Source organism: Oncorhynchus nerka, linkage group LG28 (genome assembly GCF_034236695.1).
Source record: "Oncorhynchus nerka isolate Pitt River linkage group LG28, Oner_Uvic_2.0, whole genome shotgun sequence".
Lineage (NCBI taxonomy): Eukaryota > Metazoa > Chordata > Actinopteri > Salmoniformes > Salmonidae > Oncorhynchus > Oncorhynchus nerka.
In genome coordinates this window covers 52,388,021-52,509,916 of record NC_088423.1, presented here as the reverse complement: position 1 = coordinate 52,509,916, position 121,896 = coordinate 52,388,021, and the positions used below count along the sequence as shown (strand labels likewise).

The following is a 121,896-nucleotide window of genomic DNA, read 5'->3' as shown; positions in this document are numbered from 1 at the left end:
CATTACTCAGGGGACGATTCGGACATAGGAAATGTATGATTTTTTTAAAGCATTTTGATTTAAGCACTCAGTATTTGGTATTCAGACTTACCTTATGAAGACATTTAGTAGATTTAAAAACATCTAATCTTGTAGATTATTTAGGGTTAGGAAGGCATTTATGAATCTACCTACTTCATAAAAAAAAAACTTGTTTTCAAAATTCTGAATGAATTTTGATTTGATTCATTTAGAATGTTTATTCATAAATTTATTCACAAATATTCATCCACTTTTAGTGCACTTCGGAGCATACAAAACTACAGCATGTTATCCATACCTGATTGGAAAAATAGAGAAATTCAAATGAGCTATTTCCACCTTATAAACCAGTATTTTCACTTGTTCATCACATTGACTTTTCATGAACATTTTCACTTAAAAATACATTTCTGCTTATTAAATATATAATTACTCACAATTAAACACCCATTGAAACAGTATGTAAACATTCTTTCATAAATCTGTCAATATTCTTCTTTACCATTAATCAGACAATAGAAATAGTACAAATAGAATGGCTTTCAGTATAAATGGAGATCTAATAGAATATTTGTATCGTCAGGCAGGATACTTTCCACTGTCCAACCCTATTCATAGTTTAAAGTTCCAGATGGACACAATCACACGGAAAATCATTTATATACTGTCAGGGACAGAGGTGTAATGGAAGTGGATGATAACAAACAAACAAACAAACAGACAGACAGACAGACGCACTGTAGTAAATTCTCCTCATGCCATGATTCTCTTCCAGTTCAGTCTACAGTTTGTCCGTTCTTTGCCAGGCTACAAATACGGAGTGAAAATACACAAATTAACAATGTGGGATTATTAGGAAATTGGGAAATACAAAAAGAGGATAGGAAATACAAAAGCAAACGTAAACTAATCATCAAATATTATACCCCAATTTCCTTTGCAGTAACCAACAGTTCAGGGTAGTGTCCACTAGACGTGAAATGTAAGAAAGTGGTCCGAAACTTGGGGGAACTATCTGAACATGTACAATAAAAACATGTTTGTTTTCTGTTGCAAAACGTTTCCCTACAGTGTGCGCTAATGAACACAACCCTGGTGTTCTTAACTTCCAGAGGAGTGAAACAAGGCCTTGCGTCACCTCTCTCTCTCAGTTTGGTATGAGTTTGGTTACGGGTGAGTAGTTGTTCACGATGACCTGGACCACAAAGTCTTTTTGTATCTTAGTGTCCTGGAGCCGGGTCTTATCTGTTAGCAGTTTCCCTGCAAAGAACCAGCGTTGGTGGGCCACTTCAATATCCTCCTGCCCCTCCAGGGCTGTCTTCAGCTGGGAAATGGAGTCTGACATGGAGGCGCTTATACGTAGGTCCTTACCTGTGGAGGAGAAAGACATTGGTCAAGTTACTTATACAATCAGGGGTCTGTTCAGGAATATAGAATGGCGTCTTTCAATTAAGGACTCTAGCCACAAGCTTTAAAACTGCAATGTTTCTCTCTGCCTCATGGCAAAATGTGTAAAATTGCAGGAAATTAGCATTAAAACTGCAACATTTCGTTTAAGATGCTAAGAGGAGAGCCTTTAAAAGGTTCCTTCCCAGGGCCGAGACTTGGTTCACCCAGCCATACACTGCCAAAGTCATAATGTAACTCCTTGTATGCTATTTTGTATCCCACTCAAGTTACGAGGGGGTCCCTGATGAATTTGCTATCACAAAAGTTTGAGAACCCCTGGCATAGGTCGATTTCAAGACCCAAAACCTGGTTAGATGGCGTCAAGTTAGCTAAAAGGGTGAGTGACTAACTGTGTACTGTTTTGGCAGAGTGAATGTACAAAGACTTGCCACATCCACAAGAGACACCCACATTATACCCCCCCCCCCAAACTCTCGTTTGGCTTCAGTCATGGCAGCTGTACTTCTTCATGACCAAGCTGAAAAAACAAGGCCAAATCTAGAGCTTCAGGTCCCCTTTAAACACACTGTCAAAAATAACTAGGCCTGAGGGGCTGACATTCACACTCCAGATTATTAGTATTGGAATGACCCTGGGGATTGGGCATAGACTTATCCTGGGTGGTGTACTACTCTAATCTAGATAGAGGAGTAAGCGAGCTAACTTTGGTCAACTCTAAATTCCCTCCCTCTCGCAAAGAGTGCATCATCATCCCTTTGTTCTCCGGACCATATTTGAGGAATATATTTTAAAAAATAGTCATATTCAAATACATATCACACGACACAGTTAGAATTGATAGGATGTATTTGAAACATCACACGCAGTAAAACTTCTAATAGCACATTTCACCCCATAGTCTGCTGAATTTGCAGGTTAACTTTTTTTTCATTTTGATTTGGGCAAAAATGAAAATGTGGCACTGACTCCCCCATGTATTGACTTGCAACCAGTCATGTGCGACATGAACACGCAGGCTGGTAATGATAGGATGTAGGCAGGTGTTTGATCAATATTTACCTTTGTAACATGAATGAAGACTGAGCTTGAATGGGAAGTTAACTGAAGGTAGCTCATTTCAGAAAAGCCTGAGTACATTGATCTAGATTCATAGTATACCCCTCTTATCTCAATGAAGAACCCCAGAGAGAAATTTAACAAGTAAACGACAAAAGAGAAAAGGAATAGGGTGTCTCTCTTACCACACGAGAGACGTACTCGTAGCTGGAACTCCTCTTTAGGAGGAGGGGGAGGCTTTTTCTGCTCCTTTAGATTGGGAGCTTGGCTCTCATTGGTGCATTCATTGATGAGGTTGGTGGGAGGAGCTAGAGTGTAGGCAGGAAGCTGGTAGCGGTTCCCCAGCTCATCATAACTCTCTGTCAGCGTACCTGGATGGGACAGATAGACACAAAACAAACCTCAGTAACACTCAGTGACAAGTCCTATCTGAAATTAACCCCCAGACTCTAGGGACCCCTAGACTAGAGGTGGCCAACCCTCTGCCCGGATCTACAGCACAGGCTATTGCTCTAGCCCTGCTGAAACACCAATTCTGCAATGATCTGTTTAGAAAATAATACTAGAATGATGCAATACCACATGTCAAACATGCACATACATTAGAGAGGAGCTTTCCCCCTCTGCTGTGTCCATAATGTCTATGTAGCTAAATCCCTGAGGTCTTGTCATGCTGCCCAGGACTATTATATAACTACACAGCAGTAATCTGACAACCAGAGACACACAGATCTCAAATCAGCTAACTGGTCATGAATTATGTCACCCGTAGCCTGGTGGAACCAGACTGATCGCAGTGTTAAGTGAAACATAAATGGTAAGCCCTCTGTCATGTGATCAGGCTGGTTCCATCAGGACACATCACCCAGGCTATAAAAATACATGGTGGAGCGATTACTATATTGATGCCAGTGCAATCCATTCAGATCTCCACAAGTGCATATAGGGAGTTTACACTCCCTATCTAGAACCTAATATGGTTCTTTGGATGTTGCCATAGGAGAACCCTTTGAAGCAGAACCGTTTTGGGTTCCATGTAATACCCTTTCCACAGGGAGGTTCTACATGAAACCAAAAAGGACTTTTACCTGGAACCAAAAAGGGTTCCCCTATGGGGACAGCCGGAGAACACTTTTGGGGTCGATTTGGGTTTAGGCATAGGATTGATATAGCATTATAATGTCCGTCAGGTTGGTGCCAAATGTTATAAATACTCATTTTATATTAGTTAGATGTTACAAGTTAGTTATTAAGATGGAACGTGCATGTGTGTGTGTGTGTCTCACCGTGTGGTAGTGTGATGCAGGCTCCATCCACTATGGCCTGAGCCAGTTCCATGTCGTTAACCTCTGCAGCCACTGCTGCCGCTCGGAGCGCATCCCAAATCTCCTTCCTGCCGTCAAAGGCTGGAGCAGTCTCCCAAAACTCATCCCTCTTACTCCTCAGCTGGCCCTCAGTCATAGGGTACTCACTCTTCCATTTAGGGCACTCCTTCTTAAGGGGCTCATTGCGTCCTGAATGGAAATAAAGAAAAAGTAAATACATCAGGTTGCGTATATTTAATGAGGATATTCAATTCAGCGTTTCGATCTGAATGTACACTGCCATTCCTCTGAATATCATGTAATATAACACTTATTACAGAGTGTAGCTTACTAGCTCTCATTCATTGTAATTTTTAAATGCCAATCATGTGTGGCTGGAGCTAGCCATTATATAAAGGATTATTAGGGGGCTTGTCTATATTCAGAAGTAGGACATCCACAGACTATTCTCTTGTCTGTCTTTGACTCATGGCATCAATTGATGAACAGTGAGTGAGAAAACATATAGGGAGAACAGAAGCAACCAAAGCAGAATCGTATAATTTGACAAAATAGGACAGAAGTGAATAGTCCTGGACCTCAACATGCAAGCACACCACATTCTAGAAAAACAAAACTTTGCATGAAACATGAAGATCAGATGCATTCATCTTCAAGGTGGATAACAATCAGCTTACAAGATGGACAGAACTCCAGAATAACAATAAACACCAATCATTATATAAAAAGGTGACAAGTAAATGTAACGAGGCAGAAAGTAACCCTCAACAGGAATAGTTATTTAGACACTCTGTCAATGTCTGCCTCTGAGAAAACCAGAAACCTTTGAGTAAATCTCCACTGTGGTTGCCAGGTTGGCCTAGGTCCCTAGGTCTCTCAAGGTTTAAAGATTGGCCAGAGTTCAGGTATATCTGGGGCTTAACTTTATACTGCTGAAGCACATCTCAAGAAGAGGTGTGTGTACCCCTCTGTAAGCATCTTCAGAGTAGAGACTCAGTATAATAGTGGTAGTCATTGTGGTCATAGTGGAGTATACAGTACAGGAAACTAAGGTCACTTTGATTCAGAGAGAGAGGGGGAAATCAAAGTGATTATTTATAGTGCAGTGGACTGTCCAGAGTTACATCCACACACACTCATTTTAGTGGACAACAGTCCAGTGGATTACCACAGTAATCAGGCACCACATAACAGGATTTAGCTCCTGCTATCCCACAATGCATTGCTCTGAGAGGTGAGTGCTGAGTGGAGACTGACAGGTGACTGCTATAGACCCAGATACTCCCTTGGTCACAGGCTGTAGCTGCGATAGCAGATGTTCTGACTTTATACACGGCACTCTTTGAGAGAGGTAGTTAGCAAACTAGGCCAAAGACCCCTCAGAGACACCAATACTCCTTAGCTGGCCCACAAGAATCGAATGGTATACCATATCAAAAGCTTTGGCCAAGTCAATTAAAATAGCAGCACAACTTTGCTTAGAATCAAGGGCAATGGTGACATCATTGAGGACCTTTAAGGTTGCAGTGACACATCCATAACCTGAGCGGAAACGAGATTGCGTACCCGAGAGAATACTATAAACGTCAAAAAAGCCAGTCAGTTGATTATTGACAAGTTTTTCCAACACTTTTGATAAACAGGGCAAAATAGAAATTGGCCTATAACAGTTAGGATCAGCTTGATCTGCCCCTTTAACTTGTTAGAGAAGTGCTCCAGCTGTGGGGATCAAATCAGCAGAAATGCTCAAGAGCGCCACCATAGAGGTTGATAAACCTCAAACTTTCATTAAAATTGACATACAATATACTGAATTAAAGCTACACTCGTTGTGAATCTATCGACCAAGTCAGATTTGTAAAATGCTTTTCGGGGAACGCATGAGAAGCTATTATCTGATAGCATGTAACACCACAAAAGACCCGCAGGGGACGTAAACAAAATAATTAGCATATTCGGCGCTACACAAACCGCACAATAAAATAGAAAACATTCATTACCTTTGACCATCTTCTTTGTTGGCACTCCTAGATGTCCCATAATCACTATTGGGTCTTTTTTTTTCGATTAAATCGGTCCATATATAGCCTAGATATCGTTATATGTAGACTGTGTGATCAACGGAAAAAAAACTGCGTTTCATAACGTAACGTCATTTTTTAAATTCAAAAAGTCGACGATAAACTTTCACAAAACACTTCGAAATACTTTTGTAATGCAACTTTAGGTATTAGTACACGTTAATAAGCGATAAAAATCCTCAAGAGGCGATGTGAAAAGATTAGCTTGCCTGTGGAAAAATTGCTGTCTTGAAAAAGTCGAACCAAAATCTGGGCGGGGACAGTAGGAAAGGAGTTCCTTTGTTTCGGTTAGACCAAGAATCAATTGCGCAACAAATGACGTGACTCTAGACAAGCTGGGGAAGCTGTAGCCAATGAAAACTCGGCTCTATGTAATTCTGTTCGCTTTTAACAATTGCCTGTCGTAGCGGAAGAATATATTTTTCCATTTTCAGTGAACAGATTTTCATGCACTATTTGACGAAACGCACGTTCTGTAAATGGCACAGGCGTGATTTAAACAGTTTTGGAAACGTCTGAGTGTTTCCTATCCACGCACACTAATCATATGCATGTACTATATTCCTGGCATGAATAGCAGGGCGCTGAAATGTTGCGCGATTTTTAACAAAAAGCTAAGAAAATTCGCAACATCCTTATTATATAAAGGACGCACCGTGGCTGCCTTCCAAGCAATGAGAACCTCCCCAGAGAGGAGAGACAAGGTAAAAAGGTCAGAGATAGGCTTGGCGATGATAGGGGCAGCAACATTTATACCCCGTGCTGAGCTAGTAGTGTAACAGAAACGTAACGTTGCTACAGTAATGTTTCATCCCCTCTGACTGAAGTTGTGTCTCAAGAGAATGAACTACTGTGATTGCTCAATTAAACATTTTGTGATTATGCTGCGGGACTTAGAGGTAAATTGTGGTTTAGTACGGTACCCTGCGTCACTACTTCATTGCTCCAGGCCAGAGCAAGGGGGAGTTAGTTAGAGCACTGATTATGCTTTTAGGTCCCAAGGTGCTACTTTGTCTCTAACTGACAATGAATGGGCGACATACACCAAATAGAAACTAATAATTGTGCACGACTTCAAAACTGAACTTCAATGAACTGAATGATGAGGATGAAGAAAGTGATTGAATTTAGAACAATAGCATAAGAATTGCTATTCCTCTGTCCTGAATATACACACCCAGAAAAATACACTTTTTTTGTTACTACTTGTCTACTTGTATTACTTAGTAAAACTGTTGTTACACTAAGGTTTTTATTCTAAGATAAACTTAGACTTCAATTAGGGTGTGGAAATGTTAGGATTATTTTGTAGCCTACTCCCGACCAGTCACATTGTACAGAGCTTGAGTGGCGCAGTGGTATCGGACACTGCATCAGAGTGCCATTTTCCTCACTTTACATTATTTGAAAACAAAATCTCGAAAATCCCGTTATTTTTTAAACAAGCCACAGAAAGTTGGTTGCAATTTCAGTTTAATCCACCAGAAAAGACCGAACAAATAATACAACAAAAACTGTGGTTAAACTCAAATATACTAATTGATTAAATAAACTGTAGCAATTGGAACCTTTAACAAGTGTAAGGGGGGAAAAGTATTATAATTATTATTAATATTAACCCTTGTTTTTCACAAATGTATCAGGCTGTGAATTCTGCAAACAACGTTTCTAGGACGGGCTATTAACAGGACAATATATACAGTGCCTTGCGAAAGTATTCGGCCCCCTTGAACTTTGCGACCCCTTGAACTTTGCAGACTCCATCAGGTTTTCTTCCAGAATGGTCCTGTATTTGGCTCCATCCATCTTCCCATCAATTTTAACCATCTTCCCTGTCCCTGCTGAAGAAAAGCAGGCCCAAACCATGATGCTGCCACCACCATGTTTGACAGTGGGGATGTTGTGTTCAGGGTGATGAGCTGTGTTGCTTTTACGCCAAACATAACGTTTTGCATTGTTGCCAAAAAGTTCAATTTTGGTTTCATCTGACCAGAGCACCTTCTTCCACATGTTTGGTGCGTCTCCCAGGTGGCTTGTGGCAAACTTTAAACTACACTTTTTATGGATATCTTTAAGAAATGGCTTTCTTCTTGCCACTCTTCCATAAAGGCCAGATTTGTGTAATATACGACTGATTGTTGTCCTATGGACAGAGTCTCCCACCTCAGCTGTAGATCTCTGCAGTTCATCCAGAGTGATCATGGGCCTCTTGGCTGCATCTCTGATCAGTCTTCTCCTTATATGAGCTGAAAGTTTAGAGGGACGGCCAGGTCTTGGTAGATTTGCAGTGGTCTGATACTCCTTCCATTTCAATATTATCGCTTGCACAGTGCTCCTTGGGATGTTTAAAGCTTGGGAAATCTTTTTGTATCCAAATCCGGCTTTAAACTTCTTCACAACAGTATCTCGGACCTGCCTGGTGTGTTCCTTGTTCTTCATGATGCTCTCTGCGCTTTTAACGGACCTCTGAGACTATCACAGTGCAGGTGCATTTATACGGAGACTTGATTACACACAGGTGGATTGTATTTATCATCATTCGTCATTTAGGTCAACATTGGATCATTCAGAGATCCTCACTGAACTTCTGGAGAGAGTTTACTGCACTGAAAGTAAAGGGGCTGAATACTTTTGCACGCCCAATTTTTCAGTTTTTGAATTGTTAAAAAAGTTTGAAATATCCAATAAATGTCGTTCCACTTCACGATTGTGTCCCACTTGTTGTTGATTCTTCACAAAAAAATACAGTTTTATATCTTTATGTTTGAAGCCTGAAATGTGGCAAAAGGTCGCAAAGTTCAAGGGGGCCGAATACTTTCGCAAGGCACTGTATATTGGTCATGTTGATCACGGCTCCCGATTGGCGCAGTCGTCTATGGCACTGCATCTCAGTGCAAGAGGATTCACTACAATCTCTGGTTTGAATCCAGGCTGTATCACATCCGATCGTGATTGGAAAGTCCCATAGGGTGGACAAATGGCCCTTAGATATTAATTTAGAATCCTCCAATCCTCTAAATGTCATTGAAACAAATATTTGTAGATATTCTGTAGGCCTACCGTAGGTGACATGAGTATCACTAGTGTTGAGTAATGCGCTGTTGAAAGTGGTGTAGGTATTATTTATTTAAAAAGCATATTGAAGTTCGAAGCAATTGAATTTGAAGCATCAAATGCTTCACAAAGCTGCCCTCTGGTGATCAAACTAGCACTAACTAGCATTAATGGTAACAATGGCTGACAATTAAATAACGTGCCATAGAATTCTGTGGAAACCCACAAGGTGTGCTGCAGTATGACACAACTTTTAAAGTTAGAACCACTGTAGCTAGCTAGTAGGTACCACAGCCAGTTCAGCTCTAGTCTCTAGCTATCTGTCAGCTGTTGTATGTATGGAAATGTTTTGTAACCTTTTTGTCCCATTTCAACAGAAGTAAATTCACTTGGCTTGTTTTCGTCAGTTGATGTACCATTAGAGCCAGCCAAAAGTTGGCTAACGTTAGCTAGCTACAGTACCAGTCAAAAGTTTGGACACACCTACTCATTCAAGGGTTTTTCTTTAGTTTGACTATTTTCTACATTGTAGAATAATAGTGAAGACATCAAAACTATGAAATAACGGATATGGAATCATGTAGTAACCAAAAAAGTGTATTTTATATTTGAGATTCTTCAAAGTAGCCACCCTTTGCATTGACGACAGCTGCACACTCTTGTCATACTCTCAACCAGCTTCACCTGGAATACTTTACTCTTGCACTCTGTTTTTCCTCTCTTGAGTTCCCACAGATGCTGAGCACTTGTTGGCTGCTTTTCCTTCACTCTGTGGTCCAACTCATCCCAAACCATCTCAAATGGGTTGAGATCAGGTGATTGTGGAGGCCGGGTCATCTGATGCAGCATTCCATCACCTTCTTGGTCAAATAGTCCTTACACTGCTTGGAGGTGTGTTGGATCATTGTCCTGTTGAAAAACAAATGATAGTCCCACTAAGCGCAAACCAAATGGGATGGCGTATCGATGCAGAATGCTGTGGTAGTCATGCTGGTTAAGTGTGACTTGAATTCTAAATAAATCACAGACACTGTCACCAGCAAAGCACCATCATACCTTCTCCCCATGCCTCATGGGAGATCATATGCAGAGATCAATCATTCACCTACTCTGCGTCTCACAAAGACAAGGCGGTTGGAACCATAAATATCACATTTGGTCTCATCAGATCAAAGGACAGATTTCCACCAGTCTAAATGTCCAATGCTCGTGTTTCTTGGCCCAAGCAAGTCTCTTCTTCTTATTGGTGTCCTTGTGAGGAATACCTGGGAGAAGCTATTGATGATGATGAATGGATACAGATATGTTTGAATGCCCAGTCATGTTCATTTTATTATCTCAGCCATAAATTACTGAAGTTTAAGACCATCCATAGAACATACTAAACTGAGCAAAAAAAGAATAATAATCCCATTTTCAGGACCCTGTCTTTCAAAGATAATTAGTACAAATCCAAATAACTTCACAGATCTTCATTGTAAAGAGTTTTACCTTTTTGGGCTACATGGCAGTATTCAGAATTTTGGATGACTGAAGTGCCCATAGTAAACTGCCTTTTACTCAGGCCCAGAAGCGAGGATATGCATATAATTGGAAGCATTAGATAGAAAACACTGAAGTTTCTAAAACTGTTAACATAATGTCTATGAATATAACAGAACTGATATGGCCCATTCAGGGATTTTTTTTTGATGCGAGTGGTTTTCCATTGAATGCCTATTGACTATATAAAGGGTTTAGGGCCCAGATTGCAGTTCCTATGGTTTCCACTAGATGTCAACAGTCTTTAGACATGGTTTCAGGCTTGTTTTCTGAAAAATTATGAAGAATAGGAACTTTTGGAATCATGCAGTACTGGTTTGTGCACGTGACTGTGTGCGCGCTTTTCATTATTTTTCCTTTCTATTGGATACGCTATTGTCCGGTTAAAAAATATGATAAATTATTTAGTTAATTGTCAACCTGAGGATTAATTATAAACATCGTTTGACATGTTTCAACAAACTTTACCGGTACTATTAGGATGTATTTATCTGCATGTTTTGACCGCCTTTGAGCCAGTGGATTACTGACCAAAACACGCCAACAAAACTGAGTTTTTGGGATATAAAAATGGACTTTATCGAACAAAACAACCATTTATTGTATAGCTGGGACCCTTTGGATTGCCAACAGAGGAAGATATTCAAAGGTAAGTGATTTATTTTAACGCTATTTCTGACTTTCATGACGCCTCTGCTTGGTTGGAAAATGTTTGTATGTTTTTGTATGCGGGGTGCTGTCCTCAGATAATCGCATGGTATGCTTTCGGCGTAAAGCCTTTTTGAAATCTGACAAAGCGGCTGGATTAACAAGAAGTTCATCTTTTAACCGATTTTTAACACTTGTATTTTCATGAATGTTTATTATTACTATTTTTGTAATTTGAATTTGGCGCTCTGCAATTTCACTGGATGTTGTCGAGGTGGGACGCTAGCTTCCCAAAGAGCACAAAGAAGTTACACTGTTGCCCACTCTTGTTCAATGAACCATAAACAATTAATGAACATGCACCTGAGGAATGGTCGTTAAGAAACTAAACGCTTACAGACGGTAGGCAATTAAGGTCACAGTTAAGAAAACTTAGGACACTAAAGAGGCCTTTCTACTGACTCTGAAAAACACCAAAAGAAAGATGCCCAGGGTTCCTGCTCATCTGCGTGAACGTGCCTTAGGCATGCTGCAAGGAGGCATGAGGACTGCAGTTGTGGCCAGGGCAATAAATTGCAATGTTCGTACTGTGAGACGCCTAAGACAGCGCTACAGGAGACAGGACGGACAGCTGATCATCCTCGCAGTGGCAGACCACGTGTAACAACACCTGCACAGGATCGGTACATCCAAACATCACACCTGCGGTACAGGTACAGGATGGTAACAACTGCCTGAGTTACACCAGGAAGGCACAATCCCTCCATCAGTGTTCAGACTGTCTGCAATAGGCTGAGAGAGGCTGGACTGAGGGCTTGTATGCCTGTTGTAAGGCAGGTCCTCACCAGACATCAGTGGAAATAACGTCGCCTATGGGCACAAACCCACTGTCGCTGGACCAGACAGGACTGTCAAAAACTGCTCTTCACTGACGAGTTGCGATTTTGTCTCACCAGGGGTGATGGTCAGATTCGTGTTTATTGTCGAAGGAATGAGCGTTACACCGAGGCCTGTACTCTGGAGCGGGATTGATTTGGAGGTGGAGGGTCTGTCATGGTCTGGGGCGGTGTGTCACGACATCATCGGACTGAGCTTGTTGTCATTGCAGGCAATCTCAACGCTGACATCCTCATCCCTCATGTGGTAGCCTTCCTCCAGGTTCATCCTGACATGACCCTCCAGCATGACAATGCCACCAGCCATGCTGCTCGTTCTGTGCATTATTTCCTGCAAGACAGGAATGTCAGTGTTCTGCCATGGCCAGCGAAGAGCCCGGATCACAATCCCATTGAGCACATCTGGGAACTGTTGGATTGGAGGGTGAGGGCTAGGGCCATTCTACCCAGAAATGTCCGGGAACATGCTCTGCCTTGGTGAAATAGTGGGGTAACATCTCACATCAAGAACTGTCAGATCTGGTGCAGTCCATGAGGAGGAGATGCACTGCAGTACTTAATGCAACTGATACTGACTGTTACTTTTGATTTTGATCCCCCCCCTTTGTTCAGGACACATTATTCCATTTATGTTAGTCACATGTCTGTGGAACTTGTTCAGTTTATGTCTCAGTTGTTGAATCTTATGTTCCTACAAATATTTACACGTTAAGTTTTCTGAAAATAAACACAGTTGACAGTGAGAGGACTTTTCTTTTTGTGGACTAATCCATTGAGGCCACAGAGATGACACGGTCCAAGATTATAGAGATTGTGGCTCAGGTGCACAAGGCACGTCTCTCTCCAGAATGTGTTCTCTCCCGCCATTCATTGCTTCATAACTTTGTGTGCATTGTTTGCTGTGTCTATTAATTCCCCATTACACATGCATTCGGAAAGTATTCAGACCCCTTGACCTTTTCCACATTGTGTTACATTAAAGCCTCATTCTAAAATTGCTTAAATTGTTCGTTTCTCATCAATCTACACACAATACCCCATAATGACCAAGACAAAACAGGTTTTTAGACATTTTTGCAAATGTATTAAAAATAAGAAACAGAAATACCTCATTTACAAAAGTATTCAGACCCTTTTCTATGAGACTCTAAATTGAGCTCAGGTGCATCCTGTTTCCATTGATCATCCTTGAGATGTTTTTACATCTTGATTGGAGTCCACCTGTGGTAAATTCAATTGATTGGACATGATTTGGAAAGGCAGACACCTGTCTATATAAGTTCCCACAGTTGAAAGTGCGTGTCAGAGCAAAAACCAAGCCATGTCAAAGGAATTGTCCGTAGAGACGGGGATTGTGTCGAGGCACAGATCTGGGGAAGGGTACAATTTTTTTTGCAGCATTGAAGATCCTCAAGAATACAGTGGCATCCATCATTCTTAAATGGAAGAAGTTTGGAACCACCAAGACTCTTTCTAGAGCTGGCCGCCCGGCCAAACTGAGCAATCGGGGGAGAAGGTCCTTGGTCAGGGACGTGACCAAGCACCCGATGGTGACTCTGATAGAGCTCCAAAGTTCCTCTGTGGAGATGGGAGAACCTTCCAGAAGGACAACCATCTCTGCAGCACTCCACCAATCAGACATTTATGCTAGAGTGGCCAGACAGAAGCCACTCCTCAGTAAAAGGAACATGACAGCCCGCTTGGAGTTTGCCAAAAGGTACCTAAAGGACTTTCAGACCATGAGAAACAAGATTCTCTGGTCTGATGAAACCAAGATTGAACTCTTTGGCCTGCATGCCAAGTGTCACATCTGGATGAAACCTGCACCATCCCAGTAAAGCATGGTGGTGGCAGCATCATGCTGTGGGGATGTTTTTCAGCGACAAGGAGACTAGTCAGGATCGAGGGAAAGAAGAACAGAGCAAATTACAGAGAGATCATTGATGAAAACCTGCTCCAGAGCGCTCAGGACCTCAGACTGGGGCGAAGGTTCACCTTCCAAGAGGACAACAACCCTAAGCACACAGCCAAGTCAATGAACGACTGGCTTCGGGACATGTCTCTGAAATAACCTTGAGTGTCCCAGCCAGAGCCCGGACTTGAATACTTATTTTCCACCATAATTTGCAAATAAACTCATTAAAAATCCTACAATGTGATTTTCTGGAATTTTTTTTCTCATTTTTTCTGTCATAGTTGAAGTGTACCTATGATGAAAATTACAGGCCTCTCTCATCTTTTTAAGTGGGAGAACTTGCACAATTGGTGGCTGACTAAATACTTTTTTGCCCCACTGTAAGTCTAAAGAATACATTTCAGAAGAAGCAGACAAAATGTGGTGAATGCACATGCTTCTGAAGCCAAGATATGATTCATCCATATCCATCACATCCACAACCGTTATGGATGTTACGGATATCATAACGCTGAAAAAGGATACCGAGAAAAAAAAGAGAACAATTATAAACCACATAAAACCTTGACGAAAGAGAGCTTTATAGAGACATTTTCAAGACGATCTGATGTAAGAGGCATATTTTACATATTTTACATGTAACGTCGCCTCTCCCAATCACACCCCTATCTTCACAAGACGTAAGAACTAGCAAATAAAACTCATCAAACATCATCAAAATCTTAACTTCATAACAAACACTGGCGGACAACTGTGAGTGGGAAAACAAGCTCTGTGAGAACTTTCTAAACGCTGTGAAATATAATTGTCTGAAAAGCCATATTTGAGACATGGCCTCCTATTCTGTAATGGACAAATTTTAATGTAACTATTTCATAAAGGGACATAGTGAATGCTATGGAATGTCTATCAGGGACTGCAAAACACTGAACAAAGTGCTGATTTGCCCCTAGAATCACATAATAGGCATTACAATGCCTTGGGTGATGGCACTGGTATAGTTATACAGGAGAGAGGTCAGAGCTAACAGAATGATCCCAGGGCAGCCACCTGGACTGCCCGTCTACCAAACCCTTTCCAGGAAGTAGATTAGAGGAGTAGATCAGAAACTGGAGGTTCTGATGAATGGGATAGTACTTACTGCACAGCCAAAAGCACAATGACCCCTAAAGTTTAAATCTGTGACTCCCTTGAATACCAGTCAACAAAAATCCTTGCATCAATGCACTCATATTTCATGCAAATCTCAAGAATGTATGTTTCCCTCATACAGGCAGTGGCTATAATGGAAGTTTGATGCTGGTCTCCAGCCCTGACAGATGGTGCACAATGCATCAACAGTCAAACATCACTGGGAAACATACAAATCCTTTGTGTGCTGCAGGTTAGGCTGAGTTTAACGGCGATCCCGCCACTTTTCAACCTCACATTCATTATCTCCAGCACCAAACCAGTGCCTACATATGTGAAAACAGAGCCTTTCTATGATCTGTGTTTAAAAGAAAATAAGAAGGTCCTAAAAAATGCTTCTCTGACACCACAGGGTAGGATTAGCAAGAGGGATGGTATTTTGTTGCTCCCCACATCACTGTGGATCTCAGTGTTTTAAAATCATGTTTTAACTTTTGATGATGTCATGGGGTAGAACTTTTTAACTTTATATTTCTTCCTACAAAAGGTAGAAATGTGCCGTTTTCACATATTTAGATACTGGTATTATGTTTGAGATAATGAAAATTAGGTTGAAAAGTGGTGTAATTGCCCTTTAATAGTCACTATTATATAGTTATTACACACATTTGACTCCTGATACTACTACAGTATATTTCCATAATAATTAGTCTAAATCCCCTTATTTACATTACACACTTCCTTCTCCTCATAACCCTTCAGGGGGGTTGGGTTAAATGCGGAAGACACATTTCAGTTGAATACATTCAAGTGGACAACTGACTAGCTATTCCCCTTTCCCTTCCCTTCATAAACATCCCCTGTCCCCTGTTAACTGAATTCATGAAATGAGGTAGGTTATATTAACACGTCACACTATAGCTTAAGACAGATGTATTACAACCTAATAACAAGTTGTTACCAATATCTAAATGACCACATCTTACACATGTTGGAAAACAAACTATACACACTTAATACTTTTATGTTATTGGCAATTGAAGCTCTAGAAGGATGAGGCTCACTAGCACAGTCATCCAGCACTCCAACAATCCATAGTCCATCTGCAGCCATACTCACTTTTCAGCACCACCTTAATGGGAGACTGTGAGGGGTGGTACGGATGGTAGTCCCTAGAGTTAGCGACTCCCATGTTCTTCTCTTTCTCTCTCCCAGAGATTTTATGTGTGTGTTAGACACACAATCTCTTAGTTCCAGATACCGTTGTTTAAATCAAACACAACACTGACTCAGCGTCAGAAAAAACAGCCCTTCAGAGACTCCAACCAGAAATTGAAGCTTACGTCTAAGGTTGCAGTGGTCAAGGGTATGATCCCCACCACCTGGACTAGATTCTCACGCTTTGGCTATCCGTGACGACTACAGTTATCCTTGTGGAGTCTGAGCTAGGTTAGCTAGCTGTTGTGACACTTCCCTAGTTCTTTACTAACAAATGCCTTAATAACACACACACACTCACCCAGCCATCCAAAATACCCCAGGATCAATATATGACAGATGGAATATCTGGCTGCATATGCCATAAACAGCATCTATCAATAGTATCCTATCCAGATTGGCTAGGTAGGCAGCTAATGCTTACACAACAGCACAAATCCAATTAGCAAATTTAGGGGAAGAGGTCAAGAATAACCCAAGTCAACACCACAACCCCATTATAGACTTTAAACTCTGGTCAGACCATGCTAATCTGCTGTGAATGGGATTGCACCTGTTGATGGACAGTTCAAGGTATACTCCATTGTACAACTGTTTGGGGGTAGATAGTTGTAGGTAGAATCCATTGTACATCTCTTTGGGGGGAGGGGGGAGGCTACTTCTTGGTATAATCCAATGTATAGGTTACCTGTTTGTTAAGAAACAAACTTGGCCTTGGAAAGATCCAGGTATGATCCATTGCAGACCAGCCTAGACCAGAGACTATAGCTTCTGTAGAAGGGTCTTACATTAGCTTAACCATCATTTATATATTATGCCAATTACGCTTTCATTCAAAGTGACTAAGAGTCATGCGAGCATCCATTTTATGTACGGGTGGTCCACAGAATCAAACCCACTATCCTGGCATTGCAACCGCCATGCTCTACCAACTGAGCAACGTACAATCATATGATAATCCTAACAAAAAGGACCAAATGTTTTTGTTATCATAGGTGACATTGTAAACAAATAATGTAGTATATAGGTAAATTCATTTGAATTAAATCACTTTTTGACCACACCCCTTTTCATTTAAACAAAACTTTCAATGCGTGTTTTTGCCCATAGAAGGTCAGAAAGGGACTTTTTGGACCTGAATGCCAAAATATTTAGGAATTAGAGGTGCTCAAAGTTTAAACCCTGTTTGAAAGCTGATGGGTTCCTTCTCTTTTTAATAGAGGCCATCAAAACTCTGTTTTCTCACACAATTTCATAGCACAGCCTATAGAAATTTTGCGCAACAGGAACCCATTTCATCTTATGCATCAACCAGCTATGAGGAGCTGGCTCTCGCTGCGCAACAGGTGATCATATTCCGCTATAACACTGAATAACAGGGCTCTAATGAAGTGTTTGATTTGATTTTCGATTGCATTTGCATTGATGTCAGAGTGATTAGAGGGACACTAGCAACTGGCAGTTAGCAAGTTTGGTAGGCTACTACTAATGACCATCGGAAGCATTAGAGCACAGTTTTGGAGAAGTCTAGTTACTGTGACTCAATGGTCACGTGGAATTTCACTGCGGTAATGACTCCTGACTGCCAGCGGTAATATGGTCACCATAACAGCCCTAGTTACCGGTGTTTCTGTAACGCACATGAGATGGAGTTTGCAAAACAAATGGCCACTGGATTGATGCAAATAATCATGATATCATTCTGCCTGGTAGGCATAGGCTACTTTGAGTGAAGTATACACAATGCCCACTGAAGAAAAGTGGGTATATGACGTATACCCTCCACTACACCACTGTCTGCAGAGCATTATACAGTCAGAATTTCTTACCTCCTCGTTTTTTGCTCCATGTAGAGGTCCTGGCAGGCCCTGGTCCGTCCAGCTGATCCCTCCCCACACACCCGCCCATGACTGTCTCTGCAGAGCCATACAATTACATAACATCAGTAGCTACATAACATCAGGAAAACACACACAGTTATCAATCAGTTATAATGTTGCCAAACAAATGTAAGGGGAGCTATTGAAATATAGAAACAAAACAAATCATAAGCATTGTGTTTTTTTAATTCATCCAAATACAATACTTGTCAGTATGATGTATACCTGCAAAACACATCTCAGATTTGGATGGTCAATGACATTGGCTCATTGTTTAATTGGTAATGCTGTACTGGCAATGTTTACATGCCACATCTACCATGAGCTGTCAACGTGTCTGACAGCTCGAGCTCACAAACTGCAATTAAGATAGCAAGATGGCTGTTTCCATTAGCCTGAAGACCTGACTTTGAATTGCATTGGATTGGATTCAACATTCCGCATAAATGTGCATTTGGATGAGGAAAGTTCTCTCTCAACCTCTACAAACCCAGTATGTTTCATAAAATTATATTTTACTGGTTGTCGCGTGGTTGGTCCTTTTGCAGGTAAGAATGTGAGACAATATATCCACAGGAAAGTATGATTACACTAACTTTTGGAAAGCACTGGTAGTCACCTGAAGCACCTGCAGAAACATGTAAACACATGCACGAGCTCCTGCTGATGCTTTGGATGATATAAATCTGAACGCATAGTACTTTGAAACGTTAATGTAATTATATTGTCCTCTGGATATATTGTCTCACATTCCTACCTGCAAAATGACAAACCACGCAGACAACCAGTAAAGTACAATATAATTGTATTCTAGCCTGGGCAGCCACTAAGGACTAGCCTAGGAATGCTAGTCCCAGATGTTGCCTGTCGCATTCGGCCAATCCGGTTGCATCAATCAAGCTGAAGGGGAAGAAAGTAAGCATAGTTCCCCCTTTTTTCTGCCTTTTCACAATTACATTTATTTAAGGAGGCAATCGAAGCCTTGCATGAATGGAGAATGGTGTATGTACGAACCGGTCGCTGGGGGGGTCACAAGTGTATCACCAGCTGTACACATCAAGCCAAGATGATAGTAAAGATACATAAAACCACTAGCGGCTAACCCAGGCAAATTTCATTCACATTCTGGATTGTGGGATTTGAGAGGAATTTTTCTGATCCACATCCACACTTATGCCCGACGTAGAATTGAATGCAATTCGATATCGGGTCTTCAGGCTGTTTCCACATGTCTTGGTTTTGTATCTATCAAATAAATGCAAACGTAGCTTAAAAACTACACACATTAGACGAGTCTGTCAGCGCTGTTATTTGCAATTATTGCATTGGTAAACAATCAATTCAACAAAACAGGTTTTTATTTACCAGATATCCAGTTCGTTAAACTCAGCATTTGTCTGCAGTTGGCTTGCCACATCCAAATAACTTAAACTCCAAAGTTAGTTCTGGATTCAGCTGCAGCGATACGTGAGATGAGACACGAGTCAGCAGCTTTGCGCTGTGTCTGTCCTGTCCACCTTTGCGCCAACAGGTGCCTATTCTCACACCCGCTGTGCCAAGCCTGACCTGTGTGACGCTAACCGTAATAAGGAATAGCCACAATAGTGATATATGAGGTTCGCCTTAAAAATAAAAGTCCCCATTGAACGTGATTCAAACGGATATAAATAGTGGAATCATGGACTAGATTTAAAATAAAATAAAAATGTTTAACTTTATTTAGATCATGCTAAACAAGGTCGGAATGTTCTATAAAAATTCAACGAAAGACAAGAATGAGTTAATTTGACACAAAAAAGAAAACATCCGTTGAATTAGTACTCTGGATGTATTAGACTTTAGAATTGCATTGGAGACTTACAGTGCATTCGGAAAGTATTCAGACTCACATTTTGGTACGTTACAGCCTTATTCTAAAACTGATTAGGTCGTTTTTTACCCTCAATCTACACATTATTGCATTTTGTTTAATTTATAACATTCCGATCTTGTTAAGCGTTATCTGGTCAAAATATGGAATGGTTCCACTATTTGTTGTCTCCGTTTGAATCACTTTCAACGAGGCAACTTTTATTTTGAAGGCGAACCGCAAATTCCACTAGCATGGCTAATCCTTATTGTGGCTAGCTTCACACAGGCCCAAGACTGTGCCTGCTCTGACCCCTGCGTCCCAAAACTAGATGATCTTTTCGTTCGAATAAAAAAGGCCGTGGTATAAAAACTAGAGTTGATGTACTTGCAATAGATTGAAAACGCCCTGCGCCGTGTCTGATAAGGTAAACATGTGGATTCATCCATGCAATCAATCTGCAGCTTGTTTATAGATTTAATCGCCTTTCACTCGGCGTTCACTGTCCCGACGACAAAATTAATCGGAAACGCATGCGCAGTATAAACAGCAGCAGCAAGAAATATAATTTCTAGCTAAATCAAACATTTATCTTAAAACAGCCAGCCATAAAATGGTATACATGCATGTATGTAAATATAGTTCATTAAGAACAAGGCTGTATTGTAACAAAATGTGTAAAAAGCTCTGAATACTTTCCGAATGCACTGTATACACTCACTCACACACACTACATTGACACTCCCACACAAAACCCACACACATACACTACATACGCACAACCACATACCGACACAACACAAACACACATACATATGACACACACTTTTATACTTATCATTTGCTGCTGCTACTCTGTTCTTTATTTGACTCTTTATCATTTTCTATCCTGATGGCTAGTCACTTTACCCTGCCTTCATGTACATATCTACCGCAAATACCTTGTAACTCTGCACATTGATCTGCTACTGGTACTCTCTGTATATAGCTCCATTGTCTATTAAATGTTTTTCCTCGTGTTAATATTTTATTTGTATTATTATTTTTAAACTGCATCTTTGGGAAGGGCTCTTAAGCAAGCATTTCACAGTAAAGTCTACAACAGATTTATTTGGTGCATATGACATAAAATACAGTATTATTTGATATCAACCCTGCACTAGTCAAGCTTTACCCCTAACTCCTCAAGCTTCACCCTTGCATTGATCAGTTATCACGCAAGAAGAGGACGGAGGAGTGAATGGACTTTTGAGAAAAGGCCAGAGAAGAAAAAACAAACCTCTTTAATGATGTAAAGAAAACAGGGTAAATTTTAAATTTAATTTAAAGATCAAAAATACAGATAGACATTCAGATATTGTGGAAGCACAGCTTCTCTACCACGTTGGCAGTCTGATATGGATGATTAGAATCAGATTACATTTGGCCTTATGCCAAAAAGGTTATGCTAAAAAAGGTTCCAGCCAAAGGCAGTGCATTATACAGGAAATAGGGTCCAATTACAGGCCCTTGGTGTTCGTAATAGTTTGTGGGACATCAAAGACTCCATCTCCTCCTACAGTGTACATGGGTAATACCACAAATAGAGTGCATTTTAAGTCCCACAGACATTGTGTGTACATGTTGATAAATCACTCAATTAAAAAGTTAAATCACATCTATTTTCTCATTCTCTCACTTGTCCATTTCCTCATTTGAATTAAATACTGTCACTGTCACTTGTCCACTCAAGCTTAACATTGTTGTCATCTATCGCCCACCAGGGGCCCTTGGAGAGTTCATCAATGAGCTTGACGCTTTGATAAGTTCATTTCCTGACGATGGCTCACTTCTCTTCGTACTTGGCAACTTCAACTCCCAACGTCTGCATTCGATTTGTTTCTTTCCAACTCTCTTTCCCCTCCTTGCCTCTTTTGACCTCACCCTTTCCCAGTCCCCTCCCACTCACAAGGCAGGCAATACGCTTGACCTCTTCTTTACCAGAGGCTGTTCGCCTACTAATTTCACTGCAACCCCCCTCCAGGTCTCTGATCACTACTTTGTTTCCTTTTCTGTCTCGCTTTCCTCCAACCCTAGCCACTCAGCCCCTACCCAGATGGCCATGAGCTGTTGCAATCTTCGCTCTTAAGCGTGTGGTCTCTGACCAACTCTCTCGCTTTCTCTCTCAGAACTATCTTCTCAGAGAGAAATGAGTCAGGTTTCAAGACGGTTCACTCAACTGAGACTGCTCTTCTCTGTGTCACAGAAGCTCTCCTCACTGCCAAAGCGAAATCTCTATCTATCTACTGCCTTTGACACCGTGAACAATCAGATCCTCCCCTCCACCCTCTCAGGGCTGGGAGTGTCAGGCTCTGCACACCTGGCAGGCTGCTCCTACCAGGTGACGTGGAGAGGATCTGTGTCTGCACCACATACTCACATAACTGGTGTCCCTCAGGGCTTGGTTGTAGGCCCTCTCCTCTTCTCTCTATACACTAAGTCACTCGACTCCATCATATCCTCACATGGTCTCTCCTATCATTGCTATGCGGATGACACAACTACTTTTCTCCTCTCACCCCTTCTGACACCCGGGTGGAAATACGCATCTCTGTGTGCCTCGCAGAAATCTCAGCTTGGCCCACCACCTCAAGCTCAACCTCAAGAAGACGGAGCGTCTTGGCGTGACCCTGGACAACACCCTGTCGTTCTCAGCAAACATCAAAGCAGTGACTCGCTTCTGCAGGTTAATACTCTACAACATCTGTAGAGTATGACTCTACCTCACACAGGAAACGGTGCAGGTCATAATCCAGGCACTTGTCATCTCCTTTTTGGACTACTACTACAAAATTGCCACTTTTTATACTTTGCCAAAATTACACAATGTTACAAAACCTCCAAGGCGCCCTATTGTAGTGGGCATTGATGCAGTAACGGCCCCTCTTGACTTTTTTGCCTTTTTTAATTACACCACTCGCAGAACAGCTCCCCTCCTTTGTAAAGGACACCAGCAGTATGATCTATATTATTGAATCTATTGATCCGTTCCCAGATAATACTTTGTTAGTTACTTTTGATGTCGAGTCATTATACACAAATATTCCACAAGAGGGCAGTATTGAAGCTATGGAACATTTTCTTCTGCAACGTGACCATAATGAACTACCTTCCAGTGCATGTATTATAACATTGGCTGAAATAGTACTCACACACTTCATGGTCCTAAATTATTTCTTTATTCAGACGAAGGGTACTGCTATGGGATCCCCCTTGGCTCCTAACTATGCAAATTTGTATGTGGGTTACGTGGAGAAACAAATGTTTTCTTGCCTAATATCATTATATGGAAACGGTAGATTGATGATATTTTTGTTCTATGGAGGGGTGATGCGAAACAGCTCCAGGCGTTCCATGCTTTTCTTAACTCCTGTTCTGCGCATCTGTGATTTACTATGCAATCTGATACACCTCAAATTTGTTTTCTTGATCTTCTGATCGTGTGTGAAGATAATGTTCTATACACTGATCGTAACAGTTTGTTGAGGGCTGATAGTTGTCACCCACTTCCCTTGAAAAACAGTTTGCCCTACAGCCAATTCTGTCGAATCAAAAGAATTTGTAAAAAACAATCAGATTTCGACAGAAATATGACTGAGACGCAAAGAAAATTCAAGGAGAGGGGGTACAAAAATGGTCAGATTAATATTACCATTGAGAAAATTCAAAACGAGACATGACCTTTTTCAAGGTAAAAATCGTAAAATTATCAAATTAAGCATTCTTGCGTTCTAACTACCCGCTATTCAAAGTGCTCTGAACAAATTAAGGGAATCGTTCACAAACATTGGCACATTCTAAGATCCGATGATAGTATCGGTAATGTGTTTTCAGACCTTCCCTTGGTCGTATTCTCACGGAGCAGAAACCTCAGAGATCAACTGGTAAACTGATTTACCACCCCAAGATATCCCTGCACAACGTGTATTTGCGCCACTACAGGGTGGAAACTACGTGTAATGGCTGTGCTCAATGCAATGGCACTTATAAATGTAGATCATTAAAACACCCTCAAACAGGGAAACAGATCCCAATCAAAGATGTTATCACGTGCTCCACTAGAGCAGTTATTTATCTTATAACTTGTCCTTGTGGGTAAAACAACGCGCGAATTGAAAGTACGTATCTCGGAGCATCGTAGCACCAGTTGCGGCCCACTTTTTGGAAGAAAACCACTCGATTTTGACTCTACGTTATATTGGCATTGAACATGTCACCCTCCCAGGAGGGGGTGACCTAGACAATTTATTGTTAAAACGAGAGGCTGCTTGGATCTTTAATTTAAAGACCCTTGCTCCCTTCGGTCTCAACATAGACATTGATCTGAATCCATTCTTGTGATTTTGCTATTGTAAATGTTTGTAGGTTTATGTAGCCAAATTGTATCTATGATTGTACGCTACCCATTTGTTTTTTTATGCTATTTTAATATATGAGAATTAACCAATGATATCAGGCTACACCCGGCCATGATTACAGACACGTGTGTCTTTTGACACTATATAAATGAGTCATCCCGCAGTGTTTGTCATTATACCCAGATGAAGTCAGCGTGTCTGTCGAAACGTTGGACATAAATATTTTTTGCATCCGAGCTCCTAGAGTGTGCGGCTCTCCTTTATTTATTTTTTAAAGAGGACCAGGTTTTAAACATTTTGTAGGGGGGCAATTCCACGGTAAACTGAATTGCGCTGAGTCAGATTTTACACTTCAAATCTGCCAAACAAAAACATTTTTTTAAACAAACCAAACACATCTATGCACAAGGACAACTTTCAACAATTTACACTGAACATTTTACAAAAACACATTTACTGGAAGAACTGTGCAGGTGCAAATTTCGGTAACATCATTTCATTAAAATCTCCCTCAGTTTTTTACATGACCACATTTTCAAAAACGTTTAAATATCTAGATTCAATGTCTGCAGAAAGAATGTGGTGTCAGCTATGATAACAGCTTGAGTTTGGAATTACAATAAGTGAAGTGGATTTATACCTGGTAACAGAATTTTATCATGGGTCCCTGATCTGTACTACACAGAAATGCAAAATTATGGATTTAATTCTGTTCATGGTGATGTATCCTAAATAGTTAGACAAAGGTAGAAATATGCAATATCATTCTTTGCATACTTGGCTATTATTTTAATGAGCTATGCCACCAAACAAGACCATTTTTATTGCTTCTATAATCAGCACAACTGTTTTCAGCTGTGCTAACATAATTGCAAAAGGGTTTTATAATGATCAATTAGCCTTTAAAAATTATAAACTTGGATTAGCTAACACAACGTGCCATTGAAACACGGGAGAATTGTTGCTGATAATGGGCCTCTGTACACCTATGTAGATATCCATTAAAAATCAGCTGTTTCCAGCTACAATAGTAATTTACAACATTAACAATGTCTACACTGTATTCCTGATGAATTTGATGTTATTTTAATGGACCATTTCTACATGACCCCAAACCTTTGAACGGTAGTGTAGTTCAGTACAGTCATTTGTGTACTCAACTTGTGTGCTCTACTTTTCTTCACTGTACTGAACTACAGTACCAGTGAAAAATATGGACACACCTACTCATTCAAGGGTTTTTCTTTAATTTTTATTATAATAGTGAAGACATCAGAACTATAAAATAACACCTATGGAATCATGTAATATTTTAGATTCCTCAAAGTAGCAACCCTTTGCCTTGATGACAGCTTTGCACACTCTTGGCACTCTGCTTTTCCTCTCTTGAGTTCCCACAGATGCTGAGCACTTGTTGGATGCTTTTCCTTCACTCTGTGGTCCAACTCATCCCAAACCATATCAATTGGGTTGTGGTCGTGTGATTGTGGAAGCCAGGTCATCTGATGCAGCACTCAATCACTCTCCTTGGTCAAATAAACCTTACACAGCCTGGAGGTGTGTTTTGGGTCATTGTCCTGTTGGAAAACAAATGATAGTCCCACAAAGTCAAAACCAGATGGGATGGCATATCACTGAAAAAAAAAAAAATCACACATTTGGATTCATCAGGCCAAAGGACAGATATCCACTGGTGTAATGTCCATTGCTCGTGTTTCTTGGCCCAAGCAAGTCTCTTCTCATTACTGTCCTTTAGTAGTGGTCCGACCATGAATGTCTGATTCATGCAGTCTACTCTGAACAGTTGATGTTAGAAGTGTCTGTTACTTGAACTCTGTGAAGCATTTACCTCATGAAGCTGGTTGAGAGAATGCCAAGAGTGTGCAAAGCTGTCAAAGCAAAGGGTGGCTACTTTAAAGAATCTCAAATATAATATATTTACATTTGTTTAACAACTGGCTACTACATGATTCCATGTGTTATTTCATAGTTTCGATGTCTTCACTATTATTTTACAATGTAGACCCTAGAAAGAGTAGGTGTGTCCAAACCGTTGACTGGTGCTGTATACTTAACTGTACTTCACCTACGGTGCTGTAATGTACTGAACGATACTCTACTGTAGTGTACTGTTCAAACTTGTGAAACACTATGTTTGGGTCAAATGAAGGCCGGTCCAGACGTTTGTGGATGTTGAAACCAAGGCTGGTCCGGACCAAAAAACATCTGTGGGCAATGAAATCAAGGCCAGGGCAGATTGAACCAAATTTTAACTACTTTTTACGTCCATGGACGTCCGATGCTCAGTAGAGGAGGAGGCTGGTTTCAGTAAATGGAAAGAGAGGACTCATGGGTAGGTGTCCGTAAAAGCTGTTAAGAGGTTACAATTAATTTCTGTCTAGTGACTTTGGCCACTAGACCAAAACAAAACCGTTATAAGCTGAACATAAAAGTATACCAGTGGAAGGGAGGACAGTAGCAGGTGACACAACTGTGGTATGTGAATACTATGATTTCCCATTGTAGCCAATTCAATTGCAGAAATTCTGTTACCAATTTGGTAACAGAATTAAAAGTTTTAATACCTTAATTCATTAAGTAAAAACAATATCACTAATTGATAGTTCTACTTTTACTTGTTACTTCTGGAAGGAGTAACAAGTAAAGGAGAAATGTTTTAAATACCTTAAAGATATGTGGGTTTTTGGTAAAGGAATTTCAAGGCAAAGTTTCTTCAAACTTACAGAAGGCAGAAAAAGTTAAGCTAAAATGTGTTGCCATTAGTTGGCAGGGGTCTTTACTTCAATAGTATTGTCTTTTGATATATTTCTAATACATTTTAAGACTTTTTCTGGTAGATGTCTTCCAAGACTCCTTTTCCATCTGTTTGACAAAAAATCAAAGTGTTTGCCTATTCCACATTTTTAGGATGTAAAAATCATTTAAACATTTACAGTTGAAGTCGGAAGTTTAAATACACCTTAGCCAAATATATTTAAACTCTGTTTTTCACAATTCCTGACATTTAATCCTAGTAAAAAGTCCCTGTCTTAAGTCCATTAGGATCACCACTTTAATTTAAGAATGTGAAATGTCAGAATAATAGTAGAGAAAATGATTTATTTCAGCTTTTATTTATTTCATCACAATTCCAGTTGGTCAGAAGCTCACATACACTCAATTAGTATTTGGTAGCATTGCCTTTATATTGTTTAACTTGGGTAAAACATTTCAGGTAGCCTTCCACAAGCTTCCCACAACAAGTTAAACAAGGTGAATTTTGGCCTTTCCTCCTGACAGAGCTGGTGTAACGGAGTCAGGTTTGTAGGCCTCCTTGCTCGCACACACTTTTTCAGTTCTGCTCACAACTTTTCTATGCGATTGAGGTCAGGGCTTTGTAATGGCCACTCCAATACCTTGACTTTGTTGTCCTTAAGCCATTTTGCCACAACTTTGGATGTATGCTTGGGGTCATCGTCCATTTGGAAGACCCATTTGCGACCAAGCTTTAACTTCCAGACTGATGTCTTGAGATGATGCTTCAATATATCTACATCATTCTCCTGCCTCGTGATGCTATCTATTTTGTGAAGTGCACCAGTCCCTCCTGCAGGAAAGCACCCCCACAACATGATGCTGCCACCCCCGTGCTTCACGGTTGGGGTGGTGTTCTTCGGCTTGCAAGCCTCCCCCTTTTTCCTCCAAGCATAACGATGGTCATTATAGCCAAACAGTTCTATTTTTGTTTCATCAGTACGGTCTTTGTCCCCATGTGCAGTTGCAAACCGTAGTCTGGTTTTATGGTGGTTTTGGAGCAGTGGCTTCTTCCTTGCCGAGCGGCCTTTCAGGTTATGTCGATATAGGTCTTGTTTTACTGTGGATATAGATACTTTTGTACCCGTTTCCTCCAGCATCTTCACAAGGTCCTTTGCTGTTGTTCTGGGATTGATTTGCACATTTCGCACCAAAATACGTTCATCTCTAGGACACGGAATGCGTCTCCTTCCTGAGATGCATGACGGCTACGTGGTACCATGGTGTTTATACTTGCGTACTATTGTTTGTACAGATGAACGTGGTACCTTCAGGCGTTTGGAAATGGCTCCCAAGGATGAACCAGACTTGTGGAGGTCTACAATTTTTTTCTGAGGTCTTGGCTGATTTCTTTTGATTTCCCCATGATGTCAAGCAAAGAGGCACTGAGTTTGAAATAAATCCACAGGTACACCTCCAAATGACTGAAATGTTGTATATTAGCCCATCAGAAGCTTCTAAAGCCATGACATTTTCTGGAATTTTCCAAGCTGTTTAAAGGCACAGTCAACTTAGTGTATGTAAACTTCTGACCCACTGGAATTGTGATAGTTACCTGTGTCATGCACAAAGTAGATGTCCTAACCGACTTGCCAAAACTATAGTTTGTTAACAAGAAACTTGTGGAGTGGTTGAAAAACAAGTTTAAGTGACTCCAGTCTAAGTGTATGTAAACTTCTGACTTCAACTGTATATATGCATTAATTTCTCAAAAATATTGACTCATAGCTTTCATTTGACACCCAATTTGACATGCTCCTATGAACTTCACATGTTGGTGCTCATGGGTCCTTTTACATGGAAATGACCAGGTTTGTTTCACTTGGGCGCTGCAAACATTCCCCATCTCTTCCCTGCTGGCCATCCCTGTGGACGACTTAGTTCTCACTCTCCAGCTCAGAACTCCACTTCTCATCTATATAACCTGGTCATCGGTCTTCAGCACCTGTAGGGAACAGGGGCGACAGGGAGATGTAGTTCTCTCTGTAGACAGAGTCTGTGTGGTCAGGGGTCAGACAGCCATCAGGTATTTCTTCATTGGGTAGATGTCTCAAGTCAGTTATTTTCTATTTGGCTCAGACGGGAATCATGTCTTTTCTGATTGGACAGATGTCCCAGGTCAGGCCGTTCCCATAGGGGGCATGTCCAGAGGGCAGGAGGACTCGCGTCAGCCAATGACTGGAGAGAGAAGGGAGGCAGAGGTTACCTCAACGAAATAATAATATTTATTAATAGTGTTTTATTTCTGACCACAACAGTCACATAATGTGCGTGTTAAATATCTGCACAGAGCAACAGATCTTCACACTGCTTGGTGACAAGCATGTAACTAACCTTCTCTTCTCCACACCAAAGAAGACTTTCCAATTGTTTAGTCTGCCATAGTTAAAGGGGTTCTTGTACACCTGGGAGAAAGAGGAGAATACAGTTTAAATAGCTTGTGTCCGCCAACTTTAAGATAAGTGGCGTGTGTGTGCTCACCTTGCCATGTTTGGCCATGCGTTCGGCCTCCTTGTTGTTGATGTGTCTCTCTATGCTGGTCTCTCCTCGGGATATCAGCACTGCGTGCCAGATAGTCAGCCCCCCCAGAGCTACGGCCACCGTGCTAAAATGACCAATCACAGTTTTTTTGGGGAAAACAACCAATGACAACACACACGGTACGGTGAGGCTGAAGTTCTATCATTACGGGAAAATAATGTACTTTGGTTGCAAAAATGATTATCTTCGTCTAATTTCAGTTAATGTGGCAAAACAAGCAGGTAGTGTGTAAAGAATATTTGTACCATCTAAACCACTGAAATATATTTTATAACAAAAAATATTGTATTTTCAGCTGTTTGAAACTGGTGTACAAAACTGAAAGTAAAAGAAAAAACAATACGGGAAGAATGGGAAGCACAGAAATAGCTCACAAAGAAAATTTCTACTGCTTCTTAGACTTCCTTTCAATGACAATTACAGATCTATAACTAACATTTCTATGTGAACATGGTCAGGTCACCCAAAAAGTGACATATTACAGTAATAATAACAGTAATATTGTGAAGCAGATCTCACCTAGTTAATACCCACATGTAGATGATACTCTTGTGGAACATCTTGTCTCTGAACGTGTAGGGAGGAGGAGGGGTCTGGTAGGTGCTCTGATTGACAACAACATACAGAGGTCATACAAACGCCTAAACAGTAAAACATATCCTAATCGGGACCAGAGGTTGTGCTTAAGTAACCGGTTTCATGAGTATGCAATAATAAGTATAATATAAGATCAAAGATCGTATGAACAATATCACCCTTTAAATCTAAGTCATCCATTGACCTACCACCACTAAGAACAAGAAAGTAACTACGAGAAGCAGAATGACGTGGAAGGGGCAGTGTGTGTGTGTGTACACGTACTACCTGCCCAGGAGGTAAGATTCCTATGAGTTGCCCCATCCCTGTCACCGGGACACCTGATTTATCCAAGTCCATGTGTTTGAAGCGCTATGGGGACAATGCAAAAACACACACCAAGACAACCAAGAGTTAGAGATAAACAGAAAAACTTCAAGAGTTAAAACTGAACACAGAGACTGTTAAAGTAGACCATGACCCTCTCAACAATAGAAGCCCCACAATGGAGGAGATAGCAGACGAGCAGGCTCAGGTCTCTCTCAAAGAGTTTGCAAGCGTGTGTATGTGTGTACCTCTATAGCACTATAAGCATCTAGGAAGAGGTTCCGGCCACTGATGCTGCAGTAGACACAGCCCAGGGTCATGGAGAGACAGAAGCAGAAGAAGTAGCGCTGGTTAAAATGGCCAACACAGTTATTCAGCCACGCTGGAGGGAACGGGAGTTAAGGAGGAAACCAAAAACACTAACACCCATCCTCATAACACCCATCCCTGATAACTTGACATTATCAATCATAATCTCCACTCTCCAACTCCATTTAAAGGATACGACAATGATGATCCATTTTCAGAATGCACCTGTGAAGTAGAAGATGTCATGTTAACGTTGGCCTACAACGCTACCATACTACCCTGCTACCATACTGTAGCAGGATTATGAGTTTATCGAGTAGGTAGTAATTCCCGTACCATTGGCCCAGGGTCAGCTATTTCATCCCCCTAGTGGTTATGGTTAGGATATGCGATAGGGTCATCTGATCTGGGATCTATGATTAGGGGCAACCTGAGTTTGTCTTACGTGTTGCAGATTCCACAGTGGTGAGTCCTGGCTGGTTTGGGGATGATACACTTCTTACACACGGACACAAACGGAATGTCATTCTTTACCTGGAATAAACACAACACAGATATTTATTCCACCTCTGTGTGTGTGTGTGTGTGTGTGTGTGTGTGTGTGTGTGTGTGTGTGTACGTACCGTAGGGGGGTATCCTGGGGAGGTCTTGGTGGCTTTATAGTAGTGGAAGACAATCATGATGAGGTTCCAGTGTCCATAACCGATGTGCCAGACTATCCAGGGTGGAGAGTAGGTGTTGAGAATCAGGGGCAGCAGACCCACGTAGGCTATCAGCAGGATAGAACTGGTCAATATCACCACCAGACAGACAAACACCTGGAGAGAGTGATAGAGTAATTAAAGACATGATCTGGAACTTTGGCGACTACTTAGTATATATTTTTTTAAACCTCCCGCTTTGGGCTGGATGTGTCAATGTGTAGTTCAAACATGCATAATCTATGAGCAGAATTAGTCTTAATTAGCCACAAAATAGTGGTTTGAAAAGCGACTGTTTTTCTGAAAGCTGTGCTGTGCCATTTTCCCTACATTTGCCCCCAGATGGGCCCACCCCCTAGCAATGTGATTTCTACCTTAGAGCTTCAGCCCATAGCCATATAAGTGACAGCTAGCAAGAGGTATATCATGCACCCACCGCAGAGCAAGAGAACAATGACGCGGTGCACATAATGTGATGTAGTACGTAATTGTCGGGAACCACTTGTCTCGAGCGCTACTTTCAGAACTACTGGCTAAAAAGTATACAAAAAAGGTACCAGAGAATCAATTGAAGAGATGGAGAAATTGTTTCATGAGCAAGAACATCTGCGCAACTATCACACATACTTACCGCCCCGAACCAGCGGGTAAGTAGGTCCACCATCCAGAAGATGGGTTCCATCAGTGAGTCCATGACGACATCAGAGTTGGTGAGGGAGTTGTAATAGAGGGAGTTAACCATCAGTTTGAGGTAGGCCCATCTCTGTCTCACACACAGAGGTAGTCTACTGTTGTTGCCATTGCTGTAGCGCCACCGCCTGGCGCACATGCGCAACCGCACCCAGCGCAGCAGCACCAGCAGGAAGGTGGGGCACGGCCGCATTCTGCTCCTGAAACACACACACACACACGGAGATGAATGTACACACACACAGCTACAAAGACCACATGGGTGTAAGGAATGGTATTGGTTCTGGGTTCAGGCCTACTCCTTCTCTTGTCATCTGCCGGACGTAGCAATTATGACTTTGGGATCTATGTTCCGACATTCCTCTGGCTCCCTGGGAATAACGGCATATGTTGGAACAGCCGGCTGGCCCTTCTGCCTACCCGTAATTCCAATTTAGAATTAGATTAAACCAACCCCCCACCCCATGACATCACATGTAATCTCTGCCATTGGATGGGAAATTACATTCCAGCCATTTGGGGAAAAAAAAGACAACTGTGACAGTAGTGTTGTTTCATACTTTCACATCCTTTTCAGATGGGGGTTGACTACAACGTGCAGAAGAATCAATGATGAAATCTCGATTAAAACAGTCCAAATGAATTTATTTAATTTAACTAGGGAAGTCAGTTAAGAAATTATTATTATTTACAATGACGACCTAGGAACAGTTGGTTAACTGCAATGTTCAGTGGCAGAATGACAGATCTTTACCTTGTCAGCTCGGGGATTCGATCAAGCAACCTTTTGGTTACTGGCCCAACGCTCTAACCACTAGGCTATCTGGCGCCCCAAAAGGGGACTCCGTAAAGGAATAATGTGGAAACAGGTTAAATGTACATTTATAAATCACTGGCCCAATTCCAAACCGATCACTTGACCCTCCGCTCAATGCACTTGTGGAGATCGGAGAAAGTTTGATAGGTCAAAGCAATATGGTGAAACTTCCACCTAGCCTATCAGAGGCCAAATTGGAACTATTACCAAATTGCTAACACCTGTCAAATCAAAGTATATAGGGTAGATTTGGGATTGAACCACCAACTGCTAGGCCTACTGCTGTAAAAAAAAATTACAACACTTAATTTACAGCAGCTCTTGCTATTCTGCATTCCAAACGCGCTAACAATGTCAATATACATGTCCTTAAAGATGGAAGGCAGGAGACAAACGACGAGATCAGGTGAAACCATTCACGCCAATGAGAACTCCGATATAAAGTTGTTTTTTTCTCAAAGTTGTCGAAATGCCACATGCGTCCACTTATATCAGTGCATTCGTAACATAACCACCAGGAAGCTTCTAGTCAAATAAGCCTCACATTGTGGTCTTATGTTTGTGGGCAGATTTTGGGCGGAGTAAACCCTCTCGCTTCGCCTCTTCCTCTCCAATATCCAGATGTTCTTAAAAGGCCCAATGAAGCCATTTTTTATCTCAATATCAAATAATTTTTGGGTAACAATTAAATACCTTACTTTTTGATTGAAAACAATCACAGTAACAAAAATAGATTCTTAGCAAGAGCCATTTCTGAAGAAAGAATGGGGGAAACTGAAAACTAGCAGAGGGCTTTGTGTTATGTATGCTAGAATGGAGATTTAAAAACGACAGCTGTAAATGCATATTAACCAATCCATATGGCATAGCCTACACATATAGCACACTTTGCAATACAATATTCTCTAAAAACAGTTGTACAATGTGCTCTGCAATAAGAAATCCAGAGTTTGAGTTCTAAACCAGAGTTCTAAACCAGCAGCTTCCCTATACCATGGTGAGCGTGCATAATGTTGGATGCATTAGAATATAAGGTATGGAGAATGACAAAGAGCCTGTAGGATTATAGAAAAAGCAGTTGGGAAATTAATGTTTGACTTTCAAATACTAAATACTCAGTGAATGCAAGTATATTTAGGTATTTAAAAATCAGCAATTCTCCACTTGTGGGTCACAAACCAAGATTTTAAAAGGGTCACAGGTGTCTGAGTAATAAAAAAAAAAATGCACTGAACAAAATTATTAAAAAACACAACATGCCTTCATGAGCTGAAATAAAATATCCTAGATAAATTCCAAAATGTACAAAAAGCTCATTTCTCTCAAATGTTGTGAAACTAAATGTTTACATCCCTGTTAGTGAGCATGTTATCCTTTGTTAAGATAATCCATCCCCCTGACAGGTGTGGCATATCAAGAAGCTGATTAAACAGTATGATCATTACACAGATGCACCTTGTGCTGGGGACAATAAAAGTACACAAATGTGCAGTTGTCACACAACTCAATACTGACTGCAGGAATATCCACCAGAGCTTTTGCCAGAGAATTTAATGTTAATTTCTCTACCATAAGCCACCTCCAACATTTTATAGAATTTGGCAGTACATACAACCTGCCTCACAACCGCAGGCCTTGTTTATGAGCGGGTTTGCTGATGTCAACGAGTGTCCCATGGTGGCGATGGGGTTATGGTATGGGCAGGCATAAGCTACGGAAAATTAACACAATAGCATTTTACATATGGCAATTTGAATGCACAGAGATACCATGACAAGATCCTAATGCCCATTGTCCTGCCATTCATCTGCCACCATCACCTCATGTTTCAGCATGATAATACATGACCCCATGTCACAAGGATCTGTACACAATTCCTGGAAGCTGACAATTTCCCAGTTCTTCCATGCCCTGCATACTCACCAGACATGTCACCCATTGAGCATATTTCGGTTACTCTGTATCGACGTGTACGACTGTGTGTCCCCACCAATATCGAGGAAATCCGCATAGCCATTGAAGAAGATTGGGACAACTTTCCACAGGCCATAATCAACAGCCTGATCAACTTTATGCAAAGATGTGTTGCGCTACATGAGGCAAATGGTGGTCACACAAGATACTGACCGGTTTTCTGATCCATGCCCCTACTTTCTTTTTACGGTATCTGTGACCAGATGCATATCTGTATTCCCAGTCAGAGCAGGGTGGCCCTATACGCTCATTGCGCAAATTGCCTTGGGCCCGCAAATTACTCAAGAGCCTCACCTCCCCCTCGTGTCAAAGTCGGTGTCAATGTTTACAACTTCGATGAGAGGATGAAGCGGAACTATCCTTCTGGTCACAAAAAAAGAAGAAAAAAAACAACATGAGAGTGAATTGCGGGAACAGCGATCAGCTAAACTTGTGTTCTCTCCAAGTTTGATGTCAGCAAATAACAGTAACGTTAAGTTGATGTGCATCGCTCTCTAGTCTGTCTGTCTTGCTAACCTAGCTGGGCAGTGCATCTCTTGGTCCGTCTGTCTTGCTTGCTTTCCAGCCACTTCCAGGTTTGTGTTCTGTGACTGACCAAAGTGAGAGTGAAATACAACTATTTATTACGTTTGATAAGCGCCAACGGTGTAAACTGCAGCTCGGAAAAGATAACTGCGTCACGTGTGAACATGCGTTCATGAAATGGAACTCATGCTTTCCAGCAGCAACCTCTGTGGGTACCAGTCCAGACAATATATGGGCGTGATGGCACTCATAGGTGTACAGAATTTTAAAACAAGGCAATGATTATTTAGTCTCTCAGTCAAGGTTTAGTTTAAACTCTGGGCTAATGCAAGATGGAAAGCAATGGATTGACATTGACTATTGATTTATATATTGAATTTAAAAAAATGTTGATTAGCTAGGAATACTGGGCAATATGGATGCACATCTCTCAGTAAATAATAACCATCAAGTATTCAGCCAAGCCATAGTATAAATAGTATTTATATTTTAAAATGTATAAAATAAATCTGGGGGAGCCAGTTAGAATGGGCCTGATACAGCTGATAAAATGTATAATAGTATTGTTAACTATAATTTACAGGTGCTATGCTTACGTGTGTCAGTAGAGGAGGTGCTGGATCATCAGCCAGTACAAGCACAGACTCAGGTAATCCACATCCAGCTTCAGCCAGTACTAACGCAGACCCAGTACAGCCGGCTTCAGCAAATACTAACACAGACCTAGTAATGGCAGCTTCAGCAAGTACAGTACTAACACAGACAGAGTACAGCTGGCTTCAGCAAATACTAACACACACCCAATACAGCAGTCTTCAGCAAGAACTAACACAGACCTAGTAATGGCAGCTTCAGCAAGTACAGTACTAACACAGACTGAGTACGGCTGGCTTTAGCAAATACTAACACAGACCTAGTAATGGCAGCTTCAGCAAGTACAGTACTAACACAGACCTAGTAATGGCAGCTTCAGCAAGTACAGTACTAACACAGACCCGGTACAGCTGGCTTCAGCAAATACTAACACACACCCAATACAGCAGTCTTCAGCAAGAACTAACACAGACCCAGGTGAAGTACAGGCAACCTCATCCAGTACTAGCGCAACTAGAGGTGTACAGCCAGCATCAGACACAAGCAGCTCAGACCATTATAGAACAGTTTCTGCTCCATCAAATGACCCAGCAGATTGGCCCCCAGTCTTAACAGACTTTATGAGGACCGAGTTAATGGACCGCTGCGCACTCAAACCAGGGCTGGATTTTTCTTACCCTAAAGACAAGTATAGAAGAGGTTTCCATTCAGGTTTATTACAGAGACAGCTGTCAAATGGGGAAAAGATTACCAGAAGCTGGCTTTCATACTCAAAAACAACTATTGTTTTTGCTGCAAGCTCTTTTCTACAAAAGATTACAAAATAATAAAAGGCGTGAATGACTGGTCAAATATCAATACCATTCTGAAACACCATGAGGGTAGTCCTGAACACACAGACTCTTGACCAGATACAAATGACAATTTGAGGCTTAAAGAAAATGAGAGAAAAAAAATCCAGAAAATCACATTGTAGGATTTTTAATGAATTTATTTGCAAATTATGGTGGAAAATAAATATTTGGTCAATAACAAAAGTTTCTCAATACTTTGTTATATACCCTGTGTTGGCAATGACAGAGGTCAAATGTTTTCTGTAAGTCTTCACAAGGTTTTCACACACTGTTGCTGGTATTTTGGCCCATTCCTCCATGCAGATCTCCTCTAGAGCAGTGATGTTTTGGGGCTGTTGCTGGGCAACACGGACTTTCAACTCCCTCCAAAGATTTTCTTTGAGATCTGGAGACTGGCTAGGCCACTCCAGGACCTTGAAATGCTTCTTACAAAGCCACTCCTTCGTTGCCCAGGCGGTGTGTTTGGGATCATTGTCATGCTGAAAGACCCAGCCACGTTTCATCTTCATTCACTAGGTCCCCCTGTGTGGTTCTGGGATTTTTGCTCACCGTTCTTGTGATCATTTTGACCCCACCGGGGTGAGATCTTGCGTGGAGCCCCAGATCAAGGGAGATTATCAGTGGTCTTGTATGTCTTCCATTTCCTAATAATTGCTCCCACAGTTGATTTCTTCAAACCAAGCTGCTTACCTATTGCTGATTTAGTCTTCCCAGCCTGGTGCAGGTCTACAATTTTGTTTCTGGTGTCCTTTGACAGCTCTTTGGTCTTGGCCATAGTGGAGTTTGGAGTGTGACTGTTTGAGGTTGTGGACAGGTGTCTTTTATACTGATAACAAGTTCAAACAGGTGCCATTAATACAGGTAACGAGTGGAGGACAGAGGAGCATCTTAAAGAAGAAGTTACAGGTCTGTGAGAGCCAGAAATCTTGCTTGTTTGTAGGTGACCAAATACTTATTTTCCACCATAATTTGCAAATAAATTCATTAAAAATCCTACAATGTGATTTTCTGGATTTTCCTTTTCTCATTTTGTCTGTCATAGTTGAAGTGTACCTATGATGAAATGACAGGCCTCTCTCATCTTTTTAAGTGGGAGAACTTGCATTGGTGGCTGACTAAATACTTTTTTGCCCCACTGTATTTTGGATATAAAATTAATCTTTATGGAACAAAAGGAACATTTATTGTGTAACTGGGAGTCTCGTGAGTGAAAACATCCGAAGATCATCAAAGGTAAGCGATTAATTTGATTGCTTTTCTGATTTTCGTGACCAAGCTACTTAATGCTAACTGTACATAATGTTTTGTTGGGCGATCGATAAACTTACACAAACGCTTGGATTGCTTTCGCTGGAAAACATATTTTCAAAATCTGAGATGACAGGTGGAATAACAAAAGGCTAAACTGTGTTTTACAATATTGCACTTGTGATTTCATGAATAGAAATATTTTTAGTAATATTATGTAAATGTGGCACTATGATATTCAGCGGTTGTTGATGACAATTATTCCGCTAAAGATGGGTAGCGTCAAGAAGTTAATGTTGACTGCTAACATGAATTTCTTTTAACTAGGGACATTTTGTCACTTTCAGGGTATAAGCAGCATTTTGGGCCGCCTGGCTCGTTGCGAACTGTGTGAAGACCATTTCTTCTTAACAAAGACCGTAATTCATTTTCCAGAATTGTACATAATTATGACATAACATTGAAGGTTGTGCAATATAACAGCAATATTTAGACTTAGTGATGCCACTCGTTCGATAAAATACAGAACGGCTCCTTATTTCACTGAAAAAATAAACATTTTGTTTTCGAAATGATAGGTCATTAATATGGTCAAATCCGGAAACTAAGGCTTGTATTTCTTTGTTATTATATTATAATTAAGTCTATGATTTGAAAGAGCAGTCTGACTGAGCGGTGGTAGGCAGCAGCAGGCTCGTAAGCATTCATTCAAACAGCACTTTCCTGCATTTGCCAGCAGCTCTTCGCTATGCTTCAAGCATTGCGCTGTTTATGACTTCAAGCCTATCAACTCCCGAGATTAGGCTGGCAATACTAAAGTGCCTATTAGAACATCCAACAGTCAAAGGTATATGAAATACAAATGGTATAGAGAGAAATAGTCCTATAATAACTACAACCGAAAAATTCTTACCTGGGAATATTGAAGACTCGTGTTAAAAGGAACCACCAGCTTTCATATGTTCTGAGCAAGGAACTTAAATGTTAGCTTTTTTACATGGCACATATTGCACTTTTACTTTCTTGTCCAACAGTGTTTTTGCATTTTTTAAACATGTTTCATTAATTTATTTAAGAATAAATTGATTTTATTGATGTATTATATTAAGTTAATAAGTGTTCATTCAGTATTGTTGTAATTGTCATTATTACAAATATATATATATATATATTTAAAATTGCCTGAATAATCGGTATCGGCTTTTTTTGGGCCTCCAATAATCGGTATCGGCGTTGAAAAATCATAAATCTACTACCAAGTGAGCTATTTTTCAGATGTTGCCCTACCGGAGCTACACAGTAATACCGTCACTGCTATTAGCTTCATAACATACTATGTAACGCCATTTGGGTCTTTGGGTGTCAGAGGATACAGTAGCCCTCTCAAAGCTGTACAAAAAAAAGTCTGCAAACAACCAAACACAAATGATGTGTTTACCGCATTGATAATAAAGAATAATTTGTTTGACCGCAACTTCTGAGGTAGCTACCTTTAGCTTGGTACCTAGCTAGCACCAATACAACTATCCTGAAAACAATGACCAGTAGAAACTGCAGTCAGTTTCATTATTCTTAGCAATGATTTAGGAATCCTTGTGAGCAAGTATTAGCTAGGTTGCCTCTTGTTGTTCGCCTATTGAAATTGAATTTCAGTTCATGAAAATAAATAGCTAGCCAGCTACTTAACCCTGTTGCCCAAAGCTAATGTTATAAGGAGCCAGCCAACTTCATCTGGCTGGCTCGACAGGACCATGTGTTGTGAAGCTAGCCACAATGGGGGTTAGGCACAATAGTGGAATTTGCAATTTGCCTTCAAAATAAAAGTGTCATTGACAGTGACGCAAATAAATACAAATAGTATAATTATGCCATACTTTTATTTTGAAGGCTAAACACAAAGTCCACTATTGTGACTCATCTTTATTGTGGCTAGCTTCACATAGATGGTCCGACCACCATTAATCAAATAAGAACTGTCTTATAAATTAGGGTTATTTTAGATGACACCTAGATTGTTTTGCTATGTTTTTAGGGAAGAACATTGTTTGCATCCATGAGCTAGCTAGATTTATTTTTAATGACCAGCATTGTAGGTGCGCGAGATAACATTACCAGCATCACAGCATACGTATGGATTAATCGTTGTGACATATGAAATACGAGTGATAGTGTAATCAATGTGTAATAACTACGTAAAGAATAAATGAATGCGTTACATTATTATGTGACGTGCAGACATATTCAGGTCTTGATTGGTCAAATAGTATATTTTTTGACAAGCAAAGACCCAAACGGCATTCCATAGAAATCCTGGTTGAGAATGAAACGACAAAACAAATTAACAACAAAACAGCACAGCAAGTAAGTGAAAGAAATAAGTTTTGATTATGTTTTACTGATAATAGGGACATACGTAAATGCCAACAAATTAACCTTTTGGTCAGTGTGGTGTGTGACCTTTATTTAACATGGCAAGTCAGTTAAGAACAAATTCTTATTTACAATTATTATAGGTCAACCGATTTGGGTATTTCAACGCCGATACCTATTATTGGAAGACCAAAAAAAGACGATAGGGATTAACTTGTTCTCAACTGGTTTACCTGGATGAATAAAGGTGAGAGAAAAAAATTATAGAAATACTGTATGTGGGAATGTCTATTGTCTGTCCTACATGTACTGTTGGTACATGGAATATTCCTCAACTGCATATATCATAAATTGCTATTGCAAATAGAAGTATTGTGTTCAACAACTGACATTTTCAGATATTATTTTTACAAACACACTTTGATGCTTACAATTCATTCTCTATTGTCATAGATTTGGTGGGCACTCTCATGACTTTTTTTTAAGCACGTACTGATGAAACGGTCACTTAATATTTTTGTCTAAATGTCTACAAATGCTCTACATTTATTCACTCTGTGATAGGGTTGGATCCTATATCCTACTTGTATTATTGTCCTGTAATTGGTTCAGTGGCTATAATTTAGGCTGTGTGTGTAGAATGGGACATAAAGGAAATTACCTCTACTACTAGTTTATAGTGATAAGGAAAACAGCATACCAATTTGGCTTGTGTATTCATTTGCCTATAACTAATCAGAATTCCATTATATTTACATAAAAAAAGTGAATACTTCAAAATGAGAAGATCCTGCCATGGAAAAGACGACTGGGTGGACGTAAAGTGGAATGGAGGGGAAATAACTCACACCATGCAGCAGGACACCTTCAGCTGCGGGGTCTTTGTAATGCAGGTTTGATAGCTATATTTTCAATAATTAATGGTTAGCTGTTATGTGGCAATTAGGTCAAAAACTAAATTTTATTTTTTGGTGTAGATGACCAAGGAAGTTGCACAGAACTCCCAACATCCCCTCCAAAATTGATATGGAACCTTCAAAAACACATGGAGCAACTGCGAAAAGAAATGGCTGAGGATATACTAAAAATGTCTGGTATGTAATGACATTTAATTCAAAGTAAATGTAAATTCATTATTTTTATGTAGTTGTGTCAGACAGCCCTGTGTTCAGTTCATGCCTATGATTTCAGAGTTCAACAAAGCCAACAACTACTTCATGTGTGCCACTGATAAAGAACCTGGATGTGGCCCAAAGTCTGACTGGGTTAGTAACATTATTTAACATGTTTATAATCTTTTGACAACAGTGACGGCATGTAAGACAATTTATGATGTAACACAATGGATGGCTACTTCGTCATTCTACATTGATATTTGATGTTATTTATAACGTGTTACGCTTTGTTTTGTTTTAGATTGAATGTTTTGCATGCCAACGGTGCTGTAACTAGGGATGATGACAAAATAGTTCAACAGAGTGGAGAACACAAACTTGAAGTGCAGTCTTTGTTGTTGAAAATGTATGCTATACCCCATCCACACTGAAGAGGCTCTGAAATGTACATCAACCAGGATAAAGAGAAAGTTAACACTGAAATGTTCTCATCTTTATGTAATACATGTATCACTAGCCACTTTAAACTATGCCACTTTGTTTACATACCCTACATTACTCATCTCATATGTATATACTGTACTCGATACCATCTACTGCACCTTGCCTATGCCGTTCTGTACCATCACTCATTCATATCTTTATGTAATATTCTTTATCCCTTTACACTTGTGTCTATAAGGTAGTAGTTTTGGAATTGTTAGGTTAGATTACTTGTTGGTTATTACTGCATTGTCAGAACTAGAAGCACAAGCATTTTGCTACTCTCACATTATAATCTGCTAAACATGTGTATGTGACAAATAAATTTGATTTGAAGTGTCTGACATGTTGGAAAAGATTAAAGGTCTACAATTTCTGTTTCATTTGTCAATATTACATTTTTATTCATTGATTTACTAGCCACCATTACTGTGGTTACATGTTCAGTATATGTATTGACAAGTAAACTCACTGCAGCCTACCTCACCATCTCACTCTCCATCCCTGCTTTGGACAATTAATAGCATGACTCTCGTACTTTGCCCTTTTCCTTTATGGTTGATATTAACGACGAAAGGAGATATTATCTGTCTCTCTCCTATTGTGTACGTCTGTTAAATACTGTGGGGGACGGACACACACAAAAAAACGGGGAAAATAAGTACTTAGAACTACCAATAATTGTAGATAAATATTAAAGAAAAGGGTAAACACAACACTGGACTGAACCCCCTAATTGTCAAACTAATATTAATGTACAACAATATAGAAGAGACATAACTAGAGGTTAAGCAATATGGGTGTATATCCACTGCACACTTCTTAGGTGTGTAATTGACATGAAGTTTAAAACTACAAAAAATGTACATTAAACCACATGATTTTACAGTACAAAAACAAAAGTGTGCAATATATAAGGGTACATTCTGCACCATGTTTGGAGTCAGTAGGTCACATGACCAAGGAGCTATTGAAATCCTACATTTTTTTTAAAATTCATGTAAAATCTTGAAATGAAAATGGACTAACTAGCGGGTGTGCAATGTCGAGGCCCACTGAGTGGACATTCTGAACCTTGTTTGAAGTCTCTAGGTCACATGACCAAGGACCTATTGAAATGTTACATTTGTAAAAATTCATTTAAAAACATGCGAGATGGAAAATGGACAAACTAAAGGGTGTGCAATATAGAAGGGTAGTCAGTGGGCATTCTGAACCTTGTTTGAGTCCAGTAGGACATACGACCAATGTGCTATAGAAATTCAAAAATGTAAAAAAATATATATATTTAAAATAGTGCAAGATGTAAATCGACAAAAAATAAATGTGTGTAATGCGTGTCTATGTCATCGGGTTAGCTAGAACCAGCTTTGAAAGTTTTAGGAGTAATGGTTATATAGCGATCGGAATTTGAATATTTTGATTTGTCACTATGTTGACGGTCCCTAACTGCTGTTGGTGGACGTAAGGAAAACTACAGGCGAATACCCAACCTGAAACTGTCTTTACCTCGGTCTGCCACTGTCACAGAAATAATAAAGCTTTTTCGTGATACAATTTGATTTCAATTGAACATTGTATTTGTATCGTGCACCGAATACAACACGTGTAGTAGACCTTAGCTGAAATGCTTACTTATACAAGCCCTTAATTAACCAACAATGCAGATAAAGAAATATAGTTAAGAAAATAATTTATTAAACAAACTAAAGTGATATAACACAATAAAATGACAGAACAACGAGCCATTATACAGGGGGTACAGGGTAGTCGAGACAATTTAAAAAGTGACTATGCATAGATAAAACAGCGAGTGGCAGCAGTGTAAAAACAAAAGGATGGGGGTTCAATGTGACGGCACGACGGAACGAAGGCTATTTATAAAAGATAGCTAAACAATAATATGCAGACATTCATATCAATTTAAACGCTGACATCTTCCTCACCGCCCTGTCTGCCAAAAATAATCTATTGAAATGATAAACCCATTGGCACAGACCAGCGGTGTCGTGAGCTAACCAGTAACAAGCTTCGAGAGTAGCGTTGTATGCTGCTTGCTAGCTACCATTGCACAAATACATTGAATGTATTTACTCACTTTCTTAGGATCGCACGCCACCCGCGAGAAAGGTGTTATCTCTGGCCATTATACCGAAGTAGGTTTAAATTATTCGAAGGCGAATACTTGAAAGATAGATACTCTGGCGCGGGCTTCGTTTTTAGCCCAAACGCTACACCTCTACTGCGCAGACTCAGTGCCTCAAGGTGTTCTGGGTATTTAGCTAACTCATTTTCCTTCCAGTCCGCGTGTAGGTTGCAGAATATATTCCCTGCCTTTTATAGCTATACTAGTTAAATACACTGCTTCGTCAGAACTATGTCTTTCAGTTTCAACTTCGACGTGCAGTTGACGACAAAGGGGCAACAAGGTGAAGAAAGTCAATCACAAACTGGAAAGCAGGATTATGCAGTCAAACCTGTGAGTAACAGAACTAGCTAGCTCGAGCCACTACAACCTTAGTTATGAGGTCCCAAATAATTCCCCAGGCTTTTTGGGCTGTTACCTAAGAGCAGAATTCCTGCTACGTTAATTAAGTGGAACTGAATATAATTTATTTACGAAGTAGAGGTAACCCTGCCTTTATATTCTTGTTTAAAAGGGATTGTGTGCAGCTGCCCCTGTATCTGCGTTAAGGGCCATCCACACCAAGTATGATAACTATAACAATAAATTAGAGCAACATGAACGCCCGAGGTAAAGACCGATTCAGGTTGGATATTCGACAGATATTCGCCTGTAGTTTTCCTTACGGCCACAACGGCAGTTAGGGACTGACAACATAGTGACAAATCACAAATTTCAATAGCTCTTTAACCATTACCCCTAAAACTTTCAAAACTGGTTTTGACCGATGGCATAGACACACATTGCACACTTACATTTTTTTTCATTAGCTCCTATGTCATGTGACCTGACTTCAAACAAGGTTCCGAATGTACACTCAGTGGGCCTACACATTGCACACCCTTTACTTTGTCCATTTTCATCTCACACAATTTTACATGGTTTTTCAATGTTAATAATTTTAATAGCTCATTGGTCATGTGACCTCCAAGGTTCATAATGTCCACTAACTACCCCTCTATATTGCACACCCTATTCATCTCACATGGTTTTAAATCAATTTTGTAAACATTCTCATTTCAATAGCTATTTGGTTTAGAGGTCTAGCCTGCCTCTTTTGGCAGGTGAGTAGAGACGTTCGTAACGGGGTTGTGGTGCGGCCGGGTGAGTTACTGCCCCTCTCCTGATTCGCACCGCATGTTTGTGGGGAACCTGGTGCTAAGTCACCTTTAGACGATCTGATTCTGGGTCAGAGTTTCGTACGTGGCAGAGCAGCTCACTCGCTGCGAGCTATTGAAAGTCAGCCCTTGATCCAAGCTTTTGTTGGGGACGGAAGGCATCTTCCACCACCAATCCTCCTGCTTTACTTATGGGTTACAGGTGCACGGAGAAGGGCCGGAGGCCAGACATGGAGTGTGAGAGAGCCCAGGAAGGCGGGTAGAAGGCATAAGACATTTACATTGGGCTCTGGAGGGGGCTAGGTGGTGGGCGCCCATCCACTCGGGCCCATCCTCTGGTGGGACAGTGCGTCAGGTTGGGCCTCGCTGTGGAAGTCAAAAGGTTACCAGGTGCACGTGGAGGCCTCCCCCAAGGCGAGGGGCACTGGGCGGCTGAAATCGGGCTGGGGGCAGCACTCGGGCTGTGGAGGTTGGGGACTTATTCTCTGAGCGGATAAAAGCGGGCGGGTTACCACGTGCCCAGAGCCTGTTAAGGGTTATCAGGTTCACGTGGATCCTGGCAGCGGGACTATAGACGTCTTAGAGTATAGCTTATTCCCTGGAATTACTAAAGCCAAGGGAGAGGGGTGTTGACCGAGTGGGTGTGGAGGTCTGTAGTTCCAGCGAGTAAGCTATACACTCTCAGGCCCAGGGAGAAGGCAGGCATGGAGTGTAGGCCTAGAGGTCACCAGGTCAATGGGGGGGCCTGTCTGGAGGTCAGGAAGGCCCAAGTGAATGTGTGTGTAACACTGTCCTTCAAGGGGGCAGAGCAGGCAAATTAATGTAAAATTGAATGAGATTCAAATGGACAAACTAAAGGGTGTGCAATGTGTAGGCCCACTGATTGTACATTCTGAACCTTGTTTGATGTCAGTAGGTCACATGACCAAGGAGCTATTGAAATTGAAATGTTAAAAAAAACAAAGCTTGTACTTTGTTTACGCTCCCTAACTAATTCAACTAGGAATACAAAATGCTGCTCACATATTCATTAGCTTTGCAATGCAAATTAAGGGCCAGGTCGTGAAAATAAGACCTGTGCAATTTTTCCAACATCATGACACTTATTTGGAGTTTGACTCAAGTGGTTTGAAAGTTGTTGTGGTTTGAAAGCGCAAATATCCAACCTGAAACCCTTTTAAACTCTGTCTATAAACATTGGTGAGCATCCACACCAGTGGGTCGTTTATTGTTCTGGAGTATACCTGTAAATCAACTGATCAACGCATCCTACTGCATGCTGTTGGCCTTTTAATAAGTAGCTGTTGATCACGTAGTTACAGGAAGTAGGGGTGCTACTTCCTGAATCACCCCCTGATAAATAAATAAAATATCAACCGTACTTTCACAATAGTTATTGTCCTTGGTGTGGATAGCCCTTTAGAGATTTGTATATATATTTTTTTTTTACTTAACCTTGTCGCCGATGAGTATGACGGGTCTCATCACTAACGCCCAGGAAACTCAGATTTAAACCAGACATGTCCGATATGGATTTTTTTGTGAGACGATTGAGATTTTTGGTGCTCAACATTTTTTATGTAACCTTTTATTTGACTAGGCAAGTCGGTTAAGAACAAGGCAGTTAATCCACTATTCCTAGGCCCTTATTGAAAATAATGTAACTGACTTGCCTAGTTAAATAAAGTTTTTTTTTTTAAACGGCCATTCCGATTAATTGGTCGACCTCTACTCTGTACCCCACACATACACATTATCTGTAGGGTCTCTGTCGAGCAGTGAATTTCAAACACCGATTCAACCACGAAGACCGGGAAGGTTTTCCAATGCCTCACAAAGAAGGACAACTATTGGTAGACGTGTAGAAAAAAAAGCAGACACTGAATAGCCCTTTGTGCTAGGTACAGTTATAAATTACACTTTGAATGGTGTATCCATACAGTCACCTAAAAGATACAGGAGTCCTTCCTAATTCAGTTGCTGGAGAGGAAGTAAACCGCTCAGGGATTTCACCATGAGGCCAATGGTGACTTTTTAAAACAGTTAGTTTAATGGCTGTAATAGGAGATAACTGAGGATGGATCAACAGCATTGCAGGTACTCCACAATACTAACCTAATTGACAGTTAAAAGGAAGCCTGTACAAAATAAAAATATTCCCAAACATTCATCCTGTTTGCAACAAGCTATTAAAGCAGTGGTTCTCAATCCTGGTCCTGTGGACACACAGGGTGGCACCTTTTTGTTTTTGCCCTAGCACTACACACCTGACCAAATCATCAAAGTCTTTTAATGAGTTTTGAATTTGAATCAGCTGGGCAAATCCAATACAAACATTACGGAGTACCACTCTCCATATTTTCAGGCATAGTGGTGGCTGCATCGTGTTGTAGGTATCCTTGTAATCGTTAAGGACTGGAGTTTTTCAGGATAAAAAATCAACTGAATGCAGCTAAGCAAAATCCTAGAGCAAAACCTGGTTGTCTGCTTTCCAACAGGCACTGGGAGATGAATTGACCTTTCAGTAGGACAATAACCAAAAACACAAGACCAAATCTCCACGAGTTGCTTATCAAGAACACTGAATGTTCCTTAGTGATAAAGTTCGTTTTGACGTACATCTATGGCAAGACCTAGAAATGATCAACAACCAATTTTACAGAGTTTGAAGAATTTTGAAAAGAATAATGGGCGAATGTTGCACAATCTAGGTGCGGAAGCTCTTAGAGACTTAGGCAGAAAGACTCACAGCTGTAATTGCTGCCAAGTTGACTCTAACATGGATTGACTTAGGGTTAAATACTTACCTAATCAAGATATTCATTTTTCTTTTACAAATGTTCAAGTTTTTCTCCCACTCTCACAGAGTATTTTGTGTATATCGTTGACAAAAAAAGGACATCCATTTTAAACCAACTTTAACACAACACTGTGGAAAACGTCAAGGGGTGTGAAGCCACTGTAGCTAAAACGCTTCCTCCTTTCCCTGTCAAGACAATCAGCTGTCAATTTACGGATAGGATAAATTATATAGCTAGCTAACACCACAGATGAAAGGATTAGTTAGCTATGTGACCTGTTAGCAAATATTAGGATATCTGCTTAGCTAGCTTGCTTATTGTATGCATGTCCGGGCACGTCAACGCAAGCCTTATTATTAGTGAATTAACTAAACTAATATTTGCAACAGGAGTTCAATTTTGGTCACTGTTAATTAATTAATTCAAGTCCATTAATTTCTATTTCTGTTGGAAAATGAGCTAGCTTGCTGCTGCTGATTTTCCCAGCTAGACATTCCACGGCATTGTGCAGTGCTCGTGGCTCAGACGTGAGTGGCGGCTAGCATAGCAGCAGCTTTGCTATTTAGCAGGAATATTGGCAAAGCCGATAGACTAGAAAAGGCCAATAAAAGCCTGATATATTGTCTCTGCCAATAATTTTTATTTTTTATTGGTTTTCTTATTCAAACTCCCATTAGACAGCTCTGCAAGTTTTATGTCAAAATTAGTTTGTTGTTCACCAGATATGGAGTTTGGCGATGTACATCCAAAGAAATTTGAGTTGCGATAATGTGAACTTTCGTTATGTACTTCCCAAAAAGGTCTAAATAAAAAGCAACTTGAAAAAACGCCTCTTCGGCACCTCCGTTACTGCCACGCACAGGTCGAAATTCTGCAACAGCTCAATACATTGGCGGTGCCAAAGACAGTTTTTTGGTTGCTTGTACATGTTTATTTAACTTTTTTTTGGGGGGGGGGGGTAAGTTGCACAGCGACGCGCCTTATTTGGTGATTAACAAACATTATTTGACAATGATTGCAGAGCTGTCTAATGGAAGTTTGAATCTGAGCTTCCTGGGTGTTAGAGACTAGATGTGTCATACTCATCAACATCTCTAACACACAGATACTGGGACAGTGTGCGGCCAACCACAAGAGGGAGTCCGTGTTATTCTGTGTCCTTCATGACATTAGGCATCTTTGCTTGTGCGTAAGCATTAGGATGCTGCTACAGTTGCAAGAAAAAGTATGTGAACTCTTTGGATTTACCTGGATTTCTGCATAAATTTGACATAAAATTTGATCTGATCTTCATCTAAATCACAACAATATAGACAAGCAGTGTGTTTAAACTAATAACACAAATGATTGTATATTTCTTGTCTATATTGAATACAACATTTAATCAATCACAGTGTAGGTTGGAAAAAGTATGTGAACCCCTAGGCTAATTGACTTCTCCAAAAGCTAATTGGTGTCAGAAGTTGACTAACCTGGAGTCTAATCAATGAGATGAGATCGGAGATGTTGGTTAGAGCTGCCCTGCCCCCAAAAGAACAAGAAGCATTGCCTGATTTGAACCATGCCTTGAACAAAAGAGATCTCAGAATACTTAAGATTAAGAATGGTTGCCTTACTTCTGTAATCCTTTCCAGATTTATGCATCTCAGTCAGTACAGGGTAAGACAAATTGAGCATCATGGTTTGGGGCTGCTTTGCTGCCTCAGGGCCTGGACAACTTGCTATCATCGTAGTTTAGCCTAACAGTCTCCTGCAAAATGTCTAATCTGCCAATTGAAGCTCAACAGAAGTTGGGTGATGCAACAGGACAACTACCCAAAGACAGAAGTAAATCAACAATAGAATGGCTTGAACAGAAGAAAATACGCCTTCTGCAGTGGCCCAGTTAGTCCTGACCTCAACCCGATTGGCATGACCTCAAGAGAGCGGTTCACACCAGACATCCCAAGAATATTGCTGAACTGAAACAGTTTTGTAAAGAGGAATGGTCCAAAATTCCTCCTGACCATTTTGCATGTCTAATCCACAACTACAGAAAACGTTTGGTTGAGGTTATTACTGCCAAAGGAGGGTCAACCTGTTCTTAAATCCAAGGGTTCACATACTTTTTCCAGCCTGCACTGTGAATGTTTATGCGGTGTGTTCAATGAAGATATGAAACATCATTGTTTGTGTGTTAGTTTAAGCAGACTGTGTTTTGTCTGTAGTTGTGACTTTGATGAAGATCAGATAAAATGTTATGACCAATTTATGCAGAAATCCAGGTCATTCTAAAGGGTTCACACAATTTTTCTTCGCACTATGTCTGTTCTATTCATGTGTATGTAGTTGACTACCAGGAGACAAGACAGTTACAACACTTGTGTATGCATGCAGATTGTACTTTGCATTGCACATGACAATGGGCATCTTTTACCTGTGTGTAATCAACAGGTGCCCGGCAACAACACCACCACTCCAGCAGAAACTGTCAAAGCAGCTGTTGAACACCATCCCCCTGCAGATCCCCACTTTCTCCTCAACGATGCTGTCTCTGAGACTGTTATCATAGGAACGCTTCCACCCCTCCACTTCCTGAATGAGTCTGTGTTCGAGCGGACGGCCAGCGAGCGAGATGACGACGAGAGGATCCTGTCGCGGACCGCCGCCCAGAGCTCGGACCTCATCTCCGGGGTGTACGAGGGAGGGTTGAAGGTGTGGGAGTGTACCTATGACCTCCTGGAGCTTCTAGAGAGGGAGGGGGAGACGTTCGGGAGGAAGATGGTTCTGGATTTGGGCTGTGGTGCTGGACTGCTGGGCCTACTGGCGCTAAAGAGCGGAGCAAGTCAGGTCCATTTCCAGGACTATAATAGTACTGTTATAGAACAGCTCACACTGCCTAACGCACTGCTCAACTGTCAGGTGGAAGGGGAGGAGGAAGAAGTGAAGGGAAAGAAACGGGGGCTGCAGGAGGAGGACGATGAGACAATTATAGAAGAGGACAAAATGAAAAAGGATGAAGAGGCAACGTCCGATGAGGAGAGAAGAATGAACAGAAAAAAGAGGGAGAGGATGGCAGCCCGTTGCCCAAGAGGCAAGCCCTGGACCTATCCCAGCATTCGAAGCTGACCTGCTGTCGTTTCTTCTCGGGCGACTGGACAACGTTCCTAGCGCTGGTCCTCAAGGAAGACCTGTTCCCTAAATATGACATCATCTTCACCTCAGAGACCATCTACAACACGGCATACTACTCAGCTCTTCACGACACCCTCCACAGACTGTTGGCCCCGAGGGGAGTGGTCTACCTGGCCACCAAGGCCCACTACTTTGGGGTGGGGGGTGGGCTGCTCCTATTTGAACAGTTTATAGAGGACAAGGGAGTGTTTGATATGGAGAAACTGTGGGACGTGGACCAGGGGCTACAGAGACATGTTGTGGCCATGCACTTCAAAACAACAAACAAGTCTTGACTTTTTACTTTGTGTAGTTTCACAGAACTAAAAAGGATAATATTTTTCAAATTAATTTCTACTCAATGCACCTGGAACTTCTATGCTACCTAAGGTGTGCTAACATCAGTCAGTTTCAAAAACTTTTTCCTATAAAGATCACCTGTGTGTCAATTGGGACAAAGAAACAGGACTTTCACATAATTTAAATGACCGTATGTTTGATTGTTTGACAGATAATGAAAATACATAGAATATTTAAGACTTTCTGTAGGTCTGTCAGCCTGGCTTATTTTACCTTGGTGGTAAAACCTTGTATGTCAAATACTGGAGATGAGCTTCACAAAGGCAGATTAAGGAGGAGTTTGAATATTCGCCAGTTGAAGAGGACAACAGGATAGCTGCACTGATGGAGGGGAAAGAAGCAGAAGTCTGATAAAGAAGATTGAGGAGATGAGCAGATATTCCATTGTTTCCATTGTAGTGTGCAAACTAGGCCAATATCAAGCGTACCTCAAGTATTTCAAAGTATTTTTGCAAGTGTATTTGGTGCAGGTCGGTTTTTAACAGGACATAAGTGGTAGTTGAAGTAGGTGCAATATACTACCCGAACGAAGATACCGTTTCATGTCAACTTTACCCTTTGTTCACATCTCTCTAACTTTCTATATTTATTTAGAATAGGGCTAGTGCATGAGAAAGGTGGAAAGGAAATAAAGGTCTTTATAGGGGGTAGGGAAGAGGAAAGGAAATGGGCTCAGTGACCTTTGCAGGTGATTCCCAAAGTGTTCAAATAGCACCATGAAAGCTAGACTTGTTTCTGAAGTCCCCTGCAAAATGTCAATTGCGACTTATCTCATCTGCGTAAGGACGAGGTCTGAAAGTGGAGTCCAGTGTAGTGTAGCACATCTATTCTGCAGTAGGGCTTTGTGTTTCTGTTCACCTTTTCACATTTTGTTGCCCATCAGTATTATTTTGTATACACTTTAAAGACTTGGCAATGTCATGTTACAATCTAATGTTATCAAAGATAGACGCATATCAAAATGTCTTATGTGGCATGTCGAGTGCCCTGTTTCATCCAATAAGATTAAGATTACTTTATTGGTCAATTCCAACTGAAATTTGACTTCCCCTGTTTCCACCAACCCCTCAGAAAGATACACATACAGTGCCTTCAGAAAGTATTCATACCACTTTACTTATTGAAAACATGCTTTTAGAAATGTATTGAAAAAATAAAAAAATAAAATTGAATCCATAAACTTTAGAAGCACCTATTTTCTAGGTAAGTCTCTTAAGAGCATTCCACACCTGGATTGTGCAACATTTGCCCATTTATTATTTTCATCATTCTTAAACTTCTGTCAAATGAGTTGTTGATCATTGCTATATAACTGTTTTCAGGTCTTGCCATTAGTGTTGCAAAGGGTCAGAAACTTTCTGGGAAATTTTCCATGGGAAGTTAAGCCCATGAATTTTCCTTAAATTCATCAAAAACTTATCTTATAACAGTGAACTTTTTTTGTGGGATACACATAAGGCAATTCTAGGTCTTGTGGCATATTTTGGTTAAACTATCCCCAATTCAATGGAATTGCAACCCTTTGCATGCACAGTTCATTTTTCCATCATGTGCAGTGCACTCTTCCATCACACATACAGCTGATTCTCAAGATCTTGCACACTAATGAGATGCTATTGAGCCCACACTACTACACTGAGGCAATGACTACATGCCTTCTGGTAAGTTTTGATTACAATACTGGGTGAGGTGAATAGCTTTTATGACACAGATCATTTTTTGTTTACTAGTAAATAGTAGCCTACAGCAAAGTGTTTAAATCATTTCTAACTTGTTAACAGTTTCTGCTTGTTAGTTTTTGCTACCATGTCGGTTTTAGCTTGCTTGAGCCTGCTAACTGAGGAGTGTTAATTCACCTGTTTCATAAAAATAAATCTTACAAAGGAGTTTACAATAATTTTTCTAATCTTTACAGGAACATGCCAAATGTGTGGAGAAATTTCACTACAGCTAATGTAGAAGGAAAAGTTGTGTACATTTGCAAATACTGTGCCAAATAATATGTGAAGAATGCATCAAAGATGCAGAATCATTTGGCCAAGTGCATAATGTTCCCTCAGCGCTCACAACAAGCAACCTCTGACAAAAGTCCCTCTACTTTTATTCAAGGTGAAAATTATGAATCACACCTTATCGATAGTAACAGCTCATGGTCCTCCTGGAATCAGAAGTTTTTTGACTCAATGGAGGAACATAGAGAGATGTTGATGAATGTCTTGCTCGAGCTGTGTCTGTAACGGGTTCACCTCTGATGCTCACAGGCAATGTGTATTTAAAGAGATTTCTGAATGTTCTTTGCCCAGCATACACCCCTCCAACCAGACATGTTTTTATCTACTAATTTGCTAGATGCAGAGTTCAACAGAATTCAAGTGAAGGTCAAGCAAATCATAGAGAAAGCAGACTGTATTGCAATCTTCTCTGATGGGTGGTTGAATGTTCGTGGGCAAGAAATAATGAACTACATCTCCACCCCTCAACCAGTATTCTACAAGAGCACAGACACAAGGGACAACAGACACACCAGTCTTTACATTGCAGATGAGCTGAAGGCAGTCATCAATGACCTTTGACCACAGAAGGTATTTGCACCGGTGACGGCTAATGCTGTGAATGTGAAGGCTGCTTGGTCTAAGGTGGAGGAGTCCTACCCTCACATCACACCCATTGGCTGTGCTGCTCATGATTTGAATCTGCTCCTCAAGGACATCATGGCACTGAAAACAATGGATACACTACAAGAGATCCAATGAAATGGTTAGGTATGTGAAGGATCATCGAGTTATAAAGTGAGAAGAATAAGAGCACCACATTGAAGTTGCCCAGCAACACCTGTTGGGGTGGTGTTGTCATCATGTTTGACAGTCTCCTGGAGGGAAGGAGTCTCTCCCAGTGATGCCAACTTAGCAATTTTGTTGCTAGATTTAGCAACTTTTCAGACTACCCTGGCAACTTTTTTTCCAAACACCACCTAGCAACTAATTTAGCTACTTTTAAAAATGTGTTTGGAACTTTTAGCAACGTTTGAAAAGTGACTCAAATGCTAAAATGCAAGCATTTCCCCTCTAAATGACACTAAAACGATTTTCTCTGTCACAAACTCAGTCACAACACACGTGCCTGGCTGCAAAAGTGCATTGTGACTGATGTCAGCAGCAGGCGCTCAGCTTGTGCACAGGCAGCAGCAATTTCAGCAAATTGCAAGTCGTTGTTGGCTGACTGCAGCAGGAGTATTACGGGTTCGACGAGCCAAACTCAATTAATATAGTTGGTCACGAATGTTTGATCTTGAACAGAACTTACAACATCAATCAACATGCCTCAATCAAAAATGTACAGCCAGAAGTACAGAAAAGAGTGGGAGTCTGTACCTGAACAAATATCAAATCATATTTTTTGCCGAGATGGCCAGTCAATTAAAGTGCATTGTGAGTGATGTCAGCAGGAGGCACTCAGCTTGTACACAGGCAGCAGCAATTTCAGCAAATTGCAAGTCGTTGGCTGACTGCAGCAGGAGTATTACGGGTTCGACGAGCCAAACTCAATATAGTTGGTCACGAATGTTTGATCTTGAACAGAACTTACAACATCAATCAACATGCCTCAATCAAATGTACAGCCAGAAGTACAGAAAAGAGTGGGAGTCTGTACCTGAACAAATATCAAAACATGTTTTTTGCCGAGATGGCCAGTCAATTTGAGTAACGTTATTGTGTATTCTACGTAATGACGCAGTTTTACGTTATCATGCAATGACATGACAACGTCATTTAGCAACTTTTAGCAACTAATCAACCTTCCTCTAGCAACTTACACTGAAAATGAGTTGGCAACACTGGTCTCTCCAAGAAATGGCCATATCAAAGTCTGCCGATATGGACAGCTCCATCAAGAGGATCCTCCTGGATGATGTATTTTGGGAGAGAGTGGTAAGCAGCCTGAAACTCCTGAAACCTATAGCAGTAGGCATTGCACAGATTGAGGGAGACAATGCCACCCTGTCTGATGTTCAGACTCTGCAGGTGTAAGAGAAGAAATCCATACTGCCCTGCCCACTTCACTGTTGCTCCAAGCAGAGGAAACTGCAGTTGTGAAATACATCAAAAAGCGTGAAGACTTCTGCCTGAAGCCCATACACGCCGCAGGTACATGTTGGACCCCAAGTATGCTGGCAAGAGCATCCTGTATGATGGTGCAGAGATCAACAAGGCCTATGGTGTCATCACTACCGTATCTCGCCACCTTGGCCTGGATGAGGGCAACGTTCTTGGCAGTCTGGCGAAGTACACTTCCAAGCAAGGGCGTTGGGATGCAGATACAATATGGCAGTCGTGCCAACATATCTCATCAGCCACCTGGTGGAAGAGACTGTGGATCTGAGGTTCTTTCCCCTGTTGCCTTCATCATCCTCCAAATCCCACCAACATCAGCCGCCTCAGCGAGCTAACTGGTCCTTGTTTGGGATCATACTCACCAAAGCATGCAACAAGCTGACCAATACAAGGGTTGAAAAATTGATGGCCATCTGAGCAAATTTGAGTCTTTTTGAGCTTGACAATGAGCCATCCTCAACAAGGTTGGAAAGGGACAGTGAGTTCTCAGAGTCTGATGTTCAAGAGGTGGTCATTGAGGAGGTCCAGGGAGAAGACCTGGAAGACAACCAAAGCTTTAGTTTCTAGACTATAATTTTACAGATGTACAGTGGAAGTCAGAAGTTTACATACAATTTAGCAAAATACATTTAAACTCAGTTTTTAAGAATTCCTGACATTTAATCATAGTATAAATCCCCTGTCTTAGGTCAGTTAGGATCACCACTTTATTTTAAGAATGTGAATTGTCAGAATAATAGTAGAGAATGATTTATTTCAGATTTGATTTATTTCAGTTCTGTCCACAAATGTTCTATAGGATTGAGGTCAGAGCTTTGTGATGGCAACTCCAATACCTTGACTTTGTTGTCCTTAAGCCATTTTGCCACAACTTTGGAAGTATGCTTGGGGTCATTGACCATTTGGAAGACCCATTTGCGACCAAGACATGAAAAAAAAGTACGATCTTTGTCCCCTTGTGTAGTTGCAAACCGTAGTCTGGGTTTTTATAGTGGTTTTGCAGCAGTGATTCCTTCCTTGATGAGTGGCCTTTCAGGTTATGTCGATATAGGAGTCGTTTTACTGTGGATATAGATTCTTCACAAGGTCCTTTGCTGTTGTATGTTCATCTCTAGGAGACAGAACGTGTCTTCTTCCTGAGTGGTATGACTGCTGCGTGGTCCCACGGTGTTTATACTTGGGTACTATTGTTTGTACAGATGAAGGTAGTACCTTCAGGTGTTTGGAAATTGCTCCCAAGGATGAACCAGACTTGTTGGATTTCTTTTGATTTTCCCATGATGTCAAGGAAAGAGGCAGTGAGTTTGAAAGTAGGCCTTGAAATACATCCACAGGTACACCTCCAATTGACTCAAATTATGTCAATTATCCTATCAGAAGCTTCTAAAATAATTTTCTAATTTTCCAAGCTGTTTAAAGGCACAGTCAATGTAGTGTATGTAAACTTCTGATCCACTGGAATTGTGATACAGTGAAATAATCTGTCTGTAAACAATTGTTGTAAAAATTACTTGTGTCAAGCACAAAGTAGATGTCCTAACTGACTTGCCAAAACTATAGTTTGTTAATAAGACATTTGTGGAGTGGGTAAAATTTTAGGTTATGTTTTAGGTTATTGTCCTGCTGAAAGGTGAATTTGTGTCTGGTGGAAAGCAGACTGAACCAGGTTTTTCTCTACAATTTTGCCTGTGCTTAGCTCTATTCAGTTTCTTTTTTTATCTGAAAAACTCCCCAGGCTTTAACGATTACAAGCATACACATAACATGATGCAGCCACCACTATGCTTGACAATATTTAGACTGGAACTCAGTCATGTGTTTTATTGGATTTGCACTAAACAACAGTGTATTCAGGACAAAAAGTGAATTGCTTTGACACATTCTTTGCAGTATTACTTTAGTACCTGTAATAACTTCACCATGCGCGAAGGGATATTCAGTGTCTGCTTTTTTTCTTTCATTTTTACACATCTACCAATAGGTGCCCTTCTTTGAGAGGCATTGGAAAACCTCCCTGGTCTTTGTGGTTGAATCTGTTTGAAATTCACTGCTCGACTGAGAGACCATTGTATGTGTGGGGTACGGAGATGAGGTAATCATTCAAAATTCATGTTAAACACTTATTGCACTCATGCAACTTATTATTTGACTTTTTAAGCAAATGTTTACTCCTAAACGTATTTAGTCTTGCCATAACAAAGGGGTTGAATAATTATTGACTCAAGACATTTCAGCTTTTCAATTAATTTTTACAAATTTCTAAAAACATTGAAATTATGGGGTAAAGTGTGTTAGCCAATGACAAAAACATCTCAGTTTAATCTATTTTAAATTCAGACTGTAACATAAATGTGGAAAAAGTCAAGGGGTGTGAATACTTTCTGAAGGCACTGTATACAGGTTTTGGAACGGTGTGGAGGGTTGTCACACTGGGAGCTACTGTTGTGGGGGGGTTAAGTGCTCAAAGGCTCAACAGCAGGAAATATCATCTAGGATTTAACGCCGGCAACCCTCCGATTGCCAGCTCACTTCCCTCCAGATTTTTCCCATCAGACCCGGGATTCGAACTGGCAACCCTCCAGTTGCTGGCTTGCCTCTCTAACCGTTAGGCTAATTATCAGTTTAATCATGCACAGTAGACCTAACAGTGGAGTCAATGTTATTTTTTAGGCTTCAAGCTTGTCTAGATTTCTCAAGTTGACTCCCTTCTCCACACGCAGTAATCGGAATCAATGACGCAATAACCTAATTGACATGTATGAGAAAAAAATATTTGTGGTTTTGTGGAAACCTAATTGTATTCCACCAACTCTTGAAGCATGCCTCTTTGTTAAAAAGGGCAACACGTGACTGCATAAAATATCCACTTTTCACTCAAACACACAGATACCAACCAATGCATGTTTTCCTGTGCCTTGTGCCAGCAGCTGTTCTGAGGCTGAGGAGAATTCCTGTTTCCTCCACCAGACTAGGGCTGCATATCAATACTCTAACACAGGTTCCTCCTCTCCTAACCTTGTCTCCTCTTCATCTGACCGGAGAGGACGTGACAACACAATTCCTCATAGGAATTCATTTACATTTTTTGCTAATGTTTTTAGATCAGAGAAGAGAAATAAGAGAGTTGAAGGTGGGGGGAAAGAGAATACAAGCAGAGGAAGTGACTATAGACTATTAAGCAACCCCTAGCCTCTCCCCAGGTTTTCTGATGGGAAGTGAGGGAGAGAGGGAGGGCAGGGCTGGTCTGATGAAGTTCCTCAGAAGCAGCTCTGTTGAATCACTGTGTGTGGGGGCGTGAGCCTCACTCCCACTGTTTCCTTGCTGGGAAGTGACTGCTTTACTTGTCATACAGAGGGAAAGCTAGAAAAACAAGGAGGGGGAGACTAGTGTGGAGAGGAGTGGAATTTAAGCGAGTCTCAACTCAATGTCAGAGAGTGTGGTGTGACTGTGGGACAGGGAACAGTGGGACCTGGCTGGACAGTACAGGTGGATATCAGTGGAGGGAGAAATGTGGAGGATGGCCTAAACTCCAGTAGGATTTCAGAATGAAACAGAATATCCTCAATGGTGTTTTAAATGGACATATCAGATGCCAAAATGGAAGATGCCGCTATTTGTTGGGTGAGGGCCAGGTCACTATTGTGAGTTTTGTTTTTTAATTAGCCAGAACATTGTTTCTGGGAAAGACACGATGAAGCAATGGGACAATGTATGTAGTCTGGTGTAAGTATTTGAGTAATAAATGTCTTCATCTGTGTGAGTATAATTTCTGTATTGGAATAAGAGATTATGTAGAGCTGTTACTATTCAACATGTATGTATCACACAAAGTAGTGTGAATCGCCTAGTCTGAAATTAACCACTAAACCCTTGTACACTTCTTGTTGGCCTTTCAATGTTCTGTGAGAATTGGATGGATGTAAGCAACATGGCAGAAACCCAAAGGCTACAAGGGCTGTGTGGAGTTAGAGTATCTGATCTATGAGGGGACATTGAACCGTATCTGTCTGGGTTACATATGCTAGAGGTTGATTAAAGATTAGAGACTGTGCTCAGACTTTGCCTGGTAGCCAGATCTGTCCCCGCTTTAGTCTACACCATATGTGTGATTCATATCTTTTCATTTTTATTTTTGAACAACAATAGTTCCTAGTCAACAACTGAATGGGTTTGACTGTGTTTAACCCCACTCGGTGAAAGCCTAAGCATTAGCTCTGGGAGCTAACACAAGACTCCAGGTCTCAGGCAAGGTTATTCCAGTTTAGTTCCAGGCAGTTCAACCGGTTGTTGCTCAGTTCAACTAACTGACGGGAAGACTGCAGTTTCCTGAGCATATATTAAGGTGTGTTCTTCCTCACAACATTGTGTGCGTGTGCATGTTTGTTTGTATGTCCACTCAGGAATGCACTGTAAACCAACTGGGGATAACACTGAAGATTCCTCGAACTGTACTCACACTGTCAATATTGACTCTAGTCATTTGAATGGGTTATATTCCTGCAACATAAATTGTTCAGATGACGATGAGTGGCAAACCATATCTATTGTTGTGGATTTAAAGATATACTGAGCAACATTAAAATAAGTATTGTGTGTTTGTATTACACTGCTGGGGCTTGTCCATGGGAGGGTTCTACGTTACAGAACGTTAAGATAGATATGTATTGTGTACAGATACAGTATGATTGTCTTTCATGTAGTGAATCAACTATTTATTTTTATCTGAACGTTTCACCTTCCTGACTACTCCCCTTGTTTCTGTTGAACTGTTTTATGTGACAAGTCATGTCTCGGCTTGACCAGTACACTGTGTGTGCGCGTGCTTGTTTGTGGCTGACCACTGCTGTACAGTATATCGCATTGCAATCTGAATCAGGCCTTGCATCACCCCACCACAGAAGATTCCCTTTCCTCCCTGCCAACTTCCATCACAGAAGTTGTGAAACGCTCAGGAATCTTGGCTGCTGCAGATGGATCCTTTAAACATCCTTTGGCAAGGTTAAGAGTAGGAGTAACCCTTAGGCACAGATCTAGGATCAGGAACTGCATACCCCTCTAACAAACTGGCTCATCGTTCAGTCTAAGATGAAGATGGAATATGCCCAACCAAATAACATTTTACTCTTAGGAGGAAGAGGTGCTGATATCTTCTATCACCATCTTCTCACATCCATTTTAGTGGCTTTTTATAGAAATAAAGATTGCCCAACCTCTAATCACCCCCAGCTTCATTTTGCGGTGAAGCTGGGGGTGGTAAGAGGTTGGGCAATCTCTCCACTGATCTCCTGCTCGTCGTTTCACTGCCTTTTATCACTCAGCTGTACAGAGGTTTCGTTCTAAATAGGAGTCAGACCAGTTCCGTTTACTGAGGTTTTAAAATATGTTTCAACATGGTAGAGAGGTACACTTGATTGAACTTGCCTGATGGGTCTAGTTGAATAGTCCTAAAAGTGCAAACCTCACACAACCAGCCTGGCCTCAGAGCCATACAAAACATACTTGACATTTTTCTGAGCACCTTCAAGATGTATGATACCTACTAATGGTCTAGTTACTTTAGACAGAAACGAAATAGGGAGGTTGCTCGGGGAGTAGGGGTGGGCATAATCCGTGACCGTTTAGCAATCCAAAGGTACTGTGTTCGAGTCGCCTCTGGGATAGTTATAGCATTTTAGCTAACCCTTATGCTGAATTTAACCCAATTCACATAACCTGCTATGTACATTTTCATAACCTTTGTCGTTAGTTCCCCTAACCGCCAACATAAATTCTTCCCATAATTTGTAATTCTCCTTTGTTGTTATGAGTGCGTAACAAGCAACGAGGCCTTATATAATACTATACGTCCTCCAAAATATATGATAAATTAATCATCCAATTCATAAGCTATTGTAGGACTCAGTAAGACGCATGGAACTATATGTCTTGTAATTCGTACGATATTGTACACTGTTATTCCATTCATAACGTAACCTAAAGTAACGTAAAATATCATACTAAAGTGTCACAGATTGACTATGAACGAAAACAAATACCATTTTGAGCCAGGTGTTACAGCAGCCATTTGAATGGATTTAAAAGGTGCTAAAGCCTAGAGAGTGCAAGAGAAGCTCAGGAAGACACAATATGGGAGGAGAATGAGAGGTGTTGTGCCCTGAGAACTGAATTCCATAGATGGTGGCTACTGGAGATGTCATCTATGGGCTCAGTTCTTCTGGCAAGGCACTGCTTATCAGCATAACAAGACAGCACCTATACTTCTATATGAGGAATATGGATTCTCTGACTTTCCATGGCAAACTTGTGGTTTCAAATAAAATAATTATTGTGTCCTTCTGTAGATTACATGTAGTCAGCACATTACATTTCAGCTTTGTTAAGTAATAAACTGCTAAAGTCTGTAATTGGGGTATGTATTTTGTATGTACACCGTGTAAATTAATAAATGTGTCTTCAGAAAATACACTCTCATTGTAAAGATTCATCTCATGTTTATTTACACTATGGACTGGATTAATATTGACAGTCAAACATTCATGAACAGTAAAATCATCAGTGACACTTATTTATAGAGAAACAGGGTGTGTGCTCAAGCACATATATTTTACTGTACATTTTTACAGTTCAGGGAACATTCTAAACATAGGATGGCGTATTCCCAACCAACACACCCTGGCCACAACTATGTGTTATCTCTCAACTGGGAAAGGTGACTCAGACACAGAGCCTGTTCCATGGAAGAGTTAGTGACTACCAGTTAGTGACTTCACTGGGAATGTCCATTCTAGTACTTATATTTCTATGCTGATGGACAGAGTCAAATGTGAGGAGTGATGAGATATGAGAGATTCGACTGACAGAGGGTTATACAGTAAGAGATCAATCATCGGTGACATATATGAAATATGAAAGACAAAGGTTAGAACGACAGTGGGTTATGTAGGAGAGATAGGGTTTAAATGCATGACGTGGTTATGCAGTAAGAACTAAGAGGCAAATGACAGGAGTTTATAAAAGGAGTGGCAAAGCAAACAGTAAAACGAGTAATCCCCTCTCTTCTTATGCAAACTTGTTAATGTTACAGAACACCTTGATCAATTATAGTAGTACATGGTAGCCAAATGAAAACAACAGACCTGAATGACTCCAACATTGAAGTAGCCTGAGGTAGCTATGTATTAATAAAATAATGAGATGGAGAAAATGAACAAATAAGTAGCATTTGGCTGCTTTGTATTAAACATATAGTATCTGGAGTTTGGATGTCGAACGTTTATTTTAAGTGAATTTGTCCCAATACTTTTGGTTTCCTAAAATAGGGGGACGATGTACAAAAAGGACTGTAATTTCTAAATGGTTCACCCGACATGGATGAAAATACCCTCAAATTAAAGATGACAGTCTGCACCTTGACCTCACAGTCACTGTATAATTTGAAATCTAAAGTGCTGGAGTACAGAGCCCAAAAGAATACTTTTGGAGCTCACTGTAAGTCTACCGTTACTCCAGGGCAGATGGTAAGGTTGATGATAGTGGTGGAACGCCCTGGGATCAGGTCCCTGGGGTTTCCTCATACTCCTGGGGACCAGGTTTAAGGTGAATTGATGCTCGGTAGGGAAGGATTGAAGGTCGTGACTGTAGTTGTTGCGCCACTGCATCAGTGGGGTGATGGCAATGGGAGACATAGCTCGGTAGAAGTCATGTGAAGATACAGGTCAAGGAGATGTGTATGGGTATAAGTAGTTAAGGTTGGGGTTGTCTTTGTCCCTACAGGGATCTCACTTCACTGAAATAAACAACAAACAAAAACAAAGTACTCCTAATAAAAATGTACACTGAACAAAAATATAAATGCAACATGCTACAATTTCCAAACTTTTACTGAGTTACAGTTCACATAAGGAAATCAGTCAATTGAAATAAATGTATTAGGCCCTAATCTATGGATTTCACATGACTGGGAATACAGATATGCATCAGTTGGTCACAGATTACATTTGATTTAAATAGATAAGGGTGTGGATCAGAAAACCAGTCAGTATCTGGTGTGACCACCATTTGCCTCATGCAGCATGACACATAGAGTTGCGTAGAGTTGATTGTGGCCTGTGGAATGTTGTCCCACTCCTCTTTAAGCTGTTGTACACATTGATGCAGAGCATCAATGGGTGACATGTCTGGGGATATGTAGGCCATGGAAGAACTGGGGATATGTAGGCCATGGAAGAACTGGGACCATAGCTGAGGGAAGATGTTTGGGGGTGGGGGTGCTTTTTTGTTGTTGAGAGAGAGAGTTTGTTTTGACTGAGCTACAGACGGCTAGAGTGCATTCAGAAAGTATGCAGACCCCTTGAAACAGGTTTTTAGATTTTTTTTGTAAATGTTTTAAACTGAAATACCTTATTTACATACATATTCAGACCTTTAGCTATGAGACTCTAAATTGAGCTCAGATACATCCTGTTTCCATTGATCATCCTTGAGATTTTTGACTGGACTAAGCCATGAGGTTGAAGGAATGTCCATAGAGCTCCGAGACAAGATTGTGTTGCACAGATCTGGGGAAGGGTACCAACAAATTTCTGCAGCATTGAAGGTCCCCAAGAACACAGTGGCCTCTATCATTCTTAAATTGAAGAAGGAGACTAGACAGTATCGAGGGAAGATGTACAGTACAGAGGGATACTTGATGAAAACCTGCTCCAGAGCGCTCAGGACCTCAGACTGGGGCGAAGGTTCACCTTCAAACAGGACAATGAGACGAAGCACACAGCCAAGACAAAGTCTCTGAATGTCCTTTAGTGGGCCAGCCTGAGCCCGGACTTGAACCCGATGGAACATCTCTGGGGAGACCTGAAAATAGCTGTGCAGCGATGGTCCCCATCCAACCTCACAGATCTTAAGAGGATCTGCAGAAAATAATGCGAGAAACTCCCAAAATACAAGTGTGCCAATCTTGTAGCATCATACCCAAGAAGACAGGAGGCTGTAATCGCTGCCAAAGATGCTTCAACAGAGTACTGAGTAAAGGGTCTGAATACTTATGTTGATGTGATATTTGCATTTTTTATTTTTTATACGTTTGTAAAAATGTCTAAAAAACAGTTTTTGCTCATTATGGGGAATTGTGTGTAGATTGAGGGGGGTGGGGGGACAATTTAATCAATTTTAGAATAAGGCTGTAACGGGAACAACATGTGGAAAAAGTCAAGGGGTTTGAATACTTTCTGAATGCACTGCATATCGGTCCGCTAATACAGGACTAGTACTTTTCTATAAAATTATTAAGCTTCTAGGAATTGTGTACAGATCCTAGTAACATTAGGCTGTGCATTTGCATGCTGTAACTTGAGGTGATGACGGCAGATGAATGGCACGACAATAAGCCTCAGGATCTCGTCATGGTATCTCTGTGCATTCAAACTGCCATCAATAAAATGTAATTACTGCCAAATTTCTCAAAATGACATTGGATATTCCTGTAGACAGCATAGCTATTTGCATACTCCTTCAAAACTTGAGTCATTTGTGGCATTGGGTTGTGTGAATAAACTGCATATTTTAGAGTGGCCTTTTATTGTCCCAAGCACAAGGTGCACCTGTGTAATGATCATACTGTTTAATCAGCTTCTTGATATGCCACACCTGTCAGGTATCTTGGCAAAGTAGCAATGCTCACTAACAGGGATATAAATAAATTTATGCACAAAATTTGAGACAAATAAGCTTTTTGTGCGTATTGAAGATTTCTGGGATGTTTTATTTCAGCTCATGAAAAATGGGACCAACACTTTACATAATGCGTTTATATTTTGGGGTAAATAGTACGTCGGTATTGTTGGCAAGTCATAAAGTCAAAACACCAAATAGCTTTTTAGGACAGCCTACCATTGGCAGTTGCACCTTTGAGGTACCTGGATGTTCCTCCTATACTACTGGACATATCAATCAAACAGTAGATGGCACCATAGGCCTAGTGAAATTTGTGTTTGCATTTCACACTAGGCAGATTTATGCAAGCCTACCCAAACATTAAAATGTGCCAAATTTGATATTTCCGAATTTAACAAATTGCCACCAACATACCACCCAGCATCCCACTGCTGGCTTGCCTGTGTAGCTAAGCAGGGTTGGCCCTGGTCGATCCCTAGATGACCAGATGCTACTGTGTTGATGGAGTGTTGGTGGAGGGCTGCTGTCTTTCTGATGGGACGTTAAAATGGGTGTCCTTACTGTCTGTGGTCACTAAAGATCCCAAGGCACTTATCAAACGGTGTTAACTCTGGTGTCCTCCCATATGGAAAAAACCCACATTTAAAATATATTTTTAGATCACTTTTTCAGGATACATGTGAAATAAAAATGCCAAATAATGTATATATTTTTTATGTATTTAAAGGTAGGCTTAGCTAAATGACGTTGCCACGAGCAGCACCACAGATATTGAGATGAGCGAGATGTAAGACTTCACTCTCACAGTCACACACAGTATCTGCACATGTGCAATGGTTCACTTCACGCTGTTCACAGAGTGGTAGCCAGGGCAGCAAAATAGCGGAGAAGTTGAGCCTCATGCTTCAACGCTCTTAGACTTTTAAGATATTGACCCACTATGCAGTTTACTTTCTGCATCTATGTCATATCACGGAGTCTACCTTTAATACATTCCAACATATTACGAAATGTATTTAATATGTATATATAAAATGTATATCACAAAATATATGTTAAATGCATCGGAAAATGTATTTAATGTATATCAAAATATATTCTGAAATACGTTAAAGACAGGGACCTTCCCGCTAGCCATGATTGGCTGAGATAATGGATTGGCTGGACATGTCGAGAGATGAGTTCGGATTGGTCTGCCATGTAAGCATGCTTCTGTCTATAATATGAGCTGCTCAGTATGTGTAGGTAATCCTTTCTAACCAGTGGTGCGTATTCATGGATGCCAAGGGATGCCAGGCCTCCCCAAAAAATTGACCCAAAAATTATTTTTATAAAATAATTCGTAATCTATTGTCTCTCTATGTTTCATAATTTTCCTTTAAATCGCAAGAGGCTGAATGTAATTTCATTGGAGAAAGCATCCGAGCAAGCGAAACAGCGCCCCTCTGTCTCTCTACGTATAGTGTATAGGCCATCTCTCTGATGCTGTCTGGTCCAAATGAGTATGACATTGTTGCCGCTATCTGGCCTCCCTTGACAAAAAACCCTTTTAAACATTGGCCAATCAGCGTTGAGCTAAACTGAGCGAGTTCATCTGTGATTGGTCTTAGCACACCAAAAATAAAGTGAAAAGGGAAGCCAACTTGGATTTGCAGTCACTCCTATCAACTCCCACTGAGAGCATACGTCATTGACAGAAAAACTTGAATTGTTGCATATCGTTGTGTTGTTGTCCACGGGTGGCTAGCTAGCCAGCAAGTTCAAATTTGCCCTTTCCTAAAATAGCCATGGATGGAGATAGGGATTTGGACTTGTGGTTTTACTTAATTCTCCATACCGACCAATGATTATAACGGCGATACTGACCCAATCATTAACTCATACAGTATATTGCTTTGTCCCTAGCCTGAGAGGATGGACCCTCAATATGTAGATATATGTATGTATATGATATATTCTGTCTTCAAGAGAGCGAGAGTTGCACCCCTTCTGAAAAAACCTACACTCGATCCCTCCGATGTCAACAACTACAGACCAGTATCCCTTCTTTCTTTTCTCTCCAAAACTCTTGAACGTGCCGTCCTTGGCCAGCTCTCCCGCTATCTCTCTCAGAATGACCTTCTTGATCCAAATCAGTCAGGTTTCAAGACTAGTCATTCAACTGAGACTGCTCTTCTCTGTATCACGGAGGCCCTCCGCACTGCTAAAGCTAACTCTCTCTCCTCTGCTCTCATCCTTCTAGACCTATCGGCTGCCTTCGATACTGTGAACCATCAGATCCTCCTCTCCACCCTCTCCGAGTTGGGCATCTCCGGCGCGGCCCACGCTTGGATTGCGTCCTACCTGACAGGTCGCTCCTACCAGGTGGCGTGGCGAGAATCTGTCTCCTCACCACGCGCTCTCACCACTGGCGTCCCCCAGGGCTCTGTTCTAGGCCCTCTCCTATTCTCGCTATACACCAAGTCACTTGGCTCTGTCATAACCTCACATGGTCTCTCCTATCATTGCTATGCAGACGACACACAATTAATCTTCTCCTTTCCCCCTTCTGATGACCAGGTGGCGAATCGCATCTCTGCATGTCTGGCAGACATATCAGTGTGGATGACGGATCACCACCTCAAGCTGAACCTCGGCAAGACGGAGCTGCTCTTCCTCCCGGGAAGGACTGCCCATTCCATGATCTCGCCATCACGGTTGACAACTCCATTGTGTCCTCCTCCCAGAGCGCTAAGAACCTTGGCGTGATCCTGGACAACACCCTGTCGTTCTCAACTAACATCAAGGCGGTGGCCCGTTCTTGTAGGTTCATGCTCTACAACATCCGCAGAGTACGACCCTGCCTCACACAGGAAGCAGCGCAGGTCCTAATCCAGGCACTTGTCATCTCCCGTCTGGATTACTGCAACTCGCTGTTGGCTGGGCTCCCTGCCTGTGCCATTAAACCCCTACAACTCATCCAGAACGCCGCAGCCCGTCTGGTGTTCAACCTTCCCAAGTTCTCTCACGTCACCCCGCTCCTCCGCTCTCTCCACTGGCTTCCAGTTGAAGCTCGCATCCGCTACAAGACCATGGTGCTTGCCTACGGAGCTGTGAGGGGAACGGCACCTCAGTACCTCCAGGCTCTGATCAGGCCCTACACCCAAACAAGGGCACTGCGTTCATCCACCTCTGGCCTGCTCGCCTCCCTACCACTGAGGAAGTACAGTTCCCGCGCAGCCCAGTCAAAACTGTTCGCTGCTCTGGCCCCCCAATGGTGGAACAAACTCCCTCACGACGCCAGGACAGCGGAGTCAATCACCACCTTCCGGAGACACCTGAAACCCCACCTCTTTCAGGAATACCTAGGATAGGATAAAGTAATCCTTCTCACCCCCCCCTTAAAAGATTTAGATGCACTATTGTAAAGTGGCTGTTCCACTGGATGTCTTAAGGTGAACGCACCAATTTGTAAGTCGCTCTGGATAAGAGCGTCTGCTAAATGACTTAAATGTAAATATGTAGAAGGCTAATGTTCACTAGCTAAAGTTGACCTTGAATGGAAGTTAGGCTAGCGAACAAGAATTTTAGCCAGGTAGCCTAGAAACAAATTAAATAAAATTTTATTGGTCACATACACATGGTTAGCAGATGTTATAGTGAGTGTAGCAAAATGCTTATGCTTCTAGATCCAAAAGTGCAGCAGTATCTAACAGGTAATATGGAACAATTCCACAACAAAACCTAATATCTAACAAATTCCATAACAAAACCTAATACACAAAATCCAGTAAAGGAATTGGATAAGAATATATAAGTATAAAATATATGGATGAGCAGTGACAGAGCGGCTAAGATGTAATAGATAGTAAAGAATAGATAGTGAAGGATACAGTATACATTATATACAAATGAGATGAGTAATGTGAGATATGTAAACATTCTTAAAGTGGCATTATTAAAGTGACAAGTATTCAATTTTTTAAAGTGGCCAATGATAACAAGTCTGTAGGTAGACAAGCCGCCTCTCTGTGCTAGTGGTGGCTGTTTAACAATCTGATGGCCTTGTGATAGAAGCTGTTTTTCAATCTCTCTGTCCCGGCTTTGATGCACCTGTACTGAGCTTGCCTTCTGGATGGAAGCGGGGTAAACAGGCAGTGGCTTGGGTGGTTATTGTCCTTGATGATCTTTTTTGCCTTCCTGTGACATCGGGTGTTGTAGGTGTCCTGGACACAGGTAGTTTGCCCCGGTGATGCGTTGTGCAGATCGTACCACCTTCTGGAGAGCCTTGCGGTTGTGGCCGGTGCAGTTGCCATACCAGGCGGTGATACAGCCCGACAGGAAGCTCTCAATTGTGCACCTGTAAAAGTTAATGAGGGTTTTCGGTGACAAGCCACATTTTTTCAGCCTCCTGAGTTTGAAGAGCGACTGTTGCACCTTCTTCACCACACTGTCTGTGTGCGTGGACCATTTCAGTTTGTCGGTGAAATGAACACCGAGGAACTTAAAACCTTCCAACTTCTCCACTGCTGTCGCGTCGATGTGGATAGGGGGTGCTCCCTTTGCTGTTTCCTGAAGTCCACAATCATCTCTTTTGTTTTGCTGACATTGAGTGAGAGGTTATATTCCTGACACCACACTCTGAGGGCCCTCACCTCCTCCCTGTAGGCCGTCTCGTCGTTGTTGATAATCAAGCCTACCACTAGTGTCGTCTGCAAACTTGATGATTGAGTTGGAGGCGTGCATGGCAATGCAGTCGTAGGTGAACAGGGAGTACAGGAGAGGGCTGAGAACGCACCAATTGTGGGGCCCCAGTGTTGAGGATCAGTGGAGTGGAGATGTTGTTTCCTACCTTCACCACCTGGGGGCGGCCTGTCAGGAAGTCCAGGACCCAGTTGCACAGGAGAGGGTCGAGACCCAGGGTCTCAAGCTTAATGATGAGTTTGGAGGGTACTATGGTGTTGAATGCTGAGCTGTAGTCGATGAACAGCATTCTCACATAGATATTTGTCTTGTCCAGATGGGATAGGGCAGTGTGTAGTGTGATGGCGATTGCATCGTCTGTTGTCCTATTGGGGTGGTAAGCAAATTGAAGTGGGTCTAGGGTGACAGGTAGGGTGGAGGTTATATGATCCTGACTAGTCTCTCAAAGCACTTCATGATGACAGAGGTGAGTGCTACAGGGCGATAGTCATTTAGTTCAGTTACCTTCGCTTTCTTGGGAACAGGAATAATGGTGGCCATCTTGAAGCATGTGGGGACAGCAGACTGGGATAGGAATTGATTGAATATGTCCGTAAACACACCAGCCAGCTGGTCTGCGCATGCTCTATAAACACGGCTAGGGATGCCGTCTAGGCTGGCAGCCTTGCGAGGGTTAATAGATTCAAATGTTTTACTCACGTCGGCCACAGAGAAGGAGAGCCCACAGTCTTTGGTAGCGGGTCTTGTCGGTGGCACTGTATTGTCCTCCAAGCATGCAAAGAAGTTGTTTAATTTGACCTGAAGCAAGACGTCGGTGTCCGCGACTGTCACATGGAATGACGCTGGAGAGACGAAGCAGGTACGGAGAGTAAAACATTTATTAAGGAACGGAGATGGAATAAGAGTGGAACAGCGTTAGCAACTGAGTAACACAAACAAAAAACAATTAATGTAGCAGCAGGGAACAGAGTAATGGAACTGACAAATATAGGGGAGGAAATAAATTAATGAGACCAGGTGAGTCCAATATCGCTGATGCGCTTGACGATGGAAGGCTGGTGTGCATAATAGATGGCAGTAGTGCGTGATGCAGGGCAGCCTGGCACCCTCAAGCGTGGGAGGGAAAAGCGGGAGCAGACGTGACAGTATCCCCCCCTCTAGGGGCGCCACCCAGCGTCCCACCTGGGCAAACCGGCCGAGACATGGGCGCTGGACAAGCCGGTTGGGACGTGGAAGCCCAATGAATCGGCAGGTCTGCGTGGCAGAGTTGTTCAATAAGTGACATCTTAGGTAGGTTCCATTGTCCCTTGAGAGTCACCCTAATAAAGTTTCGTAGTTGTAGGTAGTTAAGGAAGTCCCTGTCAGGCAAGTGGTATTTCTGTTTCAGCTGATCAAAAGACATAAGAACTCCCTCCTCATAACAATGTTCCAGAAGAGTGATCAACTTATCAGACCATGGTCTAAAGTTACTATTCTGGAAAAACATAGGGATCAATCTATTGTTCCATAAAGGGATTTTAGGGGAAAGGAATCACCCTCGTCTGAACAGCTCATGCAGTTTGCACCATGTCAGGACAGAATGTATAATTAAAGTGTTGTCTGTGATGGTTTTTATAGATTTTCTGTCCCATTTGTAAAACAATTCTGCCCCAGTGTCATCATTTAGGGACCATTGTCAAACCTCTGAACCAGAAACCTAGACTGTGCAGCCCAGTAGGTCATTCTAAAATTGGGGAGGTTTAAGCCCCCTTGACCGTAATCAAGGGTCAGTTTATCCAGGCCAACCCTAGGGGTTTTGCCGTGCCAGATAAACCGTCTGGTCAGCTTGTCTAGACAGGAAAAGAATGCTGCGGGAACAGGGATGGGGAGAGATTGAAACAAATATAGAAATCTGGGCAGGACATTCATTTTAATTACATTTATTCTACCCAGTAGAGTGAGAGGCAAGTCCATCCATTTACAAAGGTCACCCTCCACCTTTTGCAACAAACTGGCCAGATTGAGTTTATAGAGGTTGTTCAGATTACCATCCACCATTATGCCCAAATATGTGAAGCCCATTGGCGACCATCTAAAAGGAAATGGCTTGATGGTATGATGGTCAAAGACAGACAACAGTAAGATTTCACTTTTATCAAAATTGACTTTAAATCCAGAGAAAGAACTATAACACTGTAGTAGGATCTGCAAGTGAGAGAGGAAGTGTTCTGGGTTTGTTAGAAATAAGATAAGGTCATCTGCAAGGAGTGATAATTTATGAGTATGGGGGCCCACCTCAAAGCCATGTATGTCAGGGCACGTTCTGATAGCCTCAGCCAACGGTTCAATGGCGAGGGCAAAGAGGTGGGGGCTAATTGGGCAACCTTGTCTGTTCCCCCTATAGAGAGGGATAGAGGAGGAAGTAATCCCATTGGTAGCAATCCTAGCTTTAGGAGATTTGTAGAGTGATTTTATCAAATTTACAAATACCTAAACCAAACTTTTCCAAGACGCAAAAAGGTTTGGCCATTCAACCCTATCAAAGGCCTTTTCAGCGTCGAGGGAGACTGCGACACTAGGTATTTTGTTTTTGTTAGCAAGGTGAATTATATCAAAGAACCTTCTGAGATTATTGGAGGACAATCTATTAATTATGAAGCTAGTCTGATCCGGGTTGACCAACAGGGGAAGACATGACTCCAGTCTCTTTGATAGCATCTTGGTGACCAGTTTACAATCTGTGTTAAGGAGAGAGATTGGTCTATAGGAGGCGTACTTTTGCGGGGTTTTCCCTTTCTTGTGGATTACAGTAATCACTGCTTGAGAGAAAGACTTGGCTTTTTTAAGTACCTCCATTAGGTAGGGAAGCAACAGCTCCCTAAATTCTTTATAGAACTCTGGAGGGAAGCCATCCTCCCCAGGAGATTTATTAGAAGGTAGGGATTTAATGGCCTCCAACAATTCAGGAACTGAGAAGTGTTCACTCAGGCGCTCTATGTCTTCCTCTGACAGGCATGGGAGGTTGAGAGAGGAGAGAAAGGAGTCAATCTCTGATAGATCATCGCTTGATTGGGAAGTGTAGAGGTCTTCATAGGATTTCTTAAAAGTATTATTAATTTCAGTAGGTTCGAAAGATATCTCATTAGTATGAGTTTCTATATCATTAATTGTCCTCTTACTTTCCTCTGCTTTCAGTTGCCATGCCAATACTTTGTGAGCTTTTATAGTATCGTCTTTGTAGCTCAAAACCATTGTAATGTGGTTTACCTTAAAAATCTAAATGAGAATAATTCTAACCTAAAAGATCAAATTCAACCAGAGAGTGCCCTTAGATCATGGGAAAAGGCTGCACTTGACCGTTTCACTTGAGTCATTCCCACGGTGAATGGCTAGCCCCGCTACGCTGTGAATCCACACACTATTGCAGAGTCTTTGATATTACCGGCCGCAACTCTTATGTTGAAAACAATGTGTGGGGAGGCAGAGGCACAGAAACTCACATCAATAACTTTATCAGATAACACTGTTAAACAAATAATTGATGGTATTGCTAGCAATCAAGAGGAAACTGACTGAATGACTCAAAAACTCTCCAGCTTATACTCTCCAAATGGGCGTTAGCTGTGAGGACCGAGATGCCCAAGCATTGGCTTTTGTTTGCTATACATGTCATGGGTTGCTATTCACGAGGACATTTAGTTCTGTCTCACGATTCCCAAGCATCCAACGGCACTGTCTCACGATTCCCAAGCATCCAACGGCACAGGGGATCAGTGTGCTGCGTGGCTATATTGAGGAAAACAGATTCCATGGGATCGAATGGTGGGATTTTGCACAGATGGGGATCCATCTATGGACGCAACTGGCAGCAACTGGTGTAAAAAGAGCTGAGCACAGTACTCGGAGATATATACCACAGCAGATAACTTTGATTGTAAATTTCATCAAACCACATCAACTGAGCGCACACTATGTGGAGATATGGGATCAGAGCATGACAACTTTACGTTTTTTACTTTTTAATTACCGTTTATATTTTGTTTTTTTCCCTCAACTTTTTTTTCTCCATTCAACTTTTTCACTCCGGACGCTTTATGGACATGGTTCGTCAGGACCTCCAACAGCCGAAGCTAAGTAGTAACATTAACATGAGGCCTTCTAATTGCAGTCGCTGTACTCATAATATACAGGAGAACGATCGCCTTACGGCAAGGATAGCTGTGCTACAGGCCCAGCTTCAGACGCAATCGCTAGGCGAGGGTAATTTCAGTGTAGGAAAGGATGAAACAGCGTCTGTGCCACCAGTAAGTACAGATAGTAACGTTAGTATAAATCCCCTCGCACGGTCCCCGCAGCCGGACAACTTTCTCACGGTTTCTGGAGAGAAATGCTGTAGGAATGCTCAACCGGTTTTCCCCATTAAGCAGCGAGTCAGAGGCCGAGCCTTCTCTGGTCTCTACTCCTCCCGTTACGGGGTCTGAGACGCCGAAGTCTCCCACCATTAGCTCTGGCAAATTGAAAACCCTAGTCATTGGCGACTCCATTACCCACAGTATTAGACTAAAAAGAATCATCCACGATCGTGCACTCTTTACCAGGGGGCAGGGCTACCGACGTTAAGGCTAATCTGAAGATGGTGCTGGCTAAAGCTAAAACTTGCGAGTATAGAGAGTTTAGGGATATTGTTATCCACGTCGGCACCAACGATGTTAGGATGAAACAGTCAGAGGTCACCAAGTGCAACATAGCTTCAGCATGTAAATCAGCTAGAAAGATGTCGGCATCGAGTAATTGTCTCTGGCCCCCTCCCAGTTAGGGGAAGTGATGAGCTAGCTCTACAGCAGAGTCTAACAACTCAATCGCTGGTTGAACATTGTTTTCTGCCCCTCCCAAAAGATAGAATTTGTAGATAATTGGCCCTCTTTCTGGGACTCACCCACAAACAGGACCAAGCCTGGTATTCTGCCCTTGAATTGCGTTCCCATGCAAAATTAGACAGATAGCTAACAACTAAGTCTTCAATAAAACTCCCAAGGCGTGACTTTTCTTGAATGAATATATTGTAAACGTTTATGTTGTGAAACTGCAAAATACAGAAAAGAATATACTTTAGTGTTCAATTCACACCGACATACTGTAGCTGTACATTAAACATTTGAAGTTGCATAAATACAAAGCACGCGCTAATGTACCATGCATCTGGCATGATGCCAAACCATATAGCTAATTGTTAACCATATGGTAATTGGCTCCTTTCATTACTCTAATAATGTATAACCATCTATGTAGAATAACAAAGCATATTACACTAGAAACAGTAACAAAACTACAGTATTGTATATTTTACAATTCGTTTGCATGACGCATGAGCAAAGTAATACAGCTAACGACATACATTAAAGGCATTGCAATTTGTGAGTAAATGCAACCAACATTGATATGTAAGCAACTCTATCAATAACAAGATTATCATCATTAGCTAAATGCTTGAATCGAATTTACAAACAAATATTTTTCCAAGGCTGAAGCGTGACAAGAAATAACTACATTGAAAGACCTGGGGCCTGTTGCACAAAAGTAGAATTAAGACATCCGGGATAAATGACTCAGCTGAGCTCAATGAAGCCAAAACATGTGCGTCCAGGCTTAATTGGTTGCACAAAGACCAAGCCAGGATGAGCAGACACGGATTCATTAAGCCAGGTGAAACCAATCCTGGATAGGTGCGCGCTCACGGCTCACTCAAATAGACCCCGCCACAGATCACAGATTAACTGATTTACCATGGCAACTAGTGCCGCGTACTTTTCCCCGTCGGAAGCACAAATCCTCATGGAGGCATACGAGGAGGTAAAAGATATAATTAAGAAGAAAGGCAACACCGCCACAGTGATAAAGCAAAGAGAAAAAGCGTGGCAAAGTATTGCAGACCGCCTGAATGCGTAAGTAGTGCACAATTACACACTCACCGCTCCGCTGAAACATCACAATTACAATTCAAATATTTAATTCACATCTCCAAAAATGCAGTTGTACTGTAATTATGAAACGGTTAAATTTTTAATTGAAATGCACTGCAGATATGAGTGAAATTGTGTAAAGTAACTCCATCACACTGTATAAAGCTATGATACATTTTTTGATATTTTTACTGAAAACAAGACAAAAATACCAAGTAATTTTTGCAGTGTGACTCCATTAAATGTGTGTGTGTGTGTGTGTGTGTGTGTAGATTAAACATGAACGGGCCAAAACGGACATGGCAGCAGGTCAAAATCAAATACAAGAACATTCTGCAGAATGGTATGGTCCCTGACTAATATTTAACAAAGCACAAGCATATATTGTACCCAGAAGGTGCCTGCTCACACATTGTCTGTACTGTTTTAGCAGTGAAAAAGAATACCCACAGACAAGGCACGGGTGGTGGGTCACCAAAGGCTGACCTTACCCCAGCAGAGGACATGGCCTTGGAGCTAAATAAAGGCAGGCCCGTCTTAGAGGGGATCCCTGGGGGAAAGAGACGAGCATAGGTTCCTCCCAAGATGCCACCCGCTTCATTCAAGGTATGTCCTTCCATCTCTACATGGGATACAACCACATTCATATTGAATCAATTTGGACTGTCTGACTTTGGTTTACCTATTGCCTTGCAGTGCCTGGCAGCACTGTGTTCCTGTTAGAGCCACCAGCACAAGCACCAGACGATGCTGATCCAGTGAGTACTCCATCAAAGGCATACTGTAGGCCTGGCATGTCTTGTCTACTAGCTTCAATATGAATCCGATTAAATGTGATAGGGTGAAGGCCCCAGTGCAGCAGCAACAGCACATGATGGAGACGATGATGAGGAGGAGACCATCTCTCTGGATTCCAGAAGGCATGAGGTATCATGTTAAGACTGTGAAAGTACTATTTACTCTACAATGGTGAGGAGTCCTCATCAAAATCAAAAAATCTAATTTCTTTTACAGGACCCAGATGCTATACAGTGGGAAAACCAGCCTGGCAACATAGTGCGTATTAATAAAAGGACACCACATCCTGCCAAATTCCAGCTGCGCTAATTGTATTGTGTTCACAGAGCTCACAAGCTATCAGAAAGTTGTATGGCAACCACCTCCGGCGCCAAATAGAACTGGCAGACATAGACATTCAGTACAAGAAGAAAAAGATGGAAAATCTTGCACTGGAGTCCGAAATAAAAAGAGGACAATTAGGAAACTGGACCTTGAAATAAAAAAACTTGAGAGGGAGGTGAGATATGCCTTCAATGTACACTGTATGCTAACTGTAACACAAATGTATTAATCATTATTTTTCTTTCCTCGCCCAGCTCCAAGAAGATGACACAGCTCAAAATAAAAATTAGGTATATTCTCGTAAAGTCAAGTGAGCCATGACATATGAGCTCTTATTGTGAGCACACAGGACGGTGGCATCTTTCTAAGGTTTTTTTATTTTCCCAGCAATCAGTACAACCAAGTCATCGTTATAAGGCATCGCCCTCTTTTGCCCACCCCCCCAGCACCAGGTGTGGCCACTAGCCTATATGAAGGCCCAAAATTGTGTGTTCCTTTCTGCTCTGACAATGGCATGCCCATTCGTGCGAGATGTGGTGGATGAAGAAGCACTTGTGCTGAGGAGAGCCTTCAGGCGAGAAAGGGTCTTCAGGGACCGGTTGGACCCACTGGCCTTCCCTGATGACCATCTATATGAAAGATACAGGTTTTCTGCAGATGGCATCAGGTATCTATGCAGACTACTGGGTCCCAGGATTAAGCACCGCACTGCACGGAGCCATGCACTGAGTGTGGAGCAAATGGTTTGTGTGGCCTTGCGCTTTTTGCTAGTGGAGCCTTCCTGTACTCAGTGGGGATGCAGAACAGCTGAACAAGGCCACAATTTGCCGCACAATAAGGAGTGTGTGTCTGGCTATCAAAGCATTAGCAGATGTCTTCATCTCTTCCCTGGCCACAGAAGACTCTGTGACATCAAAGAGGAGTTCTATAGGATTGCAGGTAAGAGGATCTACAAATTACAGGACAACTGTTAACACATAGTAGGATACTCATTACTTTGTGTGACAGGTTTCCCCAATGTCATTGGTGCAGTGGACTGCACACACATAAGGATAAAAGCCCCCTCAGGTGCCCATGAGGCCGATTTTGTGAATAGGAAATCCTTTCACAGCATTAATGTTCAGGTGAACATAACTTTTTGATATTGTCCATTGACGAACACTCTGCATTGCCAGTGATGTGCATTGATTGGTGTAATATTCCTCATCTTATGATTTCAGATGGTCTGCAATGCTGACTGTGTGATCAGCAATGTTGTGGCAAAATGGCCTGGCTCAGTCCATGACTCCAGAATCTTTCGGGCCTCTGAAATCTATCAGTGCCTATCACAAGGTAAGCCACACAACCCCTATTTATAACCATCATGGCTGTGTCAAGAATATCACTGTGTTTATGAGGTAGTAATGATGAGATTTTGTGTTGACAGGTGAATTCTCTGGTGTGTTGCTGGGAGACAGGGGTATGGCTGCCAGCCTTTTCTCCTGACACCTTTCACAGACTCCCAGGAAGCACAGCAGGCCTACAACCATGCCCATGCCAGGACCAGGGCCAGAGTTGAAATGACCTTTGGCCTCCTGAAGGCACGCTTTCACTGCCTTCACAAATTAAGGGTCAGCCCTGTTAGGGCATGTGATATTACTGTGGCTTGTGCTGTCCTCCACAATGTGGCCTGCCTGAGGAAGGAGAGGGCCCCCAGAGTGCCACCAGCCATGGACTGGGACAATCCGGCAATCTTCCCTGATGACGACAGTGGTCGGCTGCTGAGGGACCAATATGTGTTGAATTATTTTAGTTAGTATGTGTGCTTTCAATTTTGGTTAAATATGTCCTGCGGTGGCAGAGGAATTTGGTTTTTTTGGGTTCGTTTTTTGACGAATTTGGCCTCTTATGATGTTTGTGCGGTATACTGTGTGTAATACAAGGCTGCAGGGAGGCTACTGCATCCATTCATTTGTCTGTTCAGTTGATGTGTATGGATTTGTCCTGCATTTATTTTAGTGTGCAGACATGCAGGGTGTGTTATATACCTTTGAATGTGTATGTATCATTTTGTATAATATGCTTGGATTCTGTGCTTTCCATCTTGTAGAGTCACTGTGACTTCAGTTTCGAAAGGAGCTGATGGTTTACCTGCTTTGTTTTGTCCTTATTCAATAAAGGAACATAATGTTACACATTGTGTTTTTATATTCATATGGAATGTGTATTTGTTTATATGACAGAGTACTAGGGCCACACTGAAGAAAAAGGATAAAGTCATAAATTTATGAGGCTGGTTCTTTCTGCAGAAAAGCTACATATTGTTTTTACAGTTTTGATACTTATGACAATGTGATACTTAATATTCTGGCACATCAGCATGTCTTTGTTTATGAAACCATACTGAAGTACAATTTCACGAAATGCCCCACATCTGTCATTTTAACAACTGTCCTCCTTTAAAACAACTGGTTACAATATTATGACTTGTGTTTTTTTCCCCTCTGTGGCCCTAATATTCTATCATTTTATATATAGCCTTATAGTCTATGGGAAACTGTAAATTATCTAATGATAGCAACATCTAAAAATCATTTTTTATCCAAAATCATTGAAATTAATGATCACAAACGTTTAAATAATAACAGTGGGTCTAGTTATGTGATAACAATGTATAGTGAGCAGTGAAATAACTATTGGTTTCCATTTGTGGTGACTGCTGACTGACATTAGGGATGAGATTAAATAGATCCTGGAATTTAGCCTGGTCTGGAGCAGGCTAGCTCCACAGAATAAATCTCCATGGTAATTTATACCATAACATATCCTCCTGCCCCCTATCCATCTTTAGTGCAACCGGATTACGGATCAATTGAGCCAGGATCACCAAGATATCCTGGCTTAATCCCTTATCCTAGTTTTGTGCAACAGGCCCCTGCACCGTAGCGTTGTTTGTAGCTGTTTCTATGCGTGCAAAACAAATTCTGTACTTCCTGTTTGCGTCGTCTTTCTAAGTACCAGAAAGCGCCACTAGGGGGCAAATAACACCATTGAACACAATGAAAATCCAATTTAACCATTGTAATAAAATAATCTGTTACCTTCTAACAGGATGGCAGCACACCTGGCCTATTGAGGAGTGACAGACTCCATCCTAGCTGGAGGGGTGTTCTCATCTAATCTACGAACATAGACAGGCTCTAACTCCCCTAGCTCCACAATGAGATAGGGTGCAGGCCAGGCATCAGGCTGTTAGCCAGCCTGTCAGCTTAGTGGAGTCTGCCACTAGCACAGTCAGTGTAGTCAGCTCAGCTATCCCCATTGAGACCGTGTTTGTGCCTCGACCTAGGTTGGACAAAACTAAACATAGCGTTGTTCGCCTTAGCAATCTCACTGGAATAAAGACCTCCATTCCTGCCATTACTGAAAGAGATGGTGATACCTCACATCTCAAAATAGGGCTACTTAATGTTAGACCCCTCACTTCCAAGGCAGTTATAATCAATAAATTAATCACTGATCATAATCTTGATGTGATTGGCCTGACTGAACCATGGCTTAAGCCTGATGAATTTACTGTGTTAAATGAGGCCTCACCTCCTGGTTACACTAGTGACCATATCCCCCGCGCATCCCGCAAAGGAGGAGGTGTTGCTATAATTTATGATAGCAGATTTCAATTTACCAAAAAAACGTTGTTTTCGTCTTTTGAGCTTCTAGTCAATCACTTTTTATAGCTACTGTTTACAGGCCTCCTGGGCCATTTACAGCTTCCCTGAATTCCTATTGGACCTTGTAGTCATGGCAGATAATATTTTAATTTTGGGGACTTTAATATTCACATGGAAAAGTTCACAGACCCACTCCAAAAGGCTTACGGAGCTATCATCGACTCAGTGGGTTTTGTCCAACATGTCTCCGGACCACTGCCACAGTCATACTCTGGACCTAGTTTTGTCCCGTGGAATAAATGTTGTGGATCTTAATGTTTTTCTTCATAATCCTCAACTATCGGACCACCATTTTATTATGTTTGCAATCGCAACAAATAATCTGCTCAGACCCCAACCAAGGATCATAAAAAGTTGTGCTATAAATTCTCGGACAAACCAAAGATTCCTAGACCACTATTGTTTTCACTATATATTTTACCTCTTGGTGATGTCATTCGGAAACATAATGTTAACTTTCACTGCTATGTGGATGACACATAGCTGTTCATTTCGATGAAGCATGGTGAAGCCCCAAAATTGCCCTCCCTGGAAGCCTGTGTTTCAGACATAAGGAAGTGGATTGCGGCAAATGTTCTACTTTTAAACTTGGACAAAACAGAGATACTTATTCTAGGTCCCAAGAAACAAAGAGATCTTCTGTTGAATCTGACAATGAATCTTGATGGTTGTACAGTCGTCTCAAATAAAACTGTGAAGGACCTTGGCGTTACTCTGGACCCTGGTCTCTCTTTTGACAAACATATCAAGACTGTTTCAAGGATAGCTTTTTTCCATCTACATAACATTGAAAAAATCAGAAACCTTCTGTCCAAAAATGATGCAGAAAAATGTATCCATGCTTTTGTCACTTCTAAGTTAGACTACTGCAATGCTCTACTTTCCAGCTACCTGGATAAAGCACTGAATAAACTTCAGTTAGTGCTAAACACGGCTGCTAGAATCTTGACTAGAACCCAAAAATTTGATCATATTACTCCAGTGCTAGCCTCTCTACACTGGCTTCCTGTTAAGGCAAAGGCTGATTTCAAGGTTTTACTGCTAACCTACAAAGCATTACATGGGCTTGCTCCTACATAACATATGTTCATATTTTCACCGTCAGAGTAGAAAGACTGAAGGGCTTTTGTGAGTTTGTTGGCCAAGAGTACCATAATATTTTAGGACACAGCAATGTTCGCTGGATGTCCCTGCTCCCTGCTCTAGAAAGAGTGCTGAAAAGGTATGTGCCATTGAAATCCTTTTTTATTTCTGATGACAAATGCCCTGTTGTCCTGCGAACAATGTTTGAAGATCCACTGACTGAACTTTAGCTGGCCCTTGTCCATGGAAACTTGACTGTATTCAGTGACACGATGCTTGGAGGCCAGGACCACTGTGCTGTGGACTCCGTTGCAAATCTGAGAAACATTGAGGCAAAATTGACTGCAAGTCGTGGTGGCAACTTCATTCCAGTTTTGGTCAGAGGACTTCTGAGAGAGCTTGAGGAAAATGGAGCCATGTCTAAAGAGAGCTTTCTCAAAACATCCCAATCATTCTTCACTATGGCTGTGAACTATGTGCAAGCATGGGGAAAGCACACAGATAATCTAAAAGATTTACATGGTCTCCTTTTAAAAAGGCAACCTCTTCGTGAAGACATCCAGAAGGCAGCAGGCACACTGCAGGAAAAATGCCCCAATGTGAACATCAATGAGGATGCGTTGTTTGACAAGGTTAATGGCCTGCAATAGTTCCTAAAGGGGGATCCCTTGAAGAATGGAAAACATCTGAGACACCGCTTAGTCAGAGATGGAGCACAGTGGTTACCCACTTCAAATAGAATGACATCCCACACACTAACCTGGCTAGATTAGCGTCTGTTGTCATTTGCTTACCTGGAAGTAATGTACCAGTCGAGAGAGTTTTCTCCCAAATGAATGATCTATGGACAGCAGCAAGAAATAGGTTCACTGTTCCTACCATCAAGGCCATACTTATTGTGAAGACAAACTTTAACCTCCCCTGCAGAGCAATCCTGAAGAAAATACATTCTTCTGAGAAATATACAGATTAGGTTGGTATAAGTATATTATGTAGTTACCAATCTCACCAGCATCTTATTTCTTTATTATGTTGTTAAGTATTTCACATATACTATTGTCTGTTTTTTTTCAATTTTTCATGTTCTCTTCTGCTCTTATTCTACCAGGATCACTGAATGGCTGTTCAGATCGGCCAGTTCTGTCTTGTCTGTAGTGTTTCTGTAATATAGTTGTTTACTCTATCACAGTGTGCCTGTTAGACTAAATACATGAAACCGGAATTGTCCCCCTTTTTTATTTCATAGAAAGTAACATTGGATATTTTAATTATATATTGACCGCCGAACTGGAAATATGCCCGGTTTTCATTACGTAGAATAGGTCATTACGTAGAATACACAATAACGTTACTCAAATTGACTGGCCATCTCGGCAAAAAATATGATTTGACATTTGTTTAGGTACAGACTCCCACTCTTGTCTGTACTTCTGGCTGTACATTTTTGATTGAGGCATGTTGATTGATGTTGTAAGTTCTGTTCAAGATCAAACATTCGTACATACATTTCCCATATTTCTCCTCATTCCCCATATTCGGATTGTCAATGGTGTATTGGAGGCAAAGTCAGGTGCAGGAGAGCAGAGTATAATGAACAGGCACACTTTGAAACTCCCGCAGCAGTTCAGGATCCTAAACATCTGCAACCGGAACCCAGCACCTCTCCTCCGGCCTGTACCCCTCCCACTTCACAAGGTACTGAAGGCCCCCCACCCGATGCCTCGAATCCAGGATGGAATGAACGATGTATGCCGGGGCCCCCTCGATGTCCAAAGGGGGTGGAGGGACCTCCCGCACCTCAGATTCCTGGAGCGGACCAGCCAGCACCGGCCTGAGGAGAGACACATGGAACGAGGGGTTAAGACGATAATCAGAGAGAAGCTGTAATCTGTAACACCTCTTTCACCCTCCTCAGGACTTTAAATGGCCCCACAAACCGCGGACCCAGCTTCCGGCAGGGCAGGCAGAGGGGCAGGTTACGGGATGAGAGCCAGACCCAGTCCCCCGGTGCGAACACCGGGGTCTCACTGCGGTGACGGTTCGCACAGGCCTTCTGGCGACGCGCATCTCGCTGGAGATGGACACAGGCAGCCTACCATGTCTCCTCCACGCACCTAAACCAGTCGTCCACGCAGGAGTCTCGGACTGACCCTGATGACACGGTGCCAGAGCCGGCTGGTACCCCAATACGCACTGAAAGGGGGAGAGGTTAGTGGAAGAGTGGCGAAGTGAGTTCTGTGCCATCTCGGCCAAGGGCACGAATGCTGCCCAGTCCCCCGGCCGGACCTGGCAGTAGGACCGCAGAAACCTGCCCACATCCTGGTTGACTCTCTCGACCTGCCCGTTACTCTCGGGGTGAAAACCTGAGGTAAGGCTGATCGAGACCCCCAGACGTTCCATGAACGCCTTCCAAACTTCGACGTGAACTGGGGACCCCGATCCGACACTATATCCTCAGGCACCCCGTAGTGCCGGAAGACGTGTGTAAACAGGGCCTCTGCAGTCTCCCCGTAGGGAGACCAGGCAGAGGGAGGTGACAACAGGACTTAGAAAAACGATCCACAACGACCAGGATCGTGGTATTTTCCTGTGAAGGAGGAAGATCAGTTAGGAAATCCACTGACAAATGTTGTGGAACAGGTAAGGGTTGTAACTTACCTCTGGGCAGGTGTCTCGGAGCCTTACACTGGGCACACACCGAGCAGGAGGAGACATAAACCCTCACGTCCGTAGCCAAAGTGGGCCACCAGTACTTCCCAGTCAGACAGCGCACCGTCTGACCGATCCCCGGGTTGACCAGAGGAGGGAGACGTGTGGGCCCAAGAGATCAACTGGTCACGGACAGCAGACGGAACGTACATATGCCCAACGGGACACTGGAGGGGAGCGGGTTCTGTACACAACGCCTGCTCAATGTCCGCATCCAGATCCCACATGACCAGCACTACCAGGCAGGAGCTCGGGAGTATGGGAGTCTGATCCATGGGCCGCTCCCCTGCGTCATACAGCGTCTGCCTTCTTATTCTGGGAACCTGGTCTGTAGGATAGGGTAAACACAACACGGGTAAAGAACATGGCCCACCTTGCCTGACGAAGATTCAGTCTCCTCGCTGCCCGGGTGTACTCCAGGTTGCGATGGTCAGTCCAGATGAGGAAAGGGTGTTTAGCCCCCTCAAGCCAATGTCTCCATGCTTTCAACGCTTTAACCACAGCGAACAACTCCCGGTCCCCCACATCATAGTTACGCTCAGCTGGGCTGAGCTTCTTCGAGAAGAAAGCACAGGGGTGGAGTTTCGGTGGTGTGCCCGAGCGCTGTGAGAGCACGGCTCCTATCCCAGCCTCGGACGCGTCCACCTCCACTATGAATGTCAAAGAGGGATCCGGATGGGCCAGCACTGGAGCCGAGGTTAACAGAGCTCTTAGCTGCCCAAAAGCCCTGTCCGCGTCAGCCGACCACTGCAACCTTACAGGACCCCCCTTCAGCAGTGAGGTAATGGGCAATGGGATAAATCTCCGGGAGTAATTGGCAATTACCATGGTGGGAGTCGGCCAATTACACACGGCTGCAATGCGGTCACTCTCCATCTCCACCCCTGATGTGGAAATGCAATACCCTAGGAAGGAGACGGTCTGCTGAAAGAACAGGCATTTCTCAGCCTTGACTTACAGGTCATGCTCCAACAGTCGTCCAAGTATCTTGCGCACCAAGGACTCATGCTCGGCACGTGTAGCGGAGTAAATCAGAATGTCAGCGATATACACCACTACACCCTGCCCGTGCAGGTCCCTGAACATCTTGTTTACAAAGGATTGGAATACTGATGGAGCATTGATCAACCCGTACGGCATGACGAGGTACTCATTATGGCCTGTGGTGGTACTGAACGCTGTCTTCCACTCGTCTCCCTTCTGGATACTCACCAGGTTATACGCACTCCTGAGATCCAGTTTTGTGAAGAAGCGCGCCCCATGCATTGACTCAATCGTCATGGCGATAAGAGGTAGTGGGTAACTGTACCTTACCCTGATTTGATTGAGACCTCCATAGTCAATGCACGGGCGTATACCTCCATCCATCTTCTTCACAAAAAAGAAACCAGAGGAGGCGGGTGAAGTAGAGGGCTGAATGTTACTCTCACGCAGGGATTCAGAGACATATGTATGCATAGCCACCGTCTCCGCTTGCGACAGGGGACACACGTGACTCCTGGGAAGTGCAGCGTCTACCTGGAGATTTATCGCACAATCCCCCCCAGGTGGTAATTGAGTCGTCTTCTATTTACAGAAGGCGAGAGCCAAATCGACATATTCTGGGGGGATGTGTACGGTGGAGACCTGGTCTGGACTTTCCACCATGGTAGCACCAACAGAAACCCCTACACACCTCCCTGAGCACTCTCACTACCACCCCGTGAGAGCCCTCTGTTGCCAGCAAATAGTGGGGTTATGCAGAGCCAACCAGGGAAGGCCTAGTACCACAGGAAACGCAGGAGAGTCAATGATGAAGAGACTGATTCTCTCCTCATGATCCCCTGCATAACCATGACCAAGGAGATGGTGGCCTCCCTGATTAGCCCGGACCCTAATGGTCGACTATCTAGAGTGTGTACCGGGAAGGGTCTAACTATAGGAAAAATGGGTATCCCTAACCTAATGGCTAATGCCAGCTGCTAAAATTCCCAGCTGCGCCTGAATCAACGAGCGCCTTATGCTGGGAATGTGGGGAAAACTCAGAGAAACAAACAGGCACAAACAGTTGATCAACAGAGGACTATGGATGAGTGTGGTGCAAACTCACCTGGGGTGACGCCAGAGTGCCCTGCCTGTTTCCTCGACTCCTAGAGGAACCAACACTGCACCGACAAGCAGTGTGTCCTCTGCCGCCACAGCCCCTCTTAATTCCATGGGCACCGGAGCGGGGGTGCTGGACGATGGAACCGACAGAGCCCCCTCTGGATGTCCGCGGGTGACCGGCAGGTTATCCAACCGGATGGACAAATCCACCAGTTTGTCAAAGGAAATGGTGGTATCCCTGCAGGCCAGCTCACGTCGGACGTCTTCTCGTAAGCTGCATCGATAGTGGTCGATGAGGGCCCTGTCGTTCCAGCCTGCTCCGGCGGCCAAGGTCCGGAATTCCAGGGCGTAGTCCTGGGCGCTCCTCGTCCCCTGTCTCAAATGGAAGAGCCTTTCCCCCGCTGCTCTGCCCACAGGTGGATGGTCGAAGACGGCCTGGAAGCGGCGGGTGAATTCCTTGAAGTGGTCTGGCGCCGTGTCTCCTTCTCTCTACACAGCGTTTGCCGAATTCTCTCCTGATGGAACGGGTGGAGACAACCCCGGTTGTACTGGTCGAGGCTTCCTATCTCTGACAACGATCCATGGTCTGGACAACGCGATCCATCATGGCACCAAGAGGATGTAACATGGCCGAATGTTCCTGGACGTGCTCCTCGACTCCTCTAACTGGGGTACCTGCTCCTGCTGACTCCATTAGAGGTGTGTAATTCTGTCAATGGTGTTTTGGAGGCGAAGTCAGGTGCAGGAGAGCAGAGTATAATGAACAGGCACACTTTTATTATAGTTCCAAAAACAAGAGCGCTACATAAATCAAACGAGCTCAAAAAACGGAGCATAAAAGTAAAGTGCGTAAACTAACACCACATAACATGATACAATTACACACAAAACATGATGGGAAACAGAGGGTTAAATACAAGTAGATTGATTGGGGGAATGAAAACCAGGTGTGTATGGAAACAAGACAAGACAAATGGATATATGAAAAATGGAGTGGCGATGGCTAGAAAGATGGTGACTTCGATCACCGAACGCCGCCCGAACAAGGAGAGGAGCCGACTTCTGAAGTCGTGACACGGATGTTGAAATATATTGTCTCAGTGTTGACTTTTGGGTGTTAGAGTTTTTGGGCTGCAAAATGTCTCTGTAACAAAGAGACATTCCAATCCCCATACAGAGACCAAAAAGAGGCATCTGCTGCATACAATTTACATTTGGTGTGAGGTGTCATAAAACCCCCACATCAATCCCTCCTCCCCTCTGCGGGTGAGAGGGATCTGTAGAAGTTGCTCCATTGTAACCTGATCTTTGGATCCCCACAGGAGAGTCATGACACTACCAAGTTCCTGTTTGTTTCAGACACACATAGTTTTTTCTCTTAAAGATGATTCTGAACTGAACATACATGTAACCTCGTTAAGTTTTAGCCTATTGGTGATAGTCATTTACTCTGTGTTATTCTGTAATGTATCATGTATTTCATGTACACTGTTAAACATACGGCCAGTAGCCACCCAAGCTAGGCCTATCTGAAATAGGTAGCCTATTTTTCTAGGCAAAAATGAGTCAGTAGTAGATTGCTATATTTTATATAACGACACAGGGCGAGACCCAGGTGCAGATGGTTTGAGTCTCCGATATTTATTAAAATACAGGGGGTAGGCAATAGGCAGGTTGAGGACAGGGAGAACTAGGTCCGAGTCAAAAAGGTACAGGGCGGCAAGCAGGCTCGAGGTCAGGGCAGACTGAAAAGGTCAGAACCAGGAGGGCTAGGAAAACAGACTAGGCGACACAGGACCACGGCGAAACACACGCTGGTAGGCTTGACAAGACGAACTAGCAACAGACAAACAGAGAACACAGGTATAAATGCACTGGGGATAATGGGGAAGGTGGGTGACACCTGGAGGGGGGTGGAGACAAGCACAAAGACAGGTGAAACAGATCAGGGTGTGACAATTTTATATGGATTATGCCTATTATGTTTGACAGGCCAAACTGTAGGAAATAAGTTATTTCTCATCACTGATCTGGAAATGCGTGCCAATGCTAATGACTGGTCTTTGGTCAACAATCAAGATGTTCAATTATGGTAGGTTCTGAAGCATAATGAGAATTTATTGATGACTTGCATGCAGTGGGTTCAGAACAACAATAACAAAAAAGTTATACCACCACCGAAAAGGGCACTTTGGAGACTGGAAAGGCAAAGGGGCATGTGCTATGCGAAGGTAGACCCCTATCGGTGCATGTGCCTGCTATGATAAGTTGAAGTGGATTTACAAAGGATTTAAATGGACATGTAAAATCTGGTTTTATTAAGTATCAATAACTCAGCCATCTCTTAACCATTTCCTCAACTAAGTTAAGAGATGTACCATGGCCATACTGAATTTGGTGTCATTTGGACCAATGGTTCATGAGAATACATTTTTCAAAGTTTTTCCAAAATGTCCAAGATGGAGGATAAATCTATTCTGACGGACCTTATGGGTCATTGAGGCAAATTTGTTCAGCATGAGGAAAGACACTGACATGCACAGTTTTAAGTCTCTTGGTCAAACGGGGCAGCGGATATGAGGTTTTAAGTGAGATTGCTTACAACAGCGCCACCTATAGGCCCATTGGTGACATCATTTTTGACCAAGTTACGATTGGCCAGTAGTTTCTGTGTGCCAAATTAGAAAAAAAGTTACCAATCTATGCTTGAGTTATTTGACCATGTCAAGAAAAACATCTAAGAATAGCTATAGGTTTCCCAGCGAACTAATTATATCACTGCCAAAGTTTTGGCTTTTTATTTAACTAGGCAAGTCAGTTAAGAACAAATTCTTATTTACAATGACGGCCTAACCCAGACCATGGGACTCCCAATGGGATTCCCAATCACGGCTGGTTGTGATACAGCCTGGAAATCGAACCGGGGTCTGTAGTGACACCTCTAGCACTGAGATGCAGTGCTTTAGACCGCTGCGCCACTCAGGAGACTTGATATCATAGCCATGCATTTCTGGAATATTGCATTTGAGAAAAGATGCAAATGTATGTATATGCATCTCTGGAATACATTTCAAGGCAGGGATAGGCAACTCCAGTTCTTGGGGGCCGGAGTGGTGTGATGTCACACTCTTCTCCCATCCCTAGCAAACGCAGCTGGTTAAACTAATTGCATTCTAAACTGAAGATCATGATTAGTTGATTATTGGAGTTAGGTGTGTTAGCTGGGGCTGTGACACCAATCAGGTCCCCTTAGGACTGGAGATGGCCATCCCTGTTTTAAGGCATTAGGAAAGATGCAAATGTATCTTCATGTATTTCGTATAGCTTTTAAATATATTGAAATCTATTATATTTTTTTTGCTGGCTAAATTTCCAAAATGGCTCACATACCCAGGACATTCTGCTGAGAGGGCCTTCCACTGGAGTAGTAAGAGGGGTACAATAGGTTCTGGTGGGGGGGGGTGGAGGTCCACTGGAACTAGCCCCCAGACCCACCAGGTGTTGTGATGAGTTACAGGGCAGCAGGCTGGGGTTAGAGGCCTGGGAGGAGAGACCCTCATTGAAGGAGGAGGGTTCATGGTGGGTAGGTAAGGCTGTTACCCTGGCCTAGGTAAGGCTGTTTGCTGGGGGTCCCAGTGGTGGTCTCAGGGAAGGCTGAGGAGTGTTTACGCTTCTCTGCTGTAGAGCTGCAGCCAGAGCTGTTGGTGCTGCAGAGGGAGAGGACTGTCTGAAGGAGAAGGGAGGGAGCACTGAACGGAACTGAGTGGAGGAGAGAAGAGACACAGGGAAAAACATTTAGTTCTAAACACACCACTGAGTACAAAATGAATACGTATGAAACGCTCTCAAACTCTAGCTTCTCTCTCTTACCCCTATGTCTTGCATAGGTTCTTCTCTTTCTTGGTGACCTCAGAGAGGAAGAGTTTAGAGTTGAGATGTCCTACTCTGCTAGGAAGTAGTCCACTGCTCAGACACACCTGACACCTGACAGGACACACACACAATTCCCTAGGTTACAGTAGCCCCTCAGCACTTCCCTCAGAGCATTGGTTTGGACCTTCTTCCATCCAACCTTTGCCTTGAGGACAGTATTGAAGCTTTCTGAGCAGTTGTTGGCAATTCCGTCTGACTGGATGCCCAAGCTGTTTAGCACATATTGTGTGCTCTTGTCCATGGCGTCGGACAGCGACTGATGGAAATAAACCTCGAGATCAGGGCTCCAGTGTGCATTTGTAGTCACTCCTTGATTTGAGGCCAAGAGCTTTTTGATGGCCTGCTGGTAATCGGCCACAGCTTGGGCACCCTCTGACCCCATCTTGTGCTTCACATTGTTCGAGATGTGGTTCCAGCAATTGACAACTGGATTGCTCCCTCAATAGCTTCTATCTGTGTCTGTGCAGAAGATTGCTGTTGATAGTTGGGGAAGGAGTGAAAGGATGGTGCGAAAGAACTGTTTGTGGTTTTCCATGTGCCGGGTGGTGTGAATGAGGAAGGACAGGTGCCTCTTGAAACGCTACATGACGGAAAACATGACGGGGTGAAACATAAAAATTGCCAAGGTCAAACGTGGTGTTACAGTGAAAAATGTGTGCTCCTACTACATCATAGGTCCTGTCCGGGGGTATCATTAGACGGGGCTACAGTGTCTCCCCACCCCTCGTATCTCAGCCTCCAGTATTTATGCTGCAATAGTTTGTGTCAGAGGGCTAGGGTCAGTCTGTTATATCTGGAGTATTTCTCCTGTCTTATCCGGTGTCCTGTGTGAATTTAAGTATGCCCCCTCTCATTCTCTCTCTCACTCTCCATCTCCCTCCCAGAGGACCTGAGCCCTGGAACCATGCCTCAGGACTACCTGGCCTGATGACAACAACCTCTCCCTCAATGTGAGCAAGACAAAGGGGCTGATCGTGGGACTATAGGAAAAGGAGGGCTGAACAGGCCCCCATTATTGTCTATGCTCATACCATCATGGGAACCAAATCATCTCCAGCTTCATCCCCTCTCGTCCCCCCTGTAACTCTTTTCGCCAGGTCGTTGCTTTGTAAAATAAGGGTAAATAACTTTGCATTGGAAATAAATATGATATCTGGTATTGAACATGTATTTTTTAGGTGCAAAAATAACTGCAACATTCAGAACCTTTCACCCTCCAAAATAAACACACATTATGATCAATTGTAATGTGATCAAAAACATGAGGAAAAGTTGTTCATGTTCTTGCGAAAGTGTCTCGGGTAATGATTAACAATTGTTCAGCCAACCACATCTCTGTATTTGGAACCGCCTACCCAAGAATGGCACTTTGATTGGATTGAGTTAACGTCACTCAATTAGTGGCGCATGTCCCGTAACCCCGGGTGAGTGGATGTCTCACTTAATAAGACCAATTGAATGATCTAAAGTGATGTAAACTCCCTGCAAACGGGGCACCGGGACATGCAAAACGAACTTGACCAGTTCCTCCGTTCCTTTCTACAGCCCAAACCAATGAGGAAAAGTTTTCATAGGTGGGAGCAAACAACAGTGAGTGGGGATAACAATCGTGGGGCGACAGTTTACTTTAGCTTCTAAACAATATCAACAATTCAAAATACAGTTACTGTTGTTCTATCAACCAACAGTAAGCCGAGGGATTCTCCCTTATCTTCCTGGAGAAAGTAATTTGTTTCGCCCTTGGAGGTATTCCCAGCTTTCTGAAGCAGTAGGGGATGGACGAAGTGCGGCCTACCAGCGGACCAGCAGCCCCCGCCCTGGCGTCACTCTTCCCCCCGGGTCTGCAGGCAATCTACGGGGAATGCAGGCGCCTCTACCCCGACCAGGCCAACCCCTTACAAGTTACAGCCATTGTAAAATACTGGTGAGTAGATAACGTCTTCTTCTGGATACATAACTTAGCTGGTTCACAAATTTAACTTAGCTTAGATAACAACCTTCCAAGGTAACAGGATACGGCGAGAAAGTTAACCTCGTTAAGTTAGCTAGTAGCCTAAAACTCAACGATTTACGATTGAGTTGAGTGGCGACTTTGTACTGAATCAAATATAAGACATTGACTTAAGTAACATCAAAGACAAACAAAAACATACCATTTTTATGACAACGTAAGAGAAAGTAACAAATCAAATTGTATTTGGTCACATGCGCCAAATACAACAGGTGTAGACCTGAGTGAAATGCTTGCTTACAAGCCCTTACAAGCCCTTAACCAACACAACACAATGTAATTTTAAGAAAAATACGTGTTAAGTAAAAAATGGATAATTAAAAAATAAAATAACAAATAATTAAAAGAGTAGCAGTAAAATAACACTAGGCTATATATACGGGGTACCGGTACAATGTGCGGGGACACCGGTTATGCGTGGTAATAAACAAAGCAAAAAAAGAGAATTAGTAAAAATCCAATTAACTTCACAGATCTTCATTGTAAATGGTTTAAACACTGTTTCCCATGCTTATTCAATGAACCATAAACAATTAATGAACATGCACCTGTGGAACAATGTCTGCAATTAAGGTCACAGTTATGAAAACTGAGGACACTAAGAGGCCTTTCTACTGACTCTAAAAAAAACACCAAAAGAAAGATGCCCAATATCCCTGCTCATCTGAGTGAACGTGCCTTAGGCATGCTGCAAGGAGGCATGAGGACTGAAGATGTGACCAGGGCAGTAAATTGCTATGTCCGTACTGTGAGACACCTAAGACAGCGCTACAGGGAGACAGGTCAGACAGCTGAACATCCTCATAGTGACAGACCACGTGTAGCAACACCTGCACAGGATCGGTACATCCGAACATCACACCTGCGGGACAGGTACAGGATGGTAACAACTGCCTGAGTTACACAAGGAACACACAATCCCTCCATCAGTGCTCAGACTGTCCGCAATAGGCTGAGAGAGGCTGGACTGAGGGCTTGTATGCCTGTTGTAAGGCAGGTCCTCACCGGACATCACCGGCAACAACGTCGCCTATGGGCACAAACCCACCGCCGCTGGACTAGACAGGGCTGGCAAAAAGTGTTCTTCACCGACGAGTCGCAGTTTTGTCTCACCAGGGGTAATGGTTGGATTTACGTTTATTGTCGAAGGAATGAGCGTTACACCGAGGCCTGTACTCTGGAGCTGGATCGATTTGGAGGTGGAGGGTCTGTCAAGGTCTGGGGTGATTTGTCACAACATCATCGGACTGAGCTTGTTGTCATTGCAGGCAATGTCAACGTTGTGCATTACAAGAAAGACATCCTCCCTTATGTGGTACCCTGGTACTGTTACTTTTCACCCCCCCCCCCCCCCCCAGGGGGGATATATTATTATTCCATTTCTATTGGTCACATGTCTGTGGAACTTGTTCAGTTTGTCTCAGTTGTTGAATCTTATGTTAATACAAATATCTACACAGGTTAAGTTTGCTTAAAATAAACGCAGTTGACAGTAATGTGACGTTTCTTTTTTTGCTGAGTTTATGTACATGTAGGTGGAGTTAGTGACTGCACACATAATAGACCAAGAGTAGCAGCAGTGTAAAAGAGGGGAGAAATGCAAATAGTTTGTATAGCCATTTGAATAGCTGTAAAGGTGTTTTATGGCTTGGGGGTAGAAGCTGTGAAGTCTTTTGGACCTAGACTTGGCGTTCCTGCACATTTGGATCAAAATTACTGTTAATTAATACCATCACCCCTGTTGAATTTCTTTGCCCATGGGAGAAATATATTTCGACCCCCAGTCCTTTTCCCACAAAACTTCATCTAAAATTGTTGAATGAGTTTCCTGTAAACAATAGATATTTTATTTGTTCTCTTTTAGCCAGGTAAATACTGATCTTTTCTTATTATCTGCAAAGCCATTACAATTATAACTGGCTATACTTATTTTACCATAATGAGACAACTTTCAATTCTATTTATGAAAATATATGTTTGTAAACATACCATTAGAAACTAATATGATTGAGTGTCTATATAGCTGTAACATGATATTTGCATTACTGCTAAGTGAACCTCCAATTGGTCCCCGCTGTCCCACCCGTTAAAAGCCCTCCTTATCCCGGGATGGGTTGTCGAAGCAATGCCCGGCAGACCCCCCCTCCCCTTCCCGGATCCCATAGCCCCGAAGAGACTGGGATCCATCCTTCAAAAAGAGCACACAGTGCCACTCACAGAACAGAAGTAGATCAACCGCCAAATTCATTTCCATTGCCCTCTCCTCGATTTGTGTTCTAAATAGCCATCAAAAATATATAGATATTTTTTAAATCCTGTTTCTTATCTTACATAATTAGCTATTAATATTTGTAGTAATGTAGGCAATTTATGCAAAGGATTTTACCTCTCACCAGTCTTGCCATTACCAAAATGACATTATTGCAAACAATTATTGTGAATCATCCTATATTGTCCCTAATATCTTTTACTCCCTCGCAACAGCTATCTTACTAGAGGAGGTTGTTCTACCCTGCCGATACAGCTTAAAGCTCGCCAGCTGTATGTTATTCATGTTGTCATTCAGCCATGATTCGGTGGCACATGAGATATTACCGTTTTTAACCTCTTGGATTTAGGGGGCGTTATTTTAATTTTTGGATGAAAAACATTCCCGTTTTAAACAAGATATTTTGTCACGATAAGATGCTCGACGATGCATATAATTGACAGCTTTGGAAAGAATACACTGACGTTTCCAAAACTGCAAAGATATTGTGCCACATAACTGATGTTACAGGCGAAACCCAGATAATAATCCAACCAGGAAGTGACGCGTTTTTTTAAAACTTCCTCATGCCAATGACTCCTTATATGGCTGTGAATGAGCTACGAATGAGCTTACGTTTTCCACGTATTCCCCAAGGTGTCTACAGCATTGTGACGTCTTTTTAGGCATTTCCATTGAAGAATGGCTGTAAGGGACCATATATAGCATGTGGTCACATGGTGTCTCCCGCAGAAAACCTTGCGTAAAATACTGAGGTAGCCATTTTTCCAATCGCTTCTTATGAGAAACCAATTGCCTCAACGGATATATTATCGAATATATATGTTAACACCTTGAGGATGGATCCTAAACAACGTTTGCCGTGTTTCTGTCGATATTATGGAGCAAATTTTGAAAAAAGTTTGGCGTTATAGTTGTAGCATTTTCCGGTCGATTTCTCAGCCATTGCATGATGAAGAAACGGGAACTATTTTTAATGAACATTTGCTATCTAACTGGGAGTCTCCTGAGTGAAAGCATCTGAAGTTCTTCAAAGGTAAATTATTTAATTTGGTTGCTTTTCTTATTTTCGTGAAAATGTTGCCTGCTGCCAGCAGAGCCTAGCATAACATTATGCCATGATAAACTTACACAAATGCTTGTCTAGCGTTGGCTGTAACGCATATTTTGAAAATCTGAGATGACAGTGTTGTTAACAAAAGGCTAAGCTTGTGTTTGAATATATGTATTTCAGTTCATTTGCGATTTTCATGAATAGGAAAAGTTTCTAGGGGTATATGTCTGTTGCGTTATGCTAATGCATTTGATGCTATGATTACGCTCCCGGATACGGGTTTGCTCGTCGCAAGAGGTTAATGTCCCGTTGGTAGGATATATACGTGATCGTAGTTATAGTCTATTTTAATATCCAATGATTGTACATTGGCTAATAGGACCGATGGTAAAGGCAGATTACCCACACGCCGTCCGATCCTTACAATGCACCCCGACCTACGTCCCCGACCATTTCCGACGTCTTCTCCTGCAAATGATGGGGATGAGGGCCTTGTCGGCTGTCTGAAGTAAATCCTTCACATCTGACTCGTTAAAGAAAAATTCTACATCCAGTATGAGGTGAGTATTCGCTGTCCTGATATCTAGAAGATCTTTGCGGTCATAAGAGACGGCAGGAGAAACATTATGTACAAAATAAGTTACAAATAACGCAAAAAAAACAAACACAATAGCTTAATTGGTTAGGGGACCGTAAAACGGCAGCCATATTCTCTGGGATGACACGTAACAATTACACTTATTCAGGAAATAATTTGTGATAATATCGGACTGAAGAAAAGCTTTTTAGTCATTTTACAGACCCAATTAAAAACAGTATCAAAAACACAAACGTAGGGAGTTAATTTTAAATGTTGCTTTAGTGGATATAACATTTACCAACCAATACAATGACATTAGTTATACAGTTCAGAGAACTGTAAGAAAAGGTTATAACATTGTGTTTAATATCAATAGTGACCCATTTTATGTACTCCTCTAAAAAATAATATTCCTTTCATAATGCATCCTTATTTACAAAGTGATTATTAGATATTCTCACAGCGCACATTTGTAAATCCCAAACTCTAAAAGTAATTGGAAAGGGAGATTCAAATGATTTGTGACATTGTGGTTGCAATAAAGAATGTAAACAAGATGCTTTATTTTTATTTACGGTAGTGATGGACAGCGGGAGGCATTTTGAAAACAGGTTTTCTCAAGTGTAATGCAGCAGGTGTAGCCCATCATGCGAACAATGTTTCCTATTAGCAGGACAATACTCTTCATAGCCCGGCTACTGTAGGTGTGAAAATATATATTTTTTTAAATGTAACCTTTTATTTAACCAGGTAGGCCAGTTGAGAACAAGTTCTAATTTACAACTGCGACCTGGCCAAGATTAATTAAAGCAGTGTGACAAAAACAACACATGGGATAAACAAACGTACAGTCATTAACACAGTATAAAAATCAGTATACAGTGTGTGCAAATGAAGCAAGGAGGGAAGGCAATAAATAGGCCATAGTGGTGAAGTAATTACAATTTAGAAATTAACACTGGAGTGATAGATGTGCAAGTAGAAATATTGGTGTGCAAAAGAGCAGAAAAACAAATATGGGATTAGGTAGGTAGTTGATTTGATGGGCTATTTACAGATGGGCTGTGTACAGCTACAGCGATCGGTAAGCTGCTCTGACAGCTGAAGCTTAGTTAGTGAGGGAGCTATAAGTCTCCATCTTCAGTGATTTTTGCAATTCGTTCCAGTCATTGGCAGCAGAGAACTGGAAGGAAAGGTGGCCAAAGGGGGTGTTGGCTTTGGGGATGACCAGTGAAATATACCTGCTGGAGCGCGTGCTACGGGTGGGTGTTGCTATGGTGACCAGTGAGCTGTGGTAAGGCGGAGCTTTACAGAGCAAATACTTATAAATGATCTGAAGCCAGTGGGTTTGGTGGCAAATATGTAGCGAGGACCAGCCAACGAGAGCATACAGGTCGCAGTGGTGGGTAGTATATGCGGCTTTGGTGACAAAACGGATGGCACTGTGATAGACTGCATCCAATTTGCTGAGTAGAGTGTTGGAGGCTATTTTGTAAATGACATCGCCAAAGTCCAGGATCGGTAGGCTAGTCAGTTTTACGAGGGTATGTATGGCAGCACGCTTTGTTGCGAAATAGGAAGCCGATTCTAGATTTAATTTTGGATTGGAGATGCTTAATATGAGTCTGGAAGGAGAGTTTACAGTCTAGCCTAGGTATTCGTAGTTGTCCACATTCTAAATCAGAAACGTCCAGAGTAGTGATGCTAGTTGGGTGGGCAGCGATCGCTTAAAGAGCATGCGTTTTGCTTTACTAGCATTTCAGAGCAGTTGGAGGCCTAGGAAGGAGTTGTATGGCATTGAAGCTCGTTTGGAGGTTTAACATGGTGTCCAAAGAAGGGCCAGATGTATACAGAATGGTGTCGTCTTTGTAGAGGTGGATCCAATAATCACCCGCAGCAAGAGTGGCGACATTGATATATACTGAGAAAATAGTCTGCCTGAGAATTTAACTCTGTAGCACCCCCATAAAAACTGCCAGAGGTCCAGACAACAGGCCCTACGATTTGACACACTGAACTCTATCAGAGAAGTAGTTGGTGAACCAGGTGAGCCCGTCATTTGAGAAACCAAGGCTGTTGAGTCTGCCGATAAGAATGCGGTGATTGACAGAGTTGAAAGCCTTGGCCAGGATGATGTAGACTGCTGCGCATTCCTGTCTTATCGATGGCGGTTATGATATTGTTTAGGATGGCTAAGGTGCACCCGTGACATGGAGTTTGCGGGGATGCTTGGGACTTGGCTTGCTTGATCTTCTTTTTTCTGTAGCAATGGGCTTTGCTGAGCGCATCTTCATCCATTAGTGAGTCGATCGCTTTGATAGTCTTGTTAGAAATGTAATACAATGTAAAAATGTGCAGCCTACAGTAAATACCAGCAGTGGATTTATTTAAGCATTATTAGCCCTACTTTTACAGTATTGTCCCTGTTCATTTTCCCAGGCTTGCACGTTCGGTGTAATACAGGCATCTGATGATAGTGTTTGAATAGCACTGTCCCTGACCCAAATCCCCAAGTCTACCAGTATTTTTTAAATGTCTCCAGTAGAAGATGCTCTTTCACACAAGTATTTTCCCATGCCTTTTTGCAAACTCCAGGTGTGCTGTCATGTGTTTTTTTTTTTTTCTCAGGAGTGGCTTCCGTCTGGCCACTCTCCCATAAAGCACAGATTGGTGAAGTGCTGTAGAGACCTTCTGGCAGGCTCTCCCATATCAGCCAAGGAACTCTAGTTCTGACAAGGGTTATTGGTCACGTCCCTGACCAATGTCCTTCTTGCCCGGTTGCTCAGTTTGGTTGGACGTCCAGCTCCAGGCAGAGTCTGGGTAGTTCTATTATTTTATTCCTTTTACCAATGATGGAGGCCACTGAACTTCATGGTACAGTTTCTGTTTTGAAACATTCAACTAATCTTGTTTTATACCCTTCCCATAGCAAAGGTATATATGCTTCTTCTTCTAAGAACATGTTTTGATGTCTATCTCAGAGATCTACAGACTTCCTTGAACTTCATGACAGCCCCCATAGTCTATTTAGGATTCGTAATTCTTTGACTTTGTGCGATTTAATTTACCAGCTATGCAACAAAAGGGTATAAATACTTTGAAAACAGGTATTGCTGCATTTATTTAACTAAATGTGATCATACTTTTTATTCACATGTTGCTCGCATTGTGACCTCACCACCCACCAACGTGGCTGGTGAAATAGACATCTTACCCACCAATTCCAAAATCTACCCGCATTTGGCAGGTGTTGCACTTTTAACAGTAGTGTGTATCTACAGGTTGGGAGGTCCTGATCCATTGGACTACATCAGTATGTACCGTAACATGGGCTGTGCAGCACAAGACGTACAGGAACACTGGCACTACATCAGCTTCGGACTCAGTGACCTGTATGGAGACAACAGAGTACATGAGTAAGTAGTACTTCAGGTTAGAGCTCTGGCGGATCAAGTTGCCCAGGTTACTAACACACTGACACATGGTGTGTGCAGCTGTTCACTTTCACTCTTTTGTGTCATTCTGCAGAATCGGCATTGAGATGCTTCCACACTTCCCAGCAATCTCCCTTCAAACAGCTGCCATTCTTAATGCATGTTTGCCATAATTTTGCAGTGTTACTGAATGGGTGGATTGGGTAACGAAAGGATAATCTGGGTTTATGGTGTTGACTTGCTGTCAAATTAGGAGGGCCCAGGGTTTGGCTAATTTAAAACACAAACACACACACAAACCTGATGAGAGAGACTGCTTGAATTAAGTGTGGGAATTCTGTATGTGTATTGTCAGGTTTACAGGCCAGGAAGGCCCCAGTGGCTTTGGCTTTGAGCTGACGTTCAGGCTGAAGAGAGAGGTGGGAGAAACAGCCCCTCCTACTTGGCCGGCTGAACTCCTGCAGGGCCTGGCCCGCTATGTCTTCCAATCAGGTAACGACCCAGGCGCTGTGTGTCTAGTGTGGCGGGGATATGGTAGGCAGAGTAAGGTGAGGAGAAAGGGACTTGTTTGTCTAATTACAAGGCGGTCACTCAGGCATTATGCATTCCCAGCCGCTTTGTTACTTCACCGCACTCTGCATGGACATTTTGGAGCATGTCAGTATTTAACCTCATGTAACCCTACGTCAGTGATGTTTTTGCTAAGGAGAACACTTAGTGGAACTCAGCCCAATCATCCCCAGCTTCCCATTGGCTCTTTCAACCCTTTGCTTCTCTGCTGCAACTTCCTCATGTAGCCTGTACAATAATGTGTTCTCATTCAGCTTGCCTGTTAGAATAAGGGCTAAATGGAAGTAAATGTGGACTAGAAGAGTATGTTATGTAATGTATGACACCTGTGTTTTTAAAGACCTAGCCAGCTCTGTGTGGTTCTTCTGGGCTCTGGGGACACTAAAGAAGTCTCATTTCCCTTTCTCTGATGCGAGAAGTGTGTTAAAAGTTGTCTTAGCTGAGGAACTTTCTAATCTTAACAGTATCCTTTACAGCTGTGAAAACGTTTCTCCCTTTCTCACAGACATTTCCTGGTGTGTGTGCGCCACTTTGCTAAGTCCTTTAAATCATCTAGCCGTGTTTAAAGATTACATTGAGGGGAGTGTTTAAAAGCCGGTCAGGGAAACAGAGGGAGGGGGAGCCCATTCTCTCTAGGTTATTCTACCACCATCTGCTAGGGCCGTAATGATACTGTGAACCCGAATGAATACATTAAAAAAAAAGAAATTAAAACACAAGGCCTATAGGTTATCCCTATGCTGCATTGTATGCCTCGAGTAAATCGGAGTTGGAAAAAAAAAACTAGAGCCTATAACTAGCTAGCTACTAGCTAGTTAAATTTCTCTGATTATAAAGCCAACAAAATTGTTATAAAAACAACATATTAGTGACCTAAAAGGTTAGCGGTGTTAGCCCAGTCTCTAGCTTATCCAGGGTCAGTGATATAATGACGGTACATGGTTGCTCTTTCTATGGGAACAACTGCAATCATTTTGCAAGCAACATTGCTAAAATGAATGAAATAAAATTAACTTCCTAAAATGTTACCTGTAATGCTTATCTCGTGTAGCCTAATTGTTATCTCCTTATTTTCATACTGTACCTAAATTAAAAGGGTTGGACTTCAATGAAACATTTTTATGTCCGTGCCTAAAAGGCATGTACAAAATCTGGCATGGTTTGCCTCATACGTTCTGTACTGGTATCATTTTAAATTGAGAACATATAGCTCAACATGTAAACAATGAGTTTAGCTATTCTCCTTCAGATTACCGATGCCCATAAGACCAGCAATGCCATTATACTGTAGGCCTATGGCTGCATTGGCTATGCATGCCATATGATAAGCTGCAAAATCGATTCACATAGCTGATATATTGAGAGAGCGTGACAAGCGTTACAATCAAATAAAACCGATTAGCTGTGATATTTTAATTGTAAGATCTTCAATCACAACACTAGTGTAATACTGTGGAATACTATCATTCCACTTTTAGTGACAGATATATTATGGACATTTTCTGAAATTACAACGTAAAATAAATATCTGCGTTTTGTAACATCCAATCAGTCTTGCCTGTGGGGAGCCAGCAGACCTTTCAGACTGTTTTTTGCAATACAACACTCTTCAGACCTCGAAGGGAAGCATAACAACATAGTCCTTTTCCTCCCCCCTCTCTTTTCCAGTATAGCTGGACTAGGTCCCTGTTGCCTCCCCAGCAGATGGATTCCTCTGGATCGCTTAATCGCTGTCCTCACCCTTATGGCCTCTTTCGCTTCAATTTCTCTCTCCATTCTCAATTTCTCTCACATACACACACTTCCTTTCTCCTTCGCCTTGACTTTCTCATTTGCTGTTAGACTAGTGCTGAGAAAATGTATGTATTTTCTTGGGCTGGGACGATACCCGTATTGCAATATTTCTTTTTCCTAATGAAGTTAAATGCACTTAGTATCATGGCAAGGGAACAAAACAAACAAGTATTGCAGTACTGGTATTATCCCGGCCCTACTATTTTCCAGTATGTCACTGAGTAGTCTAACCTCCATGTCTCTTCTCTGTCCTGTAGAAAACACGTTTTGCAGTGGAGACCACATATCATGGCACAGTCCCCTGGACAACAGTGAGTCTCGTATCCAACACATGCTGCTCACTGAAGACCCCCAGATGACTCCGGTCCACACCCCCTTCGGCCTGGTCAACTTCCTGCAGGTGATCTTGCCCCAGGCTCTCCGGCCTACCTTCTCAACTCCTTCTTTTTGAGTCTATAATAGCATTATGTCTGTCCCCTCATCTGTACGTGTTCTGTAACAGTCTTTCTTACTCCACTTTTTTTGTGTGGGTAACTCCCTCTCCTCTCTATATAGATTGTGGGTGTGTGTACAGAAGAGTTGCAGGCGGCCCAGCAGTGGAACGGCCAAGGAATGCTGGAGCTGCTCCGAGGGGTCCATGTGTGAGTTTGAGGTCCATGTTTGAAATATGAGATGTACTACATGAACAAAAGTATGTGGACACATGCTTGTCTAACATCTCATGCCAAAATCATGGGCATTAACATGGTGTTGGTCCCCCCCCTTTGCTGCTATAACAGCCTCCACTCTTCTGGGAAGGCTTTCCACTAGATGTTAGAACATTGCTGTGGGGAGTTGCTTCCATTCAGCCACAAACGTTAGGGAGGTTGGGCACTGATGTTGGGCGATTTAGACCTGGCTCGCAGTCGGTGTTCCAATTCATCCCAAAGGTGTTCGATGGGGTTTAGGTATGGGCTTTGTGCAGGCCAGTCAAGTAGCCACAACCATGAAAAACAGCCCCAGACCATTATTCCTTCTCCACCAAACTTTTGGTGGAGGAACTTTTGGCACAAACCTTTGGCACTATGCATTTGGGCAGGTAGCGTTCTCCTGGCAACCGCTAAACCCAGATTCGTCCGTCGGACTGCCAGATGGTGAAGTGTTATTCATCACTCCAAAGAAGGTGTTTCCACTACTTCAGAGTCCAATGGTGGCAAGCTTTACACCACTCCAGCCGATGCTTGGTATTGCGCATGGTAATCTTAGGCTGGTGTGCGGCTGCTCGACTATGGAAGCCAATTTCATGAAGCTTCCGAAAAACAGTTATTGTGCTGACGTTGCTTCGAGGCAGTTTTGAACTCTCTAGTGAGACTTACTCTTCAGCTCTCGGCAGTCCCATTCTGAGTTTGTATGGCCAACCACTTCGCGGCTGAACCGTTGTTGCTCCGACACATTTCTACTTCACAATAACAGCACTTACAGACGATCGGGGGTAGCTCTAGCAGGGCAGATATTTGACGAACTGACTTGTTGGAAAGGTGGCATCCTATGACGGTGCCACGTTGAAAGTCACTGAGTTCTTCAGTAAGGCCATTATATTGCCAATGTTTGTCTATGGAGATTGCATGGCTGTGTGCTCAATTGTATACCCTGTCAGCAACTGTTGTGGCTGAAATAGCCAAATCCACTAAAGGGGTATCCACAATTTTGTGTGTACACACACACACAGTTGAAGTCGGAAGTTTACATGCACCTCAGCCAAATACATTTAAACTCCTAGTAAAAATCCTCTCTTAGGTCAGTTAGGATCACCGCTTTATTTTACGAATGTGAAATGTCAGCATAATAGTAGAGAATGATTTATATCAGCTTTTATTTCTTTCATCCCATTCCCAGTGGGTAAGAAGTTTACATACACTCAATTAGTATTTGGTTGCATTGCCTTTAAATTGTTTAACTTTGGCCAAATGTTTTGGGTAGCCTTCCACAAGTTTCCCACAATAAGTTAGGTGAATTTTGGCCCATTCCTCCTGACAGAGCTGGTGTAACTGAGTCAGGTTTGTAGGCCTCCTTGCTCGCACATGCTTTTTCAGGTCTGCCCACACATTTTCTATAGGATTGAGGTCAGGGCTTTGTGATGGCCACTCCAATACCTTGTCTTTGTTGTCCTTAAGCCATTTTGCCACAACTTTGGGAGTATGCTTGGGGTCATTGTCCATTTAGAAGACCCATTTGTGACCAAGCTTTAACTTTCTGACTGATGTCTTGAGATGTTGCTTCAATATATCCACATAATTTTCCTACCTCTTGATGCCATCTATTTTGTGAAGTGCACCAGACCCTCCTGCAGCAAAGCACTCCCACAACATGATGCTGCCACCCCCGTGCTTAACGGTTGGGATGGTGTTCTTTGGCTTGTAAGCTTCTCCCTGTTTCCTCCAAACGTGTAACGATGGTCATTATGGCCAAACAGTTATATTTTAGTTTCATCAGACCAGAGGACATTTCTGTAAAAAGTACGATCTTTGTCCCCATGTGCAGTCGCCAACCGTAGTCTGGCTTTTTTATGGCAGTTTTGGAGCAGTGGCTTCTTTCTTGCTGAGCGGGCTTTCATGTTATGTCGATACAGGACTCATTTTACTGTGGATATAGATACTTTTTCACCCGTTTCCCCCAGCATCTTCACAAGGTCCTTTGCTGCTGTTCTGGGATTTATTTGCACTTTTCGCACCATCTCTAAGAGACAGAACGCGTCTCCTTCCTGAGCGGTATGACAGCTGCGTGGTACCATGGTGTTTATACTTGCGTACTATTGTTTGTACAAATGAACGTGGTACCTTCAGGCGTTTGGAAATTGCTCCCAAGGATGAACCAGACTTGTGGAGGTCTACAATTTTATTTCTGAGGTCTTGGCTGATTTCTTTTGATTTTCCCATGATGTCAAGCAAAGAGGCACTGAGTTTGAAGGTAGGCCTTGAAATGCATCCACAGGTACACCTCCAATTGACTCAAATGATGTCAATTATCCTATCAGAAGCTTCTAAAGCCATGACATAATTTTCTGGAATTTTCCAAGCTGTTTAAAGGCACAGTCAACTTAGTGTATGTAAACATCTGACCCACTGGAATTGTGATACATTCTGAAGTGAAATAATCTGTCTGTAAACAATTGTTGGAAAAATTACAAAGCACAAAGGTAGATGTCCTAAACGACTTGCTTAACAAGAAATTTGTGGAGTGGTTGAAAAACGAGTTTTAATGGCGCCAACCTAAGTGTATGTAAACTTTCGACTTAAACTGTGTGTGTGTATTTATTTTTATTTAATCTTTATTTAACCAGGTAGGCTAGTTGAGAACAATTTCTCATTTACAACTGACCTGGCCAAGATAAAGCAAAGCAGTTTGTGACACAAACAACAGAGTTACACGTGGAACAAACAAACACAGTCAATAATACAGTAGAAAAAGTATATATACAGTGTGTGCAAATGAGGTAGGATAACGGAGGGAAGGCAATAAATAGGCCATGGTTGTGAAATAATTACAATATAGAAAATTAATCACTGGAGTGATGGATGTGCAGAAGATGAGTGTACAAGTTGAGATACTGGGGTGCAAAGGAGCAAAAATAACTTTTACTTTAGATACTTAAGTACATTTAAAACCAAATACTTTTAGACATTCACTTATTTTACTGGGTGACTTGTACTTTGTCATTTTCTTAAGGTATCTTTACTTTTACTCAAGTATGAAAATTAGGTACTTTTTTCACCACTGCATTCTACTCGTCTTATTTCACATGAACTTTATCCCAGTGTGACCAAGTCCATGTTAATGATGAACTTTTCCCCTCCGTGCTGTATGTGTTTAGTGCTGGAGGGCCCTGGTTGATAACTGACATGAGGAGAGGAGAGACCATATTTGACATCGACCCTCATTTACAAGTAAGGCTTTGATTAATTATACTGTTTTCATTCAAACCGCTCCACCTACTGGTTCAGTCCCCACAATGTGTGGGTCTTTGCTAGTGTTAATGTGTGTTGGCTAGTGTTAATGTTTGTGTGTGTACTCATCCTAAGCCGGAGCGTGTGGACCAGGGTATAGAGACAGAGGGCTCCAACCTGAGCGGCGTGAGCGCCAAGTGTGTGTGGGATGACCTCAGCCGACCGCCCGAGGATGAAGAGGACAGCCGCTCAATCTGTATAGGTTCTCAGCCACGAAGACTGTCGGAAAAAGGTGACACACACACACACACCTAACCTACTGTGCCTTCAGAAAGTATTCACACCCTTTGACTTTTTCCACATTTTGTTGTTACAGCCTGAATTTAAAATTGAGATTGTCACATAAACCAAAATGTCAGTGGAATTATGTTTAGACATTTTTACAAATGAATTAAAACCTGAAATTTCTTGAGTCAATAAGCATTCAACCCCTTTGTTATTCCAAGCCTAAATAAGTTTAGGAGTAACACTTTGCTTAACAAGTCACATAATAAGTTGCATGGACTCACTCTGCGTTCAATATTTTTGAATGCCTACCTCATCTCTGTATCCCACACATACAATTATTTGTAAAGACGGGAGACTGGAACTCTACCTCCCAACATAACATCTTGATTTGTCCTTCTCAAATAAACTTATTTTTCTGATTTGCTTTGGATTTTGTGTTATTGAAGAATAAAATCAATTGGTAACACTCCTAATGTTTGGGGCAAATCCAATACAGCACATTACAGAGTACCACTCTCCATATTTTCAAGCATAGTGTTTGCTGCATCATGTTATGGCTATGCTTGTAATCGTTAAGGCCTGGGGAGTTTTTCAGGATAAAAAAGAAACTGAATGGAGATAAGCACAGACAAAATCCTAAAGGAAAACCTGACTCAGTCTGCTTTCTGACCCTGGGAGATGAGTTCTCCTTTCAGCAGGACAATAACCTGAAACACAAGGGCTTATATACACTGGAGTTGCTTACCAAGACGACATTGAATGTTCGTAAGTGGCTTAGTTACAGTTTTGAACTTAAATCGTCCAGAAAATCTATGACAAGACTTAAATGGCTTTTTAGCAATGATCAACAACCAACTTGACAGAGCGTGAAGAATTAGAAAAATAAGAATTTTCTAATATTTTTCCATCCAGATTTTCAAATCTCTTAGTCTTTCTGGGTCTAAGGAAAAAATATATGTAAAATCAATTTTGAAATCAGGCTGGAACACAAAATGTGAAATAAGTCAAGGGGTATGACTACTTTCTGAAGGCACAAGACACTTCTAATGGGCTCTCATAGATCTGACATGCATTGTGTTAAATAGCCACCAAATGTAAGAAAACAGATTGAAGTAGGGCTGTACTACCTGGACGTGTCCAATTTAGAACCACTCCTATTTGTTTTCTGTTGCAAAAAATATATATTTCATAGTGCCTTTTTGAACACTACCAAGATTAGGGTAAGTGGTCCTGAGTGGTTTTGTGTCCTAATGTTATTGTATGTATGTCCCAAAACCAACCCAATGGTTTGTCCCCTGCAGATACAGAGCAGATCAGAGAAGCCCTGAGAAAAGGATTGGAGTTCAACACTAAAGCAGCACTACCCCCTATCAACTCACAGAGACAAGGACATGACAGGCCTCAGTGAGTACATGCACACACAGTTAAGCTTTCTTTACTCACTTTCCCACTCCAAACTTTTATTCTGAGTCGGCATTGAGACACGCACTCTTATGTTTTTTTTCTTTCCTCTCAAGCAGTGATGTCACACCAACAGCTTTCACTCCCTTATTTTTAGTGTTCTCTAGAGTAGACTCGCCATATACACCCATACCCCTCCCTTTAACCCATCCAGAGACAGAGCCATGAGACCCCACTGAGTACAAAGTAGTACTGGGACATTGAACACATGATAGGTGTATGATATTGTATGTGGTACAATTCTTCCCCTGGTTTCTCCATAGACAATGGGCCATTTGCAGAGCCAGCTGTATCACAGGTAAGAGAAAGATGAGGGGCAAGGTTGTTACAAGCCATAGCAAACTCTTTCACACACTTTATAGGGAGATACAGGCCACCACCAGACTTGATGTTTCCCCTGTACCTAAGTTGTCATTTGAATCTCTCTCTTTCTCTAGGAGTCGTAAGGACAGTCTGGAGAGTGAGAGTTCAGCGGCCATCGTTCCTCACGAGCTAGTTCGTACCAGACAACTGGAAAGTGTTCATCTGAAATTCAACCAGGAGTCAGGAACACTGCTGCCCCTCTGTCTCAGGTGCGCACACACACTAGAGTTGGGGATGATTATGGGTCTTCCCACATGCATACATTAAATAAAACAAGACTAGGGTCATCTGACAGAGCTGTTTGTATGTGAAAGGGGGATAGATGGGGAGCTGAGAGAGACGGATGGTAATAAGAAGCAGGTTCTCCAACCCAGCAGACATTTTCCATAAAGAATGTATTCAGTGATGTTTAATGATTGTTGTACTGGTCGTATTCTGTGCTTAGGGGTCGTTTGCTCCATGGTAGACACTTCACCTATAAGAGTATAAATGGAGACACAGCCATCACCTTCGTATCCACCGGAGTAGAGGGGGCCTTTGCTACTGAGGAACACCCGTATGCCGCACATGGACCCTGGCTACAGGTACACACACCCTGGCTCCTGGTACACACACAAACTGTTTCAAGTGCATACTTGCTGCATGTGCTTACTGCATGTTCTTATGTTACCATATCTCCTCAGATATTGCTGACTGAGGAGTTTGTTGAACAGATGCTTGGAGATCTATCGGAGCTCAACACTCGAGAGGAGGTGATTGGAAACACCTTTTACCGTTCTTTACAGGGGTAATATAAAGAATGTGGCTGTGGATCTGAGTTCTCTGGAACAGTCTTCCCGACAGCTAATGGTTTGAAGCTCCTGCGCATGTGGGATTCTCTACTTTACGCAATCTCTGCTCTGCTCAATTGGCTACCCAAAGAACAGGCTACTCTGGTGAATTTCAGTGATGAATGGAGAATGGTGCTCATGTAATAAAGACCCAACTGCACACTTTTGTGGCACACTTTTGTGACCCAACTGCACACTTTTGTGGCACACTTTTGTGACCCAACTGCACACTTTTGTGGCACACTTTTGTGGCCCAACTGCACACTTTTGTGGCCCAACTGCACACTTTTGTGGCCCAACTGCACACTTTTGTGGCCCAACTGCACACCTTTGTGGCCCAACTGCACACCTTTGTGGCCCAACTGCACACCTTTGTGGCCCAACTGCACACCTTTGTGGCCCAACTGCACACCTTTGTGGCCCAACTGCACACCTTTGTGGCCCAACTGCACACCTTTGTGGCCCAACTGCACACCTTTGTGGCCCAACTGCACACCTTTGTGGCCCAACTGCACACCTTTGTGGCCCGCAAAAGGTGCACCTGTGTAATTCTATTGCTGTTTAATCTGTTTCTTGATATGCCACCTATCAAGTAGATGGATTGGATTGAAGGAGGAATGTTCACTGACAGAGATGTAAACAAATTTGTGCACAAAATAAGAGAATCAAGCTTTTTTTTGAGTATGGATCTTTGAGTATGCAATCTTTTATTTCCGCACATGGAACAATACTTTACATTTTTAATTTATATTTTGTTTCATTATAGTTTCAACGTTATTGATAGGATTAAAATGAATTTAAGTCTTTTTTTTTGGTAACGATCTACACAAAGTACTGTGTCAAAGTGGATGAAAAATACAACAATTTCTTAAAGATTAATGAAAAAAACAAATATTCACTATATGACAAAGTATGTGGACAGGTGCTCGTCGAACATATCATTCCAAAATCATGGGCATTAATATGGAGTTGGTCCCTCTCCTGCTGTAACAGCCTTCAATCTTCTGGGAAGGCTTGCAACCTGATGTAAGTCACTGAGCTCTTCAGTAAAGCCATTCTTCTGCCAATGTTTGACAATGGAGATTGCATGGCTGGGTGCCATTTTTTTAAAATGTATTTTTATTCACAGGTCAGCAACCGGTGTGGCTGAAATGGTCGAATCCACTAATTTGAAGGGGTGTCCACATACTTTTGTATATATAGTGTACCTTTATTTAGATTCACCCCCTTGAGTCAATACATGTTAATTAAACACAGCAATTACAGCTGTGAGTCTTCTTGCGTAAGAGCTTTGCATATGTGGATTGTGCAATATTTGCCTAATTATTTTCAAAATTCTTCAGGATACATGTTTTGGAATATTTGAATTCTTTATATTTGAATCATTTTCACTCTTTCATTTAATTTATTAATGGTTGAGTCACAAAAATGTTGTTGGTCCATCCGTTAGCTCCCATCGCAGCTATGGTGTTCAAATGCCTCATGGTGACATCCCAGAACAGTTTCCTTCCTGTCCTGCAGCTCAGTCATTCTGAACTATCTTTGATGCGCCTGGGTGGTTAAATACATCATCCTCGTTAACTTGAACATGCTTAAAGAGATATTCAATGTCTTTATTTTATTTTTTATTTCACCAGGCAAGTCAGTTAAGAACAAATTCTTATTTTCAATGACGGCCTAGGAACAGTGGGTGAACTGCCTTGTTCAGGGGCAGAAAGACAGATTTTTTTTTACCTTGTCAGCTTGGGGATTCGATCTTGCAACATTTCGGTTACTAGTCCTACGCGCTAACCACAAGGCTACCTGCCGCCCCATCTACCAATCACTGCCCTTCTTTGAGGCTTTCGAAAAGCTCCCTGATCTTTGTAGTTGAATATGTGCTTGAAATTCAATACTTGACTGAGGGATCTTACATACAGTGCATTCAGAAAGTATTCAGACCCCTTGACTTTTTCCACATTTCTTTACGTTACAGCCTTATTCTAAAATGTTTTAAATTGTTTTTTTCCCCCTCAACACACACTACCTCATGACAAAGCAAAAACAGGTTTTTACAGGGTTTTTTTTATTTAAAAAATAACTTATCACATGTACCTAAGTATTCAGACGCTTTAATCAGTTTTGTTGAAGCACCTTTTGGCAGTGATTAATAGCCTCAAGTCTTCTTGGGTATGATGCTACAAGCTTGTCACACCTGTATTTGGGGAGTTTCTCCCATTCTCTGAAGATCCTGTCAAGCTCTGTCAGATTGGATGGGGAACGTCGCTGAACAGCTCTTTTCATGTAGCTCCATAGATGTTAATCGGGTGCAAGTCTGGACTCTGCCTGGGCCACTCAAGGACATTCAGAGACTTGTCCCGAAGCCACTCCTGCATAGTCTTGGCTGTGTACTTAGGGTCGTTGTCTTACTGAAAGGTGAACCTTTGCCCCAGTCTGAGGTCCTGAGCTCTCTGGATTAGGTTTTCATCAAGGAGCTCTCTGTACTTTGCTCCGTTCATCTTTCCCTCCATCCTGACTAGTCTCCCAGTTCCTGCCACTGAAAAACATCCCCACTGCATGATGCTGCCACCATCATGCTTCACCGTAGGGATGGTGCCAGGTTTCCTCCAGATGTGACGCTTGGCATTCAGGCCAAAGAGTTCAATCTTGGTTTCATCAGACCCGAGAATCTTGTTTCTCTATGGTCTGGGAGTCCTTTAGGTGCCTTTTGGCTAACTCCAAGCGTGCTGTAATGTGCTTATTACTGAGGAGTGGCTTCCATCTGGCCACTCTACCATAAAGGCAAGATTGGTGGATTGCTGCAGAGATTGTTGTCCTTCTGGAAGGTTCGCCCATCTCCACAGAGGAACTCTAGAGCTCTGTCAGTGACCATCAGATTCTTTGTCACCTCACTGACCAAGGCCCCTCTCCCCAGATTGCTCAGTTTGGCCGGGCGGCCAGCTCTTGGAAGAGTCTTGGTGATTCCAAACTTCCTGCATATAAGAATGATGGAGGCCACTGTGTTCTTGGACCTTCAATGCTCCAGATCTCTGCCTGGACACAATCCTGTCTCGGAGCTCTACAGACAATTCCTTCAACCTCATGGCTTGGTTTTTGCTCTGACATACACTGTCAACTGTGGGATCTTGTATAGACCGGTGTGTGCCTTTACAAATCTTGTCCCATCAATTGAATTTACCACCGCTGGACTCCAATCCATTTTAGAATAAGTGGTCTGAATACTTACTGAATGTTACATATGGAAGGGGTAGTAATTCAAAAATCATGTCAACCCCTATTTTTTCACACAGAGCAAGTCTTATGATTTTTTTTAAGCCACATCTACTCCTGAACTAATTTAGGCTTGCCTAAACAAATGGGATGAATACTAATTCCACAACTAATTTTATTTTCACTTGGACATTATGGAATATTTAGTTTTAGATCGGTGACATACTTATGATACCAACTAACTTGAGAAGATCTAAATGCATATTCCCATTAAACTGATTCAGATCAAATGGTTGGTATGCAGATGCTGCATGGACATTTCACTGGTAAAACATGAAGAATTATCATTCAAGATTGACAGTTACAAATGTAAAGGGAGGGTGACACAAAATGTGGGCATAAAGAGGTAAAGAAACGCATGCACAGTATGTGATTCAGATCTTTGCTCAGAGGAAGGTTTCCAGGGGCAGAATGGGGAGGTTACCAACAGATCCTTGGCCTTTCAAGAAGCTAGGTAATCCTGTAATATTACATTTGCAAAATTCCCCCAAAAATCCTAGATCATATTTGGAAGATTCCCAGAAAAAACAGGGAATAGAAAAACCTGGCAAAGTTTCCAGAATGTTTTAACTCCATGTTCTGTATCTGTCAATAAATGTTTTTCTCCTGTTTGATTCCTCCTTCCAGACCAAGTTACCGAAGGAATACAGCTGGCCAGAAAAGAAACTGAAGATCTCGGTCCTGCCTGACTCTGTGTTTGACAGCCCTCTGCAGTGAGACTTGGACCCACTCTCTACAGAATACTCTGGACCTGTTCACTCAGACTTTAAATGTTCATGTTCAGTAGGTCACATCGTTGCAAAGCATTTCCCAACAGAAGTTCAGGTAGTACCTGTAAGTTGTCTTCCATTTTACTGAACAGAACCCTGCTCTGTTCCATGGGCTCTGGTCTGCCTTCTAGCCCAAAGTGAGAACACCTGACCTCCACCTGATCTCTTTCTGTCACATCTGCTACCAATTTCTACTGCGTTTTTCTATCCTTGTAGAAACGCCTGGAGATGTTCCGGAAACCTGTTTCTCCAGATAGCTGCCTTGCTAGATGATACATAGTTGCTATGTCTTGTGAATGGGTAAAATTTCTAGTTAGGATGTGACATCCCACTAGACTCAATATGTTTGTAGCACAGGCAAAAATGCAGGGTCAGTTCATTTAGTTCAAGGATTCTGTTTTTTGGTTTTCTAGGGCCACATTCCATTTGAAGTGTTCTCTTAAAAGGCATATGTGTTTATTTGTTGTTTAAGTGCTGGACATTTGCTTAATGTGTTATAAAGTATATATATGGTCAAGCCAAAGGTGCTACCAGTTTCCCATGAGGTTTGTATCGGACAAGATGTTGTGGAATTTAGACAACTCTATTCAGTGTCGACCTCTGTGCAAATCTGAAATGGTGCCTTCTTCCCTATATAGTTTATTTTGGCCAGAGCTTTATGAGGGGTATATAGGGCAGGGGTCTTCAAACGTGTCCACAGCATGCAGGCACTGCAGGGGCTGTTCATAAAAAAAATGTTATTCCAATGTTTTTGTGAATAACCATGTACCGGGAAAGTGCCGATGGCTACTGGTAAGCTTTCTTGATGTGGACGTCAATTTTTGCAGACATGTGTTGGCCTACTAGCTATTAAGGTAATTCCGATGTTAGTGTACACTTCCTCTTCCAATTATAATTGGGGAGGTCAAATGAATATCTACCAGATCAATTTTTAAAATGTATTTTACCTCTTTGCCATTTATTATACACATTATCATTTTTTGCTAACATATGATGGGGGTCGCTGGATTGCCTGGGAGGGGGTCCCTGGGGAAAAAGTTTGAAGACCCTTGGCATATGGTGTAATTTGGGATACAGACAATCAAACCACATGATCCTCTCATTCTATTGTGTCCTGTCAAATCTTTGTCCCCCTGTGCCAAGAGCCTGATTATTTTAGAGTAATATTTTGTGTATGTAATGTTTTACTGTTAATTTTATGAAATATATTTGAAGCTCTACAATGACTGTTAACTACTATTAGAGGAAAGATTGTGTTTGTAAGAGTTTATAGGCCTGTCAGAGAGTGAAATGTTGGAAAGTGTTTCAGAGAACTCTCCATGTGTCCACAAATAAAGTTAGTCTGACATTTTCACTGATGAACATTTACTGCATTGTGTTTCCTGTCCCTAGTTGGATCAGATTGTTGTTGATAGAACTGATGTCAGTGCCTCTGTTTTTAGTTAGCCACTAGAACTTGTCAGAGCCTAGGTCCACGCCACATTTTTTATCACCACTTTCTTCACAGAAACGTGTTATTTCCTTCACTGTCACAATGCGTGTCAACTGTTGCATGAATACATTGTTTTGCTCTGGTAGAAACAGAACCAGTCAGTCTGCTATGGCCTTGACGTGTATAGGCTCCATGCATTGTAAAGACTGTATCCACTGTCAACCGCTCCTGTATTTTAATATATATCAGTTTCAATCAAGGACCTCTGTCTTTATACACGTACAGCATCCCAGATATATGTTATGCCATGAGTGCATTCCATAGCTAGTTAGTCAAGAACAGGAGCGGACTCCTTTTTTTCTATACCTGTTCACATGTATTCTACAGTGTCTTTCTTTATTCCGATTGGGATTTATTTTTGTGTGTGGTCTTTACAATACTGTTTATTGTTATTTTATGATGAATGAAGGAATCACTAAACTGCCTGTTTCTGTAATCACAAGTGCATTAAACAGAACTCGACATTCACGTCGGTGGTTTTTGGTCTGGTGGTCTATACTAGTGTAAGTACATTTAATTGTGTATGTATAATGAATTAATTTCGGTATATTGAATATTTTGCTACTTCATAATTTCCTTTTGTAGTTTTCTCAGGTTAGGTAGGTCTGATGCATTCGCGGTGAACCTAGGAACAAAGACTAAAACTGCAAGATTACTTTTGATATGATTTTTTTCCCCCCATCTGGAATCATGAGAATCTCGGATGTGTTGTTTTTGTCACCATCCATTTCCCTCGACTCCTTCCCGTGTCAGACCGGTCACGTTATCGGACTGGAAGCGCTGCCACAAACTCTTTGGCGCTGCTTTTTTGGGAGTTGCATCCTGAGCGTGTGTTTCATTCCTCTCTCACCAGGAGAGCTCGAAAGAAAGAACAGCCTAAATAATTGCATAGATGGGACTAGAATAAAGCGCCGAGCAAACAGTCGAAGGACATGGACACCTAAAGAAATGCTTTCTCTGCGGTGAAACCGTTTGACGTTTTCATTATAATCAGTACAACCTTCAAAAAAGTCCAACAGGTCTTTCAGCTTCTCTTGGAGAACCAGATTTTTGATAAAGAGTAATGTGAGTTCCATTGCTCCACTATCTCCTTCCTAGGATACGTCATCACTGCAGGAAATATTCAGATAGATTCTGACAAGGTGAGCGTGATGGTGGATTGGCCTCAGCCCACATCCAGAGTGTAGCTGCAACATCGCTTGCTAATTTCTACTGTCACCTCATCCAGGGTTGAAGCACCCTGGGTTCCCCCCTCTCAGCATTCACCTCTCCCAAGGTCCGATTCACATGGTCTCCAGCAGATGACCAGGCATTCTCAGACCTCAAGCATCGATTCACTACCGCTCCCATCTTAATCCATTCCGGACCTGTCCTATCAGTGGGGGAAGTCCTGTCCCAGGACCAAAACTGCATCCATACGCTTTCCTTTCCCATCGTCTTAATCCCGCTGAGAGGAACTATGGCGTGGGAAATCGAGAACTAGTCACTGTCAAGATGGCGTTTTTTAAAATATATTTTTATACAGATTCATTTATATTGACCTACTGAAATCAGTTGCCGTCCCTCAGTTGTTCGCGGATGATGTGTCTCCTCCTGGACAACATTACTTCCAAATCTTTTTTTGCATACAACATACATACAGTGGGGCAAAAAAGTATTTAGTCAGCCACCAATTGTGCAAGTTCTCCCACTTAAAAATATGAGGCCTGTAATTTTCATCATTAGGTACACTTCAACTATGACAGACAAAAGGAGATTTTTTTTTCTCCAGAAAATCATATTGTAGGATTTTTTAAATTAATTTATTTGCAAATTATGGTGGAAAATAAGTATTTGGTCACCTACAAACAAGCAAGATTTCTGGTTCTCACAGACCTGTAACTTCTTCTTTAAGAGGCTCCTCTGTCCTCCACTCGTTACCTGTATTAATGGCACCTGTTTGAACTTGTTATCAGTATAAAAGACACCTGTACACAACCTCACACAGTCACACTCCAAACTCCACTATGACCAAGACCAAAGAGCTGTCAAAGGACACCAGAAACAAAATTGTAGACCTGCACCAGGCTGGGAAGACTGAATCTGCATTAGGTAAGCAGCTTGGTGTGATGAAATCAACTGTGGGAGCAATTATTAGGAAATGGAAGACATACAAGACCACTGATAATCTCCCTCGATCTGGGGCTCCATGCAAGATCTCACCCTGTGGGGTCAAAATTATCACAAGAACGGTGAGCAAAAATCCCAGAACCATCCCAGGACCAAAACGACTGATCCGTGTAAAGGAAAGAATGAATGGGGCCATGTATCGTGAGATTTTGAGTAGAAACCTCCTTCCATCAGCAAGGGCATTGAAGATGAAACATGGCTGGGTCTTTCAGCATGACAATGATCCCAAACACACCGCCCGGGCAACGAAGGAATGGCTTCGTAAGAAGCATTTCAAGGTCCTGGAGTGGCCTAGCCAGTCTCCAGATCTCAACCCCATAGAACATCTTTGGGGGGAGTTGAAAGTCCTTGTTTCCCAGCAACATCTCCAAAACATCACTGCTCTAGAGGAGATCTGCATGGAGGAATGGGCGAAAATACCAGCAACAGTGTGTGAAAACGTTGTGAAGATTTACCGAAAACATTTGACCTCTGTCATTGCCAACAAAGGGTATATAACAAAGTATTGAGAAACCTTTGTTATTGTCCAAATACTTATTTTCCACCATAATTTGCAAATAAATTCATAAAAAATCCTACAATGTGATTTTCTGGATTTTATTTTCTCATTTTGTCGGTCATAGTTGAAGTGTACCTATGATGAAAATTACAGGCCTCATCTTTTTAAGTGGGAGAACTTGCACAATTGGTGGCTGACTAAATACTTTTTTGCCCCACTGTACAAATCATGTTTATATGCAAAATAGCATTGTTTTGTATGGTGAGTTACATGTTGTTGGGTTGTCAGACAAACACACTAAGGCATTGGATCTATTCTGTAGAGAGAGAACCAACAGCTCTGTCTGTCTAGAGGATTTCTGTTTAGTGGATTTCACACAGGCAGTTATGTTAGGCCCCCTAGTGTTCATATTTCTCACCTATTAGTTTATATATATTGGTTGTTTTAATTTTATAGTCAATAATGTCAGATCTACCCTCCTACAGTTCTCAGCCATGTCCTGCTATAAGCCATAGTACATCTGCAAGCCTTTAAAGTGAGGGAAAACAAATGTCTTCTATGTGTGAAACTATTCCTGAAGCTCTTAAAGTTCTCTTCCATAAATTATGTTCAGCCAGATTCCCCTCTCAAAACCAGTAAATGTCTGGAAAGAGAAGCTCACATCTATTAACCTTTGAAACTGGGCTTGTTTATCAAGTGCCTGCATTTAGGCCAAATGGAATGCCTTATACCAGGGTTTCCCAAACTCGGTCCTTGAACCAGCTGATTCAAATAACCAACCCACCATCGAGCTTTGCTTATTTGAATCCGCTGAGTAGCGCTAGGGCAAAAACCAACACGTGCACCCAGGACCGAGTTTGGGAAACTCTGTCTTACACCTAAAGCTATGTGTAAGGATACATCTGCCTATTGTTTGTGTGTGAAGGGGCAGGGGGCAAGGCATATCTTAAGAATAACACAATTCAATGAAATACCATAGCCTCTGATGACCAATCAACACTGGGCGTAACATGAGATGTCAGACTCAAATGTACAATTGATTTGTTAAAAAGCCAATAAATGAGACCTAATAATACCAAAAGTGTTTTTATTTATAGAATCTGAAAATGTACAACAAAAATGATCAAAGGATCAATTAATTATAGCAAGCTTTCATTTCCCTAAATAGTACAAAACGGACCATAACTTTTTTGTGCGGCTACTTTCAATAACCAATGTTCAATGTAAGCTTGAGTGTTTCTCAAGGCTACCTGGCTAATTTATTTATCCTGATTTGTTCAAATCCAACCCAGCCAGAAGAGCAAGAAAACCAATACATTAACACCCACCTCTCCAACCCCCTTCCCCACCAACTCCATTTACAATTAGATTTAATGTTATCCAAATAAACGATAGCATGCAAACATGTATATCCACTTTCACCAACAAAGGTACATTTCAACTCCGAAAGTCAACAGTAAAAAAAAATTCTGTCAACTGATGGTGCTGTAACCATGAGAAGAAAGTATGTAAGAAACTATGGCAGGGATTCATTCAGATCATCGACAATTAAAAGGTCATTTCTGACTGAACTGACGTGTACCATTTACCGTGAATGTGGTTTCCGCATAGCCGATCGGATTGGGTCCCAGCCTAATATTTCCCAAAAGCTTAGTTATCCAGTTCCACTCAACCAAACACTTGTTACAATAATAAAACCATCTTAGGATCTTGATTGTATTTAATACATTGCAATTGATTCTTTATAATGGAACCAAACACTTCCACAGCTGAAAACAAGAGCTCACTCCAACAGGCCAAAGAGAGTAGACTAATCCCTAGGACATGGTTCAGTAACCACAACCCAAACATGGCCACAGTCAAAGATCAAAAATTAGGTCCATATTCGTGCATCTTTCATCCATAATTTCCCCCCAGTATGTTTCATCCCACATTCCTCAACAACTTTCCAGTGGGATAGAGAATCTGAATTTCATGTTTCCTATTGGTACAAGAAAATCTTTATTCCCTAAAGAAACATTTATTAATCAGATATCCAGTCCCTTTACAACTTCTGTTTCTTTTTAGCTGGTTTGATGGGGATTATCTCTTCGTCCAAGTCTTCTTCTTCGCTAGACAAGTCAGAGTCAGCGTTGTCAGAGGCTGGTAGAGGAAGACACAAGTTATCAAATCACTAGGAAAAATGCAGTTCCTCAGTTAGGACTGTTTACTCTGTCTCACTGCCAACAGATCAGAGAACTTACAGACTATCCCTCTAAAAGGAAAGATTCACCCATTTTGAATGTTAGTTTTTTGTGCATCTCTAAGCACTGCTACACCCATTCCCAAGGTCATTTCATGTTTCCATGTGTATCTGAGCCATTGACGCTCAAATAGGCAGAAATACAGCCGGTATGACGAGTTTTGCATCATATGATGGGTGAATCTTCTCCTTTAATGTATATGTGGTCATGATCATGACCTTACAGGCCAATTATTAAAACAATAATTTTACCAATGAGGTGCAGACCGCTAACTGTCACTGGTCCGGTACCCGACTTCAGTCTAATGGTGACAGGGGCCTTCAGCTCAAACTCCCCAAGACTCACCTGAGAAAGAAAACAATTGAGATTTCCAACCACACACACACACACACACACAAGGCAGACATTTAATCCAAAATCAATCCTTAGCACTTTCAGATCCACACAAACATCTGAAACCTCAGTGTTACAGGTGGCCAATGCATTTCCCACGTGGAAAGTCAGAAACTTTACAAATAAGCAGTGTGTAGGAGAATGTAGAATTGTCTTCTTTTGAATCTCATGTTTCATTCCCCTCCCAGTCTGAAGTAGGTGGTGTATGTGTGCCCCTCACCATTGGCAGGCAGTTGATATGGAGGTTGGCGACAGGTACAGAAATAGTTTTCCCCTGGTGGTTCATAGCGGTCACCTCCACCACATTACTCTCCTCCTTCGCTCCCTCTCCCAAGCAAACCTAGAGATGTATACAACATTTGTACAGAAACTTCGCTCCCTCAAAATAGAATCATTACAGTGGATTTTTTAGAGGCATTACATCATTGATTCACTATTTTTTCTGTATCAGAGGCATGCAAGCTATGCTACAGCAACATAACTCTGGACCCTGGCACACCTGATACCACTGGTTCCAATGTCATGATTATCATGTCTTAGAAAAAAGTTAGTCTAATTGTACAAAGAGAGTGAAGTGATGTAGTTAGCTAGCTTAAAGTAAAACCTACCGTCCGTAGCTCGAGAAAGTGTTCCAAATCATCCTCTTCGTCCCCTTGGAATGTGTAGAACGGTACTTTGGAGGATAATTCACAACCTACGAAGATACAATGTTGCAATTTTAGCTAACGTTACACGTGAGTTTCAGAGACGGATGTAGTAACATTAGCGCGTACAGTTGGGGTGTATAATAATTAATACAAAATCTAAATATATTTCAGCAGTCTTTCTTACAATACATTTCTCTCTAAATCGGTTACTCTCATTGTAAAACAAAAATGTTACAAATGCAATCAAACACGATCCAAAATACATATGATGGCATCCCCACGTGTGCTGCTTCCAAGCATTTTATACAACAGATTGTTTTGGAAAAGGCGATCCTTACTGAATACATAGCTCTCCAGTCTCGATTGGCCAACACTCCCGTGGTCTTCCGAGCAGCAATCATCTTCTCCGTGACTGTGCGACATAATTGATTGTGTGAAAATAAAGTAAATTTATTAGCTAGCTCGATTGAAGATCAGACTCGCTTTCAAGAGATGCAACATATGACGTCAAAACAAATCGCGTCGCGGGCGTAAATACGTTTCAACGTGTGTTTGAAGGGGAGGGGCCAATGGACTTTGGTTTGGATCTGGAGTTTACTTGTTACAGCATGAGTTATTTTTGATCTATCAATATAAGAAGTTAGAAGAACTCATACCTTATAAACTAGGTTTCCATCCAATTGGCGACAGATTTTCATGCGAATATTCTAGAATCCACATAACGAAAATACTCGCATTTTCCCATCAGTGGTGTGTTTCCACCAAATGGACTTGTAGCTAAAAATCAGTGCGTGATGGCATAGTGCACAC

The 121,896-nt window shown here is 42.0% G+C and overlaps 5 protein-coding genes and 1 long non-coding RNA gene across 9 annotated transcripts; 3 read left to right on the top strand and 3 right to left on the bottom strand.

Moving 5' to 3' along the window:
- Window positions 1–230: 230 nt before the first annotated feature.
- On the bottom strand, window positions 231–19,804 carry LOC115112787 (ubiquitin domain-containing protein 1-like). Of its 2 annotated transcripts, XM_029639791.2 has the most exons (5): window positions 19,543–19,804; window positions 18,127–18,213; window positions 3,774–4,001; window positions 2,673–2,858; window positions 231–1,392 (listed from the first exon to the last, which is right to left on the bottom strand). In XM_029639791.2, the coding sequence occupies exons 1-5, from the start codon at window positions 19,592–19,594 to the stop codon at window positions 1,169–1,171; spliced, it is 777 nt and encodes a 258-aa protein (XP_029495651.2). In that variant the 5' UTR covers window positions 19,595–19,804; the 3' UTR covers window positions 231–1,168. The 2 variants fall into 2 exon arrangements, with proteins under 2 accessions (XP_029495651.2, XP_029495652.2); XM_029639792.2 differs by lacking the exons at window positions 18,127–18,213; window positions 19,543–19,804 and adding an exon at window positions 16,199–16,614.
- Window positions 19,805–24,666: 4,862 nt separating this feature from the next.
- On the bottom strand, window positions 24,667–44,629 carry zdhhc16a (zinc finger DHHC-type palmitoyltransferase 16a). Of its 2 annotated transcripts, none has more exons than XM_029641006.2 (11): window positions 44,460–44,629; window positions 32,323–32,581; window positions 31,614–31,808; window positions 31,436–31,524; window positions 31,187–31,215; window positions 30,930–31,063; window positions 30,640–30,726; window positions 30,298–30,383; window positions 29,719–29,842; window positions 29,572–29,642; window positions 24,667–29,415 (listed from the first exon to the last, which is right to left on the bottom strand). In XM_029641006.2, the coding sequence occupies exons 2-11, from the start codon at window positions 32,572–32,574 to the stop codon at window positions 29,313–29,315; spliced, it is 1,170 nt and encodes a 389-aa protein (XP_029496866.1). In that variant the 5' UTR covers window positions 32,575–32,581; window positions 44,460–44,629; the 3' UTR covers window positions 24,667–29,312. The 2 variants fall into 2 exon arrangements, with proteins under 2 accessions (XP_029496866.1, XP_029496867.1); XM_029641007.2 differs by having other exon boundaries at window positions 30,643–30,726; window positions 44,460–44,628.
- LOC115113411 (histidine protein methyltransferase 1 homolog) lies at window positions 44,615–53,864 on the top strand. Its single transcript, XM_029641008.2, is given in 3 exon segments — window positions 44,615–44,840; window positions 50,899–51,484; window positions 51,487–53,864. Coding segments are annotated over 3 exon segments (1,116 nt in total). The 5' UTR covers window positions 44,615–44,738; the 3' UTR covers window positions 51,915–53,864.
- A 23,214-nt stretch (window positions 53,865–77,078) lies between these two features.
- Window positions 77,079–78,253, top strand: LOC135565529 (uncharacterized). Its single transcript, XR_010461644.1, has 3 exons — window positions 77,079–77,142; window positions 77,225–77,311; window positions 77,399–78,253. It is a non-coding gene; the product is annotated as an uncharacterized LOC135565529 (long non-coding RNA).
- Window positions 78,254–92,446: 14,193 nt separating this feature from the next.
- On the top strand, window positions 92,447–115,603 carry LOC115113409 (suppressor of fused homolog). Of its 2 annotated transcripts, XM_029641004.2 has the most exons (13): window positions 92,447–92,616; window positions 92,773–92,950; window positions 100,222–100,356; window positions 100,730–100,866; window positions 102,996–103,138; window positions 103,294–103,379; window positions 106,589–106,661; window positions 106,797–106,953; window positions 108,251–108,353; window positions 108,848–108,982; window positions 109,219–109,357; window positions 109,457–109,525; window positions 113,501–115,603. In XM_029641004.2, exons 2-13 carry the CDS (start codon window positions 92,802–92,804, stop codon window positions 113,588–113,590), a joined length of 1,416 nt encoding a protein of 471 aa, XP_029496864.2. In that variant the 5' UTR covers window positions 92,447–92,616; window positions 92,773–92,801; the 3' UTR covers window positions 113,591–115,603. The 2 variants fall into 2 exon arrangements, with proteins under 2 accessions (XP_029496864.2, XP_029496865.2); XM_029641005.2 differs by lacking the exon at window positions 92,447–92,616 and having other exon boundaries at window positions 92,896–92,950; window positions 100,206–100,356.
- A 3,270-nt stretch (window positions 115,604–118,873) lies between these two features.
- On the bottom strand, window positions 118,874–121,604 carry npm3 (nucleophosmin/nucleoplasmin, 3). The gene is made up of 5 exons (XM_029639790.2): window positions 121,425–121,604; window positions 121,048–121,133; window positions 120,660–120,779; window positions 120,298–120,391; window positions 118,874–119,945 (listed from the first exon to the last, which is right to left on the bottom strand). The coding sequence occupies exons 1-5, from the start codon at window positions 121,507–121,509 to the stop codon at window positions 119,848–119,850; spliced, it is 483 nt and encodes a 160-aa protein (XP_029495650.1). The 5' UTR covers window positions 121,510–121,604; the 3' UTR covers window positions 118,874–119,847.
- Window positions 121,605–121,896: the final 292 nt, after the last annotated feature.

Bases quoted from the DNA above. Each gene is read 5' to 3' on its own strand.
- LOC115112787 (XM_029639791.2), bottom strand. From the start codon at position 19,594: ATGTGGCAAGCCAACTGCAGACAAATGCTGAGTTTAACGAACTGGATA. The intron at 18,214-19,542 runs GTAAATAAAAAC...ATGGCTCTGCAG, and splicing joins TTTAACGAACTGGATATCTG to AGACAGTCATGGGCGGGTGT. The intron at 2,859-3,773 runs GTGAGACACACA...TGTCCCATCCAG, and splicing joins CTGCATCACACTACCACACG to GTACGCTGACAGAGAGTTAT.
- npm3 (XM_029639790.2), bottom strand. From the start codon at position 121,509: ATGTCGCACAGTCACGGAGAAGATGATTGCTGCTCGGAAGACCACGGG. The intron at 121,134-121,424 runs GTAAGGATCGCC...GTATCTTCGTAG, and splicing joins ACTGGAGAGCTATGTATTCA to GTTGTGAATTATCCTCCAAA. The intron at 120,392-120,659 runs GTGAGGGGCACA...TTTCTTTCTCAG, and splicing joins ATATCAACTGCCTGCCAATG to GTGAGTCTTGGGGAGTTTGA.
- LOC115113409 (XM_029641004.2), top strand. From the start codon at position 92,802: ATGGACGAAGTGCGGCCTACCAGCGGACCAGCAGCCCCCGCCCTGGCG. The intron at 100,357-100,729 runs GTAAGTAGTACT...GTGTATTGTCAG, and splicing joins GGAGACAACAGAGTACATGA to GTTTACAGGCCAGGAAGGCC. The intron at 106,954-108,250 runs GTGACACACACA...TGTCCCCTGCAG, and splicing joins ACGAAGACTGTCGGAAAAAG to ATACAGAGCAGATCAGAGAA.
- zdhhc16a (XM_029641006.2), bottom strand. From the start codon at position 32,574: ATGCGGCCGTGCCCCACCTTCCTGCTGGTGCTGCTGCGCTGGGTGCGG. The intron at 31,064-31,186 runs GTATCCTTTAAA...CGTTCCCTCCAG, and splicing joins GAAAATGGATCATCATTGTC to CGTGGCTGAATAACTGTGTT. The intron at 29,643-29,718 runs GTGAGCACACAC...TCTTTCTCCCAG, and splicing joins GCATGGCCAAACATGGCAAG to GTGTACAAGAACCCCTTTAA.